The 141749-nt window shown below is 48.5% G+C and overlaps 7 protein-coding genes, 2 long non-coding RNA genes and 2 pseudogenes across 17 annotated transcripts; 7 read left to right on the top strand and 4 right to left on the bottom strand.

Annotated features, from left to right (window-relative positions):
• Positions 1 to 39991: 39991 nt before the first annotated feature.
• On the bottom strand, positions 39992 to 46250 carry LOC100383250 (Amino acid permease 6). Of its 2 annotated transcripts, NM_001175911.1 has the most exons (6): positions 45946 to 46118; positions 41849 to 42082; positions 41617 to 41710; positions 41136 to 41493; positions 40801 to 41022; positions 40019 to 40703 (listed from the first exon to the last, which is right to left on the bottom strand). In NM_001175911.1, the coding sequence occupies exons 1-6, from the start codon at positions 45998 to 46000 to the stop codon at positions 40281 to 40283; spliced, it is 1386 nt and encodes a 461-aa protein (NP_001169382.1). In that variant the 5' UTR covers positions 46001 to 46118; the 3' UTR covers positions 40019 to 40280. The 2 variants fall into 2 exon arrangements, with proteins under 2 accessions (XP_020397846.1, NP_001169382.1); XM_020542257.3 differs by lacking the exon at positions 41849 to 42082 and having other exon boundaries at positions 39992 to 40703; positions 45946 to 46250.
• A 4313-nt stretch (positions 46251 to 50563) lies between these two features.
• On the bottom strand, positions 50564 to 53883 carry pco060792 (uncharacterized LOC100280732). The gene is made up of 3 exons (NM_001153652.2): positions 53327 to 53883; positions 51120 to 51490; positions 50564 to 51049 (listed from the first exon to the last, which is right to left on the bottom strand). The coding sequence occupies exons 1-3, from the start codon at positions 53828 to 53830 to the stop codon at positions 50857 to 50859; spliced, it is 1068 nt and encodes a 355-aa protein (NP_001147124.2). The 5' UTR covers positions 53831 to 53883; the 3' UTR covers positions 50564 to 50856.
• A 1305-nt stretch (positions 53884 to 55188) lies between these two features.
• On the top strand, positions 55189 to 57626 carry LOC100277098 (uncharacterized). Its single transcript, XM_020542790.3, is given in 4 exon segments — positions 55189 to 55743; positions 56574 to 56604; positions 56607 to 56653; positions 56655 to 57626. Coding segments are annotated over 4 exon segments (588 nt in total). The 5' UTR covers positions 55189 to 55452; the 3' UTR covers positions 56874 to 57626.
• Positions 57579 to 60226, bottom strand: LOC100272935 (SET domain-containing protein). The gene is made up of 6 exons (NM_001147387.1): positions 60124 to 60226; positions 59657 to 60029; positions 59135 to 59331; positions 58787 to 58935; positions 58615 to 58679; positions 57579 to 58480 (listed from the first exon to the last, which is right to left on the bottom strand). The coding sequence occupies exons 1-6, from the start codon at positions 60150 to 60152 to the stop codon at positions 57806 to 57808; spliced, it is 1488 nt and encodes a 495-aa protein (NP_001140859.1). The 5' UTR covers positions 60153 to 60226; the 3' UTR covers positions 57579 to 57805.
• Positions 60227 to 76655: 16429 nt separating this feature from the next.
• Positions 76656 to 77212, top strand: LOC103636428 (uncharacterized). The gene is made up of 3 exons (XR_002264643.1): positions 76656 to 76739; positions 76811 to 76934; positions 77023 to 77212. It is a non-coding gene; the product is annotated as an uncharacterized lncRNA (long non-coding RNA).
• Positions 77213 to 77568: 356 nt separating this feature from the next.
• LOC103636427 (uncharacterized) lies at positions 77569 to 78054 on the top strand. The gene is made up of 3 exons (XR_002264081.1): positions 77569 to 77677; positions 77761 to 77832; positions 77911 to 78054. It is a non-coding gene; the product is annotated as an uncharacterized lncRNA (long non-coding RNA).
• Positions 78055 to 79790: 1736 nt separating this feature from the next.
• LOC109941952 (uncharacterized) lies at positions 79791 to 82603 on the top strand (annotated as a pseudogene).
• Positions 82604 to 87747: 5144 nt separating this feature from the next.
• Positions 87748 to 92879, top strand: LOC100272808 (uncharacterized). Its single transcript, NM_001352567.1, has 5 exons — positions 87748 to 87896; positions 88351 to 88482; positions 90389 to 90589; positions 90753 to 91387; positions 91685 to 92879. Exons 2-5 carry the CDS (start codon positions 88442 to 88444, stop codon positions 92731 to 92733), a joined length of 1926 nt encoding a protein of 641 aa, NP_001339496.1. The 5' UTR covers positions 87748 to 87896; positions 88351 to 88441; the 3' UTR covers positions 92734 to 92879.
• A 3123-nt stretch (positions 92880 to 96002) lies between these two features.
• LOC100275566 (putative DUF231 domain containing family protein) lies at positions 96003 to 124732 on the bottom strand. Of its 8 annotated transcripts, XR_002748989.2 has the most exons (6): positions 123375 to 124732; positions 116025 to 116183; positions 115551 to 115828; positions 99850 to 104817; positions 96723 to 96756; positions 96289 to 96600 (listed from the first exon to the last, which is right to left on the bottom strand). XR_002748989.2 is itself a non-coding variant. In NM_001352566.1 (5 exons), the coding sequence occupies exons 1-4, from the start codon at positions 124193 to 124195 to the stop codon at positions 96734 to 96736; spliced, it is 1281 nt and encodes a 426-aa protein (NP_001339495.1). In that variant the 5' UTR covers positions 124196 to 124608; the 3' UTR covers positions 96003 to 96283; positions 96723 to 96733. The 8 variants fall into 8 exon arrangements, 5 of the variants coding, with proteins under 5 accessions (NP_001339495.1, XP_023156520.1, XP_023156519.1 ...); NM_001352566.1 differs by lacking the exons at positions 96289 to 96600; positions 99850 to 104817 and adding an exon at positions 96003 to 96283 and having other exon boundaries at positions 123375 to 124608; XM_023300752.2 differs by lacking the exon at positions 99850 to 104817 and having other exon boundaries at positions 96025 to 96600.
• A 1824-nt stretch (positions 124733 to 126556) lies between these two features.
• On the top strand, positions 126557 to 127104 carry LOC103637507 (auxin-responsive protein SAUR50). The gene has a single exon (XM_023300898.1). It carries the CDS (start codon positions 126557 to 126559, stop codon positions 127007 to 127009), a length of 453 nt encoding a protein of 150 aa, XP_023156666.1. The 3' UTR covers positions 127010 to 127104.
• LOC111589973 (auxin-responsive protein SAUR50-like) lies at positions 127012 to 127273 on the top strand (annotated as a pseudogene).
• The last annotated feature ends 14476 nt before the right edge of the window (positions 127274 to 141749 follow it).

Below are 141749 nucleotides of genomic sequence, written 5' to 3'. Positions count from 1 at the left end.
TCTGATACCAATTGAGAGCACCTAGAGGGGGGGGGTGAATAGGTGATCCTGTAAAACTTCAAAACTTAAGCCACAAAAAAACTTGTTAAGTGTTAGCACAATTATGGCCAAGTGGCTAGAGAGGAGTCAAAACACAATAACCACAAGAAATCAATCACAGAGATGACACAGTGGTTATCCCGTGGTTCGGCCAAGTACAACACTTGCCTACTCCACGTTGTGGCGTCCCAATGGACGAGAGTTGCACTCAACTCCTCTCAAGTGATCCAATGATCAACTTGAATACCACGGTGTTCTTGCTTTTCTTTTCTCAATCCCGTTTGCGAGGAATCTCCACAACTTGGAGCCTCTCGCCCTTACAAAAGATGTTCACAGAGAATCACGGAGCAAGGGAGGGATTAGCAACTCACACAACACAAAGATCACAGCGAATACGCACACACAAGACCCAGACTTGAGCTCAAGAGACTAGCACACTAGAACGGAGCTCAAATCACTAGAATGAAGAACAAGTGCGCAAGATTGATGTGTGAGTGATCAAGAGTGCTCAAGGAATGCTTGGTATACTCCTCCATGCGCCTAGGGGTCCCTTTTATAGCCCCAAGGCAGCTAGGAGCCGTTGAGAACAAATCTGGAAGGCCATTCTTGCCTTCTGTCGTCGGGCGCACCGGACAGTCCGGTGCACACCGGACACTGTCCGGTGCCCGATTTCTTTCCTTAACAGGCGCAGCCGACCGTTGCTGACCGTTGCAGATCTGGCGCACCGGACAGTCCGGTGCACACCGGACAGTCCGGTGCTTCCTTCCGACCGTTGGCTCGGCCACGTGTCGCGCGCCGATCGCGCGGCCGACCGTTGGCCCGGCCGACCGTTGGCTCACCGGACAGTCCGGTGCGCACCGGACAGTCCGGTGAATTTTAGCCGAAGTCGCCGGAGAAAAACCCGAGAGCGGCCTCTTCGGCCGAGGCAGCCTGGCGCACCGGACACTGTCCGGTGCACCACCGGACACTGTCCGGTGCACCAGACCGAAACAGCCCCTTGGCTGTACACAGCCAAGTCTTCTCTTCTCTTCTTCTTTCTGTTTCTAACACTTAGACAAGATATTAGTACACAAAACCAATGTACTAAGGCTTAGAAACATACCTTTACTTGTGATTTGCACTTTGTTCAACCATGGGCACATTTTCACATTTAAGCACTTGTGTTTGCACTCAATCACCAAAATACTTAGAAATGGCCCAAGGGCACATTTCCCTTTCACGACGGCGGTGGCCGACGCCACTAGAATTGTCCGCACCTGCGAAGGGTGTCAGTTCTACGCAAGGCAGACCCACCTGCCTGCCCAGGCTCTGCAGACGATACCCATCACTTGGCCTTTTGCTGTGTGGGGTCTGGACCTCGTCGGCCCCTTGCAGAAAGCACCTGGAGGCTACACACACCTGTTGGTCGCCATCGACAAATTCTCCAAGTGGATCGAGGTCCGACCCCTAAACAGCATCAGGTCCGAGCAGGCGGTGGCGTTCTTCACCAACATCATCCATCGTTTCGGGGTCCCGAACTCCATCATCACCGACAACGGCACCCAGTTCACCGGCAGAAAGTTCCTGGACTTCTGCGAGGATCACCACATCCGGGTGGACTGGGCCGCCGTGGCTCACCCCATGACGAATGGGCAAGTAGAGCGTGCCAACGGCATGATTCTACAAGGACTCAAGCCTCAGATCTACAACGACCTCAACAAGTTCGGCAAGCAATGGATGAAGGAACTCCCCTCGGTGGTCTGGAGCCTGAGGACAACGCCGAGCCGAGCCACGGGCTTCACGCCGTTCTTTCTAGTCTATGGGGCCGAGGCCATCTTGCCCACAGACTTAGAATACGGTTCCCCGAGGACGAGGGCCTATGCTGACCAAAGCAACCAAGTTAATCGAGAAGACTCGCTGGACCAGCTGGAAGAGGCTTAGGACAAGGCCTTGCTGCACTCAGCGCGGTACCAGCAGTCCCTGCGACGCTACCACGCCCGAGGGGTCCGGCCCCGAGACCTCCAGGTGGGCGACCTGGTGCTTCGGCTGCGACAAGACGCCTGAGGGCGGCACAAGCTCACGCCCCCCTGGGAGGGGCCATTCGTCATCGCCAAAGTTCTGAAGCCCGGAACGTAGAAGCTGGCCAACAGTCAAGGCGAGGTCTACAGCAACGCTTGGAACATCCAACAGCTACGTCGCTTCTACCCTTAAGATGTTTTCAAGTTGTTCATATACCTCGCTCCCACACAACGTTTAGTCATTAAGGAAGGGTCGGCTTGCCTCGGCAAAGCCCGACCCTCCCTCGGGGGCTAAAAGGGGACAACCCCCTCTGCGTCGAATTTTTTCCTCGAAAAAAGATCCTTTCTGCCAGAATGTCTTTCGTGCTTTTCGACTACTTCGAAAGTGGATCCTGAAAACGACGGAGTGCACGTAAGCAGCCAAGGCTGACCGAGCCGAGGGACTCCTATGCCTCCGGGATACGGATACCTCACTCATCACCTTCTGCGATAAGTAACTCACGTTCGGATAAATGATTTCGCGGACCGAACAAGTCTTCACGTTCGAAAGCTCCTCTGCCGAAGCGATTCTTCGAGCCTTCTCGACTGCGTCGGTGATAGAACCCTATGGACGGGTAAGAGTGCACGTAAGCGGCAAGGCCGACCGAGCTGAGGGACTCCTACGCCTCCGGGATACGGATACCTCACTCATCACCTTCCGCGAGAAGCAACTCTCGCTCACACAGACAATTCTGTCACCGACGAAAAAGTCCAGATACTCGAAACAAGAGGAAAAGAAACGCAACTTTACAACACGGCGAGGGTGTGTTTGGGCCTCGGCGGCCGCAGAAAACACACACTACAAGATAATCCGATCCTGCAGGCTCGGATCTTGACGGTTGAAGGGAGCAGCAGCACCCTCGGCGTCAACTACACCTTCGGCGAGGTCTGACCTGGCCTCGGACGGCGACACAGTCCAAGGGTCTCCACTCTAAAGGACGACTTCGTCATCACGCCCAGGCCATCGCCGCCCGGGTCTTCTCCGAGAATTCGGCCCGAGCAGGCGGCTCGGCTGGTCACCCCAAGGCCTCGGCCAGCTGTCCCCCGAAGACATCAGCCCGACCCGAGGCCTCGGCAGATCAACTCCGGCGTCGGTCCCGCTAACGGACGACCCGGCCAGGCTCCGGCCGACCAAGTCTTCTTTTCGAGCCAACTCTGCCTCTGTCCGTGCTGACACCGCTACCCCTGGCCTCGGCTCACCGAAGAGCAGCCGAGGGGTTCCTTTAACTAAGCAAGAGAAGCCTTGGACAACAAGGTCGACCGAGCCGAGGGACTCCTACGCCTCCGGGATACGGATGCCTCACTCGTCACCTTTACACGGGGCAACTCACGCTTGGTGAAGCGGTTCAGACAACCAACATGCGAGTCTTAGTGCTCGAAAATGAGGAAAAACACGGCTCCGTGCCAAAAATACATACATGTTCAGGCCTCGACAGCCACAATGAACAAAAACACTAGCATTCAAAGTGCCATTACAAACGGAACTCCGGTTCCGTCCCCGCGGGTATGAACAACCTCCACACCGGGGAGCCTGCGGGGCGACGAGTTCCGGGTGACTCGCCAGCGACCTCTGCAGCAGCAGCCATGGTCCCAGGACGGACGCGGCCGCCGGAAGGCTCTCGTTCGCGTTCCCGCTCAAGGGACACGAACCAGCCATCAAAGCCAAAGAGCGGGCCGCTCCGAAGCGCACCGGCAGGTCCTCGTTCCCGTCCTCACCACGAAAGCGAGGAAGAGGGCGGAATGTTGCATCCTAGCTGGGCAGCAACAGTTCGCCTTCCCCGGCATGGCTGGAGGACGCCTCCTCCGTAGAGCTGGAGGATGGTTGCCACCACCAGAAGCTGGAAGAAGAGGTGGCCAGCCGGCCCGCGCGGGAGGTAGAGCCCCGGCTCGCCTCGCTCTCCGCCCCAGCAAGGATGACGAACATCCTTGAAGCTGAGGGCGGGACCAAGATCATAGCCCGGCTTGCCTCTCCCCATCCAGGGGCTGGAGGTCACCGTCTTGGGTGACCGCCGGCGGAGGGGTGCAGCCGGGCTGCATGATGAAAATCCTTGAAGCCGAACGATGGCTGAAAGGTACCAACTCCCACAGAGTTGCGTTCCCCCCAACGACAAGGCGGAAGGACTGCGGGCATCCCCCATCCGGGGGCTCGGAAGGTGGAAAGACACGATGCATAAGGGAGCACGAAGTCATGGTCGCCTTTCAAGGGGGTCACCCTCCTTTTAAAGGCGACTCTCCCTACTTGCGTCCCCAGCCGTCACGTGCTGAGTCTTCTCCAACACGCTCCAAGGTCCTCCCCCTGCGGCGCGGGGGCTGGGTCCCACGCGTCATGCAAGCTGGCCTAGAGTAGAAGAAGCCAAACCGCCACGCGCGGTGCATGCAACCGCCCAGCGGTTACAAGCGGCCCTCCACTTTTGCCCAGACCAACGGGTGAAAGGGCGGACAGCCATGCAGGCGGCATGCAAACCGCGCCAAGTGGGCGCACTTCTCCGACTTCCAACATGCCCAGCATGGAGGCCCAGGCCCACGCGTCATGCAACCGACGCGCCGGATGCTGCGTGCGAGCGACTGCACCGCCACCCGCGCCACTACCGCGCCTCCTCGACTGCGGAACCAATGCCGCAACTCGAGGCGACCCAGCAGCGCCAGCCTGGCGCGACGGTCAATGCGGCCAAAAATGGGCCGGCAATAATAGCGGTGGCAGGCAGGCAGGAGCAGCGGTCACGTCGTCAGCCAGGCTTACGTCCTATCCAGGGGCAGCGAGAGAACCCTCTCTCACGGCGTGAAGACGACGCGCCCGTGTTCCGTTCCTCGAACGGCCCGCGCACGCGCAACGGCCGCCCCGCGAACCACTCGCCCCGTCGCATTAACTCCGCGGCGGGACAAGCGACGCCTCTGGCAGGAGAAGCAAGCGACGCTTCGCCTTCGCCATAATGACCGCGTCAAAAAAGGTACGCCGCATCGTTCGATTTCGTATCCTTTTCCTTTTTTCCTCTTTCTCTCTCTTACAATAGGGACCGGGAAAGGGGGATACCCCGAAAAGGATCCTTCTCCGCGAAGGAACCAGGCTCCGAGCCTCCCTACTGATCAGAGGTTCGAAGGCTGGCCCCTCGGAAGGGTTCAACAGCCGCCTCAGAGCGCGTGGGCTCCACACCCACTACTGGTCAGAGGTTCGAAGGCCGGCCCCTCGGAAGGGTTCAACGACCGCCTCAGGCTACTCGGGCTTCGCGCCCACTACTGATCAGGGGTTCGAAGGCTGCCCCTCAGAGGGTTCACAGCCGCCTCAGACACAGAGCGAGGGATGACCATGGGTACGTTCGATACATAACCAAGGCTCGGGCTGCGCTCCCCAGGTACCCTAGGACATTTCCGAGACCAGCGGGAACGATCTTGTAACGGAATCCCATCAGAGGGAGGCATCGAGCCCTCGGACCCCGTCAACAGGGGACCGGGTCCGGCAGATCACCCATAGGTACTTTTGGGCGCGCCTCTGGGCCTCTAGCTGACCCCTAGCAAATGGGACACGGACGTCCGCTCGGATTACCCGCCAGCAGCTCACCGGAGACACCATGTTCGGTGCCCCCCGAGGGCAACATGGCGCTTTCCCCCCTCCTCCTTGCGGAAAGGCGACGCAGGGGCGTATGCAAAAAATTCGAGTCTGTCCGTGATCGTCCTCTCGCCCTGTGCAGAGGTTCGGGGGCTGCTCTCGCAAACCCGGCTCCGGCCCAACCGTTGGCAGCGTGAACATACCAGCCCGAGAACTTGGGACCCGACCGTGCACCCGGGCTACGGCCAGCTCGCATGAGGGAACAACCAGACCAGCCAAAGCATTACGCGAGGCATTAAGACCTCGGAGGAGTCAAACCACTCCTCCGAGGCCTCGGGGGCTACACCCGGCGGGTGCGCTCGCGTGCACCCACCGGAACAAAACGCAACCGAGAAAGGCTGGTCCCCTTGCAAAAAAGTGCGACAAAAGCCTCCAAGCGAGTGTTAACACTCCCTTCGAGGCTCGGGGGCTACTGTCGGGGACCATAATTAGGGGTACCCTCAAAGCTCCTAATTCTCAGCTGGTAACCCCCATCAGCACGAAGCTGCAAAGGCCTAATGGGTGCGATTAAGTCAGGGACCAGTCCATTCGAGGGACTTGATCACGCCTCGCCCGAGCCTAGCCTCGGGCAAGGGCAGCCGACCCCGGAGGATCTCCGCCTCGCCCGAGGCCCCCCTCCAGCGACGAACATACTTCCGGCTTGCCCGAGGCCCTGTCTTCGCCAAGAAGCAACCCTGACCAAATCGTCGCACCGACCGACCAAATCGTAGGAGCATTTAATGCAAAGGTGGCCTGACACCTTTATCCTGACGCGCGCCCTTCAGTCAACAGAGCCGAAGTGACCGCAGTCACTTCACCGCTCCACTGACCGACCTGACAGAAGGACAGCGCCGCCTGCGCCGCACCGACTGCAGTGCCACTTGACAGAGTGAGGCTGACAGGCAGTCAGGCCCGACCTCAGGCACCATAGGAAGCTCCGCTCTGCCCGACCCAGGGCTCGGACTTGGGCTAAGCCCCGGAAGACGGTGAACTCCGCTCCGCCCGACCTAGGGCTCGGACTTGGGCTAAGCCCCGGAAGACGGCGAACACCGCTCCGCCCGACCCAGGGCTCGGACTTGGGCTAAGCCCCGGAAGACGGTGAACTCCGCTCCGCCCGACCCAAGGCTCGGACTCGGGCTAAGCCCCTGAAGACGGCGAACTCCGCACCGCCCGACCCAGGGCTCGGACTTGGGCTCAGCCCCGGAAGACGACGAACACCGCTTCGCCCGACCCCAGGGCTCGGACTCAGGCCTAGCCTTAGCCGACGGTCTCCGCCTCGCTCGACCCAGGGGCTCGGACTCGACCACGGCCACGGAAGACAGACTCGACCTCGACCTCGGAGGAGCCTCCACATCGCCCAACCTAGGGCGCGGACCGACCACGTCGACAGGAAGCGCCATCATTACCCCACCCCAAGCTGACTCAGGCTACGGGGAACAAGACCGGCGTCCCATCTGGCTCGCTCCGCCAGATAGGCAATGATGGCGCCCCGCACGCTCTGTGACGACGGCGGCTCTCAGCCCCCTTACGGAAGCAAGAGGACGTCAGCAAGGACTCGACAGCCCTGACAGCTGTCCTTCCGCTAGGCTCCAGCGCTCCTCCGACGGCCACGACACCACACGAACCGGGTGCCAAAACCTCTCCGGCTGCCACGACGGCATGTACTTAGGGCGCTAGCTCTCCTTCGCTAGACACGTAGCACTCTGCTACGCCCCCCCATTGTACACCTAGATCCTCTCCTTACGCCTATAAAAGGAAGGACCAGGGCCCTCTTACAGAGGGTTGGCCGCGCGGGAACGAGGACGAGACAGACGCTCGCTTGAAGCCGCTCGCTCCCTCTCCCGCGTGGACGCTTGTAATCCCCTACTGCAAGCGCACCCGACCTGGGCGCGGGACGAACACGAAGACCGCGAGATTTCCACCTCTCTCACGCCTGTCTCCGGCCACCTTTCTCCCCCCCCCCTTCGCGCTCGGCCTCGCGCCGACCCATCTGGGCTGAGGCACGCGGCGACATTTCACTCGTCGGCCCAGGGACCCCCCGGTCTCGAAACGCCGACACCTAGAAACTTTGTAAATCACCTACTGTAATCACCAAGTGATTCTTTAAACACTTTGGAGGCTAGAGAAACTAGAGACGAGCTTCAAGTCACCAAAATATTGCCTTAGCTCAATACACCCAAATGGATGTCCATGGGGATATATAGTCCTAATTTAAATCTACCATTGGATCTATAAACACTTTCTTCTTAGGCTCCAGACACCTTTGGTGTGTCCACATTAGTTGTCCATTGGACTTCTAGACATTGTCGGCCCTTGAAGCGCTACAGCGTATGGTGCAACATTCAACACACACTGGATGTGTTCGGTGCCTTTACACAGTCTCCAGACCTGGCTACAACGCTCTTATAGAACTCCAGTCCGATAGTTCACCAGACACATCTAATGACCTTGGTCGTTGTTTTATGTACACCATGGCATCTCTAGTATGATCCAACTCCATGCACCGAATATGGGCTATGCGTCTGGTGCTAGTGTGCAACATTCATTAAATCTATTTTTCCGTGTGTCTTCTTTTGAGCTTCTTTCATCGTGTGCCTTGAGTTTCTTGCATGTCTTGTATTTCTTTAATTGTGTTGTGTAACATTTTAATTGAGGTGATGACATCTCGTTGTTGCCTTTCGCTTTACGCACCTTGTATACTAACAATAGTTGGTAGTCTAAATAATTACATTGACCATCAAATCAAATACTAAAATCCAAACTAAATGAACGATATGATCCATTTTCTTACGGTTGTATCAAAGGTTGCAGGACCTCATAAGTTATTTCAATGAAACGTCTAGATTTGTCACGACATATAATGCTATAATACAGTATGCAACTCCCCTCCCTCCTAAAAAAAAGTGAAGAATATGATTAATATATGTGTTATATATATATATATGTCTGGACTCACTACTATCCATTTGAATGTAGACATAAAAACTAAAAGCTAAAGTGAATACTAATTTAGAACAGAAGGAGTAACGTTATAGCACACCTGCTTTATTTCGCATACTGTACCGGACATGATCCTCTTGGTCACAGTATTGTTTGTCAAGAAAAAGTCAGTTACCCATAATATTCTCACAATAATGATGGTAAAGCGTAGAAGTATGCGTGGTGGATTTCTAGGCAGCAGGCACGTCCGTCCTTGCTTGTCGACCAAATATTGTTCCGAATTTGGCATTTCAGGATGAGAAATGCTCAGGATATATATATATATATATATATATATATATATATATATATATATATATATATATATATATATATATATATATATATATATATATATATATATCCTCGTCAATGCTTGACAATATCCTCGTCCAAAGCAGAATGCTTATTATTCGAAGGTGAAGACAACGCGTGGACAGAATCAACACAACGAATCGTAGGCTGTACTACCTTGCAGGACGCAGATGTGGCAGGGTACACGAGGGGTTCAATGCATCTAGACAGATTCATGCCACACGTTTCTAAAAGGGAATTCGTGCCACGCCATAGATTTGCATTCCACTTGCAAGTGCCTGTATCGTGTAAGCGCATTAGGCAGTGTAAAGTGATGGTACGTACTACTGGGTAACTCTGTGCTTTCGGACATCCATGGATATCCGGTCCCCCATCAAATCCCCTTTGAGATTGGATAGGATTGAGACCATTTCCTCTAGTTACAATGATCCGTTCGGTTGACACGGAATAGAATACTGGAACTGTTCATACCCAGATTTTTCTCTAATTTGTATAGGTTTTGATCAACAGAAACATTTTTTGGTGCATTCCTGCAGAAATGAACGAATCCTAAAGAAGATTTAAGTTTACAAACTAGCCTATTTATTTTCCCTTCCCCTGTCCCGTGGTTTTCCTGTTTTTGAAACAGCCGTAAGAACTCGCATTATCCCCTTCTTAAGTGATATATATAGCAGTGCTTCTGCCGAATTTTCAAGAAATGATGGCAAGAAAGGGAAATCGTTTTTCACGTTGCTGCTTTTGTTGTGTACACTGCGGTACACCGGTCTACCTAGTCCACGACACCCCACTGGTGTCAAGTCACCATGCTAGCTCCTTTAGCTCCCGTTTGTTTCGGTTTTTCGCAGCTTCTTGCCACCAAAAAGTGCTGCAAACTGCCAAACACTCAGCTTTTCAGTCAGCTTCTATAAAATTCGTTTGGTTAAAAACCATTCAAAATCAACATAAACATATAATCGGTTGAGTCGTGCCAATAGTAGTAATCCGTCACTTTATAGATCCTGAGCCCCATGGACAACTTTATCTTCGTCCGCATGTAATCCTAATGATACTCAGATTCTCTACACAGTCAGATTCTCCTCACAGCTAGATTCTCGAAATAGCTGGTCAGAAAAAAGATGAACCAAACAGGCCCTTAGTCTCTTCTTTCTAAAATCTTATTTTGACACCCCAAATTTTCCGACCAAATTCCACACTGAGTGCTGAAGAAATATAGAAGTGCGCCATTAGAAAATGCTCCGTCTGTCCTAAATATAGCTCTTTATATCTCTGTTTTCTTTTCCATACACATTTAAATGAATGGTAATGAATATAGATTTACATACAAAATACATTCATAGATTATAAATGTATATTTAGTCTAAAATAAATTATATTTTAGGACGAAGGGACGAACAATAAAAGGAAGTAGACTTTGTTAAGGCACACACATGATATTTCGGTAGTTTAATATATACTTATATAATGCAAAATTTGGTAATGTTGGAATTGGCACCATTGTTGATACCCAGCTTATAAAAAAAACTAGATGTTAGTCAAGATAATAAAAAACGAAGTGTAGGTGGACCTCCGAGACGAAAGTGGTAATCTAAATTATTAGAACAAATTCAATAATTAGAAATGGACATCTATAAAATTTGATGTTGATATTTTATTATGTTTTTTCTCGAAAAGCGCACCATCACTACGCAACCATTATATTTTATTATGCTATCAAGCACACTAGTACAAATAAGAATAATATTTCACATAAATTGTTTTATGCATTATTTGCTCCATACAACAAAAAAGTGAAAAAATAACCAAATTTGTATTTGAATCCATACCGATTTTAATATCTATCATTTGATAAAATATACGATAAATTTGATGTTTACATTCTATGAATCTTTACAAGCTCAATGTTAAAAACAAGAATATGAATTTGCATAACGGATTCTATATCCTATTTATTCGGAATCAAAGAAAAAAGATAAAAATGGTGTCTGAATAATTACCGTTTTTATCCCATCACAATAATCCTATTATCCCTAGTGTCGGCGTTCCGAGACCGGGGGGTCCCTGAGCCGACGAGTGAATGTCGCCGCGTGCCCCAGCCCAGATGGGTCGAGCGCGAGGGCGAGCGCGAAGGGGGGAGAGCGAGGCGGCCGGAGATCGGCGTGAGAGAGATGGGAATCCCGCGGCCTTCGTGTTCGCCCCGCGCCCAGGTCGGGTGCGCTTGCAGTAGGGGGTTACAAGCGTCCACGCGGGAGAGGGAGCGAGCGGCCCCAAGCGAGCGTGTGTCTCGTCCTCGTCCCCGCGCGGCCAACCTTCTCTAAGAGGGCCCTGGTCCTTCCTTTTATAGGCGTAAGGAGAGGATCCAGGTGTACAATGGGGGGTGTAGCGGAGTGCTACGTGTCTAGCGGAGGCGAGCTAGCGCCCTAGGTACATGCCGTTGTGGCAGCCGGAGAGATCTTGGCACCCAACTGGTGTGATGTCGTGGCCGTCGCAGGAGCGATGGAGCCTGGCGGAGGGACAACTGTCGGAGCGGTTGGATCCTTGCTGACGTCCTCTTGCTTCCGTAAGGGGGCTGAGAGCCGCCGTCGTCACAGAGTATGCGGGGCGCCATCATTGCCTATCTGGCGGGGCGAGCCAGATGGGACGCCGGTCTTGTTCCCTGCGGCCCGAGTCAGCTCGGGGTAGGGTGATGATGGCGCCTCCTGTTGACGTGGCTGGTCTACGCCCTAGGTTGGGCGATGTGGAAGCTCCTCCGAAGTCGAGGTCGAGTCCGTCTTCCGTGGCCGAGGTCGGGTCCGAGCCCCAGGTTCGGGCGAGGCGGAGATCGTCGGCTGGTGCCGGGGCGGAGTCCGAGCCCTAGGGTCGGGCGAAGCGGGGTTCGTCGTCTTCTGGGGCCGAGCCCGAGTCCGAGCCCTGGGTCGGGCGAGGCGGAGATCGTCGTCTTCTGGGGCCGAGCCCGAGTCTGAGCCCTGGGCCGGGCGGAGTTCGCCGTCTTCCGGGACTTAGCCCGAGTCCGAGCCCTGGGTCGGGCGGAGTTCGCCGTCTTCCGGGACTTAGCCCGAGTCCGAGCCCTGGGTCGGGCGGAGTTCGCTGTCTTCCGGGACTTAGCCCGAGTCCGAGCCCTGGGTCGGGCGGAGCGGAGCTTCCTATGGTGCCTTTGGCCGGGCCTGACTGCCTGTCAGTCTTACTCTGTCAAGCGGCACCGCAGTCGGAGTGGCGCAGGCGGCGCTGTCCTTCTGTCAGGCCGATCAGTGGAGCGGCGAAGTGACGGCGGTCACTTCGGCTCTGCCGGCTGGGGGCGTGCGTCAGGATAAAGGTGTCAGGCCACCTTTGCATTAAATGCTCCTGCGATTTGGTCGGTCGGTGCGGCGATTTGGTTAGGGTTGCTTCTTGGCGAAGGCAGGGCCTCGGGCGAGCCGGAAACATGTTCACCGCTGAAGGGGGGCCTCGGGCGAGACGGAAATCCTCCGGGGTCGGCTGCCCTTGTCCGAGGCTAGGCTCGGGCGAGGCGTGATCGAGTCCCTTGAATGGACTGATCCCTGACTTAATCGTACCCATCAGGCCTTTGCAGCTTTGTGCTGATGGGGGTTACCAGTTGAGAATTAGGAGCCTTGAGGGTACCCCTAATTATGGTCCCCGACAGTAGCCCCCGAGCCTCGAAGGGAGTGTTTGCACTCGCTTGGAGGCTTTCGTCGCACTTTTTTGCAAGGGGACCAGCCTTTCTCGGTTGCGCTTTTGTTCCGGTGGGTGCGCGCGAGCGCACCCGCCGGGTGTAGCCCCCGAGGCCTCGGAGGAGTGGTTTCACTCCTTCGAGGTCTTACTGCCTCACGTAGTGCTTCGGCTGCTCTGGTCGTTCCCTCATGCGAGCTGGCCGTAGCCCAGGTGTACGGTCGGGTCCCAAGTTCTCGGGCTGGTATGTTGACGCTGTCAACGGTTCGGCCGGAGCCAGGTTTGCGAGAGCAGCCCCCGAGCCTCTGCACAGAGCGAGAGGGCGGTCAGGGGTAGACTCGGCTTTTTTACATACGCCCCTGCGTCGCCTTTCCGCAAGGAGGAGGGGGGAAAGCGCCATGTTGCCCTCGATGGGCACCGAACATGGTGTCTCCGATGAGCTGCAAGCGGGTAATCCGAGTGGACGCCCGTGCCCTGTTCGTTAGGGGTCGGCTAGGGGCCCAGAGGCACGCCCAAAAGTACCTGCGGGTGATCTGCCAGACCCGGTCCCCTGGCGACGGGGTCCGAGGGCTTGATGCCTCCCTCTGATGGGATTCTGTTACAAGATCGTTCCCGCTGGTCTCGGAAATGTCCTAGGGTACCTCGGGAGCGCAGCCCGAGCCTTGGTTATGTATCGAACGTACCCATGGTCATCCCTCGCTCGGCGTCTGAGGCGGCTGTGAACCCTTCAGGGGCCAGCCTTCGAACCCCTGATCAGTAATGGGCACAGAGCCCGAGTAGCCTGAGGCGGCCGTGGAACCCTTTCGAGGGTCGACCTGCGAACCTCTGACCAGTAGTGGGTGCAGGGCCCACGCGATCTGAGGCGGCTGTTGAACCCTTCTGGGGGCCAGCCTTCGAACCTCTGATCAGTAGGGGGGCTCGGAGCCTGGTTCCTTCTCGGGGAAGGATCCTTTTTGGGGTATCCCCCTTTCCCGGTCCCTGTTGCAAGAGAGAGAAAGAGGAAAAACGGAAAAGGATACGAAATCGAACGATGCGGCGTGTAGGAAACGGGTGACACCTAAGAGGGGGGGGGGGGTGAATTAGGACTTCTAAAACTTTCGCTAAACTAGGCCACAATTAAATCCCTAGAGCAAAACCTATGCAAATAGTCAAACTAGAACGTGCAAACTAGGTTTTGTCTAAGTGTTGCTATCCTTACCGCAAAGGCTAAGTTTCAATCTACACTAGATATGTATGAATACAAGATTGAAACTTAAATGCTTAATATAAATGCGGAAACTTAAAGAGCAAAGTAGAGAAGCAAACTCTCGTGGATGACGCCGGTATTTTTACCGAGGTATCCGGAACTGTGCAAGGTCCCGACTAATCCTCGTTGGTGCCCCTACGCGAAGGGAAGCCCACGCGAGGGCCAAGCACCTCGGTCGAGTAACTCCGTAGAGAGCCGCGGGCCTTCTCCACATGCAAGTGGTGCTCCGCTTCCGGCTCCTCTCGGACGCTCCCCGCCGTCTCCACTATCGAGCTTCCGGCCGAAACGCCGCGGGCCTCGTTCCCTCCGGTACACGGTGGCGGTCGTGACACAAACGCGGTTGTCACGGTCTCGCAAGACTCTCGCCCCACTCGGTACAATTACAATGGCTCACGCAAGAGCCGAGGGGTTGTGAGGTTTATCTAAACTCACTCAACAATCTAGGGTTCACCTAGAGCAAGCGCTAAAGCGGTCTAACTAACCTAAGCACTTCGCAAAGCACCTACGCTAATCACCGAGTGATTCTATTAAGCACTTGGGTGTTTGAGCACTTGGAAATGTCTACAATATGCCTTGGTATGTTGCTTGGGCTCCCACTTCTCCAAATGGCCGGTTGGGTGAAGTATATATAGGCCCCAACTCAAATATAGCCGTTGGAAAGCAGTTCTGCAGCTTTCTGCGGCGCACCGGACAGGTGCACCGGACTGTCCGGTGGTGCACCGGACATCCCACGTGTACTAGCCGTTAAAAGTAGCCGTTTGAGCTTCCGAAGATGGCGCACCGGATATGGCGCACCGGACAGTCCGGTGTGCACCGGACAGCCCATGTCCGCTTGTCTATTTTGGCCGTAACTTTTAGCTCCGAACTCCGATTTCGATGATCTTATACTTTTTGGAAAGCTTATGAAATTCTCTACATCCCAGAGTTGAAGCCATACCAGTTTGAGCAAATTTGGCACACCGGACAGTCCGGTGTGCACCGGACATCCCATATGCTGCTCTTGTTTTTCAGCAATTCCGACTTCGTATTGTGGGCATAACTTTTAGCTCCGAACTCCGATTTTGATGATCTTGGACTTTTTGGAAAGCTTATAAAATTCTCTACATCCCAGAGTTGAAGCCATGTCAGTTTGAGTAGATTTGATTTTGTGAAACACTTCCAATTCAATCAGCCCTTCCTCTCAACTTTGTCAAGTTCACTTTTGTTTTGCATCTTTGTATCTCACTTCTACTTCTTGATGTGTTGGACTCTTAGCATATATAAATTGTCTTCAATATGACTTTGTAATGTCTTATATGGGTATTATAATGTCTTCTTTGAGGTGTTGCATCCTCAAAGCCTCAGTCCAATCCACTTTGCATCCTGTGGACTACAACACACAAACACTTGGAAAATACATTAGTTCACAGGTTGTGTTAATCATCAAACACCAAAATCTATTAAGTCAAATGGCCCAGGGTCCATTTTCCTTACACGGCGTACCTTTTTTTTGGCGCGGTCATTACGGCGAAGGCGAAGCGTCGCTCGCTTCTCCTGCCGGAGGCGCCGCGTGTTCCGCCGCGGAGTTAATGCGACGGGGCGAGTGGTTGGAGGAGCGACCGTCGCGCGTGCGCGAGCCGTTCGAGGAACGGATCACGGGCGTGTTGTCTTCACGCCGTGAGAGAGGGTTCTCTCGCTGCCCCCGGATGGGACGTAAGCTTGGCTGATGACGTGGCCGCTGTTCCTGCCCGCCTGCCACCGCCATTACTGCTGGCCCACTTTTGGCCGCGTTGACCGTCGCGCCAGGCTGGTGCTGCTGGGTCGCGCGCCGGGTCGCCTCGAGTCGCGGTATTGGTTCCGCAGTCGAGGAGGCGCGGTAGTGGCGCAAGTGGCGGTGCAGTTGCATGCACGAAGCGTTCGGCGCGCCGGTTGCATGACGCGTGGGCCTGGGCCTCCATGCCGGGCGTGTTGGGAGTCGGAGAAGCGCGCCCACTTGGCGCGGTTGCATGCCGCCTGCATGGCTGCCCACCCTTTCGCCCGCTGGTCTGGGCAAAAGTGGAGGGTCACTTGTAACCGCTGGGCGGTTGTACGCACCGCGCGCGGCGGTTTGGCTTCTTCTGCTCTGAGTCGGCTCGCATGACGTGTGGGACCCAGCCCCCGCGCCGTGGGGGAGGACCTTGGAGTGTGTTGGAGAAGACTCAGCCCGTGACGGCTGGGGACGCAAGTAGGGAGATCCGCCTTTAAAAGGAGGGTGACCCCCTTGGAAGGAGACCATGCCTTCGCGCTCCCTTATGCGTCGTGTCTTTCCACCTTCCAAGCCCTCGGATGGGGGAGATCCACCGTCTTTCCGCCTCGTCGTTGGGGGAACACAACTCCGTGGGAGTTGGCACCTTTCAGCCATCGTTCGGCTTCAAGGATTTTCATCATGCAGCCCGGCTGCACCCCTCCACTGGCGGTCACCCAAGATGGTGACCTCCAGTTTGATGGTGGGGGAAAGCGAGCCGGGCCGCGGCCTCTGCCCCTCCCTCAGCCTCAAGGATTTTCATCACCAGGGCTGGGGAGGGGTGTGTGCCGAGTCGGGAGGCCGCCTCCGCGTGGGTCGGTAACCCTTTTCTTCCCCCGGCGTCTGGGGGAGAAAGGCATCTACCAGCTCCACGGAGGCTTCCCCCAGGCATGCCGGGGTAGGCGGACCGTCGCTGCTCAGCCAGGGTGCAGCATTTCGTCCTCCGTCCAGCCGTGTCCAGGCCTCCCTCGCGCCGACAGCCACATCAGTGGGTCGCCCAGCACGTCGCGTGCCGCGAGGGCGGCACTCATGTTCTGGGCGGCTCCGGCGAGGGCGAGGACCTGCCGGCGCGCTTCGAGGCGTCTGGCGCCCGCTGGCGCGGTGCTGAGGTGGTGGCAGCCGGAGAAGGCTTCTCTGTCAATGAGATTGCCAACTCCGGCCGCACCCCTAGGCCTCCGTCCTCCGGCCTGAATGGCTGGTTCTCGTCCTCGGTGAAAGAGAGCCCCCGTGCCGTAGCGCCCGCCCGGAAGCCGCTGCTGAAGCTGCTTCGCCGCCCGGGGCGGAGGTCACCGTTGCTGCTGCCGGAACGGGCGACGGAGAGCCACCCGTCGGCCTTCTGTTGCTCCGCAGGCCCCCCAATCGCGTGGGGTTGCTCGCACCTGCGGAGGTGGAACCGGAGTTCCGTTTGTAATGGCACCTCGGATGTTAGTGTTTTTGTTCATTGTGGCCGTTGGGGCCTGAACATGTATGTACTTTCGGCACGGAGCCGTGTTTTTCCCTTATTTTCGAGCACTAAGACTCTCCTGTTGGTTGTCTGAACCGCTTCACCAAGCGTGAGTCGCCCCGTGTAAAGGTGACGAGTGAGGTATCCGTATCCCGGAGGCGTAGGAGTCCCTCGGCTCGGTCGGCCTTGTTGTCCGAGGCTTCTCTAGCTTAATTAAAGGAACCCCTCGGCCGCTCTTCGATGAGCTGAGGCCAGGGGTAGCAGCGTCAACATGAACAGAGGCAGAGTTGGCTCGAAAAGAAAACCTGGTTGGCCAGAGCCTGGCCGGGTCGTCCGTTAGCGGGACCGACGCCGGAATTGACTAGCCGAGGCCTCGGGTCGGGCTGACGTCCTTGGAGGACAGCTGGCCGAGGCCCTGGTGTGACCGGCCGAGCCGCCTGCTCGGGCCGGATTCCCGAGAAGACCCTGGTAGCGATGGCCCGGGCATGGCGATGACGTCGTCCTTCAGAGTGGAGATCTTCGGACCGCGTCGCCGCCCGAGGCTAGGTCGGACCTCGCCGAAGGTGTCGTCGATGCCGAGGGTGCTGCTGCTCCCTTCAGCCGTCAAGATCCGAGCCTGCAGGATCGGATTGTCTTGTTGCGTGTGTTTCCTTCGGCCGCCGAGGCCTAAACACACCCTCGCCGTGTTGTAAAGTTGCGTCTCTTTTCCTTTTGTTTCGAGTATCTAGACTTTTTTGTCGGTAACAGAAATGTTTGTGCGAGCGAGAGTTGCTTCTCGCGGAAGGCGATGAGTGAGGTATCCGTATCCCGGAGGCGTAGGAGTCCCTCGGCTCGGTCGGCCTTGCCGCTTACGCGCACTCTTACCCGTCCATGGGGCTCTGTCACCGACGCAGTCGAGAAGGCTCGAAGGATCGTTTCGGCAGAAGAGCTTTCGAACGTGAAGACTTGTTCGGTCCACAGAATCACTTATCCGAACGTGAGTTACTTATCGCAGAAGGTGATGAGTGAGGTATCCGTATCCCGGAGGCGTAGGAGTCCCTCGACTCGGTCAGCCTTGGCTGCTTACGTGTACTCCGTCGTTTTTAGGATCCACTTTCGAAGTAGCCAAAAAGCGCGAAAGACATTCTGGCAGAAAAGATCTTTTTTCGAGGAAAATTTCGACGCAGAGGGGGTTCCCCCCCTTTTAGCCCCCGAGGGAGGGTCGGACTTGCCGAGGCGAGGCCGACCCTTCCTTGATGACTAAACTTTGCGTGGGTGCGAGGTATATGAACAACTTGAAAACATCATAAGGGTAGAAGCGACGTAGCTGTTGGATGTTCCAAGCGTTACCGTAGACCTCGCCTTGACTGTTGGCCAGCTTGTACGTTCCGGACTTTAGAACTTTGGCGATGACGAACGGCCCCTCCCAGGGAGGCGTGAGCTTGTGCCGCCCTCGGGCGTCTTGTCGCAGTCGAAGCACCAGGTCGCCCACCTGGAGGTCTCGGGACCGGACCCCTCGGGCGTGGTAGCATCGCAGGGACTGCTGGTACCGTGCCGAGTGTAGCAAGGCCTGGTCCCGAGCCTCCTCCAGCTGGTCCAGCGAGTCTTCTCGGCTAGTTTGGTTGCTTTGGTCGGTGTAGGCCCTCGCCCTCGGGGAGTCGTATTCCAGGTCTGTGGGCAAGACGGCCTCGGCCCCGTAGACTAGGAAGAACGGCGTGAAGCCCGCGGCTCGGCTTGGCGTTGTCCTCAGACTCCAGACCACCGAGGGGAGTTCCTTCATCCATCGCTTGCCGAACTTGTTGAGGTCGTTGTAGATCCGAGGCTTGAGTCCTTGTAGAATCATGTCGTTGGCACACTCTACTTGCCCATTTGACATGGGGTGAGCCACGGCGGCCCAGTCCACCCGGATGTGATGATCCTCGCAGAAGTCCAGGAACTTTCTGCCGGTGAACTGGGTGTCGTTGTCGGTGATGATGGAGTTTGGGACCCCGAAGCGATGGATGATGTTGGTGAAGAACGCCACCGCTTGCTCGGACCTGATGCTGTTCAGGGGTCGGACCTCGATCCACTTGGAGAATTTGTCGATGGCGACCAGCAGGTGCGTGTAGCCCCCGGGTGCCTTCTGCAATGGGCCGACGAGGTCCAGACCCCACACAGCAAAAGGTCAGGTGATGGGTATCGTCTGCAGAGCCTGAGCGGGCAGGTGGGTCTGCCTTGCGTAGAACTGGCACCCTTCGCAGGTGCGAACAATTCTAGTGGCGTCGGCCACCGCCGTCGGCCAGTAGAAGCCTTGCCGGAAAGCATTCCCGACAAGGGCTCGAGGCGCTGCGTGATGGCCGCAAGCCCTCGAGTGTATCTCTCGCAGGAGTTCCTGACCTTCGGCGATGGAGATGCATCGCTGGAGGATGCCGGAGGGGCTGCGGTGGTAGAGCTCCTTCTCATCACCCAGCAAGACGAACGACTTGGCGCGCCGCGCCACCCGCCGAGCTTCGGCTCGGTCGGAGGGTAGTTCTCCTCGGTGGAGATATTGCAGGTACGGAGTCTGCCAGTTCTGATCAGGCGTGACCCCGCTTTGCTCCCCCTCGACGTGCAGCGCCTCGCCCTCGGGGGCCGAGGGCACCTCGGGTTGAGTCGAGGATGCCTCGGACCGAGCCGAGGGTGCCTCGGGATGATCCGAGGGTGCTTCGGGCTGATCCGAGGGTGCCTCGGGCTGGGCCGAGGGTGCCTCGGGCTCGGGCGTGTCGTCGATCTTGACGGAGGGTTGATGCAGATCCCGGGAGAAGACGTCCAGGGGAACCGTCGTTCGCCCCGAGGCTATTTTAGCCAGTTCGTCCGCAGTCTCGTTGTAGCACCGAGCGATGTGGTTGAGCTCGAGCCCGTAGAACTTGTCTTCCAGGCGCCGAACTTCATCGCAGTAGGCCTCCATCTTCGGGTCGCGGCAGTGGGAGTTCTTCATGACTTGGTCGATGACGAGCTGCGAGTCACCGCGAGCGTCGAGGCGTCGGACCCCTAGCTCGATGGCGATCCGCAACCCGTTGACTAGAGCTTCGTACTCAGCCACATTGTTGGATGCCGGGAAATGGAGGCGTAGCACGTAGCGTAGGTGCTTCCCGAGGGGCGAGACGAAGAGTAGGCCTGCGCCGGCTCCTGTCTTCATCAGCGACCCGTCGAAAAACATGGTCCAGAGCTCCGGTTGGATCGGAGCCGTCGGTAGCTGAGTGTCGACCCATTCAGCTACGAAGTCCGCCAAGACCTGGGACTTGATGGCCTTCCGAGGAGCGAACGAGATCGTTTCGCCCATGATTTCCACCGCCCACTTTGCAATCCTACCCGAGGCCTCTTGGCACTGGATGATCTCCCCCAGGGGGAAGGATGACACCACAGTTACCGGATGAGACTCGAAGTAGTGTCGCAGCTTCCGCCGCGTCAGGATCACCGCGTACAACAGCTTTTGAACTTGTGGGTAGCGGATCTTGGTTTCGGGCAGTACCTCGCTGACGAAGTAGACTGGCCTCTGAACGGGCAACGCGTGCCCCTCTTCTTGCCTCTCGACCACAATCGCGGCGCTAACCACCTGAGTGGTCGCGGCGACGTAGACCAGGAGGGCTTCTCCGGCAGCTGGGGGCACCAAGATAAGCGCCTTCGTGAGGAGCGCCTTCAGGTTCCCGAGGGCTTCCTCGGCCTTAGGGGTCTAAGTTAAGCACTCGGCCTTCCTTAAGAGGCGGTACAGAGGTAGACCTCTTTCGCCGAGGCGTGAGATGAAGCGGCTCAGAGCCGCGAGGCATCCCATGACCCTCTGTACACCTTTCAAGTCCTTGATGGGCCCCATGCTGGTGATAGCTGCGATCTTCTCTGGGTTGGCTTCGATGCCCCGCTCGTAGATGATGAACCCCAAGAGCATGCCTCGGGGTACTCCGAAAACACACTTTTCGGGATTGAGCTTGACGCCTTTCATCTTGAGACATCGGAATGTCGCTTCAAGGTCGGAAATGAGGTCGGAGGCTTTCCTCGTCTTGACTACGATGTCATCGACGTAGGCCTCGACCGTGCGGCCAATGTGTTCGCCGAACACATGGTTCATGCACCGCTGGTACGTCGCGCCCGCATTCCTCAAGCCGAACGGCATCGTGACATAGCAGTACATGTCGTAGGGTGTGATGAAAGAAGTCGCGAGCTGGCCGGACTCTTTCATCCTGATTTGATGACACCCTGAGTAGGCATCGAGGAAAGACAGGGTTTCGCACCCAGCAGTTGAATCCACGATTTGGTCGATGCGACGCAGAGGGTAGGGAACCTTCGGACATGCTTTGTTGAGACCAGTGTAGTCTACACACATCCGCCATTTCCCCCCTTTCTTTCTCACAAGCACAGGGTTGGCAAGCCATTCGGGATGGAATACCTCTTTGATGAACCCTGCCGCCATTAGCTTGTGGATCTCCTCGCCTATGGCTCTGCGCTTCTCCTCGTCGAATCGGCGCAGCGGCTGCTTGACGGGTCGGGCTCCGGCTCGGATGTCCAGCGAGTGCTCGGCGACATCCCTCGGTATGCCAGGCATGTCCGAGGGACTCCACGCGAAGACGTCGGCGTTCGCGCGGAGAAAGTCGACGAGCACTGCTTCCTATTTGGGATCGAACCCGGAGCTGATCCGGATCTGCTTGGAGGTGTCGCCGCTGGGGTCGAGGGGGACGGACTTAACCGTCTCCGCTGGCTCAAAGTTGTCGGCATGACGCTTCACGTCTAGCACCTCCTTAGAGAGGCTCTCCAGGTCGGCGATGAGGGCCTCGGACTCGGCGAGGGCCTCGGCGTACTCCACGCACTCCACGTCGCATTCGAACGCGTGTTTGTACGTAGGGCCGACGGTGATGACCCCGTTGGGGCCCGACATCTTGAGCTTCAGGTAGGTGTAGTTGGGGACGGCCATGAACTTCGTGTAGCATGGCCTCCTCAGTACCACGTGGTAGGTTCCTCGGAACCCGACCACCTCGAACGTCAGGGTCTCCCTTCGGAAGTTGGAGGGTGTTCCGAAGCAGACGGGAAGGTCGAGCTGTCTGAGGGGTTGGACGCGCTTCCCGGGAATGATCCCATGGAAGGACGCAGCGCCTGCCCGGACAGAGGACAGATCGATACGCAGAAGCCCGAGGGTCTCGGCGTAGATGATGTTGAGGCTGCTGCCTCCGTCCATGAGGACTTTGGTGAGCCTGACGTCGCCGATGACGGGGTCGACGACGAGCGGGTATTTCCCCGGGCTTGGCACATGGTCGGGGTGATCGTCTCGGTCGAAGGTGATGGGCTTGTCGGACCAGCCTAGATAGACTGGCGCCGCCACCTTGACCGAGCAGACCTCCCAGCGCTCTTGCTTGTGGTGCCGAGCCGAGGCGTTCGCCGCTTGCCCACCATAGATCATGAAGCAGTCGTGGACCTCGGGGAACTCTTCTGCCTGGTGATCTTCCTTCTTGTCGTCGTCGCGGGCCTTGCCACCCTCCGCGGGTGGCCCGGCCCTGTGGAAGTGGCACCGAAGCATGACGCACTCCTCAAGGGTGTGCTTGACGGGTCCCTGGTGATAGGGGCACGGCTCCTTGAGCATCTTGTCGAAGAGGTTGGCACCTCCGGGGGGCTTCCGAGGGTTCTTGTACTCGGCGGCGGCGATAAGGTCCGCGTCGGCGGCGTCGCGTTTCGCTTGCGACTTCTTCTTGCTCTTCTTCTTGGCACCGCGCTGAGTCGACGCCTCGGGAGTATCTTCCGATGGGCGGCCCTGGGGCTGCTTGTCCTTTCGGAAGATAGCCTCGACCGCCTCCTGGCCGGAGGCGAACTTGGTGGCGATGTCCATCAGCTCGCTCGCCCTGGTGGGGGTCTTGCGGCCTAGCTTGCTCACTAGGTCGCGACATGTGGTGCCAGTGAGGAACGTGCCGATGACATCCGAGTCGATGATGTTGGGCAGCTCGGTGCGCTGCTTCGAGAATCGCCGGATGTAGTCCCGGAGAGACTCTCCTGGCTGCTGTCGGTAGCTTTGGAGGTCCCAGGAATTCCCGGGGCGCACATACGTGCCCTAGAAATTGCCGGCGAAAGCTTGGACTAGGTCGTCCCAGTTGGAGATCTGCCCCGGAGGCAGGTGCTCCAACCAGGCGCGAGCGGAGTCAGAGAGGAACAGGGGGAGGTTGCGGATGATGAGGTCGTCATCGTCTGTTCCACCCAGTTGGCAGGCCAGACGATAGTCCGCGAGCCACAGTTCCGGTCTCGTCTCCCCCGAGTACTTTGTGATAGTAGTCGGGGGTCGGAACCGGGTCGGGAACGGCGCCCGTCGGATGGCTCGGCTGAAGGCTTGCGGACCGGGTGGTTCGGGCGAGGGACTCCGATCCTCCCCGCTGTCGTAGCGTCCCCCACGCCTGGGGCGGTAGCCTCGGCGCACCCTCTCGTCGAGGTGGGCCCGTCGGTCGTGGTGACGGTGCTCGTTGCCGAGGCGACCCGGGGCCGCAGGCGCTGTGTTGCGCGTGCGCCCGGTGTAGACCGAGGCTTCCCGCATGAATCGGGAAGTCGCAGCATGAGGTTCCGAGGGGTACCCCTGCCTTCGGGAGGCGGAGCTCTCGGCCCGTCGGACCGCGGCGCCTTCCAGGAGATTCTTGAGCTCTCCCTGGATTCGCCGCCCCTCGGTGGTTGATGGCTCCGACATCGCGCGAAGAAGTATTGCTGCTGCCGCCAGGTTCTGGCCGACCCCACTGGAAGCGGGTGGTGGCCTGACCCTGACGTCGTCGGTGATGCGGTGTTGGAAGCCCTGGGGTAGATGACGTATTTCTCCGCCCGGAGGTTGGCCCGCCCATGCCTGCCCGACGTCCCGACGGATCGGCTCAAGCGCTCCTGCTCCCTCGTCGAGCCTGGCCTGCACCCCGTGGATTTGCTCGAGCTGTGGGTCATGACCCCCCGCCTGAACGGGGACCACAGCTAGCTCCCGTGGGATGTCAACGCGAGGCACCGGCCTAGGGAGGTCACCGTCCTCCGGCATGCCGAGATGGTTGCCTTCGGGGGGACCCCCTAGATCGACGTGGAAGCATTCGCGACCTGGGCCGCAGTCCTCGTCGCCGAGGCTACGGCTACCGTCGGAACAATCGGAAAGGCAGTAGTCGCATGTGGTCATGAAGTCCCGCATAGCACTGGGGTCGCCAAGTCCAGAGAAATCCCAACAGATGCTGGGCTCGTCGTCTTCCTCGGACCCAGAGGGCCCGTAGGTCGAGACGTCCGTCAGCCGGTCCCAAGGTGACCGCATACGAAACCCCAGAGGGTTTTGACTTGCCTCTACGAGAGCGCCCGCCAAAGCGAAGTCGCTAGGCGGGTTGAGGCTGAATCCGAAAGACGTGGGATGGGAATCGGTCGGTACCTTTTGGTCGACGGGCGGCGATGAGGTCACGTCGGGGACTGACTGCGCCGTCGTCTCAGGTACGAGGGTGACGTCCAGCAAGCTTTTCGCGAGCGTGCTGGCATCGTCGGCTTGCTCGGGATTGGCGTGTCGCGGGGAGACGGCGCTCGCCTTCGTCTCAAACGCGAGGTCGACGCCCGGTGCGCCCCCTGTTGGGGCGCTGGGGCCGTCGACTCGCTCGACAGCTGACGAGGCGCTGTCTCCTGCTTGGCCTTGGTTCCCCCGCCTCCTCCTCCGCCGGCGGGGGAGAGGACGGGGTGAGCTCGAAGATTGTTCTTCCACCATGTGGGGAAGACGTCGCCGATTCCGCCGCCGGCGGGCGGGTTGTCGGCCGCCACTGTTGTTGTCGCACGGCGGTGGAAGGAGTATCATGTCGTAGCTACCGTCGAGGGACATGAACTCAAGACTCCCGAAACGGAGCACCGTCCCGGGTTGAAGAGGTTGCTGGAGACTGCCCATCTGGAGCTTGACGGGAAGCTGTTCGTCAACACGCAGCAGGCCCCTACCTGGCGCGCCAACTGTCGGCGTTCCGAGACCGGGGGGTCCCTGAGCCGACGAGTGAATGTCGCCGCGTGCCCCAGCCCAGATGGGTCGAGCGCGAGGGCGAGCGCGAAGGGGGGAGAGCGAGGCGGCCGGAGACCAGCGTGAGAGAGGTGGGAATCCCACGGCCTTCGAGTTCGTCCCGCGCCCAGGTCGGGTGCGCTTGCAGTAGGGGGTTACAAGTGTCCACGCGGGAGAGGGAGCGAGCGGCCCCAAGCGAGCGCGTGTCTCGTCCTCGTCCCCGCGCGGCCAACCTTCTCTAAGAGGGCCCTGGTCCTTCCTTTTATAGGCGTAAGGAGAGGATCCAGGTGTACAATGGGGGGGTGTAGCGGAGTGCTACGTGTCTAGCGAAGGTGAGCTAGCGGCCTAGGTACATGCCGTTGTGGCAGCCGGAGAGATCTTGGCACCCAGCTGGTGTGATGTCGTGGCCATCGGAGGAGCGATGGAGCCTGGCGGAGGGACAGCTGTCGGAGCGGTTGGATCCTTGCTGACGTCCTCTTGCTTCCGTAAGGGGGCTGAGAGCCACCGTCGTCACAGATTATGCGGGGCGCCATCATTGCCTATCTGGCGGGGCGAGCCAGATGGGACGCCGGTCTTGTTCCCTGCGGCCCGAGTCAGCTCGGGGTAGGGTGATGATGGCGCCTCCTGTTGACGTGGCTGGTCTACGCCCTAGGTTGGGCGATGTGGAAGCTCCTCCGAAGCCGAGGTCGAGTCCATCTTCCGTGGCCGAGGTCGGGGTCCGAGCCCCAGGTTCGGGCGAGGCGGAGATCGTCGGCTGGTGCCGGGGCGGAGTCCGAGCCCTAGGGTCGGGCGAAGCGGGGTTCGTCGTCTTCTGGGGCCGAGCCCGAGTCCGAGCCCTGGGTCGGGCGAGGCGGAGATCGTCGTCTTCTGGGGCCGAGCCCGAGTCCGAGCCCTGGGTCGGGCGGAGTTCGCCGTCTTCCGGGACTTAGCCCGAGTCCGAGCCCTGGGTCGGGCGGAGTTCGCCGTCTTCCGGGACTTAGCCCGAGTCCGAGCCCTGGGTCGGGCGGAGTTCGCCGTCTTCCGGGATTTAGCCCGAGTCCGAGCCCTGGGTCGGGCGGAGCGGAGCTTCCTATGGTGCCTTTGGCCGGGCCTGACTGCCTGTCAGTCTTACTCTGTCAAGCGGCACCGCAGTCGGAGTGGCGCAGGCGGCGCTGTCCTTCTGTCAGGCCGGTCAGTGGAGCGGCGAAGTGACGGCGGTCACTTCGGCTCTGCCGGCTGGGGGGCGTGCGTCAGGATAAAGGTGTCAGGCCACCTTTGCATTAAATGCTCCTGCGATTTGGTCGGTCGGTGCGGCGATTTGGTTAGGGTTGCTTCTTGGCGAAGGCAGGGCCTCGGGCGAGCCGGAAACATGTTCGCCGCTGAAGGGGGGCCTCGGGCGAGACGGAAATCCTCCGGGGTCGGCTGCCCTTGTCCGAGGCTAGGCTCGGGCGAGACGTGATCGAGTCCCTTGAATGGACTGATCCCTGACTTAATCGTACCCATCAGGCCTTTGCAGCTTTGTGCTGATGGGGGTTACCAGCTAAGAATTAGGAGCCTTGAGGGTACCCCTAATTATGGTCCCCGACACCTAGGCAACAATGGAACATGCTATTTTTCAAAAGGTATGCTAGAAAAAAATTCTAATAATAGTTAGAAACATCTAACATTTAATTTTGTGAACTTGAGATAATAACCACTAAAACTATTATTATTATTTTAAAATAGTATCAACCTTTATGATTATAAAAGGGAAAACTGCATAAACCCACTTGCAAGTTTGGGGTGTTTTCAAATACCCACTTACAACTTTTATTCTGTCAAACTCATCCCTCCAAATTAGGTGGTCTAATCTTATAGCAAACACATTTGGCTCCATCCTTAAAACACTAATCGGCTTGGCTCCTTGGCTTGGTTAGCTTAGCCAAAACCGAGCGCTCCATCCAGCTCATACAATATGCCATGAAGAAAATCTGAAGCCAGAAGGTACGGCCTTATCAAATTGTCATCAATCATCCAACAACAAGAGAACAAGCTTTTCCAGAAACTAAACTACTAGTAACACTTTGCCGAGATCACTTGTAACTTTGTAAGGCGAGTGAAGAAACTAGTAGCTAGCACTAGCAGTCAAATGCCAGGGCTGCTGAAAAGCCAAGACGGCGCAGCAACAGGTGGAAATGGAACAGGAGTGAAGGGCATGCTGCACGCGGCTAGTCTGCTTGTGCATACGCAACCAGCTATGCTGCAGAACTCATTGTAACTTGTAAGTAGGCGCTCCAACAACCCGCATGAGCTCACGGGAACTGAGCGCCCTATCCAGCTCATACAGCAGGGCTAATAAAAATCGTTTTAGAATGCAATTACCAAATAAAAAACCAAGCGCTCCATCCAACACATCCAGCACATAATGTAGTGACCCAATAAAAATCGTTTCAGAATCATATTTTGCAGTAACAAGGCACAATAGTCACAATTTACATTAACAAGGCACATATCACAGTTAATCATTCCTTTTCCTTATTGAGAACAACTTTTGTGGCCTAATTCCAGGTCCTCCTTCGATGTTCTGACAGACTCCATTGCCTTCATCATTGTTCATGTAGTTTGGCCTTCAAATGGAGCCAAATTGTGTTGGCTTGAACCTTCAAATGTTGACGGGTTTGGTTGAGATGAAGTAGGAACACCAATTGAGGCCTAAAATGTAGAAATATAGCTATGTGAGTTGATACCTTTTCCATGGAAAATGCAAAATAAATAGTGAGTCACATACCCTCGTGTACTTAGCTCCCTTCCTAGGCTCCCAATCAGCCCTAAGTGGCACCCCACATCCCTTAACATTGTGACCATAAGTGTGGCAATTGGAGCATTTCACTGCAGCCCTTTTTGAGGCTCTAGACTCAACACGAGGTTCTCCTTGCGCTCTCACTCGCTTCTTCTTTGGTCTTCCAAGCTGGGCATGATAAAATGGAGGATCCACATCAGGCAAGTCTGTGCTTAACCATTGTCTCTTATCTGGCATAGGCATAATCATACCCTCATATGTGGCTACATATTTCTCCCTAGTGAAGAATAATGACATATAGTTTTCTGGCTTGTGTTTGAACTCATGAATAGCAGCCACTGCATGTGAGCATGGCACTCCAGTAACATCCCACTTGTAGCATCCACATTTGTGATTGTTGAGATCAACAACATATTGACTGTCTCCACTTGTGACTTGCCATATCCCATGCCCAACACAGATGGCCCTGCAATATGAAGCATTTTTCTTCTCAAACTCAAGCTTTTTCTGATAATTTGGAGCTATGAACCATGTGTCCTTCTTTGCACCATCTCTTTTAATATTAATAGACTCCATCAACTTAGTCCTAATGTGCTCCACCATCGTGCACACAGGTTCTTCTCTTGCCTCCAAAATCTAAGAATTGTATGACTCGCTAATGTTATTAACGACCAAGTCAGTTTTAGCATGGGGGCTGAACCTATGCCTTGACCAATGCTTACTATCAATGTCAAACAACCATTTCCATGCTCTAGTGTTTTCTTTCTTAATATCATCCATAGCTTGTTTGAAATCAAACTCCTTGTACGCATAGGCAGCCCTATCCATTAGCTCTTTTAGTCGGGGACCCTTGAACCCAGCCTTTGAAAAGTTAGCATACAAGTGCCTCAAACAATATCTATGCTCTGCATGTGGGAAAATGGCCCTAACACCGTCTTTTAGACCCTGCATAAAGCAAAGCAAGAATCACACATAAAGCAAACCAAATGAAAAAGCAGAGTGAAGTACACAACAACAATACCTTTTGTCTATCACTCATAATAGTCCAGCCACCACAATGCTCTCCTTGCCCAATGGACTGCACCAGCAACTCCAAAAACCATGTCCACGAATTAGCATTTTCAGACCCTACCAAAGCGAATGCTATAGGAAAAAGATTGTTGTTTGCATCTCTTCCTTGTGCTGTTAGAATTTGTCCTCCATTTGGTAGTTTGACATGGGTGCCATCTAACCCAAAGAAAGGTCTACAACCAGCTAGGAATCCTTTTACTTGAGCATCAAAGGACACATACATCCTCTCGAATCTAGGATTTATTGCTCATGTTGGATCCACAAAACATTTTATCACTATGCAACTTCCAGGATCAGCAGATAACACTGTGTGAGCATAATCTTGTATCCTCCTGTATTGTTCATGGTACTCACCACCAATCTTCTGCACTGCGTATCTCTTCGCTCTATAGGCTTTGGTAAGTGATATCCCCACCTGCGTGTCCCTAAGGACGGTGTCCCTAAGGGACTTAACTCGCCAATCTTTCTCACTTCTGAAAAAATGCTCATACTCTGTGCCAATCCATTTAGCATCCATTTGCTTCACCGTGTGACTTTTCCCACAAGTGTGTTCCTTTACATACTTCTTGATCTTGAAGGAACGACCATCTGGAAGTCTAGAGGCATATATATACCAAGCACAGTATGCAATTTTGCACTTTGCTGAAACTTGCACAGGATCATTCTTAGGTCTCATAACTTCTCTACCCTCACAAATGATCAAATTCTTTAGTGCTGCTCTAAATTGCTTCACATCGGTAAAAACTGTTCCAACATCCATAATTGGGTGTCTCATGATTGAATTGTCAAACCTCACATAATCTACCCCGAGAGATCGATGCACATATATACCCTCACCATCAAAATTTACGGGACTGTGAACACCTTCATTAACCTCATCCGACAAATAAACCCTTTTATCAATTTCATTTATCAGTTGTCCTGTATGATCCTTTTGAATTTGTTTCAAATCACTGCTATTCTTGATAACATATAAATCTCCATCATCTTCTTCAGTTTCCCATGCGACATATTCTTCATCATATTCCCATACATCCCTTTCTTCACCTTCCCATACATCACCATCTCCTTCTTCAGTTCCCAAAATGAACAATTTACACACCTTAAGGCCATCATGGTCCTTCATCAACTGTTGTACATGTTCTGCACTATCCATCAAAACAAGACCTTGTGGTGCCGTATGGCTAGGTTTTAAATAGTACAAGGTGGCATTTCCTTCGTAGCCATGATACACAAGATTTTCCTGCATTGTAAACCAATCGACCCCTTGTGGCTCCATAAATCTCATGTAACCAACCCTTCCACCAGAATAACCATCTACACTACCATCAAATTTCACTCCAACATGCGCTTGAAACTCCATACAAAGGATCTGCGTAGTCCCAAAAATATGCAGGAACAATATTCAGTTTTCTGTTCTGAGATGGTACCGAAATTGAATGGGCAGTAGCACTGAAGCTCCATACGAAGGGAATACCTGTGGTCTAGGTGATGACAGATTGTCGTCGTCCTCGGATCTAGCAGCCGCCATTGTGAACGGTTAGGGGAGAACGAGTTGAAGAGGATAAAGTAGAAGAAAATGCATCGACACAGGGTCAAGGTGAGGAATATGACTCCAGGGAGCCAGTTCGAGCCGATGGGTCGTGGCTCCAGGGACCTCGTGCCCTCGCTGATGCATCGCGGCTCCATTGCAGGGAGCTCACGCCCTCGCCCTCGCAGCCATCCGCTAGCACAGGGACCAAACCTTCGCGCCGGGATCACGCCTCCGCGCGGGGGAGCTTCGCCTGCTCTAGGAATCATCCTCGCTGATGGGTCGCGGCGTTGGGGGCTCGCGCCCAGGCAGACCGCCTACGTGCTGGGATCGTCGTTAACCCGCCTCGAGGGCCATTAGCAAGAGCGCCAGTGATGTTGCACGGTGGCGGCGTCGAGGGGCGTGGGTGCCAGCGCCGCTAGGAGCCAAGCTTAATGAGTTTTAGATGAGCCAAAGATGGAGCCGCGTGTCTGCTATAGATTTAGACCACCTAATTTGGAGGGGGGAGTTTGGCATAATAAAAGTTGTAAGTGGGTATTTGAAAACACCCCAAACTTGCAAGTGGGTTTATACAGTTTTGCCTTATAAAAAATACACAAAATAACCTCCTTTTGAATCTAAATTATCCACCTCTATCATTACGCAAGATATCAAATATGATGTATTCTTTTCTTGTATTGTTGATATAGACGAGGGATATTGGTCTAGCAATTTTGCCAAGAGTGGTTATTTACCTTTCCCTAAAGCCACACAATGGATTCGTTACTTCTTACAATATATATTTGTCTTCTTGCATTTGCTTGAAAGCTTTAGAGAAGATTGTATTTGATGCACTTCCATTATCAACCAACACATTATGGATAATGAAGCCTTTTATGATGCAATTTATTACCATAAAATTATTGTGTGGGTAGTCTCTTAGCCAAAGGTCGTCTTGTGTTAATGTGATGGGCATATGGGACCGCCTGAATCTGATATGTGTTTCTTGAACACCTACATGTTGGACCCTTCTCTAGAGCTCTTTTTCTTCTTATTTTTGATTTTTTGAAGCTTGATCCTTCCATTGTCGAGAATATGCGCTTTTATGGTGACACCATATTGTTAACAGTACAGGTTTCAGACCCTTGTCTCTATCAGCTTGATACTGCTTCTGAGTTAGGTGTTGCTAGGACCGATTATGCTGCAATGGATCATACTAAGGTAGGCCTATGAGTTGAGGACTGATTATAAACCATTAAGTGCCTATTCCCTAAAGTTATTGATGTTATGCAATATGTTGAAAAATATGTCAAAACGATGCTGAAAGACATCAGGCTCATGGCCTGTTATACTATCTCGAGGATTTTGACTACGTGTTTCAGTTGCACTTGATGTTGCTTATTCTAGGACACAGAAATTCTTTATCATCATATTTGTAGAGGAAAAATAAAGACATTTGGAGGCTATGTTAGAGGTAAAGTTAACAAAGGAAAATTTTAGCAGATAAGGGAAGATGGTTGGGATTCTTTATTATAAGTCATATACTCCTTCAGTGAAGAAGATGACATTCCTTTATTGGATATAGAAGAGAGCTATGTTTACTACCATAAGCCAAGAAAAAACCAAACACATAAACTATCAATATTATATATAATTTATTGATCGTTTCGAAGAGATAAACTCTTAGATACTTAGATTGTTGTATTCAATCCCAATAATTATTTTGAGATTTTCAAATAGAGAGTTTAATAGAGTTGGCTAAGTCATACATAGATGCTTTTCATTCAACACGACTAAAGGATCTTGGTCGTGATCTTAACTTTTATATTGATAATGTGCAAGATGACGAAAGATTTGTTAATTTAAATACTATTTTTAAACTTGCTAGTTTGATGGTGGATACAAATAAGCATAAGGGTATTCCTTTGGTCCTTCAACTTTTCAAGCTAGTACTAGTTTTTTCGGTTACTATTGCACCAGTAGAGAGGTGCTTTTTCACAATGAAAATGGTGAAGGCAATATCGAGAAATCCAATCGAAGATAAATTTATTAATGATTGAATTATATGTTACGTGGAACAAGAATTTCTAGCCACAATTCCTATGAATGATGTGATAGTTCGATTCCCCATAGGATCGAAACCGTTTAGAAAAAAAACTATATAAGGTAATTAATATTGTGAAAGGCCATTTCTCATAATTGTTGGCTATTACTTTATCAATTGCTAATGTTATTTATGATATTATATACATTTCCAACCTAAGTAAGTTGACCCTAGTGGCAAATTATCCTGATTTGGCTTGGAGCAAAACCACCATTAAAAATGGCCAAGGTGCAAATAAAACGGTTTTAGTAGTTGAAGAAGTAAAAAATTCCTTTTTGAACTAGGGAGGTAAATCACACGGAAATTGAGAAGGTTTGAAAGAACGTTTTCTTTTTATTGGGTATGTGAGCACTCTTTCGAAGTTTGGGCCGAAGAAGAAGCCTCAATCGCTGAGAGGTTGGACGGAGACGGACCAAGCTGGCTTGCTGTTAGTTTACGGGCCAGCAGATGGTGAATTTAAGATCCACGGAAGACATTGCCATTAGACCTATTCGGTCGAGTTAAGATCAGGTTATAGGTCATTTAGCATGGCCTATATCCGACCCTTATATAGTGTCTGATCAGGTTGGGTTGGTCCGTGCGTTCCGATTGGACACGTCAGATTAGTTTTTTCAGGTTGAGTCATGTTTTGAGCCAAAAATCATGGCCCGTGACTTGTTGTGGGTTAAAAACTACTACATGTATATGTTCATCGCATTAATCAGATCAGATCGGATTGGGGTTTTTCGGGCGGGTCGAATTGGTTTGGCCGGATCGGGTGACCCATGATCAAGTCTAATTGTCATTTATGAAGGTCCAACCAAAAATAAAAAATAGGAATTTGGTATTTTGTTCAGGTATCTGAATTTTTTTTCATGATAACGGCTATTGTTTATGTTTTATACTAAAATTACATATTCGACTCATTGTAAGGCATGTAGGAATAATCTATGGCTACGTTTGGATGTCGATATTGGAAGGAAAGGAATTAAATTGGAGAGAATACCAAATCAGCTTTGATATTGAAATGGTCCACAATTAAAATCTGTTGTTTGGATGGCCATAAAATTGGCTTTTAAAATTCCCAGCAAAACGGAGGGGTGAGGCTATGAATCAGTGGCAAGGGGGCACAAGTGTAGCGAATTCCGAGCTGGTATTGGACTCGATTTCCAGTTCTAAATTCTTGTGCTTCCAAACAGTGGTATTTAAGCCATTGAATGCCGATTCTGAATTGTGAGGCCGAATGTCTACATCCAAACACAGTTGTATGGTTCAGGGTCGGTAAACGTTGTATAATTTTTTGTGTCGAGAATTAGATAAAATCATAAATCCAACTAAATCTGATATGTGTTGGCAAAAAACAATTAACAATTGCTTCTATAGTCAGATAAAGACGAAAAGATCATTGGCATCATACAAAGACAAACCACAAATCATAAAGGCAACAAATTACTTATAATAATTGGTTATACAAGAGTGTTCAATTTGTTGAGAAACCCTAATGAAGGATTATGTGGGCAAATACCGAATATGTCCTTGAGGATAATCACGTCTCTATATATAGAACATCACATGTACCCCTCATATGGAATAGAGATCAGAAAGAGGCCAGAGGCCCAACCCTATATCCAGTGTCTCGTGTGTTTTCTCTGTCGTGCTTATGGGAAGGGAGACGGATTCTCTACAGCTTCTTGCGCCTCTACTGCTAACGGGAGGGAAGGGAGCAGATCTGGTGATCTGCGGCAACGTAGTTCTCAACACGTTATCAGCACGCTCTACCTCGACGTTGCTGCGGATCCGATCGGCATCAACTCTCCATCAAGCCGGCAGGTCCCTCGGCCTAGCCGAACTGTCCTACGCGACAGGCTTCGATTCTCCCTCTACGCAATCAAACGGTATGTTTTACTGTTCTTGATCTGCTGCTGTGCACGGGCTGCGATTTGTGTGCGACGAATTTGCCATCGCTGTCGTTGTGCACTGCGTCTAAACCCCGGCAAGAAAACTAGTGGCGGTGTTGATCGTCCTGCTCACAGAGGCACGCCTCGCATTGGCAGCCTACTCCCGCGCATGGATATAGGATACTCCCACGCACGCATGGATATAGGAGGACCGGGTCCATCGCTGCACGGAAACCAAACTTGCATGCTAAGGAAAAGAAAAAAAAGTAGACGAACAGCACGATAGGTTGCATGCATTGTTGGTCTCCTGCATGGCCGCATGCCAAAAAAAAAGCCTCTTGACCCCACTTTCAGAATTCTGTGGCAATTTCCCAATACATTAAATAAATAGAGTAACACAAGTTTTATATAGTCTTCTCTATCTTAATTAATTATTTCCTGCAGTAAATAATTAGTAGAGAAATACATGTTTAAATATAGGAAAATGGCATCATGCACCTGATCTGATTATGCTTATGCATTAATTCTTGTATTATTTTTCTGCTTTATTTCCCGTAGTAGATAAATAGTAGAAAATTATTAAAGGTGCATGTGAAGACTATATGGTGTATACCTGAATCGCTCTAAATATTTATGATGTGTTGAGTTTTTGGACTCATGTCGAGCGATTAAATTGTATAGTGGGTACACAGACACGTCGATCAGGCTGCGTTGGTAATCGGCTGAGTTATGACATTAGCTGAATATTGACTGCGCCCTGGCAACACGACGCAATATTTGTGCCGTTCGAACTTGGCTGCGTCATGTGATTGCTATGTCGCGCTCTTCTATTAATCGAATCACTCCTGTTGAGTCAGACCGCCATCGCTGAGTCGCGTATTTTTCGCATGCCCTGTAGGCACTGTCTGTCAGCCGTGATCATCGGAGCCACAATTGCGCCTGTTGCGCACGTTGCGTGGATTTATCGTGTACCCCAATTACCGAGCCACAATTGCGTCTATTGTGCTTGTTACGAAGCCTTGTTGTGTTGTCGTAGCCCTGATGGCCGCACACGCATTGACGTCAGATACGCTAGAGCTTGTACTCGCGTGGATTATGGTGGGTTATTCGAGCCCCTTAAGTCACATTATTTTGCAACCTTCGTAAACAATTTTGTTTGGCTCTATATTTTATTTGATTGTGTTATGGCATCGTATATTTATATATATCGCCAAGTGGTCATAACAACTATATTAAATCTGGGAAATTAAATCGAAATACAATAAAACATAGATAAGTTAAATCTCCGCTCTCTCCTCGTGCATAAAGTTTTACCCGAAGTAACCTAAAGAAATTCAATATTAATGCATGAAAGCCTTTTTGGCACAGAAAACATCACAAATTGGGATTTTATTAATAAGCAATAAGACCTTATCAGATGAATAAATGCTAGAATCTCAGTCATACATTGCTCAACCAGATGTTGGCACATTACTATTTGTCGCTGAACGGCATGAAGCGAACTTTGAGATAAATAGCTAGTACCTTAGCAACATGAAGTTGCGAGTACATCAAAAGGTAATTCTGAGATTTTTTCACAATGTTTGTGTGAAAAACCATTGTGTGTTCCCGTCGAACCACTTTACTCGTCCTGTTTAGGACCTCTACGCTTGTGTTGCATACATCTCTCAGAATTGTAAATACTTATAGTCACTGAATTGACTTGGTATAGTTCTTTGATTGATATGGTATAGCTTTAAGCTAAATGGTAAAGGTCAGTCCTAAATGGACATATACTGGAGTTTATGTAGCAAAACTACATTGAATTCCACTCTTTGAAATGCTTACCGTAATATATCTCTGATCTACCAGGAGTAAGAAGAGTAGAAAATAGCCATGAAATCCCATATTACCACAGAGCTTGAAGTGAAATTGGGCATTTATATGTCATTGGTCCTTGGCGCCGGAAGATCCATAATTCTTGACCTATAAGCTATTGGTGATGGTAATTTGTGATAGAAATATGCAGATCTTATAGAGACCTGTTGTATACTCTCTACTCCTGATGATTTCTTCGTATGAGAGCAGTACTATCTGTTGTTGAAGATGAATCCTAGGCGGATATCATTATTGTTTCGTTCTTGCCAAGCAGTTATCATCATTTGCTTCATCAAAAGCTAGTTATATGGTGATTTTTCCCAGATAAAATGAATTATTGGCCTTGTCTGTTCTATTCCAAAGCTTCTCTTTTTGCTGAACAATGAAGAGATCGAAATAATGCTATATAGAACGATTTGGTATATAATATGAGGAGAAATGTTTGCCCTGCTGGCAACACCACAAATAATTAACTATTGTTATAAGTTCTCTCTCAAAATTATAATACCTAAAAATGTTGCATAAATCGATACCCAATTTCAGAGCGGTATGAGTTATTGGGTAAACCATGGGCAGTGATAAAAACGAGTTGGACTATACATCTCTGCATATAAAAATCTTTGCTTGGCAGCATTGGCCTGATGTCGTGCACTTTACTACCAATATAAACACACATTTTCCTATGTGCCTCAAAGCACAATGCAACCGGTGAATGTCTTTGTGAGCGTTAGACCCTGATGGTCATTTTACTTGTTGATCTGAAGTCAACTAATGGCTCCAAATGACGAATGATATTCATGAGCCCCTGAAGAAGCCTTATGGATAAAATAGTGTTGTGCATGTTAGTCTAAATCTTAATGATTGACTGTGCATTTGGTAATAATAACAATAAGTTTGCAGAATTGTAACCATGAAGCAACTTGCTATTGCGTGTCTCGCTGGATGTTGAGACTAACCATTCATGTTGAAGGACAAATATGTAGTATTCATGCCACTACATTAATCTAAGTCCAAAGCTCACTGCATAAAACCCCTATCTGTAGTGTGCGTAAGATTTCCCAAATAAATCACCACAATAGCATACATTGCCCACAACTAGATGATTGTGGTTGGGGATTTTATCTGTATGCTTTTAGAACATCTCGGCATTAGGGGAAGGAATGCCCATATGGTGTAATGCCTTAATATTCTATTAAACGCACAAAAGCCAAACTGAATCTGTCGTTCAGTGTGTACTCCTGTGTATATGGAGTTTGCCAGAAATCGTTGAGGAGTAACCATATTGGTTTGAATGCTTCTATCTGATGTAGATGTGGATATACCCGGGATTAATATCGTATCCACATTTGACTTATTGGCATTTGATCTATTCTTGGGGACGCCTGCGAATATGATCCATCAGCCTTAGTCAAAGCATATGTTCTGATGGCAGATTCACGTGGTCTGTGATAACTCTCCTTCGATTAATTCACCCTGATGGTGATTTGCCTCACGAAGAGGTTCATCTTGATGATGAAGTTCCTAGCAATGCGCGCAATATCATTGTGCTGGGAATACGGAACAATGAATCTTTCGTTTTGGGAAATGACAAAGATCATTATTAAATGTGGGAGACAAATATGTCGACACCTATCTTGCCCCTCTAGATTGCAAATGGATCCAAAACAAAGTCCTAGGCATGAGTGCTTTAAGCTCTCTTATCGGGTCATTGATAAATGCAATTGAGGCTGAACCAATAATCGCAAAATGAAAGTCACGAGCTTGAAGTTCGGACATTTATGGGCACTATTGAAATAATGTGTGGTGAATGCGATGGTTCAAGTGGTCTTGTGAGAGACCCATCCCACGTATGTGTTGAATAAACACTGTTCCGCTATGTAATATATCTGGCAAATGGCATGAATTAAATTATGCAGTTAATAGGATTCTGAAGATCCGTCATGAGATCATAGGAGGATCCATATCTTTGAATTATAAATATGCAACATATAAATCTCATACCGAATAATACATTCCTGACGAATTAACACTCTTCTATGTAGAGAGAATATCTCCTAGATAAGATTATAGTTCCTTGATGGAACTTTTCCAGAAGAAATAAAGCATGTGTTGAACACCAAAGTTTGATAATCCCTGTAAAGGGATAAAGACCCATCCAGACTCGAAAAGGAATAAGATGAGGTACCAAAGGACTTGAAGTTCACCGAATAAGCACATGTGCATTCCACAAGTTTTACTCATGGTATTTTCCACTTGATGTGGAATTACGGTATCCTCTAAAGCCCCGATGGCAGAAACCTGTAAGGTTTAGGTGTTACTGGCAAAAATATCCCCATCATACCAGAATGACAGACTATAACGATGTATCTGATCGATGAAAAATCCCTGATGGATTACGATCTTTGATGGACTTTTGTTACACCATCATAGATGTTGCAATGGATGAACGCCTAGAGCGATGTGTCATATTTAGAATATGTACTATTGCAACTATATTATCCCCTAAGTCCTATATAAGGACATGTTACTTGCTTTGCACAACTATGTATAAATTGTGTTGTAAGATAGAAAATTATAGCACCCCAACCTCATCCATTCTCGTTATTCCAGATGAACAATGAGACATATATCTTAAAGAATATGCTTGAATTATGAGGGATAACGACTTTGACATATGTCATCGTTAGGGGGAGCGAATGCTTATATTGATCACAATCGTGTGATAATAAATGTCATATTCTATGCCCTGAAGGCGTCAACTTGATGGTCAATATATGAACCTTTATGGAACTTTCTATCAAATATATAGATCCAGTCGATCAAACACCATCAATCAAAGTGGCTTATTTATATTGATATGTGCACTTACCTCGTATATCCTATAAGTGAGTAGAGGTAAAGTTCCTGAAATAGTCCTTGCAAGGATATGCAATCCGTTTGCTAAATCTTTATATGCATATACTTCCAGAAGAAGATGTTTTGCCTTATTGATACGGTTTGCAAGGATCAGGGGAGCACATTTCTAAAGTTAGCCTTTATAGAAGATTCAATTGAATCTAGATATAGAAGATCGAAATATGTCCTGATGACAGTTGTTGTACTCTTTTTCCTTGGTGAGTTTTCCTGAAGTTTCTCACATGAGGTTTTTAATGAGGCAATAAAGTGCAAATGCAATATGCGTCACCATGCGCTCTTTCTCCATATTTTCCCACTGGGTTTTTTTGGGAGTTTTAATGAGGCATGTGTTGGTCGCGGTATTCGCCCAAGGGGGAGTGTTGAGAAACCCTAATGAAGGGTTATGTGGGCAAATACCGAATATGTCCTTGAGGGCAATCACGTCTCTATATATAGAACATGTACCCCTCATATGGAATAGAGATCAGAAAGAGGCCAGAGGCCCAACCCTATATCCAGTGTCTCGTGTGTTTTCTCTGTCGTGCTTATGGGAAGGGAGACGGATTCTCTACAGCTTGTTACGCCTCTACTGCTGACGGGAGGGAAGGGAGCAGATCTGGTGATCTGCGGCAACGTAGTTCTCAACACAATTTACCTATACTAATTGATTGTACAACAGTGCTATCCGAAATCATGCGTTTCTCAGGATCCAAACGAAAGATGTAGTTTACGGACTAGCAGACGTCATTTTTTTTTGAGTGCTCGGTAACTCGGTGTCTCGGTTGACCACGGAAGCCATTATATTGCCATTTATCAAGGCCCAACGAAAGGTTAAAATTCAAATGTCGTTTGTCAAGGGCCAACGAATGATTAAAATTTATGTCATTTCTCAAGGGCCAACGAAAGAGTAAAAATGTGAAGTGCTATTTTTCCCTTGAAGAAACATAATCATTAATTCAGCCCAACGCTTAGCTGGGCTTCAAATGTGTCATGGAGTGTGCACTGTCTGCTATTTCACCCCAAAAAGCACTCTTGCAATGCACGAAATCTAGGTGGAATGACTTACATGCTCCATTTTTAGTTGTTCTTCCAAAACCAATGTACTAAGATCACAGGTGAATATACGGCACAAGCATGTGTATGATGTATGCCTCTGCAAGCGCGTTCCCATGCATAAGATCTGAATACTTGTTTCAGAGCTGCGTCTGAAAGATGGTGACATGGCCCAGGCGCTGCACCATGTCGGCCACGGAGCCCACGGCGGCGAGCAGCGAAACCAGGAGCGCGCCCACATTGAGCGCCTGCAGCGCCACCCACTTGCGGCTGCCGGGCGCCACCTTGGCCTGCGCGATGTACATGGTCACCGGGAAGTACACCGTCAGCGGCCAGAAGGCGATGGCGCCCAGCAGCCCGAGCACGGCGTTGAAGAAGGGCAGCATCAGCGACACCACCGTCGTGGCGGCCACGAACGCCGTGCGCAGCACCAGCTTGCACATCGTGAACCGCACCGCGCAGCCGGGCAGGCGCACCGCGTACTCGTGGTGGAAGAAGGCCGAGTCCGGCCACCGGGACCCCAGCCACTTCTCGTAGCACGCGAAGATCGGCTGCGCGTACACCTGCCACACACAATGACACAATTAAGCGCATTCATCATGCAAACGAACTGCGAGCGTCCAGAGCATGCGATCTGCAAGAACCAAGAAGGGGTCTCACCTGATATGCCCCAACCAAGTGGACGACCACGGCGATGTTGGCGACGTCGACGAGCCAGAACGGCTCGTCGAAGCCGGTAAGCACGTTCCCCGGCGCGGCGTTGCCGAAGGCCGCGTAGCCGATGCACCCGAGCGAGACGTAGAAGATGGTCGTCACGCTGATGCCGTAGAAGCTGGCCCTCTTCATCGTCACGTTCTCTGATGGCGGTGCCTTCACAGTGTCCTAAGTTCATGGGCAAAGCCACATTGCCAATGACATTACAGTCGTCGCAACCATGATGCATGCCACATACTGTACGCTAGCTGACAGCTGAAAAGCCTGCAACGTGCACGTACCTGGATTTCTATGAGAAGCATGGAGTAGGTGTACGCGAAGGCAACGTTGCCGAGTGCCTGCAGTGAGTGCCACGTCTTGGTCGACGCGGAGACGCCCGCGGCGATCTTGACGCCGAGGAGGCTGCCGCGCGCCCCGTGGTTCGACGCGAGCTTGGCGGCGCTCAGGAACAGCCCGACGAAGGAGTAGGTGCACGACATGACGGCAGCGACCACGGAGATGATCGTGAGCTTCTCCAGGCTCGGGAACTGGGACAGGACCACCTCGACGACGCCGAACGCCACCATGTACACCGTCCCGGACGAGGCGCAGGCCGCGTCGTGGCCCCTGTGGTGGCGGCAGTCCGTGCGCGCGACGGCCCTGCATGCCATTCATTCACGCACGCGGCGGCGGCGCGCCCAACGACGAACTTCTTTTTAGCCCAGACCTAAAAAAAATGTGCGGTGTCTTGTGCGCCACTGAACAGGAATTTTTAGAGCTTACATGATGCTCGTGGCAGTGGTGATGGTGTAGCCCACCATTGTCCCCCAGAGGATCGCGTACTGTGCGAGTCCACACACCACCACATCTCTAGGCCCTACACACGTACACACATGCTCAGAGAGAACATCCTTGTCATTGCCATGCCCATCACGATCAGAACACGCTACTACTGTCGTTGACTCGTTGCCCATGGAAATTCAGAAAAAAAAAGCCACACGCATGGTGCGGATACCGAGGCATGAGCGGACGACGTCCATGTAGGTGCGGTTCCGTTTGCCGTGGACGGGGTCCGGCGTGCGGTAGCAGTCGGACAGGAGGACGGCGGTGAAGTAGGTGATGTAGGCGCAGCCGACGAGGGCGACGGGGCCGAGGACCCAGCCCATCTGCGCCACGCTCCAGGGCAGCGCCAGCACGCCGGAGCCTATCACGGCGGTGATGGCGTGCGTCGTCGCCGTCCACACCGTCCCTGTCGAAGAACAGGAGTGTTCAGGTCGTCATCTATTAACGACCTGCTCGCCACCTGGCCGGCGTTGTACAGAACACCATCGATCATGTTGCATGCGTGTTGCAATCTCTGAGCATTTTCAGTAGAAGTAGACTATTGGATTACACCACTGAATGAGGTCATCATTATACTTTCACATGGTCGTCTTCAGCTAGTCGTCAACGACTCATGGCTCCTTTTTTTTCCACTAGGTAATTCGTTACCATTTTGGGTCAATTTTCGTAAGCAAGTTGAGTAAAGCTAGCCCATTGATCTACTGCTGATGCGCTGGATACCATTACATAAAGCAAAACCAACAGCTGCGACTCGAACTGCCAGTGTTACACACGCATGCGTAGCCCATTATTTGGATCGTCATGGAACCCCAATGACATACGCATAGCCCATTGTTTGGATCGCGTCATGGAACCCCAACTCCATTGGCTTATTCTAAGCACTACCAAAGCAGTGGCAATTATACAACTAAAGCATGCTTAACAAATTAAAGTTGCCTAGGCTATAGTAAAGCAAGATTTGGTGTGTTACTCGTGCTGTGTCAGTCCAATTGGAGCTGCATATATAACCCTTTTCACCAACGTGTGTAAGCATGAAAGGCCTTTTTGGAAGCTGCAACACAGGTTGCTTATATCTGTGTGGAGTGTGATGTGGCATCCAACAAACTTGCAACAGTTGAGAATTCAGGAACTACTTGCTTTCAGTCATTATTAACTAGTCAAACTCATCATAACGCATTAAGTCAATATAAGAATATGTTCAGTAGCTCACCCATATGGTCACCCAAAATACTGTTTTACACCGTAAACTGCATTGTTCGCAGAGTAGAGTTTGAATATGGGTATGATGATGGTAAGCTGCTAAAAATAGTCTAAAGCATGCTTAACAAATTAAAGTTGCCTAGGCTATAGTAAAGCAAGATTTGGTGTGTTACTCGTGCTATGTCAGTCCAGTTGGAGCTGCATATATAACCCTTTTCACCAACGTGTGTAAGCATGAAAGGCCTTTTTGGAAGCTGCGACACAGGTTGCTTATATCTGTGGAGCGTGATGTGGCATCCAACAAACTTTGCAACAGTTGAGAATTCAGGAACTACTTGCTTTGAGTCATTAACTAGTCAAACTCATCATAACCCATTAAGGCAATATAAGACTCTGTTCTGCACCTCACCCATATGGTCACCCAAAATACTGTTTTGCAGTGTTTTAATTACACCGTAAACTGCACTGTTCGCAGAGTGGAGTTTGAATATGGGTATGGCGATGGATAAGTTGCTGGAGATAGTCTAATGTTGTGTCCAACAGATCAAGGTCGTGCAAAACACTATGTACTATAGATAACACTGTTTGTATAATGAAGTTTGAAATAGAAGGTGAGAAAGAAAATGAGATAAGAGGGTTACTGGAGACAGCTTAACACACCCTGTTGGCAAGGTTGTGATAAATCATCTCAAGTCTCAACAACAGTCCCATCCATACATATCCTTGCACTTCACCAGTCAGCCAGTGTTCAGGACTGCTCAACTGTCCACTCACACTCACAGATGCCTTCTTCAGGGCCACAAGTCCACAACTGTGCACCCCATATGCAGTTAGTTATGTACTATTTTGGTGCCATGAAAAAGACCTCTAGTAGTCTAGAATTATGGGGAAGTGGAGAGAGCATAGCTTGCAGCCATCCATTCATATACAAACCACTATTGGCCCACACTGAACACTTTCTGATAGACTATTACCGATTCGAGGTGAATAATACTCTCCACCCTTTTCGGGATTCCTATAAATCTATAGGAGAATAATTGCAACAGACATCTAATGGCGCATGATCTCACACGCAACGCAACTACGCCTGAATATAATTCTGGAGGACTAGTATTGGACAGCTGGAGCTGTTCAGGAGTAGAAAGTTGTCACTATATACACTCTTGTTTCTTTGTATGTTAAAGGTAGTGGCTGCCAAGTCACCACTGGCATTATGTGTCTTTCGAGTAGCCCAGTTGTTGCTGCAAGCAACTGGGGAGGAGGACCTAGTTCCTGCATCGATACTATGCCGCTTAGGCTCTTCCTAGCTTGATGAAGGTGTGGCAAAAGAAGCTTTTTCACTCTATCTATGTCACATATTCAGGTGCTGATCACTAGCTATAGCTTCATTCAGTTATGCTAGCTTTATTCAGTTGTGCTATATGCAAAGGTGTCTGTTTTTAGATAATGGATTAATGGTGCAAACTGCAAAGGTACATGTACATTGTATTTCTCTTCAATTTCACGGATGCTGTTTCGAAGGAAATCGATACGCTCAAGAGACGTTAAATCTCGACGAGTGACGCGTGCAAAAGCATATGCGGGTGAAGGAAATCCTCGCCTAAGACGTTTGCTGATCATCATAAGCAAAGTTGGCTTTGTTTCATCCGGGTGTTTATCCACGTTGGAATAGATCCATTCACCCTATACTAATATTCGATTTTACCTCCCTAAATTAGATAAACTGTGAATGATTAAATAATTAATGTTTGGATGGAGTGTGAACGATTAAATACTTAATATTCAATTTAGGCAGCCTCAAACTTATACATTTATGGCTAGTTTGATAACTCCATTTTTCTAAGTAATTTCTATTTTCCGAAAAGAAAAAAAAAGTTCGCCTCAGGTTTGGCGTGCCGTATAAGAATGCCTAGCTTTGGGTGAGCTGTGGCTTCTGGGAATCTTGATATAAATTGTGTGTGTGGTATGAAAAAATTGGTATATCTTATGGTCTATGAAAAAGGTATAAGCTATTTATGTTCAGATAAGTATTAAAGATACATCATATCTGTTTTTTTTTGAAACAACCGTAAAAGAGTTCTTTATTTTCACCATTTCGAAAACAGAAGGCCAAAAATACAAAAGCAGAGTGTGAGGTGCTTTTAAGATTGAACTGCCCAAAATTAACTGCTCCTGAAAAACAATAGCTTCTGGTTTACATCCTTTGGGTTGGCTTTTAGTTTATGAGAAGCAAAAACAGGTCCTAAAAACCTTACCAATGGCACACTAAATATTGCCTTCCTAATTAAATCGGTGACATAGGAACCACTCTGAATTGAATAGCATTTCTTACTTGCAAGCCTTGCAGCATTGCAGAAAACATCAAGAGAGTATGTTAAAATTTATTTATGTATTTATTTTCAAAAATTATATGATGGATGTGCGTGTGTCAGGCTTAGCGCACGAGCTATTATTAAATGGGAACTCGATTCATTAAATTTTGAACTATGCATGTAAGTGTTTGTGGCTCCATCAACCGTCATCTTCACCTTGCTAGTAGTTAGCACCAAAAGCTAGAAGGTGCGGTGTAAAGATGGCGGAAATGCAAGAGAGAAACGGGAAGGGCCTGATGTCTAAAAAGACGAGAAGCGCATGCTTCCTATATGCTGGCAACTGAAATCCCCCACGTCTCCCCAGCTGTGGAAACGGAGAAAGACGATCAGCACCAGCACCAGCTCACGTCGACCCTATCCAGAGTAGAGCAACTCCATCTTCATGTCGCCATGGACGTGTAGAGCAACTGCGGCGAATTACTCAACGAGCTGACGGCCTTGCTACCCCCCACCACACCATAGGAACATTCTGAGGCATGGAGAAATCTACGCCTCGTCGGGACAAGGACACGGCGGACTGCGAGTAGGAAAGCATGGTGGTGGTACGGTGTTGATGACAACGGCAGATAAATGGTGAATCAACGGAGACCACAGACCAGAAATCAGAGGCTACAAATTAACTCAACGAGATGTGTGTGCAGGACTAGAAGACTAGAAGCTAGAGGAAGCAAGTACGGAGTCCACAGACGACTGTTACCTGTTCTGACGCGGCCGTCGTCGTCCGCCTCCACCACCTTCCTCTCCACGTCCATCTCTCTCTCTCGCTCGGCCTCTCTGTCACTGCTCCCTGCGGTGCTGCCTCTCCCTATCCGCCTCTCTCGAGTCTAGAGCTCAAACGAGGCTGTATGTGGCAGGGTCGACGGGATCGGGATAGTTGGGATGGATGGGCTGGTGCGTTGCAGCTATATATAGAGGTGGCGAGCGGTGCACCTGACCTGCCTTTCACTGTCACTGTACAACCATTCTTTTAATGCAGGGGTATTGCCAAATCTGACTCACGAAATCCCATATGTATTCTAGGGCTCAATAGACCTAGGGGTCTCCGTAATGGCTGTCTCAAATAGCTAGTTGATGTGGAACTGAAAGAAGAATAAAAATAATATTTTATCTCACTACTATTATTTGACCTCACACACAATACAGTTAGTTTTTTGGAATACATAAAATCTTCTATCTATTTGTTTGTCACTATATATTCTCGTTTTCTCTATATTTTCTATCCACGCGGGAAAGAGAGTGAATCTAGTTAGTGAAATAGCTAGCCATTGGTGACGCCACCAAATATGTGTTCACCGTTTCCCTTCTTAAAATCTGAAAACAAACATTCTTAGAGACCGACTTTGTGAATGGTCATGGCCCAAGCAAAAGCAAGGTTCAACTATCAAACCACCCAATTATCATGTTGTACGTATTTATTGGCCGCCTTTTTGGTGGTGAAGGCATAAATACGTCGAGCTTCCGAGAAGGGAAATATACGTTCTTCGGTTGAAGTTGCAGATGTCACGGCACGGGAGCCGTTTGGAGTTTGGTGCATCAACGTGAGATCACCCATCTCTTGACGCCACTCAAAGTGTTTCAGGTCTAGTTAGCACTAAGCACATTAATTGCCTACACAAATGATCTCCTTTACTGGTCTGGTGGTCTTGCTCAATTAATGCTTCTTGTCGATGGTGGATCCTTTATTGGTAAAAAAACCTAAGGAAAGGCAAAGACGATCTCCTTAAAATGGTGTCGAGTCCTAATAAATTCCTAACGAGTGTAATTAGAGATGACAACGGACACATTTTACTCGCGTGTAATAACTTATAGGGTGCATGTTTGTGAGTGAGTTTGTACTTACGAGTACGGGTGTGGGTTTAATTCTCAACCTGATATAAAAACAGCTTCGACAATACTTTATTTTATAATGTAAAATATATATATATGGCAATCCATAGAGTGATCTAAATATACTGCACCATCATTATTGCCCTATTCTTATTTTCTACATCATCACAAACCTTTTATTTTATAATAATGTAATTTTTCCTTAAAGTATATGATTTAATGCTTAACTATTGGAGCTCTGTTTATTTTTAGCGGCCCAAACATTTTAAGTAATGTAGTATTTTAGTTTTCAGGGACCATTTTAAGGCAACTCGTTGGAGATGTTCTTTATAACTAATATCAATGAGATTTGAAAGCATTAAATGTTAACATGGTATGGAATAGATAAAGAGATGTGACAAAAGTTGTTGTGGTATAAAATGAGTTCGTAGGGTAAAAACTAGCGCCAGGTATCAAAAGAAGATATTTCATGTCAATTAAACAATACACATCAAATTTAATTTACACAAGCCGAATTTCATGATGTGCTTGTACAAATTTACACAAGCCGAATTTCACGATGTGCCACCTGCCATCCGAATTTCACGATGTGCTTGTACAAATTCAATTTACAAACAAATGGCGGACAAAATGATGTCACGCGCATATACACAAGCCGAATGGTCTAGCGTCACGACCTGGCTCGGCCTCACGCGCAAGCGCTGATGCTGCGTCGCATGTTGATTCCCTTATTTCGGGCCAAGCTGTGTTTAGAAGCAAAATTATCTTGGAGTTTTAAGGTAAAATCAAGGTATTAATACCATAGGATTTTTTGTTCAAGAGGTGTTTGACTATATTGTAGAAAAGTTTGTTTTAAATACGACGGTTTTATAGATACCATAATATATTTAAGGTATTTTTAGAGTATTTGAAACTTTGATCCAACCTAAAAATTTTTGTCAGTGACTAGCCTTGCGACCCTGCGTGCATGAAGGTGCTCATTTGCTTTCATGAGCAGATGTGAGTGCGGCAGCGGACACCTCGCTGGTATTCCGAAACCGTCGGCTTGGCCGTGCACGACGTATCCGAAGGAGGGAGAAGGAGAACACGACAGCCCGGCCGTGTTGTTTGGTGGGATGAAAGTGGTAATCCGAACTATTAGATCAAATTTAATATTTTAAAATAGATATATATATAATTTGATGTTGATCTTTTCTTATGTTATCAAACACATTAGTAGAAATATAAATAAAATATTATATAAGTTGTTTTATGTATTATTTGCTCCCTACAACACAAAAAATTGAAAAAATTACCGAATTTGTTTCCGAATCCATACCGAAGTTTATATCTATTATTTGAGAAAATGTAGGATGAATTTGAGGTTTATCTTTTATGAATCTTAACAAGCTGGATGTTAAAAACAAGAATACAAATTTGTATTGTATATTTTATTTCCTATTTATTCGCAATCAAAGGAAAAACTGATTACCGAATAAATACCGTTTCCGACCGTTTTCATCCCATAAACCCGTAGACCCACCCGCGCTCAGCTTCCACAGCTTGTACGATGCATCGAACGAAACACAGCTACTACGCTCTAGCCCACATCATGGCACGCGTCGTCAAATAACAACGTGAGCAAGGTGCTCACGCAACTGAATCGTTCGGCGAGGCAGCATCTGGAACGGCGCAACCGCACATGTATGGGTGAAGTGCAATGCAACGCAGCAACGGGTGGCACGGACGATGGCATGGCGTCGATGCAGGAGCACGATGGGGGCACAGACGACATGCTTTTCGCGGACCGCTGAAACGAGCGAAGGATCCGCTCCGCCGCCCTCGGTTTGGACTTTGGAGAAGGGCGAGGTCGCGAGGAGCGGCGAGCGACGACTTCTGACTGCAGGTCGCATGTTCCATGGGCCATGGCCATCCGGATGGCCCAGCAGCCCAAGTGCGCAATAGCTTGCCCGTGGTGGAAGCTGCTCTGCTCAGTGCAGCAGCAAGCCAGCAACCGATGAGCGTATCTGCAGATGTCAACTTGTCAAGGCAAACCAATGGGTTCCTCTCTCTCGTGTCACGTGTTGCCAAGCTGGACGCCGCCACGGCATCGGGCAATGCGCAATTGGGCTAGCTAGATTGGCCTTTCAGGAGTGATGGTCTTCAAAAGATAATGGGCATAGCAAAAGATAAGAGCAAGACTAATAGAAAACCAACCGAAGGCTCTGTACTCCTGTCCCATACTCCCACTGTCGAGAGCTTACAATAAAACCAATATATATAGTAAGCTTATTCTTAGATGACTCTAAGTTGATTAAATTAAACCTGAAAGTATTTAATGTTTGGAGAGAGTAGTCATTTCGATTGGATGGGAAAAAAGAGACATCCTTAACTTCCACATCAGGCTCTTTCTACTCATAGAATATGGTGAGGCTGGGCATTTCATAAAGCACTCACTTTCTTTACTCATCTGTGTTCGCACCCTATCGCCAAGAAAACGTTGAGAATGATATATATATATATATATATATATATATATATATATATATATATATATATATATATATATATATATATATATATATATATATATATATATATATATATATATATATAACAAAGATATGACACTAGTCTAGGGTGTAGTATATACTCCCTCCGTTTCTTTTTATTTGTCGCTGGATAGTGTATTTTACACTATCCAGCGACAAATAAAAAGAAACGGAGGGAGTATGTGTCACTTTATAAAGTGATTTTTTTTGACAAAAAATGTAAAATAGAGCACGAATGAAGTTATTTTTTATGAGTTGAGCCCTATATTTCAAAAAAGAACACTGATTTAAGGCACTGCTACTCCTGCTAAAATTGTGTACTTTATTCAAATGAAGTTACACAAGAACGGATCTATGCCCAATCTGAAAGGCAAAAGCAGAACCGAGGTGTAGATTCTTTGTGTGGACCTTGCTGCATCAGAAAAATAAACAAAAGATGATGGATAAATGACCCTTTGTGCAAACTATGCTTGGTCCAATAGGAAACACCCAAGCATCTATGCACAAACTGCTCTTACACCAGAGAAGTCTGGTAAATGATCCTACCATGGTTTGACTTAAGACAATTGCAAAATCTAGACATATCAAGATCGATCTACAGATTTTGGACGAAAGAGAGACGCACGATCCGAAAAGAAGAGTGAAAGGAATTCGATTGCAAAATCTTGGTCTATTACTCTATTTTAGGCAGAATGTCTGGAAGGAGAGTAGTCCAGAGCATATATCTTTGCAACATCTTCAATTAGCCCTTGTCATCAAGGACGACATCAATCTGTTCAACCTGGCGACTAGAAAAAAATGGTTCAGAAAATGGGAGAAATTGTGCCCTTTCTCTTACCTACCATGGTTTTCTTTGCTTGCTCTCTGATGAATTTACTCGGCAATTCTCTTGCTGACTTTTGGAAGAAAAAAAATGACATCGAGGATGAGAAGTTCACAAAGCAAGCAGCAGAACGGTGAGAAGGGCAAAAAGACACGTACTCCGTAATATGCACCACTTGAAGACAATGATGATGGAATGAGATTTAACAACAGAATGCTTCTCGAAACAAGCTGCTGCGTTGAACAATGCAAGACATATCTACCGCGATCGGCACTCGGGAGTTTATTGAGAAAAACACATTTCTACATGCGGTGCGTGTATATGAATGCTGTCGCGCACGTCGACGGATGTGCTTCCCACGAATTCAGCAGCTGGCCCCGGGGGGGAGGGGGGTGGCGGTCCTCCACCCGACAGCTGCACGGGCGCGTCAGCTCTTGGTGGTGAACCTGTAGGACGCGTAGGAGAGCGTGGCGTTGGTCCAGCACTGGTGGATCTGCTCCGCCTTTGCGCCGTCCCCGGCGGCGCCGAGCGCCACGTGCAGCGGGTAGAAGTGGTCCGGCCACGGGTGCGCCACCCTCCCATGCGGCGCTTTCTCCTCGAACCGGTTCACGTCCTCGTACCTGACAAGGCCACCGGACGCGGATAAGCACTAAGCAGCAGCAGCAGCAGCAGGGCGTCTCAGCAGTTTACCTTCCGTCGAGGAGCGAGTCCTTGAGCCAGGCGTCGAACTCGGCGGCCCACTGCGGCACGGGCGCGTCGAACGGCCCCATCTTGCGCAGGTTGTGCGTGGCGCTGCCGGAGCCGAGGACGAGGACGCCCTCCTCCCGCAGCGGCGCCAGCGCCCTGCCGAGGCTGTAGTGGTACGCGCCGTCCCGGTCGCTCTGCACCGACAGCTGGCACACGGGGATGTCGGCGTCCGGGTACATGAGCATCAGCGGCACCCAGGCGCCGTGGTCCAGCCCGCGGCTGTGGTCCTCCTTCACGGGGCCGAACCCGGCTTGCTCCAGGAGCCCTTTGGTCCGCAGGGCCAGGTCCGGGGCGCCCGGAGCGGGGTACTTGAGCTGCATGATCAGAGCTTATTCAGGATCATCCGGGAGGGAAACCTCAGACAGACTACAGTCAGAGCAATCCAAGCATCATGTCCAGAAGACTGAACCAGCTACTACAAACATCATCAGCCACAACCAGTGCTCTGCATCAGACCTTTTCTGCACCAGCGGTAAACATTTCTGTTTGTAAATTTACACACTGTGTTTAGTTTAGACGAGCATAAATAAAAAGAATAGCGGGTTCATTCTGAAAGTTTCAGATATGTGATGTGACAGCAAATCACGCTAATCAGCATTAGTGCTGCAGAAATTAGAACTGACCCAGGAGATTTGCAATGACATGTGACATTATTCCAAACATAGAATTATTCCAAGCACAGAATTAAAGCCTATGTTTAATACTTATAAATTGATATTCAAACATTTGACCTGACACAAACCAAACACCCTCTTATATTAGCTGCTACGGTGCTACCTGCTTACTGAGCCCACGTTTTCTGGAAGCGTAGACTACCAACCAATAGCAAAAACCTAAAGACAAGTTGGCGCATGTCTCTAGCTAATAAGTGGAATGGAAACTTGGAGGCCAAACAAGGACCTAAGAATCATGATAAAAAAAAGATTTTGACTAAACTAAGATAAGCTTTCACAATATAAAACACCAAACTACAAATTTCAACTGACATCAGACCGAACAAATCTGGGGACCTAGAGGGCACCTAGACTCTTAATCCTTATGCATGTATGAGATAGTTCAAGTCTCAACCATTATACATTACATAGTATTAGGCAATTCAGATGCTAAAGTATAGTAGTAACAGTACCTAAACTGTGAATACTAGTAAAACAATTGCTTGTGAGATAATACAGTAGGCATACATCACAGGAAAAAAAACGCCACTTTTTTTTTACTTTGACCGAGATCATCATAAAATAGAAATACAGAATCCCGGCCGATTGTTATATAAATACACTAGAGCTAATGGTTAGATATTAAAATTAGCTAGAGATATTCTAACATAATAGTTCAGAGATTAGCTGCTTTTGATTGGAGACATCTAAACACCTCTAACTAGTAGTCTAGCTAACTATTAGCTGCACCCTTAACTACCCATTAGTTAATTAGCTCGTTCAACTAAGCTAAAATCAACTAATTTTACTTAAATTTTTGCCAACTAGCTATTAGATCTGGCACATTAAAACACGTCAGTCAGTTCGGTAAATGCTAGTGGCAGGCGCACCTTACCTACTTCTATGTGAGCGAGCCATCAAGCGTCACTGTGGCTGCTGACAAGCGAGTCTATCAGGAGAAGGGACACCGGGGTTGGTGGCGTTCAGGTCAGCTAGATGTCTACATCTGCAAGAGGCTGGCTACTTTCCCCCAATGAATGGCCTATGGATCTATGATACTGCATTTTTCACATCTAAATTCCATGTTGAGTTAACCAGAACATCGGTCACTGGCACCAGTGATCTCATGATTCGAGACAAGAACCCCCATTTCTGGACCTGCATAGATCATGATCTGCTGGGGGGTAACTCAAAAGCACTGCGTGGGCCATCTTGTCTACCCGAGAAGGATTTCAACAACGAACGACTGTAACGATCAACTGCATCGGCCATCACATGTTCTATAAGAATGGGAGAATTTCCGATTTTTGACCTTTTCCCTTGCGCAGAGGAAGACAAGAACTCTATCCAAATGGCTCGCAAAGTTGCCTATGCGGGCCCCTAGTTTGACGCGCTGGATCATCTAAATCGGTGAGGCTTCACAACGGATTCTTCGCGCGCGCGAGAGAGAGAGAGAGAGAGAGAGAGAGCATGGTGGTTGGTAGGCATCGAGCGGACCTTGTACATGGGCTTGGGAAAGCCATAGAAGTCGTAAATGGTGTCGTTGCTGCCGCGGATGACGTTGACCTCCGGCGTGGCCGTGTCCCAGTGTCCCGACACGACGAGGATGGCGCGCGGGGGCTGGTCGCCCGCGACCTTCGCCGGCACCCACGACTTGAAGAAGTGCCGCGCCGGGATGTTGTCGTCGATGGAGAGCGTGGGCGAGCCGTGCGACAGGAAGAAAGTGTCCATGGTAGCAGGGACTCTAGGCGGCGCTCGCCTCTGCCCCTCCTCCGCCGCTGCGTCTCGCTCTGTCCTCGCGGTGTCGCCGCGCCCGCGCTGCCGCTGCTCCTCGCCCTCACGCGTCGCGTGCCGCGTCTCTGGCTTGCCTCCGCCCTGGCTCCGCCGGATGATTTTGCGCGCGTGCGTCGCGTCTGGTTTGTGGTGGTGCCCCGTGGTCCGTGGGGAGCAGAGCAGCGAGAGAGAATGGATGGGATGCTTGGACGGGCGCCTCAAAAACATTGGGTTTGGTTGGTCGCACCGCAAAGTTTTAATAACGCGCAGCAATACGAATCATCCGGACTCCGCCGGAATCGGTTCGGCTTGCCGGCCCGCGTCGAAGTCGCGTAGTCAGCGTCGTGTAAGCAATGACGCATGACGGCGTATTTCCTTGGACACGCCAACAAGGAAAGAAAACGGACTTCCGGGATGGGCCTCTTAGTCTTGGATCGGGCCGGTCTTAAATTATGGGCTTACTAGGCCATATACACAGACAGACGAAAATTGCTGTTGGTCTCGAGAAAATCCACAGCTTGGATCTAGATCTCTAGGACAAAGAACGCCTTGTCATATACGTCACGGCAGTCCCGTGGTAACCGCACCAGTGCATGTGGTGCAAAAACGATCTTACAATCTAAGATTAGCACATCTAAGATTGACACATAATATTACAATCTAAGATTAGAAAAAAAAACTGATTAAATTAGTGTTGATCATATTATTCGATTGATAGACTATCAAACATCTTTCACAAAGACAACGTCGATGAGAGGCACGTCAAGGTTGTACTAGGACAGGCACCTAAAACACTGTCAACTCTCATCAAAAGACATAACGAGCAACAAAGCAGATCGTGCATATCGCCGATCGCCACACAAAACACTGTTTTGCACAGTAAACTATACTATTTATGTAGTAGTATTTAAAAATATGAGGTGAGATAGAGAGTTTGGTGGAGATAGTCGTAGGGCATATTTAGCACAGCTTTGGCTTCTTTGAAAATAACTCCGGCTCTTGTTTCTCTTCAAGAGCAGTTTCTCTATAGGAGCTAGTATTTTTTTAACAAATTGTTTAGCAGCATGACTTCTCTTAACGTAAGAGAAGGGCAAGATGGAGAGTGGAAGGAGGAGACGTTAGGAGCTTTTTTTTTTTTTTGGCTCCGGCTTCTCTTTCTAGAAATGGCTATGGCTCCTAAGTGTTTTTTGTTAGGAACTCTTTTTGAAGACTGTTTATGAGGGCTTCTGGCTTCTCTAGGAGCCGAAACCAGAGCCGGTTTAAGAGCCCTCCCAACCTTAGTCATTTGTCCTGGTTACACTAAACTTGTCTATGTTTTTTTGCTTTTATTTCTATTCCTGAATGTAAGAATTGAGTCGCATGGATCCTCCGACTTGTTTGCATTCTCAGTTGTGTACCATTATCAGATGATACAAACTGAGATTTTGTTATGTTATCTAAAATTAATCCCAACGCCCCACAGAACACGGTGAATCTTCCTCTGATCTTTTAGTATAATAAAGTTAAATAAAAAATAATCAGTTTTTCTTATAGAACCAAACATTATACATAGTTTCATTATTGATGATTATTTGGTGCTACAGTCGCTCAAATCAGTTGTCAATTATAATGTACTAAGGTGTTTGACTCGGGTAGACGGGTAGCAAGATTATTATTTTTATTTTTAGACAAAGGGATTAGCAAGATCAAGTTGACAGTAGCACACCAAGAAACAAGCTACCGATGCCACCAAACACCCTACGTCAGGTAAAAGTCAGGTTGCAATCTGGTGGCATTGAACGAACCGAAACGGCCGGGACATTCACCTTCGAACTCTGAAAAAAAAACAGGTGGCAATCCAAACAATCACCATGGGTACAAGCACTAAAACCTTGCTGGTATGCCTGATCCCATGGCTCGTTTACCAGCTCCAGCCTCATCGATTCTCTCCTGTGTCGGCCGCGACAACAATGGCCGGCAAGATCGATATCTTCACCGTGTACCAGCACGACAGGCTGAACGAGACCGGGTACGTCGTCGTCACCGGCGACGAAGGCGCCCCCTCGAGCGACACCACCAGGCCCTTCGGCAGCATCTACGTCTTCCGCGACGACCTGACCCTGCACAACGACAGCGACTCCCCCGTGGCCGGCGCAGGGCCGGTCCTGAGGGCGGGCAACCGGAGCGGCTGCACTGGGCCCCAAAATTCCAGGGGCCCCACCCCAGGTATACATATAGTGTATATACGTATTATGGCCAGGTCCACGTAAAACTAATCTAATTAGGCCCATGTTGATTCAACTACCTGGACACCACGGTAATTGGAATAAAAAAATCCCTAATCACCGCCGGCCGCCACAAACGCACGCGAAAGCCTTGCCCTTGCGCGATTGTGCCCTGCGCTTGCCGCCCTTGCCATCTGATCACCTCACATTGCAGTCCTGCCATCTTCTTGCCGGTCCCCAGGCCTGCTGTGCTGCCTATTCACGGAATCACAGCACAGGTCACGGCTTCAACTGCTTGAAGCTAAGTTTACCTGAAAGTCCAATATCTTCTATGGAGATCTTTGAATATGTTCGGCAAATGGATTCATATCCAAATATTTCAATCACTTACCAGATATTATTTACTGTGCTTGTAACTGTTGCATCAGCTGAGAGAAGCTTTTCAAAGTTGAAATTGTTGAAGAACTATTTAAGGTCAACAATGTCTCAAGAACGGCTCAACGGATTGGCCACTTTATGTATTGAGAAGAAATTATTGGACAAGATTGGTAACAACACTATTATCAACGACTTCGCATCAAGAAATGTTAGAAATTTTTTTTGAAGTAATATGTAAACATATTTGAATTTATTTTAATATATTTGAGTTTTTTATCATATAAAAAAATTATCGATGTATTTAGAAGAAAGTAAAAAAAAATTATAGATAAAGCTTTAAAGGCCCCAATTTTTGGTTTCGCCCCGGGTCCCTGAAATCTCAGGACCAGCCCTGGGCCGGCGTGATGGAGGGGGCCTCCATCACGACGAGCTTCGACGGGCTCCACAACCTGCTGGCGGCCAAGATCTCGCTCCGCCACCGCGGCTACAGGGGCTCCGTGTCCGTCCTTGGGGGCTCCCACAACACCAAGCCCTCGGTGTACCCGGTGGTGGGCGGCACCGGCGATTTTCTGTACACGGAGGGGTACGTCCGGTCGTCGCCGGTGGACTCGGACCGGCCAAAGGTGATATACAAGTTGGAAATTCACTTGTACTGGCCACCGTACACTAAATTTGCTCCATTTCCATAGTACTAGTCTACTAGGAGTGTAGGATTTCTGCGTCGAGCCAGATCATCTTTTGCAGCTTCCAATTTCAGGTCTTATTGTATTTTTGGATTACAGGAAAGTTACAGGAGTACAATTTGACAGCGGATGTGTGACACTACACAGCGGCACATTTTTTAAGTGAAATACATTTGCGATTTTCGAATTTGGAATGCTCAGTCACCTTGTGTCCCCGAATTTTTAAACCAGAAAAAAATGGTACCTGATACTTGACCGTACCATCTAAAACCGGGTTTGGCCCATCCAAATACCACCGTCCTAGATGCATAAACTCCTAGTTTCTAGTTTCTTTAAATATGAATAAACTATAGACAACGACTAATCATATAGACAAGGACTAATATGCCAGCAGATACCAGATGTAAGCGTGGAAGCAGACATTTTAGTCCGTTACCATCGCCCTAGATGCATAAACTCCTAATTTCTTTAAATATGAATAAACTGTGGGCAACAACTAATATACAAGCAGGTACTAAATGTAAACAGACTTTTTAGTCCGTTGGATCTGTATCCATCGATAGATAAAATTATGGTTTGTTAAAGAGTTTTTTATAAAACTATAGGTATTCCCTCTTGTTTCTTTATTACTGTGTACTTTTTAGCACATTGGTACGTCCGCACATTTATTTTCTATAGAGACTGAGAGAGAACCTCTTGTGGATTTTTCTTGTCCAAATGTTTGTTACCACGCAAACCAACACATAATGTCCCCCACGTCGTAAATCTCAAGTATCTAATCTACTTAAAGAAAACAAAGCATGCCTGTATGTAGTTATTGTTCCTAAAAATGTTAGTATTCCATTACAAGAGCAGCAGAATTGCAGAACGTCACCATACCTTTATTGAGCATGGTGTTCAGGAATACCAAGCCTGACCCGCAGAATATTGCTTAAACACTAGGGGTGCTTCCTCTTCCGGCCCTTTGACCCACTAGAGGCAAACTCCCTCAATCTACGAAGTATCCTTCTCTCACTCACCCGCAAAACCAGAGAATGGTAGAGCTTCCTTTCGTTGACAACGCAGCATGCGTGAAGCTCTTCCTCGTCATCTTCCAAAGTGTTCGAACCATAGAGGCTTTCCCTCATGTCAGCGAGTGATAGAAGCGCCGAACAAACGCTCTCACTATGCAATAACTTCTTCACATCAGGCAGTTTCTCGAGGCCATTGACTTCAGAATTTTGGTTGGAGCTTGTTGCTTTGACAAACTTGAACACGTTACAGATAGTCTCATGCTCTTCGTCACTAACGAAACCATGGGCCACGCAGATCAGCTTGTCATAAACATCAGGTTTCATGTTGATGATGTAAAGGAGGATTGAGAGTTCAAGCTGGGGCTCTCCATCATATGCAATCTCAAAGTACTCGGTATCTTGGCTAGTGCACCCAGAATAACCCAGATTACGCCATAGTGATACCCTTGCTCTTGTATGTCGACCGGAGAATATGGATGTGCACCACTTAGTAACCAATGCTAAATCAATGTTGACAATGTCGTATTGATTGTCAAGTTCTGTGAAACCATATCTGTGAAGCAAAGCAGCATTCCCCATCGTTCCATATGTATTATACACCTGGAATAGAAGATGAGAAGAAGCAAAGACACATTACCAGTCGGAAGAACAACAGAGATTTAGTGTATAAGTACAGCTAGTGAACCTTTGCACCACAGCCTCTAGCCAACGGAATGATGGCAACAGAGAAATACCTCCTCCCCTTCATTGACATCTCTAACAATGATTATTTCCAAATCTTCGTCGTTAGCTCTCGAACCTTTACAATAGATGCGAAAGTATAAAAATAATGAGTGAAGCCGACCATTAGTCAATCACAGATCTCGATAAGAGATATAAAGATGCATATGTTTGTGAATATATAACCTGGAGGACTACTTGTGGGATTTTTTGTAGTCGGTTTGTCATCAGCAGAAGCATCACTTCGATCATCTTCTTCTTCTTCACCATCTGAGTCTGAGGCATCTGATGCAGACGTGAAATGCACGTGTTCACAATCAGTCTTGTGATTGAAACTGGGAAGAGGATGGAAATAATTTTTTCATAAATAACAGAGCAATATACTATAGGATAAAGGATATTTTACTCACACTTCAGCCACCTAGATTAATACTACACAGAAATAGTTGCCGAAAAACATGCTGAAGTGATGTATCATTTCCGATATAACCAGGTAAATAAAGTATCTAATTACCGAATCAGCAAGAAACTTACAGGTCAGCCAATGGAACCATTCCAGATCCATGATAGCTATCTATCTGGAAGGACCTTGAAGAAACAAGAGTTTTTGCAGATAAATATTTCTCCAAGCTAAAATCATCTGGGTCAACATCCAGCTCTCCAGATAACATGAGGGGCTCGATGCATTCTTTCCAATCCTCACAAAGGAATTCCTTGTCTTGCTTCACAATCTGTCTAGAAATATGCCTTTCTTAGAGTAGTTTCTATGCTTAGTCAAGGAAAGCATCATAAACAACATGATATCAAATATGCTACGCATGATGCATTGTATCAGAAAAACATTGCAGCTCTAAGGCTGTTCTCACCGGTAGGCCTAAATAGATGTGCGAAACAGTGTTTCAGCAGAGTGGGATTCAAAAATATAGACACGTAGGACAGGCGCCCTCAGTCTAGGGGAAGACTGGGCAGGATAGAGTCGCTTTCTTTGATCATAAAAGCACTAAAATTTACTACACCTTAATACCTTATAGTAAAATATAAAGGAAAATGTGTCACCTTGTCTAGCTCAGTGCCGGCGAGTAGGCACTCTGCCTCGCCAGCGGGCCACACGAGCGGCACGGACTCGCAGTCGGGAAGCAGTTGGAGGTAGGCGTCCCACGGCGAGTCGGCGCCTTGTGCGCGCTCGTACATGACGGCGACCGTGAGCGCGAGGCATCCGCCGAGCTCGGCTGCCTCGATGGCTGCCGCGGCACCGGTGGTGCGCGGGGTGAGGCACGCTCCGCGCGGGATGGTGGCGACAAGGTCTCCGTCGCGTAGCGGCGTGGCCGCGCGCACGTGGACGCCGAGGGGATCGGAGACGTCGAGGCTGAGCGCGTCGCTGCAGACGACGCCGTGCGCGCGCATCCACCGCTTGAAGGCGCGGAGGCGCCTGCGAGGGAAGCGCGGGTGTGGAACGCCGTTAGAAGGGATGGAGCGAATGGATCGATGGAGTAGGAAACTGGGACTGGGAGAATGGACCTCACCGTGCTGCTGCTGCGGCGGCGTCGGCCATGGCGGCGGCGGCGCGGGTGTCCGTCCACCGTCCTGGGTGTGTGGTTTGCCTGTTTTCTGTTTCGCGACAAGCGTCGAGTGGACTGAGAAGTGGCCCCAACACAACGCTGGGCTGAAAAAACTTGCTTGGGCCTCACCTATGCTGATGTGGTCTGGAAATAGATCGCGACCTAATTTCAGCCCAACACGTACGGCAAGAGTAAACAATCAAGTTCAGCCCAATATGTACAGTGCAACGCTGGTTGCTGGCCCGCCACCGCCAGTCAGCCATCGAGTTATAACGCGCGCTACACGTAGACGGAGTAAATTGAGCCCGCCGACTGGCCTTTCCACCCTATCAATCTATGTCCTTAGAATTTTTTTCGGGTCATATATCAATTACGAGTATAAAACAAATTACATAGGTAAAAACTAAATAGCGAGATAAATTTATTAAGTCAAATTAGTCATAATAAACAAATGTTCATGTTAGCATCACATGAGCAAACATGAACTGATTAGTTTTAAGTCTCATTTTACCGTCTAGTCCATTCTAATTAGCTAGGTGTTTGGTTTAAAACATCAATCCATTATATATGATGTGGTCTATTCCACAAGTTTTGTGAAATGTATTTAGTCTTCGTTTTATTATTAATTATTAGTCTATAAAAAATAAAATAATAATGGATCAACGTATTTTATTTTACAAATCAAATAAAAAAGTAAGGTAGTACTAACATTACTCGTATAGTCGTATCTAGCGGCTCTCGAAACGGTATTTCCAAGTTCCAATCATGGTTGGAATCTCGCGAACCTGTTCCCATCACTGGTACGTACACAGTTACCAGCTGGCCGCCGCTGTCTCCAGGCTCACGCGTTTTTGCCCTTCATGCTTTGTGCGGCACTGAAGAAAAAGGAGACGGGGCGACGATGAGCTGGGGTGGGGTGGGGGAGCCGATCGTCGGTGTCGTCGCGCGCGCTCGAGAAACGTGTGTCGGCCCGGGCCCCGGGCCAACTTTTGCTGTTCTGCAGCCTAGGAGTATTACGTACTACTGTGCGTGTTCTGCAGCCTAGTAGTACTAGCCTAGCTCGCGGCTCGGCCGTGTCCGCCCCTTCGCCGGCAGGGCGGCCCCCGCGATGGAACGAAAGTGACCGCAGATGGCTTGTCAAGTGTCGTTCCGTACCACGACGGCCCACGCCGAGAGGACAGAACACAGAAGGTGGGCATAGCCGGAGATTGGTGGAATGGTCAGGTCCAGCCTGTGAAAAGAACGTAACTCCGTCTTGGTCAAACTGTTCAGAGTTTTATTAACTTGTTATAGAAAAAATATTCATATTCGTGAGTAATACCTAATTAATTGAAGATATTCGAAATTGATACTGTACCGTTACTTCGTCGAATTATCCAGTCTAGGTATTTATATATTTCTAATATGGTCGACAGCTCTTCTATCTTATTTACTTTCTAAAATTTGTTGCTACATTAGAATTATAACTTTTCTATACAGGAAAAAAATAATTGAAACAATGTTGCGCTCACACCCCGCCAACAAAAAGCCGTTCTAGTAATTTAGTGCCTCCAGCTCTATCTCTATGAGAAAATTGCGGTATTGTTAACTGACACGAGCGAATGCGGCGTAGGAGCAGTAGTGCCTCGTCAACGGATTGTCTGGTCCGATAGATAGAAGAAGGCCCAGAACAGGACGCACATTAGTAAACGGGGCCCGCTTGGCCCATATTATGTTCGTCCGTCCTGTACTGTTGGCCTGTTGCAAATTGAAGATGCTTTATTATCGCCACACAGAGAAGACCGAAGAGTACACCGTATTGACTGACATCTATGTGCCTGTCCATCGAGTGGTCGTCCCCTACTCTCCCAACATTTTAGGCATCAATCGTTACCACCTTGCGGTTCCATATTTAAAGATGTACAAACACTACTACTACGGTATTTTTTTCTTTTATATAAACATAGCTAGATTCAAAAAAAAAGTGTGATCGGTACAGTATTTATTTTGGGACAGACAAGAGTTTATGCATCCATGCGTGGACGCCTTATATGTGATGGGTGGGGGTGGGTGAGCGCTGTGCTAGCTGAGCCGGAGTTACTTCTTTGGCAGAACATATGCTGCCATGTGGCAGTAAACATTTCCTGAGACGGCGTGGGGTCCGTTTCTAAATCCAGAAGCCCGAGCAAGGGGGGCTGTGTGCCCGGTAACAGCAAAGGCGTCCTTTCTGCGCGATCAGCTGGGAGTAGGGGCGTGTTCGGCTGGCTACAAGCCGACACTGTTGCAGCTGTTTGGATTGCTGCAGCTGCAATCCATAGAGAGAAAAATACTGTAGAAGCCGCAGCCGCAGCCGGATTGCAGCCGCAGCAAGCCGCAGCGAACAAGCTGTAGGTTACCTCACCCAGTCACCTATAGAAAGACGAGGCCTTTCGCGCACACTGTACTTCCCATAAGAAAGCCCGATCTGAGTGGTAGACACGTTAGATAAGCTGAGGGGAGAACCTCCCGCTGCGCGTGCATTAGTAGCGGCCTTTCATTAGGCGAAGAACAGACGCATGTCAAAGTCTGGGATGGTCTTTTGTTTTGTTTTTTTTTCCCTCTGCCGAAATCCTGATGGTTTGGGCAGCTCTATGACTGATAAGAGTGCGTTGCCCGCGAGGCGGGGCAGGGCACCTGAGTACCTGACCTCCCTTGTCCCAGCGCGCAGCACTGCTGGATGCATGTCAGAGTAGTACTGACGCGCGGGGCAAATCACGTCCCACAGGGAAAAAAAAACAATTTTTCAGTCGTCTTGGTTGATCGGAATGCGAAACACATGAGTCGACACAGGCACCCATGCATCATGGATTCCTCGCGTGAAGATGCATCACCAACGGGGGAGAAGAGCGGAGGGAGGACAGCAGCAGGCAGGAGGAGGAGCATCGCAACACGTACGCCTCCGCTGGCATCGCATCCACCGAGTTGTTGTGTGGTCGGTCGCATTCTTCATTTCTTCTCATGGCTCCGCAGCACGTGCGGAGTGCGATGGGGAGCACGCGGAAAGCGATCTCTCACCGCCCTGGCTCGCAGTCGCAGAACAGCAGCATTAAGATCTCTAAGAACGAGCGTAACTGCGATGTGAGGCACCAAACTGTGCCTTTGTCGCGGTACGATTGACATAAATTTCCCCTGTCCCGCAAGCTTTGACTGCTGCTGTCGCGGACTCCTGATGATCAGCGCCACCCGGTGCCCGATTTTTTTTTTGTTTTTTAGCCCCTTTCGTGACAAAAATTTACGTTTGGACCCCCTGAAATTTTATTTGCACGTTTGGACCCGATGCTCGGCGCCATAGGCTGTGGCGCCGAGGTAACACAGCTCGGCGCCACAGCCTATGGCGTCGAGCTGTGACGTGGCAGCAATGGCTACTTGCGCCTAGGGCTGACCTGGCTTTGACGTGGTGGCGGCGCGGCCTCGTAGCTCGGCGCCACATATCTTGGTGTCGAGCTACGAATTCCTATAAAAACGCCCGCGCGGCTGGCCGAGAGCAGCACATTTCATCTCATTTCATCATTTCCAAACTTCGTCAAAATTTGCTGGATTCAAAGATTTGAGTTGGTTACTTCGTAGACCAAGGTATGATGTCCAACTGATTCGTTTTGTATATTGGTTTGTTAGTTTAATAATTTGTATACACCTATTATATTATCATTTCGATTATTAGTTTGTGTAAACTTATTATAAAGCATAATAGGTACAAGTGATTATTATAATCGTTTATTAGATGAAAGACATATACCAAGAGGTGTTGTGACGGAAGAGAGGTCGTCCTCGGGAGTTATATCCGGACGTATCTAGTAAGGATGCTCTTGTTCCTCCTGAACTCCCCGTGCCTAACTGTGACTGTGGCAGACTGGCTTGGGTACATCAATCACAACATCCAGACACGGCTGCTCGTTGCTACTACCTTTGTGACAGTTTGGACGTACGTAGCTTATGACTTGTCACTTAATTTTGTTCGCATTCATTATTTTGTAGATATGTAAGAGCAACTCCAATAGTTATGCAAATTTTAGCTCTCTAAATCACATATTTAAGAAGTTCCTAAATGACTTTTGGAGTAAAAAAATGTGAGTTCTCCAATAGTTCTCTAAATATAGGTTGTAATTTTGTTTTGTATTTATCCACATAAAAAATAAGTCACAAAAACTATATAATGCAGTCAGCATTTTTGTTTAGGGAGTTGTTAAATGATTGCCAAATGTAGAGAGAAAATGAGGTTAGATGACAAGTTGTTAAATTTAGAAAGTTCATTTAGAGAACTGTTGGAGAATAGTTTTTATGTTAACTACCTAAATTATTGATTTAGGAAGTCTTTTAGAGAACTACTGAAGTTGCTCTAGTAGTGCTTCTTTCCATTATTTTAGGGACATCAGAGGTGTTTCTTTTTCCAGTGGATCGATGGTCCTGATAAATTTGACCCTCGATATCTTCTTTTCGTTAATTGGTTGAGTGGAAAGATCAATAATGAGCGTTTTAAGCGTTGGTTACCTCCTCCCCCGAATCCTCCACCAATGACGAATGCGGAGAAGGAGGTAGCAACAGAAAGACGGATGGAAAGACCACGTCATCGCTGACAGCCTTGGCCACGTCATAGCTCGGCGCCATAGGCTATGGCGCCGTGATGTGTTAGCTCGGCGCCATAGGCTATGGCGCCGAGCTAAGGGTCCAAAATTGAGTTTAAAATTTTTTTAGGTTCTAAACGTGATTTTAAACCTGATAAAGGGCTAAAATACAAAAAAAATCGGACCCAGTGCGTGACTGCAACACCGTGTACATGTGACGGCACGCCACGGCGGCACCTGCTATGGTGTTTACCAACTTGCTTGCATGGTAAGACTATCCGCAACCGTTACCCCTAAATTTTTCTCCCTATATCACTTTTTCCCCCTATTTTCCCCCTATTTTTTCATCTCCCGCAGCGGTTCCCCCTAAATACTCCCCTTGTATCCCACTACCACTATAAAATATCATTTTCTATACCAATTATCAATTTTTTATCTACTAACAATTACTCGTGGACCCACAGCACAATGTTTAGAGTGATGAACAGTGACACGCTAGATCTGGGGGGAGAGAGAAGGGGACCGACACGTAGGGGGCACTGTAGGGGGCACCGCTGCGGCCATAGGGTGCCCCCTACAGCTGACATGCAAGGGGAGGGGGAGGGATAGGGTCGACCGCTGCGGTCAGTCTAAGACTCCAGCTCCAGGAGTCCAGAGCCGGGGACTCCATGGGTGATGGTGGCTGCTGGGTCAATGTGAATCGCGTTTCGCGGCGCCCGCGCGCCCGACCCCGTGCGGCTCACTCGACCGCTTCCTGGATGGAGGGATGGCACGCGGACGCATGGCCGGCGTTAGGGCTGGACGAAATGCTCGTGGCTCGCTGGCTCGCTCGGGTCATGGTCAGCTCGGCTCGGCTCGGATCGGCTCGTTTGAATTTTTTCACGAGCTGAGCTGACATCCTAGCTCGGTTCGTTAACGAGCCAACTCGGTTCATTAACGAGCCAGCTCGCGAGCTAAACGAGCTAACATATTCCAGCAAAACGAAACTATATGCATATCATTTACAGAATAATTGATGAACATGTTATATATATGTGAGGTGTCTATGACATATGAATTAAACTAATGATTAATGATTTATGTCAATGTGTTAATTTGGTCTATGCAAATATAATTATGGGTTAAACTGATGAACATGTATGTGAATTGTGAATTAATGAGTGATGAATTGTGCTAATTTGGTGTTATATTGATGTGGTTTGTGAAACTATGAGTATAATTACTATTTTCTATTGTTAAATTAGTTTGAAATTAACTAAAAATAATTATTATGTACATTTTATTTTTTTTTCTGCTCTGGCTCGCGAGCTAAACGAGCCAGCTCGAGCTCGTTAACGAGCCGAGCCGAGCTGACTTTGTGGCTCGTTACCTTAACGAGCCGAGCCGACTCGTTAGCTTAACGAGCCAGCTCGAACTCGGACGAGCCGAGCCGAGCTGGCTCGTTATCCACCCCTAGCCGGCGTGCCGCTTTCGTCCTTCGCAGTCGCAGATCTCCGTGTCCGTCCACGCGGGGGGCGCCTGGCACGCCCGGACGGCGGAAGCAAGCGGACGGGAGCCGGAGAATATTTCGTATGATTGGTTGCATGCGCGAGCCCATGCAGGCTCGATCAATCCTGTTCCGCGGGATACGGCCGATTCCCTGCGCCCTGGGCATGCAGGTGAATGAGCACTTTTAGATTTGGCCTGCATCCATGCATACTGGCTCGGGCGGTGCCATGCAGGTAAACAATCAAACACACAGCTACGGTCAACGCATCCCACGGGCCTGAACACAGCCGGCCAGGAAACCAATCATACGGATTTTGAACCGCGTTGTCGTCGTCTCGGTTCCGCACCGTACCGTACCGTACTGTCTGATTCCACCTAGGTCCGATGCGCGCGGGGACTGGGACTGCAACAGCTGCGTGCGTCGGTGGCCAGGGGCCCAGGGCAAGGCCTAGCCGGTGCTAGATGCCGTCCATCTTCGCTTCCAGATGATGCATGGCGCCCCTGATTGCCCAAGGGGGGCCAGGGCATGTATGGCCACACCACATTTTTTTCTTCTATTACAGTTATAGTACATGTTAGTTTAGAACTTGAGATATCATGTATTCTATACTTCTCCCCATCGTGTGCCTCCTATCTAGTTTTACCGTGATCTTGATGCATCTGTTAGTTTTACCGTGAGTAAACAGTGTAGAGTGTGTTTAGTAGTTTATATAGTACTATGTATTATAAACGGCCATATGTATTCATGACTTGCTTTGTCTTCCAAAGCGTTGTACTATAAATAACCTGTTTACTCAGCACAATACGGTTCTCCTTTGGAACCCAGGAATTATGCAGTAAATTTTATAGTAATTCGATTATTTTCTGATTACAATTGTCTGATTACACCGCTGTACTATTCCCCCTCTATAGCCGTGTGGGTCACCTCACCTCCGCTGCTACTGGTAGCCGGGTCCCGGGTGCGAGTGGGCGATACGTCGGTGCACGCCACGTGGGAAACGAGCTAGTGTTGACCCAACGCCAACGGACCACGCTATAGGTAGCCAGAACCAGGAGTCCAGAACGGATAGGCGTACGTCTAGTATAGAGAAGCGCGTGGCAATGGCTACACGCCTAGCTACAGTGGCTAAGAGCATCTCCAAGAGACTAGCTAAATAGCTAGTCAAGCTAAATTTTAGCTACTTAATAGTATAATAGCTCTCCAACAGACCAGCCATTTAACTCGCTAAGCTATCTGGCTCTCTAAATTAACTCTCTCACTAGCAAAATTTGGCTAGCAACTCTCGCTAGCCAAGGTAACTTATACGTTGGAGAGTCTGTTGGAATGAGATGTTATATATAGAGTTTAATATTTATAGAGAGACAAATAAAGAGTCAAATAGAGAGTTAAAAATAAAGAGTTTTTTGGAGATGCTCTAAGATTTGGATGGATCCGTGCTCCGTGGGGGCTTGGCTCGCACTGCCGTCTCCGGATGAGCAAAAATTAGTGACGACTAGAGTAGACTAGAGCAGACACAATCTAGAATTGAAATCTTCAACGTCTTGGTTCTTGGCCTAACTGGAGCAGACACAATCTAGAATTGAAATCGTCAACGTCTCCGCTCCTAAACCAAATCTATTCCATGCCTGCCCGCTGCAGGTCCAGCGTCGTACTCGTACCTTCAAGCAGGACGGCCAAACTTTAGGCTAGCCTCCGGCGGCGATGAGCGAGCAGCCAATAGGCAGAGCAGAGTGCCAAATATATGTGACGTTACTGCTACCCGCTAATAATATTGTGAGGCAAATAAACTACGTACTGTACTACGCAGTTGAGTGTTCACCAGCAGGGGTTGGGTTGGTGGGCGACGTGCTAGATGCCGCCGGCCGTCCATCTCGGTCAGACAGATCGTCTATACATACATGTCCATGCTGAAATCAGCACGGACGCATGCTTATGGCGCCGACTCTAGATAAAAGAGTGGAGGAATCGAGTTTGTTGCGGCTTTGCTTTCATGCACGCCCGGCCGTCTACCATATATGTCATGCGCGCGCATAGTGCATGGCATGGCTCCGTACGTATCCAGTTCCGTACTGTAGCTTGGTGGCCACGCACGCATTAATAACGACACGACGACAGCGAGCTATGCTAGCTAGCATGGATAGAGTTTAATTAGACGTGGAAATTGAAGATGCATCCAAACACCGCGCGCGCATGATACCAAGCTTGGATCGTGTGTTCCACGGCGGCCCGGCCTAGCCTACGCTGTTGTTTGCCGGCCGGACAATGCGGCTGTTTGGTTCAGCTTCTGGGCGGCTTCTGGCCGCCAGAAGCAGAAGCTGGAGCCAAACGCGCCGCTTCTCGCGCCGCTTCTCCACGACGCGCTTCCGCAGGAAGCCGTGCGGCCACTTAACGCCCGAAGCGGGCGTGAGTTGGCTTCGGTTCGAAGCAGCGCCCACTTCCCTAGGGTTGTAGCCCACGCGACGCTCCCCCGCAGCCGCCAAGCCATCGCGCCGCCGCCGCGAACCCATCGCGCCGCCGGCGTTCCGTCTCCTCCCCGCATCGAGGTACGTACGGCGAACCTCCGCCGCGCCGGTTATCCTACGACGCGTCTCATTTCCATCTTCCGTAGGTTCCGCGCTCCGAGGACCCAGCCTCATCCCCGTCGCGAAAGAAGCTCTCCCCCCGTCGTCGTCGTCGCAGGTACGATCTCTCTCCTCGGTCCGTGTACCATCTCATTCACCACCGCCGCAACCGTCGTTCATTGACAGTAAACAGTTGGTAGGGTTGCCGCACCTAAACCGGCGCCGTGTGTCCGTCGTCAAGCTTCCTCTGCTCCACCCTTTGCGTCGTCATCTGCACAGGTACGGTGGTGCTCGAATCGATCGAAACCCTCGCCTCCCCCTTCCGGTAGTGTAGCAAGGGTTCGTCGTACCCTTTAATTGAGTACAAGGCCGCCTAATCTGCAGTTAATTCATTCGACGAAATAGGGTAGCGATGGTTGCACTATCTAATTGTATGTTCAATGTTGCCTGCAGTTTGCCCTTATCAACTCGCTGTCTTCGTCTTAGGTTCCAATTTGCAGTGCAAGCAAGGTACTCTCATACACATTAGTACTTGTTCGAGGACTAGTTCTTTGTTTGTTTCGCACAATACAGTTTACGAAAATCATGTATATGTGATGTTCAGATCTCGGGGTGTTACCTGATTGTCTCTCTGTTGCATCACAGAATCTCCACTCCAACGAAGGTGATGTTCACATTTATTTTCCCCTTCGTATCATTACCATTGTGTATGTTAAGCAGTAATTGTTCATATGTTGACGTTTTTTGTTTACTCCATTCAAACTGTGTTAGTAGTGTGAAAAGTACAGAAGTTAGTAGTTAATGTTTGCTATAGCCTAGGCCCTGGAAAAGTAAGCCAAATTTGTGTACATAGTCCCCATATCTGCTATACTAACGACCTAATAAATCCACATCAGATGGATTCAGCTGACTCCATAGCCGACAAGGCAATTGGAAGGATGCAAGAGATTTCGGACAAGATATTTTCCGTAGCGAGGGAAACAATCCGTCCTGGGCGCGGATTGACCTCGTTTGATGCTACCAAACTACGTGTAGCTTTGGAGGAGATAGCTTGCATGCTGGAGCAAGACTCTCTGGTGTTGCAAGAGCATTTGGACATCGTGAACAACTTTAACATCCCGGTTGACAGCAGCTATGAACCTTCTACCTTGTCGTCACCACCCCCCGCTGACGACGACCTGACTCCACATTGGGACTTTGCTGAGCATTTCCAAAACTTCTGGGGGGTTGAATATGACTCCGATCAGATGCCTTCGTTTAGTGACAACGATGTTTAAGGTAGAAGGGAGTGAACCTTCGAGTTAGGTGTTTCAAAAACTTGATGGTTGAATCCGTTAGCTTTTGTGCACTAAGTGCGTAGGGAAACAGGGAATCAGTTAGTTCTTTTGGTTCATGGCCTCGTGAACATGTGTTCCCTGTCATTTTGTCTCCAGTACCAGTTTATTTATGGTTCTCGTTGTGTAATTATGCAAATTGGAATCTTAGTACTTATGGTATTATGTGAACATAATATGGCCAGTATATTCTTCATCTTTGTTGTTGTTTTTAATCCGAAAACAGTACGGATTTTGAACACTATACACTTCTTATGCACTAGATGGACAAGTCCGGCAAAGTTATTGCAAAGTGGGATAGTAGAGCAACAAAAATTTACACAGAAATTTGTGTAGAAGAGGTAAATGCTCGGAACAGGCCACAACAATTCCTAAATGCCGAAGGGTATGCTAACCTCATAAGGAAGTTTAAGGAACGCACTGGGCGCACTTACAGCAGGGATCAAATGAAGAATAGGTGGGATTCGTTGAAGAGAATGTTCACCCAGTGGAAAACTCTGAATGATAGGGCTACAGGTCTTGGTCGAGACCCTCATACTGGTTCAATCAGTGCCCCAGATGAGTGGTGGGCCAAGCAAAATGAAGTAAGTTCATCTTTGTTTTCCTAGAGTAACATTAGAATTGGCCATCTAAAAGTAGGAGTACGAATTGGTGCAGGCAATGCCAGGCTGTATTATGTTCAAAACTGCCCCCCTAGAGAATGAGGACGAGCTAAAGGTTATGTTTGGACCAATTGTGTGCACAAATGAAAGAACCCTGGTGCCCGGCGTCGAGGATGCTAATTCTTCGTCTGATGATCATTTGGAATACACTTTAGGTGGGGGTGAAAACAGCACACCTGACCCCTGCACTAATGCTACTGGCAAGCGTAAGTTGCGACATGATTCCCCTAAACCAAAGAAGAAAAAAGATTCGAGGGAAGAGTACATGAAAAGACTTGTGGCGGCTTTTGAGTCCCGCTCAGTGACCACAAACAAGTCTATTACCTCTTCTGACAATGACCCGGTTCGCTTAGAGATTAAAAAGCAGCTGATGCAAGTGAAGGAAGATGGATCACCTGAAGGGAGCGAAATACATTTGTTTGCCACGCATCTTCTGATTCATAAGAAGTATAGAGATGTTTTTGCAAACTTGGAGACAAAGGAAGGAAGAATCGCTTGGCTTCGCAATGCTTACGAGTTAGAAACTAAAAAGAGCAACTAGCAGGTGGACGTCGGACAACTGAGTCGTACATGTTTACTATTATCGTTGGTTGTGTTTGTCCTCGGACACCTTCAGCCGTATTTGTTGAGTATGTCAGTTGTATCTGCGTAATGAGTCCTGTCGTGTCAGTTTTCGTTACTATCATTTTCGTTTTGAAACAGTTTTCCACATATTCGAGTTGAACATGTATGACAATAATCAGAGTTGTAACTTTGTTACCTATGTGAATCTGTGAACAATTTCGTATGACTGTAAACTGTTCTGCTTGTTTAATATGTGTTTATAAACTGTGCTTACATATGTAATTGTAGCTCTTGGTTGTCTGCATGCAGATGTGTGACCGTTTTGAACACACATCTGATGATGACAAAGATGCACAGACATCTGATGATGAAATGGATGCAGACACATGTAATGAAGAAACAGATGCAGAATTCCTTGTTGCTCTTTATGCTGTTGATATTTGGGGGGGTCATTTCAGTCGGGCTCCTAGAAGAACATTGGTCGAATCTGGTATTCAGTGGGTACAAAGAACGTTGGAGATTAGTAACGACTGTTATGACATGTTTCGGATGCGAAGAACTGTTTTTCGACGATTGCATGACACTTTGGTACAAAATTATGGACTGCTGCCAAGTAGGGGTGTCAGTACTATGGAAGCTCTTGGCATATTCTTGTGGGCATGTGGGGGACCACAATCGTTTAGGCAGATCAGAAATAAATTTGGTCACTCTTTGGAAACAATTAGCCGCAAGTATAGTGATGTCCTTAATGCACTTTATAAGATGTCATCTGACACAATGAAGCCAAAAGACCCAAATTTTGTGGAGATTCATGAACGTTTGCGAGAGGCGAGGTTTTGGCCACACTTCAAGGATTGCATTGGCGCAATAGATGGTAGTCACTTCCCAGCGGCAGTGCCGGCTTCGGAACAAGCGAAATATATTGGCCGACACGGTTACACGTCGCAGAATGTAATGGCGGTATGTGACTTCGATATGAGGTTCACATTTGTGGTGACAGGATGGCCAGGTTCCGTACATGACACAAGAGTACTACATGATACTTTAATTACTTATGCGGACAGGTTCCCCCATCCACCGGAAGGTATAAAAATATTTTTTTCATTAGTATAGTACAGTAATATTTTATGGCATATGTCCGTAACATTTGTATTTTGATTGTATGCAGGTAAATACTATCTTGTCGATTCGGGTTATCCAAATAGAAAGGGGTACCTTGCACCTTATAAGGGTCAGAAGTACCACGTAACGGAATGGCAAAATGCGAGGCAACCTATTGGGAGTAAAGAAGTTTTCAACTATGCGCACTCATCGCTGCGAAATGTTATTGAGCGATCATTTGGGGTGCTAAAAATGAAGTGGAGAATTCTATTAAGTCTCCCTTCATTTTCGCTTGACAAACAATCGAAGATAATTATTGCATGTATGACACTGCATAACTTCATTAGAGATAGTGCTCTACACGATAGAGATTTTGATGACTTAGGACCTAATAGCCTTAGTCATGTTGTACCTGCAGGTGAGAGTAGTACTAGCACATCTGATGAGTTAGACATGAGTGATTTTCGAGATGCAATTGCAAATGCATTAGTGTCGTAGTTAACTTAGTGCAGTTGTAACGGTACTTATGATGTAATCAACTCCACTAATTACTTTGTTATTACCTTTATCTGCGTTATGGGTTTCATTTTTTCGTTTTTTTCTAAGAGAATCTGCAATTTCAGAATCTGTATCCAAACACGTAGATTCTGACGAACAGCTTTTCTGCACAGCTGCCGAACCAAACACCTAAATTCTAACCACCAGCTTTTCCCAACAGCCAGCTTTTCCCCACAGCCAGCTTTTCAGAAAAGCTGGCCAGAAAAAAGCCGAACCAAACACGCCCAATTAAGGCTTGGGCATCGCTAGTGCCTGCTGCATGTCCATGGAACGGCGAAGCCTGAGCCAAAACGGAGTGGATTTTTTTTTTGCCAATTCGTACACAACGACTCAGCACCACACGACGTCCGTCCGTCCGTCTATATACATATCAGTGGGGGGGAAAAGCCACCGTGCGTCACACAGAGGTTTATTAGCTATGAACGTACCGTCTGGTGAAGTGTTCCAGAGGTGGCTGCTGCTTGCTTCAGTTTGGCATGACGATCTCGCTCGTCAGAGGGGAAAAATAATGTCGTATTTGAGAGCCATTTTTTGGTCCGGCGGTCGATCTCTTGCTTTCACAAGGCAAGGCTGACAGTAATCCCTACGCCATGCCGCCGAACCGAAGAAAGACGACCGACGTACGGACCATTAAACTGTGGTTGAACTTATTAGTTCAGTTTTGGTGGCAGTTGGGGCACCGATAATCCTAAAAAAAACTAAAGCAACATTTAATTTTCTTCGATCAATTTTATTAGGGACCTATGATATGATATACATCATCCAGCATCAGCATGGCACGAAAAAGCTTGAAATTATAATATGTTTACAATAATCTGAATAGTCTACCACTTTCTTCCATTCGTGTGTATATGCTTAATTAATAAAAAATATATAACCGGTCCATGTATTTTGTATGTGTGGATGGAGCCCGGCCGGAAAGAACATCTCTTGTACGCCGATTGATTGATTTTGTAGCAAATCTCTACTCCTATTAAGAACGTAACGAGGGCGTCCACAGCCTCTCGTGCCCCCGCCCGTGACGTCAGCAGCCTACCAAACCCCACGCGACAACGCCCGTGATGCCCGCCGCCGCCTACCCCGCGCGACACCACCGATGGTGCCCTTCCTTCCCCGGCGGGATACCCGCCTCCCCCGCGCGATGAAGGCCGCGCGGGGGAGACGCTGGGAAAGCCGCACCTCCACGCCCCCATCAATCCCGCCCACCACCAAGCTCGCCGCCTACCAAACCCGCCAGCTCCGCGCGAGATCCGCCACAGTTATGCCGCGCGAGGGAGACGGCGGGATAGCCGCCGGCCAGATCCGCTTGCTCGCGAGGGAGAGGAAGGAAGGCCGCTCGGGGGGAAACGCCGGGAGAGCCGCTACCTCCGCGCCCCCGCCAATCCCGCCGCCCACCAACCCCGTCCTCGAGCCCGCCCCCCTCCAAGCTCGCCCCATTCCATACTCGGCGACAGGATTCACCGCGCTCCCTTCCGCGCCTGCTATTAAAAGGATGGACACAGGTGATCCCTCCAACCCATCCCCACTCTCCTCAGATCCACCGATTCACAGCCGTTCTTGCATTTCTCAGAGGTAGGCCGTTCTTGCATTTCTCAGAGGTAGGCCGTTCTTGCATTAATGTTTATGCCCGATGATGAAGGGACGGTAGATCAGGCATGCATGGTTGGTTGTGGTGCTTTCTGAATTCAGAACCGCACGCTTAACTGGATGTCACATCTAAAAAGAAGCTTACTAGCTTGTTGATTGCAGTGTTTCACTGTTGTTCATATAAAGGTAACTCATTCAGTCGTTCTAGCACGTACTACCTGTCAGGACGGATACGGTATACTCGCGGATTTAGTTTGCTTTCTCCTCGCCTTTTTTTGAATTGAAATAAACTGGTCACAACCTGGATTTACGGTTTTGTCCATGGCAACAGAGAATTCCGCATATTCGCGCTCAGATTCTCGCCCTCTGCTGATGCTTCTGAATTGTGTTATGAGCAGCTGGAGCTGGAGGGCATCCAGAGAATCTCGGCAAGAAGGAAGGAACAGGAGCAGGTGCGTCGTGAGGCGACGGAGGACCTGGCCGAGGATCTGTCAGAAGGCGAGAAGGGAGACACCATCGGCGAGCTTGCGCCGGTTGAGACGACCAAGAAGAAGTTCCAGAGGAACTTCTCTGACCTTACCGTCTGGTCTGACGACAATAAGGAGAAGAAGCTTTACATTGTGCTCATCAGGTCTACCCACTTGCACATTGTTTTGTTCTATGTTGTACTAAATTGCTAAACCATATATATATATATATATATATATATATTATATATATATATCGTAATGAAATATCTTCGGTATTGAATTGAGTTCTTGAAATTAGTAGTGCCAAGAGGTTTTGTTCATAATAATGTTGACACTGACATGTTTTTTGTGGGTTTTGTTCATAATAATGTTGACACTGGCATGTTTTTTTGTTTGTTCATACTTTTTTCGTTGCTTGATCTATGATTTTGGCCAATACTGACTGCATCTTGGGTGTCATGATATTGGCAGCGATTCTTGGCAGCTGCAGGGAAAATGGTTGTTCTTTTGCGTATAATTTAGGGGAATCGAGCTCTAGATTTTTGGGATTTCATGGTTCCCATTCTGCATTTAGATTATCGTTCTCTCTTTACGGCCATATCTTCAGTTCATGTTTTGTTCTGGTATTTGGTTTAGGCACTGCAACGCTGGACAGTTTTACCATATGCCAGTGACCATGCTCCTGCAGTTTCTGTTCTACAGTTTTCAGATGTTAATTTAGACTGTATGCCAAAATCCATAGCAAACCTCTTTATCTTCAGTTCATGTTTTGTTCTGCTCGATGGATGAATCCATGTCTTGCCATGCTATTGTTACAGAAATCGAGAAAATGATTCCTTTTTGCGGGTTTGGATTTAGAATTGTACTGTTTTTCATCTTATTTCAAGCCTGATTAGAACTCTTTATCTGGTTGGTTGGAGATATGGGGTGATTGGGGTAGTGTATTGTAGCATGTCTCCATATTCACAATTCTTCATCAATTCTCGGTGATGGACTCTTACCTATCTGCTCCAGCTCCTTACTTGCGCTAAAACTGAACTTGTGAGGTTGTTGGGGGACCTCATGAAATGGCATAAGATGTTTTGTTTTATGACTACAAGATGTTTAGTCTTGTATGATGTGGAAGCTCTTTTTTACTGCTCTCCTGCTGCTTAAGTTCAATGTTTTTGTGAAGTTTGAATGTTCGAAATCTGCTTAAATTCAGCTGGTATATGCCCGAGGAGATTCCGAAGGTCTTGGAAATCAGCGGCGAGCGCAGCCTCATCTACAACTTCTTCTCCTACCCCGTGTATTAATCACGGTACACAAGTTTTCCTCAAATTTTTATTCTATGCTTTGTTTTTCGGTATATTTTTATTTTTGTTTCATACTTCCTGCAAAAGAAAGCTATATATACTTGGTAGATGAAACATTCACTATACATGTTTTTGATTTATTTCATGATTAAGAAAGCTTATTTCATGTTATAAACCTCAAATCTATGTTTTTTTGGTTTATTTTCCTACTTTGTTTCATACTTCCTTCAAATGTGGAGATTTACATGGCTTTTTTTATGTTTTGATTTATTTCAAACATATTTTTAACTATGATCAATACTATAAGATCAATGGCACCATCTACACTTAACCAACATAGGTCGGTTGCAGCCCTACATCACGTCCCTACAAAGTTTCCGTAAGTACACATTTCACTTGTCGCATATATATATGCGTGGACAAAAGAATCTAAACTCACTTTTAATGTAGTTTCGTGTTATTTGATGACGTTGAGAGCGATGACTTACCAAAATTTAAGAGTATCGTAGCCAGAATCGTTGTTAAGTTCCCTAGACGTCATGACAGCCAACATTTTATTCTACAAGACATCACTGTAAGTCACTGGGTCAAACATTAAAACAAAAATAAATGACGTCAACGTATTCCTCTTACTCATACGACGTGCATTCTGAAATGACTAGGGGTCAAAAATAGAAGCAATTTCATACCGCGATAATGTCCAAAGATTTGACACCTTACTCCAACAAGGATCTACATATACATTATATGGAGTGGCGTTCTATGTAAGCTGGGGGCCGTATCTATTTCGGAATTTTGGACATAGGCTAGAATTGACCTTGGCAACTCGGACTGTTGTGGAACCATTCCACTTGCCAATTCAGTTCCTGCCGTATCCAAAACATCTTATGCCATTTCATGAGGTCCTCCAACAACCTCATAAGAGGTTTATAGGTATGTGCCAGCCTTTCTATATGGAGTATACTTATACCGCACTAAACCATAAAAAATATACTCGAAATTTAATCCCTCATATATGAATGTCTCAGATGTAATAGAAATTGTCATTCATTTGGCGCCGTTAGAGCACATCGGTGGAAGGCCGTACAGAGAGGCCATACTAATGGATTCCAGGTCATTAATTTTAACTACAATCTTTTTTAAACTGCAGACGTGTTATATTTTATTCAAACAATACAAGCTTTATTTATAGGTGGGATATAATCGTCGTGGGTATTTGGCCTGAACTGTTGCAAAGAAATGCTCTACGGTGGGTGTTAGCTAGAGAAAACAAGAGCATAATTATCGGAACTATGCTGCGCCGTAACAAGCTACACAGTAAATTCTATTATACTTAAACTTCTTTGTTGGAGTAATGTCAATGAACTTCTTTAGTAACTAAGTCTACTACATAACAATAGGATGCTTGCAAACCTCGGACCATAGCACTGTTGAATTCGATCCAGATCATCACACCACACAACGGTTGCAGAGTTAGTGTTTCTTGCAATAATTTAGAAATTATAATTAAGTAATCATGTTATTACATATCATTTACCCGTGCGTTGCAGCAATTCGGCGCTCCATGATCCAAAATCCGAGGAGTGCTTTAATCAACAATTATCTAGAGAGGAGACGGGCTTATCTGGCAACAGTGGTACCGGATGTGTAGTGTGATAGCTTGTTACATTATAGGATTTGAAGTTATGTGTCAACTAAAGATGGTCACAATTATTTGTATTTCACAATTTATGTTATCAAAAACAGCAATAAAGAATGAGCATGTCCTTGCTTAAGTTTTATGAGAAGTTCTAATTGTATGCATGAGTTGGCTTCGAAATTGTGAGTTATTATTTATACAATCTATCTGTGTTGTATTTGCAGTCTTCTAGGTAGCCACAGCTTCATGCTGAGCCATGACAGTAGCTGCTGGTCTGTCGTGTAAAAGTTCAGATTATCAATAGTATAGTAAAAATACAACAGAAATATCATATTCAGCCAGCCAAAATAATACTAAATGAACTTAAAAATAAATACATTTTTCACTCGTACAAACCTTTTACCTATGCAGCGATATCTTATATTCCAGTTGAACACTACAGACCAGATTGTATCCCATAAATCAAAACCAATATCTGAACTTTTTGTTTGAATGTTTGACCCAGTGACTTACTCTAAACATATAAAAATCTGAACTTTCACTATACAGACAAAGAGGATTGATGACAGTTCTCTGCATTTCCCCTTTTGATTTGTGATAGCAAGTTGCGAAAGTGTTTAAGGGGAAAATATTTGGCCTATTTTGCAATGCACTGTTCACAGAGTTGGAGCTTGAAATGGAAGATGAGTAAGGCTGCTAGAGATAGAAAATATGAGGTCTACTTAAAGAAACGGGAGTGGGCAACCTGTGAAATGCCAAGAACGAGCCCCCCCGGCCCACCCCCAGGCCCCAGGAGGACCAGCCATCTGCCAGTGGCGGGAAGAAGAACAGGGTTCTTCGCTGCCATAGTCGCATCGCATGTGGGGCAGGGAAGAAGAAAAACGAAGGGAAATGCTAGCCCTACCGGCTACCCCTCCCGGGGTGTCGTAGGAGGCACGGTGGTTGGTGTGCAGCACGAGCACAAATCTAGAAGAATTCAATAGCCCATGGGGATGCGTGTGATCCTAAAAACTAGTGCACCGATCGAGCATCGCCAGCCAGGCAAACAAAGAACGGAGAACCTGTGGGAGTACACCACAGCGTCAGCCATCGCGCGTAGTACGACGATACGAAATGTTTCTGTCAGACTGCTGTAATTATAGAATGTGTAATTATAGTAGTCAATCCTTGATTAGTGACATGTAGGCCTGTATGGTGTCTATTTATGTACCACTGTACATTGAGATGGAATACAATCAACATTCTCATACTCTTACATGGTATCAAAGGATTACGATCCGCTTCCGCATCCCTCGTGCGCCGCCGGTCCACGCTCGCCGCTCCGCCGATTCACTCGCCTGAAGCGCCGCCGAGCCGATCGCCGCGCCTGATCCGCGCTCGCCGCTCCGCCGATTCACTCGCCCTGCCGGAAAGAACATCTCTTATACGCTGATTTCTCCCTCGACGCCTGCGACCTTCGTCAGCGCGCTCCCCGCCGTCGCGACGCGTCCGAGGAGCACGACGCTCGCGCGGTCTCCCCGCCCGTGGACCTCGCGGCCCGCGCGGTCTTCCCGGCCTTCCCCGCCCTGCGACACCGCCGCGCGGCGCTCACGTACGGCCGCTCCCCTCCGTCGCGGCGCGTCCGAGGAGCACGACGCACGCGCGGTCTCCCCGCCCGTGGACCTCGCGGCCCGCGCGGTCTTCCCGGATCCACGCGCGCCCGGATCCACGCGCGCCGCCGGGCCTCCTCTGCTGCTCGCCCCAACTTCCTCGCGCGCCGCCGGGTCTCTCGTCCCCCTGCTCGCCCCCGCCATGGACGAGGCCGCTGCCGCAGCAGCCAAGGCTGCCGAGGACCGTCGCCTCGCCAAGTACGAGGCCGCCCACGAAGCCGTCTGGGCGCAGGCCACCGCCGTCGTCAATGTGAAGGCGCTCATCCCCATCATCCTCGACAAGGCCACGAACACCTACACCAAGTGGCGCGGGATATTCCTCACTGTCCTCGGCAAGTACGCGCTGACTCGCCACGTGCTCGACGATGAGCTGTTCCACGAGCGCCCCGCGTGGCTCCAGGCGGACTGCGTCGTCTTGACGTGGATCTACGGCACCGTCTCCGTCGACCTGCAGCAGTCGCTCCTGATCCGTCAACGCCCCGCACGTGAGGCATGGTGCTATCTCGAGGACGAGTTCCTCGGACAAAAGGAGTCTCGCGCCCTGTTGCTCGAGACGCAGTTCCGCAACCTCCGCCAAGACTCCCTGACGATTACCGAGTTCTGCCGTCGTCTGGAAACCATGGCCGCGTCTCTCGCCGAGTTCGGCGACCCCATCGGTGATCGCCAGATGGTGCTCACCCTCCTTCGTGGGTTGAGCGGAAAGTTCCGCCACATGGTGTCAATTCTCAAGATGCACCGTCCGTTCCCGACGTTCACTGAGGCCCGAACGCATCTCTTACTGGAGGAGATGGAGATTGACGCTCGCCCGCCCTCACCGCCCACGGCCCTCGTCGTGCATCAGCAGCAGGCCCCGTCTGGTCCCTCCTCCACACCGCGCCAGGGGAACCCGTCAGCTACGCAGCAGCACTCCCACGGTGTGCCCACTGGTGGCCAGCGCACCAATGGCCGTCGCCGTGGCCGCGGCGGGCGTGGTGGTGGCCAACAGCCCCCTGGAAGGGGTACGCCCTCTGCCGGACAGGGCAGTGCACCGCCGGGCATGCACCCGTCCTTCGCACAGCCTTGGGCGGGCTCGCTGCAGATGTGGCCATATGGTCGCCCTCCGCCTCAGCCGGCCTTCACCGTCTTTCCACAGTACGGCGGGTCTTTCGGCAACGTTCCCGACGGCGGCGTCTACGGCACCGGCTACACTGCGCCCCCACCGTATGTCTACGGGGGAGCTGTGCACTCACTGTCGACATTCCAGGGGCCGCCGGCGCCCTATCAGGCAGCTGCACAGGCGCCCTGGAACCCCACTCATGGAGGCGCATGGAACCAGGACTCCCTCGTGCAGTCATTCAACACCATGACGCTCACCCCGCCCGCACCATCCGAATGGTATGCTGACTCCGGTGCTGGCTCTCATATGACTGCAGACGCTGGTAAACTCTCCAACATTTTATCACCATCATCTCTTACACCTTCATCTATCATTGTGGGTAATGGTGCACTTCTTCCTGTCACGGCCACTGGATCACACATTTTTTCCTTTCCGCATCGTAATCTTGTTCTTAATGATGTTTTGGTCTCCCCAAATATAATCAAAAATCTGATTTCCATTCGTCGATTTACCACCGACAATAACTGTTCCATTGAATTTGATCCCTTTGGCCTTTCTGTGAAGGATCTACACACCAGGAACGTGATCGCCAGGTGCAATAGCTCTGGCGACCTCTACCCGTTCTATCCACCAGCCACCAGCACCTCCGCACTCCTCGCTGCCCCCACTTCGATTTGGCATCGTCGTCTCGGTCATCTTGGGCGTGAAGCTTTGTCCAAACTTATTAGCTCCAGTGTCATCTCCTGCAATAAAGATGATCTTCATCCTTTGTGTCATGCTTGCTAGCTCGGACATCACACTCGACTTCCTTTCGGTTTATCCAGTTCTAGAGCTACAAATAATTTTGATTTGATACACTGTGATCTCTGGACATCTCCTATTGTTAGTGTGTCAGGCTACAAATATTATCTTGTTATTTTAGATGATTGCTCACACTACATTTGGACTTTTCCGCTTCGCCTAAAATCCGACACGTTTTCCACACTTGCCAATTTTTTTGCTTATGCTCGCACACAATTTGGCACCACCATCAAGAGCGTCCATTGCGACAACGGCCGAGAGTTTGACAATTCCCTGGCCCGCACGTTCTTTCTCTCCCACGGCGTTACCCTTCGTATGTCGTGCCACTACACATCCCAGCAAAATGGCAAAGCCGAACGTTCCATTCGCACTCTTAACAATATTTTGCGCTCTCTCTTATTTCAGGCGAGTCTCCCTCCGGTTTACTGGGTTGAGGCACTTCACACCGCCACATACCTCGTCAACCGGCTCCCTACCAAAACCCTCGCCTCCTCCACTCCTCACTATCATTTATATTCGACCCAGCCATCCTATGAGCACCTCAAGGTCTTTGGCTGTGCCTGTTACCCCAACATGTCTTCCACAGCACCCCACAAACTTGCACCCCGTTCATCCCTATGTGTCTTTCTCGGCTACTCCTCAGAACACAAAGGCTATCGGTGCCTCGAGCTAGAGTCGAATCGCATCATCACCTCCAGACATGTCGTTTTTGATGAATCTTTTTTTCCTTTCGCCGACATGTCAACCTCACCAATGGCATCCTCAGCTTTGGACTTCCTTCTTGACGACAGTGACCTCACCGCTCCTATTCCTGGAGCAAGATTTGTGCATGCAGGTGCTCCTCTCGATGGTCGTGGGGCAACTGGGCCACCCACGCCACCTCCTGCGCCATTTAGCGTCGGGCTACGGTCTCCAGCATCGCGTGCTGGGCCAGGGGCGCCCAGCTCCCCTTCTGCCACGACGACCACCGGCGCTGCAGCCAGCAGCACCTCCTCGCCGACCACGTCCCCGGTCGGCGCTGCTGCCCCTGTGTCTCGTTCACAGACAGTTGCCAGTAGCGCCGCGGCCACCGGACGCACGATCGTCACCAGGCCGATCTCCATCACCCCCGTCGACAATGCGCACTCCATGCGCACCCGCGGCAAGGCCGGCATAGCACAACCCGTGGATCGCCTCAACCTCCACGCTGTGCCCATGTCGCCTTTGCCCCGCTCCGTTCGTGATGCCCTGTCAGATCCCAATTGGCGCTCTGCTATGCAAGCTGAGTTTGATGCACTGATCGCCAATGACACTTGGAGCCTGGTGCCACGCCCTCCCGGAGTCAATCTTGTTACTGGAAAATGGATTTTTCGGCACAAACTGAATGCAGATGGGTCTCTTGATCGCTACAAGGCACGCTGGGTCCTTGAGGCTTTACCCAACGCCCTGGTCTAGATTATGATGAGACTTTCAGTCCAGTCGTCAAGCCAGCGATAGTTCGGGTTATTCTCTCTCTGGCTCTCTCTCAGAATTGGCCCATCCATCAGTTAGATGTGAAGAATGCATTCTTACATGGCACTCTCACAGAGACAGTGTATTGCGTGCAGCCCTTTGGTTTTGCATATTCCTCCCGTCCGGACCTGGTTTGTCGGCTCAACAAGTCTCTGTATGGACTGAAGCAGGCTCCTCGTGTTTGGCATCACCGGTTCGCTTCATATCTCTCTTCCATTGGATTTGTTGAAACCAAGTCGGACAGTTCATTATTTATTTATTGCCGAGGGTCAGACACCGCCTATTTGTTGCTCTATGTGGATGACATCGTTCTCACTGCCTCCTCTGCCGGGTTCCTTCACACAGTTATTGGGGCTCTTCAGCGTGAGTTTGCTATGACGGACTTGGGTCAGCTTCACCATTTTTTGGGTATCTCTGTGACACGCTCTGCCGATGGTCTGTTTCTCTCCCAACGGCAGTACACTCAGGATATTTTGGAGCGCGCCGGGATGAGTGCGTGCAAGCCATGCAGCACGCCTGTGGATCTTCACTCCAAATTATCTGCAGAAGGACCTCCTGTTGGTGACGCTACACAGTACCGCAGCCTGGCAGGCGCTCTATAGTATTTGACTTTCACCCGTCCAGACATTGCCTTCGTTGTTCAGCAGATCTGTCTCTATATGCATGATCCTCGGGAGCCACACCTCGCAGCTCTCAAGCGCATCTTGCGATACCTACAGGGTACTATGTCACTTGGACTGACTATGCATCGGTCTTCCCCTACGGAGCTCGTTGTCTACACGGATGCCGACTGGGCTGGATGTCCCGATACTCGTCGATCGACCTCTGGCTATGCAGTGTTCCTTGGAGACAACCTGGTGTCATGGTCTTCCAAGCGACAGCACACGGTCTCCCGATCCAGCGCCGAGGCAGAATACCGTGCTGTGGCGAACGGTGTCGCTGAAGCTACCTGGTTACGTCAGTTACTCCTTGAGCTTCACCACCTACCTCGTCGTGCCACCCTGGTATATTGTGACAATGTTAGTGCCGTATATCTCTCTAGCAATCCAGTGCAGCATCAGCGGACGAAGCATGTTGAGATCGATCTCCATTTTGTTCGAGAGAAGGTCGCCCTCGGTCATGTTCGAGTACTTCATGTTCCTACGACATCACAGTATGCCGACATCTTCACCAAGGGTCTCCCCACCTCATTGTACCAGGAGTTCCGGTCCAGCCTGACTGTTAGCGATGCTCCCGATTAGACTGCGGGGGAGTGTCAGACTGCTGTAATTATAGAATGTGTAATTATAGTAGCCAATCCTTGATTAGTGACATGTAGGCCTGTATGGTGTCTATTTATGTACCACTGTACATTGAGATGGAATACAATCAACATTCTCATACTCTTACAGTTTCTCGCGGTAACTATGCTCCATGATGCAGTGTCACTCTCCTAGTCTCCTTGGTTGCTCTATATATATACTGCATTTGCTGCAATGATGTCTGTCAATGATGCACAGGCCAACATATACGTACTCGCGTCGCTGTCGAGCACTAGTACTGCTACTAAACCATTGTAGCTAGCACTGTGACTGACCTAACTCGTGCTCTCTGGCCGTACGTCTGGGCGTAAATATATACACTTTGCCCAGGGTTGGCGTAGACGTGCGGAAACACTTGGATGCTGTTTGGTTCACGAAATATAACGTAAAAAGTAATGATAATGGTTTACAATCAATTACCGGCGGTAACAAGTTTGAATAGTCCGATATCAATTTTTTTGTATGGTATCTAATTACGGTTGGACTAAAACAAACACGATTTAATGTTATTACTTACTCATTACGTTACAAATATGTGAATCAAACGGTATCTTGGTGAAAGCAATGTGTCCACTCCGAGGGCACTACTCGGTGCTTAACGCTAGCAATAATAGTGGAATGGCCGAATTAACAGGGTTCCACACGCCGCGCGCGTCGCCATCGGATTAAGCCCGTGGGACGAAACTATCGTCGGCTGAATGGACCAGTGGACCGCCCGGCGTCGCCGCCGTACTGCCAAATGCCCTGGATGCGCCGCGCCGCCGATCAATGTGTTGGCATGGCATGCGTGGCGCCGGGGAAAGCCTTCTTGCCTTCCATCGTCATCATGTGAAAAGCGCAGCGGCGCCGTTTCTTTCCCGGGGGTGCGTTTTGAATCGGCTTGGCGTTGGCGAACGTCACCCCTGGAACACTGTCTCGTGAGCGCGAGCCGCGACGAGGGGAGGCCATCACGTCACTAGGGATAGAACCGACCAGAACGGGAAACCGATTCCCTTTCCGTAACAAACTTGCGCCCTTTTGGTATTAACAGTCGCCGCTATCACGAGGTCATTCCAGATCCGGCGGAAAACTGACGACACGTCCGTTTTCACCCAGGCGCCGGCCGTGTGCCGCAGGAAGCAAAACCGCGGCCGTACGCCGCCTCACCGTGGAGCGGCCGCAGCGGATCGGCGGGAGGACGAATCAAAAACCAAAGCCAGAAACAGGCTGGAGTACTGGACTGTCTCCGCTCCTCTCTGCCGGTGCCGGACAGGAAGCGCTGTTAATTTTGCAGTGCAGCCGCGATATATGCCATCTCTCCGTTTCGACCCCACGTCGCTGTCGGTGGTGTAGCCGCGAGTACAGCCACCGTCAGACAGTGGGGGCGCGAATTGTATGCTTCGCCCCCAGCGGAGCCCCCACGCAGCCAGTACTGGCGGGCATTGGGTTCTTCTGGCGAGACCACGACGAGGACCAACGCCGAGGGCCGCGGGCCACGGGCGGATTGGAGACGACAGCGCCATCGCCGCATTCATGGCGCTTCTCCACAGCTAGTGCAGGGGAGAGCAGCCTTCCCTTTCTCTCCGTTCTGGCATTTTTTGGTCTTGCGACCACGACCACGATGGGAAATCCTTTCCTGCCAGGGACGTGGTTACGGAACGTCGGTGGTGCTGCGTACCACCACCACCAGCGGACTGCACCAGAGATGGCTGACGGCTTATTAGGATTCAAATTCTGGCTTAGATTTTCTAATACATTTTTATATTGTACATCTATATATATATATATATATTAATAAACGTTTTTTTTTTGGTCTTCCGTGTTGGTCCCCGTCAGATAGTCTGAAACGCTGTCCCATTGTAAAAGTTCAGAAATATAGATTCTACAAGTAGATAGATAGATACTATGCAACCCGTGTGGGTAAATATGACAGGAAAACAGAGAGGCAAATATATTGCCGAGCGGCAACTAACATGCCTAAATCATGTTGACGTTACTGTAACAACAAAAGCTCGTGGATCCAACCCAGCACATTGAGGAAGATTCCTAGCAAGTGAGCACTGGTAGGCCAAAGCGCTCATAAAATGATCAAATAATCTGAAAGGCAGCGGCACCGGCATTCACACTGAATTCCCTGCGCACGTCAAGCTGATCTAGCAGTCTAGCACAGGTCAAATTGGTCAAAGTCGGTCAAGACAGACCACTTGCAGTAGTTTTCAGACGACCACCCGAGGTAATTTCTTGGCTAGCCGTCCCAATACAATACCCCCTTAACCATTCTCGCGTTTTATTGGGTGTTCTCATAGACACCGTGAGAAGGAGAAAAGAAGGCTGACTGGTTAGCATATACATGCAACGACGACAGTTTGAAGACATAACGAGCAAGTTTACTCGATGTTAGTAGAACAATGCGTGTTTAAAGAGATAGTAGCTCTTTTTGACCTGAAGGTCTATAGAGAAACTCCTATTGTTCTCTAAATGACTCATTAAATCTTTTAAGAAGTGAACATAAAACCGTTTCTTCCATAGTCCGCTAATTAGACTCGCTAAATTTAGTTGCTTGCTATCCAATCTTATTTACTCTGGCAACCAGGTAGTAACTCGCTAAATATAGTTGGCGCCGATTTATTCACACACGCGTGTTTATTTTTTTCTTTTTCCCACGCAACGAGGTAGCCACATCCGACATATATTTTTTTTCCTTTTCCGCGCAGCGTTAGATAGGCCACGCTGCGAGGCCACTGCTCCCCACTATATGAGTTGCTTGTAACACTAAACAGTGACTACAAAAATACAAGCCACATCCTTAGCTAGCTAGTGCGTTAATCCATGTACCTTTCGTGTCTACTACTACAAATAAGCCCGCTTTCGTCAGTCGTCACAGGTATAACAAACTAAGGATGCAGTATGACTCTTTCGTCAGGCTTCCACTGCTTTGGCCAACCATCCACACCGAGTCACCGACTCCGCTAAGCGCCGTGCCTCCCGGGCCCCACCGTAACCAAAGATTTGGCAGCGACCGTACGTGACGTGGGCCCAGCAGAGGAAACGGGGGGAAGGAGGGAGTAGATTACTCTCGCTAACCAGCCGCGCGCATCCCCTCCCATTTTTATCTGCTTCGCTTCGCTTCGCTTAAACCAGCTCGACCTTCGCTTTTGCGGCGGAGAACATAACTTTGCTATTAGCTTGTTCGCTGCGGCTTGCTGCGGCTGCAATCCGGCTGCGGCTGCGGCTTCTACAGTATTTTTCTATTTATGGATTGCAGCTGCAGCAATCCAAACAGCTGCAACAGTGTCGGCTTGCAGCCAGCCGAACACGCCCATATATATACAATCTCCTCTTGCTGCTCTCCACTCGGACCACTCCCACTCTTCAAGCCCACACAGAGCTCTGCACAAGAAAAGGGGAGGAAGGACGAGCCGGAGCCACTCAGCCGCCACCTCACCCCCCCCATCGGCCGCCTGCGTCCCACCACCCGCTCCTGCTGCCGGGCCTGCCGCCCGTTGCTCTCGCCACTGAAGCCCTCGCCGCCGCCTCCGCCTCCGCCCGCTTGCTTGCCCTCCTGCCGGCTGCCTCCCGGGTACGCCTGTCAGCTTGTGACGCCGTCGGTTCTTGCCCCGTTCTTGGCATGCTTTTCATCTGGTTCGGCCGATGCGTTCTTGCTGGGAGGCCCTTGATTTGTTCTGGGTGTCTCGGGTTCTTCTCCTCCGTACTAGTGGCAGTGTGTGTGGGTTAGCGCCACCATTTGCTCGATTTGGCGTTCCTTCGCTCTCTGCCGGCAGCAGATTTACATTCACATCCTCTCTCCTTCGGTCCCTTGTTTCTTGCTTGGTTTGTTGCCTTCGGTTCGCGGCTTTACCTCGCGTTGGTGCTCCTTTTTAACCGACTCATGCTTCGGCTCACGAAGATTTCCGCGCCTATTGTGTCTGCCCACCCCCCTGCGTGGCATTCACGCACCTTCTTGTTTGTTTGCTTTAATGAGCTGCATGATAAGCGAGCGGATCCTGATGTATCCCCCCTTGTCTCCGTCGCAGATGAGAAGCGGCGCAACCTGGGCAGCGGAAGCGTGGTCGGCCTGAGCCTTCGCCGGGGTTTCTGCCGAGAAGGATCCTGGAGATTAAGCGCATGGGTTCCTTGGAGGCCCGGTACAGGCCGGCCGGGGCAGCGTAAGGCCTCCCTCCCTCCCTCCCCTTCACTTCTCGATCTACCACACCCCGCCTGCTGCTCACGCTTTTGAGCTGGTTCTGCTTGCTGCGCACTGTGGGTAGCGTGCTAATCCAGCTCCAGTCTCAGATGCGCCACCGCCATTTGCTTTACCATGTGCGGTCATGTGGTGCGCGCTGTATCGACATGCATCTAAGCGGGTATTGATGCCTGTGTGTGCGGCGAGGGATGGTGGTGGTGACTGGTGACCATCCTCCGCTCTCATTATCATGTAATCTTTGCAGCAGGGAGTGTTTCGGTATTACTGCCATGTACCCTGTACAAGATGCCGCCCCTTCCCTTCTGGTCGCTGTTCCGTTCACCATGCCCCCTGCCCCTCCTGGCCTCCTCCATAACTTCCCCTGATTTTCTAGGTGGTGCTGGTAGTGGTGGTTATGCCTTCACGACATCTTCCACCGGCCCGTCCGTTCTTCCTCCCATTTTGCCATCCCAGCCAGACAAACCGGCAAGAACCTTGCCCCCCCCCCTGATGATATGCATGGTTGGTGGTGGTTCGCTGGCGATGCGTTTCGAGCATGTAAATCTGCCCGTCCTCACACTCGTCGGGATTTTCACGGTCCTCCTGGCCGAAAGTTACTCTGTCGATTTTCGACCCCATATTTGGATTTCAACAAGTTTTGCTTCGAGCTGGCCAGTTTCTTCTGCTGTAAAGCACGCAGCCTGCGTCAGTGGCCATCCATCATCCATGTGCTCGCGCTGCTGTTTTGACCCCCAAAGACTGCACCTTGTGGCAGCAGCTCTATTAAAAATACCTGCACTGCAAGCATTACCTATTTACCTTCATGTGCAGTGTCTGCAAAGTGACACGGCTCGGCAGCGACGAGCAGGTCAGCTACTGCTGCCGTATGGTGCCTCCTCTGGCCCCGGACGGCCGGACCGTTGAATTGACGGGCTTGGCGTGTATAAATCTTGGTCGGGTCTATATTTTGGACCAGATTTTCTTGATGATGTTTACCCTAGGACCGGGAAGAAAATGTTTTCTCCTTCTCTGTAGCTGGGATTATTCATCCGTGCTGTCTTTTTCGTTGCTTGTTTCACGGTATTCAAAGAACATGGAGGGTTTGGTACCAGGCGTCTTCGTGTATGATCTGCTTTCCCAAAAGATGTGACTAACAAAGTAGAGCTCTCGACAATGACAGATGCCACTAATTTCTTTTGGCTCCTTTTTAATTCTCAGTGCTGGATGAGGATTTTTTCCTTTAGCCTTTTTTTCTTCTATAGGCGAGCATGCGTGACACTGCAAGTTTTGCTATAAAAAAGATGTGCTTTGAATGCTTTTAGTTTTAGTATTACAAGGAAGTACTGTTCGCAGATGCCTCCACATGACCACATGTCAGTGGATTCGTCTCCTCCCGAGCTAGAGTATTAAATAAATAAGATCAATGCAATCTTCTAGGAAAGTTAAACACCAGCACCAGTACTTTTTAGTTGTACCTTTATAGAACTAAGACTTAATGAATATAATTTTGTTGTTACCTCTGTCTACTGTTATAATTTCAACAATATAGTTGTAAATATTTTCGCACGGACCTGCTGAAAAAATCTGTATTGCTATTTGCTAACATGTAGTTTAGGTAAACACTGTGATCGCATGTGCTCGAAATTGCACTTATTTCTTCAGCAATTTACCACCTGTAATTTCCCCCTGGTGTAATTCTCTGTTCTATCACCATAAATGGTTTGAACGTACATCCACTTACTTTTTTTTTTGTGATGACAACATTATATCCACAAACAGTTGTAATACAAATCAAATATGTTGTTTTTCAATATCATTTTTGTGATGACTAGGATTACTAATTGCTGTTAAAATACACACATTGGTTGTTTTCTTTGTACTTTTTTCAGTGAGGACACAGCTAAGAGAAGGACCCAAAAAAGCAAAAGTTTCAAAGAGGTTGAAAAATTTGATGTTTTTGTGCTGGAGAAAAGTTCTGGTTGCAAGTTCCGATCGATGCAACTTTTGCTCTTCGCTATCATGTCTGCTGCATTTCTAACAATCCTATACACACCATCTGTGTATGAACATCAGTTGCAGTCAAGCTCTCGGTGAGTATACCTGCGCACAATATCCAGTAATGCAGTATAGGATCTTGATACCTCCCCATTAGTTCATGGTGTCATGTTTTCATGATTGATCTGTGAAGCTTTTTTATATAGCAATACACTGTCTATTTGTGTGGTGCTTATGCTATCCGTGATGCTTTTGCAGGCTTGTCAATGGGTGGATATGGGATAAGAGGAGTTCTGATCCCCGATATGTATCTTCTGCTAGCATTCAATGGGAGGATGTATATAAAAGTATCCAAAATCTGAATGTTGGTGAACAGAAGCTCAGTGTTGGACTCCTGAATTTTAACAGGACTGAGTTCGACGCTTGGACACACATGCTCCCAGAAAGTGATTTTTCAATCATAAGGCTGGAGCATGCCAATGAAAGCATTACCTGGCAAACTCTCTATCCTGAATGGATAGATGAGGAGGAAGAAACTGAGATACCATCTTGTCCTTCGCTTCCAGATCCAAGTGTCCCAAGAGCAACGCATTTTGATGTTATTGCTGTTAAGCTCCCCTGTTCTCGTGTGGCTGGTTGGTCAAGAGATGTTGCAAGGTTACATTTGCAGTTATCAGCAGCAAAATTAGCAGCGACCACAGCAAGAGGCAATAGTGGAATCCATGTGCTGTTTGTGACTGATTGCTTCCCGATTCCGAACCTCTTCTCTTGCAAGGACCTAGTGAAGCGTGAAGGCAATGCTTGGATGTACAAACCTGACGTGAAGGCGTTGAAGGAGAAGCTCAGGCTGCCTGTTGGTTCCTGTGAGCTTGCTGTTCCACTCAACGCAAAAGGTAATTTGACAATGTATCAAGCTTTTAATAGCTTCCTATCAGAAGATGCTCATTATTTTCCTAGTCTATCCTAATGCACATGTCTCAAAATTTGTAAAACTCTATATGAGTAGACTATAATTGCATGCACGAACATTTCAACACAACATATGGATACAAATAATGCCACATTGCAGAGGAATTTTACAGTTGAATATTAGAACACCTATCTTTTCTGGAAAAATAAACCCAAAATATACCTATTCACTGGCTATTCTTTTTTCACAAGAATCATGAACAACGTCCATTCTTCTGCAGCACGACTCTACACAGTAGACAGACGCAGAGAAGCATATGCTACAATACTGCATTCAGCAAGTGAATATGTTTGCGGCGCGATCACGGCAGCTCAAAGCATTCGTCAGGCAGGATCAACAAGAGACCTAGTTATTCTCGTCGACGACACCATAAGTGACCACCACCGCAAGGGGCTGGAATCTGCGGGGTGGAAGGTCAGGATAATACAGAGGATCCGGAACCCCAAAGCCGAGCGCGACGCCTACAACGAGTGGAACTACAGCAAATTCCGGCTGTGGCAGCTCACGGATTACGACAAGGTCATCTTCATCGACGCGGATCTCCTCATCCTGAGGAACATCGATTTCCTGTTCGCGCTGCCGGAGATCACGGCGACGGGGAACAACGCGACGCTCTTCAACTCGGGAGTGATGGTCATCGAGCCTTCGAACTGCACGTTCCGGCTACTGATGGAGCACATCGACGAGATAACGTCGTACAACGGCGGGGACCAGGGGTACCTGAACGAGATATTCACGTGGTGGCACCGGATCCCGAAGCACATGAACTTCCTGAAGCATTTCTGGGAGGGCGACGAGGAGGAGGTGAAGGCGAAGAAGACCCGGCTGTTCGGCGCGAACCCGCCGGTCCTCTACGTGCTCCACTACCTGGGGAGGAAGCCGTGGCTGTGCTTCCGGGACTACGACTGCAACTGGAACGTGGAGATCCTGCGGGAGTTCGCGAGCGACGTCGCGCACGCCCGCTGGTGGAAGGTGCACAACCGGATGCCCAGGAAGCTCCAGAGCTACTGCCTTCTGAGGTCGAGCCTGAAGGCCGGGCTGGAGTGGGAGCGGCGGCAGGCCGAGAAGGCGAACTTCACGGACGGGCATTGGAAGCGGAACGTAACGGACCCGAGGCTGAAGACCTGCTTCGAGAAGTTCTGCTTCTGGGAGAGCATGCTGTGGCACTGGGGCGAGAAGAGCAAGAGCAACTCGACGACGACGCGGAACAGCGCCGTGCCGGCAACGACAACGACAACGCCTGCTGCTGCGAGCCTGTCGAGCTCGTGAGACTTGTAGATAGCTCTGTCTGCCGAGAGTAGTATACCAGTACCAGATACAGAACTTCTGAAGCTCCATACATACATAGCGACAGCTCTGTAAAGGTAGCTATGTAGGCCTTTTCCTTCCCCGAATGACTATATACCTTCGTCTTCGTTCGCCGTCACAGCTGCAGGCAGCTCCCTCCCTCCCGCTGGTTTCCGATGGTTAACAATTCTTTTGTTTTTGCCAATAATTCATCAGTATAGGATGTCAGGCTATGTTGCCTCAATTCCCAGTGGCTATTGCTGTGCTGCAGTACGTCTGGTTTGATATGTGGTGGTTGAACGGATTTTTCAGTGATAAAATCTGGAGTGGTGCAATATGGGGTTGCTGACCATCGAACACTGCGTCATCTTGGGACGAGTATGACGGCATCACCTTTTATGCCGTAGTGAAGTTGGAATTTAGCTCGCTCGCTCGCTGGGTACCGAAGGATGAACGAAACCACCCTTGACTTGTGAGCCGTTTGGATGCACAGCATCTTACTGATACAGAGCAAAGCATCATTGCGCCCGTCGGGAGGTCTGGTCCGGTTGAGCTGCTGTTGTGGCAAAGAACGAAACGCATCCATGTTCTCGTCATGTTCAGCTCCTTGGAGATGCAGCCCTTTGCAGCTCATCAGCCTGATGAGTCTGCTGTCCTTCTTTCCAACAGCAGCACAGCTAAAAAAGCACACAGGGACAGGGATAGGATAGGCTGTACGAGCTTGCTCCGGCGGGCGGCGGCGGCGGCATGTACAGGACAGGCTCCCGATTGATGAGTCCTTCTTCCCCTTGTCGCTCATGCCTAGAGTAGTTGGACGTTTGCGTTGCAAGTGACTGGGATTAGGTTTTCTCCTTGTTTGCCACTAGAAAAAAAAATCCTAGACAGAAGTCCAGATCTGACGCGTACTATATTACAATACGGAGTAAGTACACGGAAAAGGCACATCTCTACCCACTATTCTTGCCATTCCCACGCGCGTCGGCGTCGGCGTCGCGTTGCGAGCTCGCTCCTTTGTTTTTTTTTTTGGGTGCCGCCCTGCCTGTGTCTGTGAGCCATCGTCCGAGACACTCCGTCGTGGTCCGTACCGGGGTGCACTACAATATTGTCTGGGAGAGGACGGGTTCGTACACGCGGCGGCGGCGGCGGTGGCCGGTGGGAGCCCCAGTCCCCCGGTGTCACTGCCTCGGCCAGCACGAGCGGGAGTGCGGGACGCGGCAATCTAACGCCATCTCTCCCTGGCGTCAGGTCAGATACGCATGCAAGACGGCATGCCGGCATGGGCCGACCACCTCACTCTGTGCCCTAGGTTTAGGCCAGAGACCACCGCGCAACGGCCGGCGCCGCGACATGCGTTTGTCGCGCTAGCTGCCAGCTTTTGAGCTTTTGACCGGGCAAAGCAACAGCCAGGGGACAAATTCGAGAAAGAACTGGACGCGGCGACGATGCAGTGGTGGCACTCATACGAGTTCACGCTAGCCTCACCTGTTCCAGCACTGCCTGCCGTTGGCAACGAGGAAGCCGTGGGCTTTCGGCCATTCACATGGTGACATGAAGACGTGACGTCGTGCTCCAGCAGGGGGCCGGGGCGGCAACTATTCCGGGTCCGGTCACGGTCACGGTCACGGCGGCATGCTCCGAAGTCTCGGAGCGCGGGCGGGGTAGGGTTGAGAGTGGAGAGTGGAGACTCATGGCCGGCGCAGATTACGGTTGCTGTTGCTGACGCGCACGTGACCCAGGGTTTGCGGTCGCGGCTGTGCTCGCAAGTCTCGGAACGCGGCGTATTGGTCGGCGCAGATTGCACTTGCTGACGCGCGCGTGAGTGGGCCGCTACGGACATGGTGAAGTAACAGGGTGTTGATTGGGCCCAACCGCCACGCGAAGCCCAAACCAGCAAACCTTGGATTCCAGAGTCCGTGTGTGGCACCCATTTGTCCTGAGCAGCGGACCCCTTCCCTACTCCACAAACGGCATTTTTTGTATTGCTAGTATACTAGCGGGACGAGTCACGAGTTGAAGCAAAGCCACGAAGGCCATGAGCAAAGTCCCACTTTTGTTCAGGCCGTGTCTAGCCGTTCACCTATTGCATTATTTTACACTATAGAGTGTGTTGTTCATAAAATACAGTTTAAATATAGATATGAGGATGTGTAAGCTAGTGGAGATAGCCTCATAGAGTGAAAGCTCACAAATAGCCACCAATAGGATGTCCATAAGTGACAGCCAATACCAGAGGTGGGCGCAAGGGTTGGACAAGGTGGGTCATGGTCCGCCTCAATTTTTATAACCTCTTATACATAAATTTAAACATACATCAAAATAAAAAAAAATATTATATATTAGGTGTGGCTAAATCTAATGATTATCTTTTTCTTAACGCTCCACTATTTGGCCCACTTCCACACCCGATTTGTTCGATTCCCTCCTCTAGTGGCTAGCTCACCCGTGGCTCGCTTGCTTCTTTGATAATTGACTAATCGATTAGTGGGTGACTTAACCCATTAGATGTCATCCCACTTGTCTCCACATCACTCGTCAGCTCGTCACGTCGTCGGGGTCTGCATGCAGTGACACTAATTTGCCTCCTAGTCCACATTAATGGGCAGGCAGACTATCGATGGAATCCTGCCTTGGTTCTATAGAACAGCCTACCCTCGCTATCTCACTAAAGTCCCACCACACTGTCGCAATGTAGCAATGGCTAATGGTTGTCCCTTGTCGTCACCTGCCCTCGCTACCTCCCGCAAGTTGTTGCCACATCATCGCCATCTCGCGGCAGACTCACCAGTCCGCCATTGGCCAATCCGAGGGAGAGGCTTCACTAGTTGCCAACCAACCCGTCCTTATGTCCCTCAGCGATTGGATGTCCATAAGGGGATCGAACTTGAAAGAAATGACATCATGGCTACCTGATTGCCCTAATATCGTCATCCTTCAATACCAAAGGTATAATCTATTAGCGTCTGATTGGTTACCTACGTATGGTCTGATCAGATTTACAGGAAACAACCTCCACGTGTGCAAAGATTTCCTCTAGGCTAGGCTCTGTTGCTGCTATTATTAGTTTTTCCTAATAATGGATTAGCATGTAATTAGTGCCTACTTTAAATAATTTTAATTTATTTAAAAGTGATTTTGTCTTAAGTCAGACATTTGTATCTTTGGGAGCTAATTCGGAGCTCTATAAATCTCGGCTAGAAGGTATTCACAATGGTTCCTTTTTTCAGCCTACCCAATAAGGTAAAACAATCCATAAACTCAGAGGAACATGGCTTATTACTTCTTAACTTAAGTTTAATTTGGTATAATTTTAAGTGGTTTTGGCCCCTGCTATCATACACGGAGGAGCTAAAGTCGATAAAGCTAAAAACAATGAGCTAATCGACTTATAATTTACTTTTAAAAGTATATTTATATAACTAAAACACGGAGCAGCTGTAACCGGAAACGGAGGAGCCTCAACAGGCGGCGGCCACAGCTCAAGCCAACCTCGACGGCACCGCAGGACACTGCGAAATTGCACAACCGTGCACACCTGAATGCAGAAATGCGTCCTGTGAATTTCCAAAGTTTTTGCAAATGAACTCTTGTTACATACAGGTTCCCAGTTGTGATGTGTTTCTATGCCGAAACAGACAAAAGAGAAAAAGATTCTCCTCCGATCCAAAACCATAGTCATTTTTAGCTCTATCTCTAGATTTTTATGTCTATATTCATATAGATGATAATGAATCTATACATATATATAGAACACATACATTTATTATTGTATGAATCTACTAAAATAGTAAAACGAATTTTAATTTGGGACGGAGGGAGTACAAAACTTTATGTCCAAGGAGATGTGCAGTCCTGTGTGATCGAGGGAAAAAAAGTGAAAACATAACACAACCTGATGGAAGATGCTGCTGCCCACGAGGATTCTTGCAGCAAAAGAAAGAAGAAACTACAAAGCAGGGGGGAAAAAGATATACCATGTCAATAGTCAGCTAGCCGGCACTCGCCAACCTGCAGAATCAGACAGCGAAAACATCAGATCACAACCATTGAACCCCATCATGGTTCATCTAGCAAAAACAGAAGACGATATGCAGTATGAAGCTCTATCGCAATTCTGTGGATCCCTGATATCGGTACGATCGTTCTATTTACCTAAATATACATTTTCTAGAAGAAATACTCCGGACAACTTTTATTTTGCTATGTAGCTCTTATTGCGTAGTATATAAGAAAGAGTTGTTAGATTATGTGGTGCCTATGATCAATTCCTAAACCCTTATAATACCAATCTGTACTAGAAAAACCTCGATGATAAGTAGAACCAACGATGGTGCCGACGTCTTGTATCGTAGACCCATCTCCTGCTCCACCACCTCCATGTGTGTTCTGGCGAGGTTGTTGTTCGCCGTCGCCGATGGATCTCCTCCAGTAGCACGTGCGGGCGGCTAAGATCCCATGCACGTTGGGGTGATCATGGAGCCCAACGCCATAGATCGGAGCTCTTCTAGACACTACACAAAACCTAGGTGATAGGGACCTGTATGGATGTCGATTAGGGCTTGTTGTCAAGCGATTGGCATTGACTAACTTGTCGGGCCCCTTAATCTATTTATATGGAGACGTGTGACCGGGGCTGCAACCAACGGTTAGGATAGCCCCCCCCCAATCAAGGACGAGAATGGACGGTTAAGATTAACTCTACCCCGGTTCCTGTTAACAAGCTCGTGTAGGGGACACACCCAAACAATCTCCCCTTTGTTCTCTATATTCCTTACACTTCTTTTTTTCTGGATTCCATCCTTCGACAAGGTTACACATAATGACCAATTAAGTATCACCGCACTTATTGACTACAATATGCTCCCCTGCTTCAGAACGAAAATTATTTACTAGGTTGCAATCTGTAGCCCATGTGATTCAAGATGACAAGCTCTCCCTTAATTTCGACGAGGTCTCTCTATCACTTCTCTTTGTTTTCTTGCCATTGTTGTCTGGAACGTTTTCTGTTGTCTAAGACGTTAACAACATTACTGTGTGAAAGTAAATAAAACAAATCTCATCGGACGACGAGACCAACATCTTTATTACTAAATCGAATGATACATTATCTGTCACTGAAGTGACAATGAACATCCTGATCATCTAGTCTTGAAACTGAAAAAAATTCCTTCGCAAGGAAGAGCATAGAGTATGTCTCATAGAGTATGTCTCGCAAAACTAAATGAAAATCATCAGTTAATGCTATTACTAGATCTCCGAGGACCTCCACTTCTGCTTCCTTTTTATTTGCCACCTAAAGGCTCCTAAAGGCCAAAGAAAAAGGAAGCAGAAGTAGAGATCGTCGGAGATCTAGTCATAGCAATAGATTATGGTTTCCATTTAGTTTTGAAAGACGTACTCTATGTCTCTTCATTGCGAAAGAATCGTATTTCAGTTTCTAGACTAGATGATCAGAATGTTCATTATCACTTCGGTGACAGATAGTGTATCATTCGATTTAGTAAATTTTGTCTCAAACACATAGGAGAGCCGCGTATCATTAAATTAAGAAAGAAAGAAGGATCCAAAAATAGAACAAGTACATACACAAAGGAAAGGCACATGATGGTGGCCGCAACTTAGAATACATGAAAGCATCCATGATAGAACACCTAAAAAGCCCATCACCTACGCAGCCCCGACGCACCAGCTCAACACCAAATAACATATTCATCTTTAATGTTACCACAAACTCCCTCTACCAGACCCCTACAAGACACCTAGAATGGGAGCTGTAAGAAGAGCAAGATGTTTGGCCCAACGAACTTCCATAAAACAATATCTTCTTCAGCTCTTCTGATAGCTACCTCCAAGTTGGATTTAATTATGTCAAAGACAACCATTTCTATGGTTCCAGAGAGTCCACAACACGAGGGTGGTCAAAGAATTAAACCCTTTTTTGCAATCCCCTACAGTTGTTCACTATTTCTACTCCACCACTGCATAGTGCTCTCTTCCCCGGTTGAGGAGCAAAACCTTGCATATTAACTTGTCCAAGCAGTTGGAACCAAAAGTTCCTAGCAAAGACACCCCACCAATATATGGTATATATTTTCTTGTTCTTAGTCACACAAAGGACATTTGTCAGGATGACTTAATCCTCTTTTCTCTAGATGGTCTGCTGTCCAACACCTTAAATCAGCTAGCCATAGGAAGAATTTACATTTAGGTGGTGACCAAGTTTTCTAAATTGATTCCCAATGTTCAGATTGGGTCGACCCAATGAAGAATCCCTTACAGGCAGCTTTTGCTGAGTAGTTTCCATCAGTAGCAAACCTGAATATATGTTTGTCCTCCATATTGTTGTAGCTGAATTGTTTGAAGCATACCCCAGAGATCTAGGAGATCAGCAAACACACCTACTATCAAGGCCCCTGTCAACCAGTTTCTATTTGTTAACGCCTCAAGATCAGTTCTGTTGTTCTTAATCTTCTTTGGAACGGCTGCAACCTATCTAGGAGCTAGGTCATCAATTTTCTTTCCATGAACCCAATAATCTTGCCAAAATAAGGCTGAAGATCAATTCCCAATTTTAGTGAGCATGGCAGTGGCAAAGGCCTTCATCTTTTTAGAGAACCGCATAGGCAGCGAGGACCAAGGTTTATCCGGTTCCGTTTTGCCTAGCCATAGCCATCTCATTCTCAAGGCCCATCCCAATTCTGAGACTAGAAATACCAAGATCGCCAATTTCAAGAGGTCGAGAACGCCTACGAAAAGGTTGTTTGGATTTACGAAAAGGTTGCTTAGATTTACGAAAAGGTTGTTTGAATTTACGAAAAGGTTGCTTAGATTTATGAAAAGTTTGTTTGGATTTACGAAAGGGTTGCTTAGATTTACGAAAAGGTTGTTTAGATATATACATGATTTATTCCTTATTTTAAAATTTGAAAAAAAAAATGGATTTCTTTCTTTTATTAATTTTTGATCCAGAACCAGAAGAAGTAGTCTTTCTTTGGTCCATATATTATTTGATTAAATCAAAATATACTATATAAATTGATTAAATCAAAATATACTATATAAAAATATAAAAAATCCAAATATATAAAAATAAAAACATACTCTGCCCCAAGCCACTAAACAATGTCCTCCTGTAACATCTTTCCTTCCACGGTAGAGAAAGCCTTTTCTGATCTTGTCAATAGCCTTGAGTGATCCTGGGGGTATGTCAACTGCTAAGGCTAAATAAATGAGCATGCCTATCATCACATATTGGACCTAGCGACCTGCACTCCTTTCGTAGCCCTTGTCATTAGATCCGCTTTCCAACCAAACATTGGATCAGCCACTCTGTCAATAATGGGTTGCACCTGAATTCTGGACAGTTTTTTTAAGATAGAGGCAGGGCAAGGTATTTACTGAGAAAATATGAGCTCACATGGAAGCTGATCCTGTAGGGTTATCAAATCCTCATCACCACATTGTATGGGATAAAAACTACTCTTCTGAATATTAGTTTTCAAACCTGAAGCTTCTCTGAATAGCTTCAAAATATTGAGCACAATATGTATTTCATTCTCCCTTGGATGAAAAAATAAAAACGTGTCATCAGCATGTGTTGTATGGGTTTGGAGGAGAGAGGTTGCAGCAGTCCCTCCTCTTCCGCTTTAGTAACAAGGCACCCAAGGATGTCCATTACCAATATAAAAAGCATAGATGAAAGAGGATCCCCTTGCCTCAACCCCCTCTTATGATTAATAACATCCCTGGAACTCCGTTGAGGAGAACTTGTGTGGATGAAGTGGCCAATAACCCACTTAAGATATCTCTCCAAATCTGTCCAAATCCAAGTTTCCGAAGAACATCAAGAAATAAAGGCCAAGAGACGAAATCAAAGGCTTTGGTGATGTCTAGCTTCAGAAGTGCCCTTGGCTTTCTTTGTTGATGAAGCAATCTGGCAATTTGTTGTATCATCATGAAGTTGTCCTGGATGAAACAATCTTTAATAAAAGTGTTGTGCCTTAGGGAAACTAAATCATGCAGCTTATGGGACAGTCTGTTAGCCATCAATTTGGTGACAACCTTGGAGATACTGTGCGCTAAACTGATAGGTCGAAAATCCTTTCCCCTCCTTAGGGATAAGAGTTACAAAAGTTGTATTTAACCTACCAAATTTCCCAAAGTTCCTGCTCCAAATTGCAGAAATAACAGCCATCGCATCCCCTTTGATAATTGGCCAACACACTTTATAAAACCTTCCTATGAAGTATGAACCCATCTGGACCTGGCGCCTTGTATGATGGTTGCTTCTTTATAGATTCAAGAACCTCCTTTTCATAGATCGATGCATCCAAATCAGTCAAGTCATGAGAGGGTAAACCCAAGAAGTCCAGGTCAACAGTCATGGATTTGTCCACCCTGCAGCCCAAAAGCTTACAATAAAACCCATCCATCGCTTTGGCCTTCTCATCATGATCAGTGTATGTGTCACTACCCGAGACAAGTTTGGCGACAAAATTCTTCCTTTTTCTGTATCTAGCATGCATATGAAAAAATTCGGAATTGGCATCACCCTCCTTAATCCAGCTGATTCTTGATCTCAAACGGGCAATGGTACCCTTGAGGGAAGCAAGGGCTAGTGAATGCTTTTTAAGACCCCTCATAAGCCAATCTACCATTGGAGACAAGAGCCGAAAATCTTGAGCAACTTCAAATTGATGCAGGATTTCTCTAGCAAGGGCCAGCTGGGAAGCCACATGACCTACCTTTTTATCACTCCAACCTTGATAAACTTACTATTAAGCCACATGAATCTACGCTTGCCAGAACACTTACTGTTAAGCCCAAGAATCAGTGGGCAATGATCTGAGTCCTCATACACAGCACTCTAAAGAAGATGATTAGGTAACATAGCCTCTAAATCAGAAGTGCAAAGAGCTCTATCTAGTCTGACCAACGTTGGCGAAATTTGGTGGTTAGACCACGTCTATTTGCTACCAATGAGGGGAACATCAATAAGACCGACATCATTTGTAAACTTCCTAAATTGGCCCATCATTGCTCTGTTCACATTGTCATTATTCTTGTCCTCCACTTTGTATATTAGATTGAAATCTCCTCCTACAACCCATGGATCAAGACATGTACTTCTGATTTGCCTTAACTCTTGTAGAAAAAGGATCTTTTCATCATTACTTCGAGGCTCATAGACACAAGTTAACCAACAGGGTTGACCATTAGGTTTCTGAAATTGCACTGAGACATTATAAGCATCCACTCAATTTAGCTCTGTCAACTTTATATGTCTTCTCCATGATACCAGAATACCTCCACTAGCCCCAGCAGATGGTAAAGAAATGAATTGATCAAAATCTGCTCCCAAAATAGCCAACACCTTTCCTTTATTGATTCTTTGCATTTTGGTTTCCTGAGGACAATACTAAATCTGCAGCACAGGATTCAATAAAGGTTCTAACTGAACTCTGCCTAGATGCAGAATTAAGGCCCCTTACATTCCAACTAAAAATTTTCTGAGGACAATACTAAATCTGCAGCACAGGATTCAATAAAGGTTCTAACTGAACTCTGCCTAGATGCAGAATTAAGGCCCCTTACATCAAGAAATAAAGGCCAAGAGACGAAATCAAAGGCTTTGGTGATGTCTAGCTTCAGAAGTGCCCTTGGCTTTCTTTGTTGATGAAGCAATCTGGCAATTTGTTGTATCATCATGAAGTTGTCCTGGATGAAACAATCTTTAATAAAAGTGTTGTGCCTTAGGGAAACTAAATCATGCAGCTTATGGGACAGTCTGTTAGCCATCAATTTGGTGACAACCTTGGAGATACTGTGCGCTAAACTGATAGGTCGAAAATCCTTTCCCCTCCTTCTTAGGGATAAGAGTTACAAAAGTTGTATTTAACCTACCAAATTTCCCAAAGTTCCTGCTCCAAATTGCAGAAATAACAGCCATCGCATCCCCTTTGATAATTGGCCAACACACTTTATAAAACCTTCCTATGAAGTATGAACCCATCTGGACCTGGCGCCTTGTATGATGGTTGCTTCTTTATAGATTCAAGAACCTCCTTTTCATAGATCGATGCATCCAAATCAGTCAAGTCATGAGAGGGTAAACCCAAGAAGTCCAGGTCAACAGTCATGGATTTGTCCACCCTGCAGCCCAAAAGCTTACAATAAAACCCATCCATCGCTTTGGCCTTCTCATCATGATCAGTGTATGTGTCACTACCCGAGACAAGTTTGGCGACAAAATTCTTCCTTTTTCTGTATCTAGCATGCATATGAAAAAATTCGGAATTGGCATCACCCTCCTTAATCCAGCTGATTCTTGATCTCAAACGGGCAATGGTACCCTTGAGGGAAGCAAGGGCTAGTGAATGCTTTTTAAGACCCCTCATAAGCCAATCTACCATTGGAGACAAGAGCCGAAAATCTTGAGCAACTTCAAATTGATGCAGGATTTCTCTAGCAAGGGCCAGCTGGGAAGCCACATGACCTACCTTTTTATCACTCCAACCTTGATAAACTTACTATTAAGCCACATGAATCTACGCTTGCCAGAACACTTACTGTTAAGCCCAAGAATCAGTGGGCAATGATCTGAGTCCTCATACACAGCACTCTAAAGAAGATGATTAGGTAACATAGCCTCTAAATCAGAAGTGCAAAGAGCTCTATCTAGTCTGACCAACGTTGGCGAAATTTGGTGGTTAGACCACGTCTATTTGCTACCAATGAGGGGAACATCAATAAGACCGACATCATTTGTAAACTTCCTAAATTGGCCCATCATTGCTCTGTTCACATTGTCATTATTCTTGTCCTCCACTTTGTATATTAGATTGAAATCTCCTCCTACAACCCATGGATCAAGACATGTACTTCTGATTTGCCTTAACTCTTGTAGAAAAAGGATCTTTTCATCATTACTTCGAGGCTCATAGACACAAGTTAACCAACAGGGTTGACCATTAGGTTTCTGAAATTGCACTGAGACATTATAAGCATCCACTCAATTTAGCTCTGTCAACTTTATATGTCTTCTCCATGATACCAGAATACCTCCACTAGCCCCAGCAGATGGTAAAGAAATGAATTGATCAAAATCTGCTCCCAAAATAGCCAACACCTTTCCTTTATTGATTCTTTGCATTTTGGTTTCCTGAGGACAATACTAAATCTGCAGCACAGGATTCAATAAAGGTTCTAACTGAACTCTGCCTAGATGCAGAATTAAGGCCCCTTACATTCCAACTAAAAATTTTCTTTGGGTCCATTTAACAGATTTTACATCAACTACATCAGGGCAGGAGAATTAACAAGCAGCAATGACATTGATGCTACTGGCTACTGCCTATCTTTAATTCATCCGGCACCGCCCAACCAAAGAATGCTGCCAATGCTTCAACATGAGAAAGAGGCAATTCTTTAGAGAAAACTTTCAGATAGTCTTCTATGGCTTGTTGGCTGATTCCCTCCGAGTCCCCAATCACTTTCAGGGCCTTCATGACTCTTTTAGTGAACCTTGAGCATAAATCCTGCTTGTCATATTGAACCCCCACCCCCGCAAGTCGACAACTGCGCTGTGGGATAACAGCAGAAGATTGGGCACTCTTCAACGTCAAAGAAGGATCATCAGGTGTTGCAAGAAGGCTGGAGACCTCTTTGGCAAGTTTGTCAAAGAATTGTTTATGCACATATGAAAGAATGTTCGTTTCAGCCGCCTGTGGAGCTAACTGAATAGCATCAACGCTAGCGGCTGAACTGAACTCAGTCTCCTGAACCGTTGTCACTGCATTTTCTTCAGTAGCGTTCAGACCCACATTCAAACCTGTACCCCCCAACACTGATGCACTTGGAGATCGAGGCCCCTTCATTTCTTCATCCTTGTTTTATGAGATATTCTTTTTGATGAACCTCTTTCTTGAATAAACTATGAGCTTCTTGGACAATTGAGGACTCCCAATTGGAGGAGTCTCCAAATGATCGATTTCAGGTAGATTCACCCCTTCATTTGTGTAATTCATCCGTCTTAGACTTCCACACCGATCAACTTCTCAGCAGACCTGGCTGGAGATGGCAACAAGGTCACTTCAAAGGACAACAAGGGAGGTGAATTAGCCAAAGGATTAACTACAACATCCATAGAGAGAAGGCATTGACTACCATAAACCTTCTCACCCGTCTCAACGAAAGACTCATTCCGGATCATTATGGCATTAGTGGCCTATTTTGATCTAGAACTCCATCAGATGGATGTAAATACAACATTCTTCAATGGAGAGTTAGTAGAAAACGTGTTCATGGCACAACCAAAAAGTTTTATCGTGTGCGGTAAAAACATACGAGATGTCACTTAAGGAGATCCATTTATGGATTAAAGTGTTGGGACCTGCTGACACGTGGCCAGGTGGGCCCAGACACTCGGGAAACGAAAGGGCTCAGGTGCACGACAAAACGGTTGGTAGGGAACTGTAGCGTCTTGTTATGTGTGTCCTATCCGTGTACAGAACGAGAGTATTTACAAGTAACTGGGAGGGTATGTACTCGCTTCCACGACCGCGACAATGGCTTCGCAAGGCAACCAAGTTGTGGCACCTTCGGCTACGAAGCTGGTGCTCCCAATCACAGGCGGTTCAAGTTCTGAACCAGCCAATAAGAAGCAGAAGAAGCACAGAGAAGGGTACAACATGTTGGGGTGCAGGGACTCTTCATCAAGTCCAAGTGGTCTCATGTACCAATCACCTTCTCCCAGGAAGACCTTCAGCTCAAGGATTATCATCACAATGATGCAATGATTATATCTTATGTCATCAAGGGGTTTCTGGTTCACAACGTCCTTGTAGACACAGGCAGTGCAGCAGACATCATCTTTGCAAAAGCTTTCAGGCAGATGCAGGAGCAGGATGATAAGATACATGATGCAACACACCCCCTGTGTGGCTTCGGAGGAAGACAAATAGTGACTCCCTTTGTTGAGATCCGTAAAATCAATGCACATTCTCCACTTCCCATTAGCCTTTTTTACCATCACAGTGTTGGCTAACCACTCTGGATATATTACCTCTCTAATTACTCCGGCACTCAGGAGTCTTTTTACTTCGTTTCTTGCACCTTCGGCTTTGTCATTGGACATCTTTCAAAGCTTCTGCTTTCTTGGCCTGATAGTCGGATCTACATTGAGTGAATGCTCAATGACATCTCTGTTAACCCCACAAAGATCATTGGTTGACCAAGCAAAGACATATTTGTTGTTGAACAGGAATCTCAACAAAGTTTTCTCTTGTTCACCAGACAATTGGGACCCCAGCAACACCTTATGATCGACTATGTCTTCGCACTGAAGCATAGGCTTTGGTTGATCTGCTGAGGCAGCCTTATCCCTTTTATGTTTATATTGCTGATGAGCTTCGACTTCATCTATGTTATCGATGGCCTTTGAATTTGTCCAGTTCCCATCGGCCCTTCTGGCAGCCTCTTGACTTCCATGCACAACAATGAGACCCTGGTGAGATGGTATCTGCATGCATAGATATGCTGGATGGAGTATTGCCTCAAAGACATTTAATGTCCCCCGACCAATGATTGTGTTGTATGGATATTCCATATCAACAATATCAAAAACAGCTAACTTGAGACAATGCGTGATGGCCGCCTCGGCTCCTGCCCGGGCCGCCTCGTCCCCCTCCCCTCACGCCTCGTCTTCCACCCCCTCCTTCGCCGGCGCCGCCCCTTGCCCTCCCCACAGCCTCTCGTCGACGCCCACCCCGGGCTCGGCGACCACCTTCCCGGCCGTTGTTTCCTTCCCGGCGGCCTTCTCATCTTCTCCCTGCGCGCCTGATCCTATTTCTTCGTCGTCCGCTGCTGTTGTGCCGTCTCTCCCAGCCGGCCGCTCCAAGGCACAACGCTGGGCGGACTCCGGCCCACTCTCGCCGGCTTGTAGGCCACGTATCGGCGACTCCTTTGGTGCTGGTGGGACGTCCGCTGCAAAGACCTTCTGTGCGGCTGTGCTCTCCCAGCCGGCGGTTCGTGCTCGGCCGGCATCTCGTGCTAGGCCGGCGACCTCCTCCAACGTCTCTTCGGGGTGGTCCATCCCGATCGTGAGGTTGAAGAACTACCATGGTAGCCGTCGCCTGCACGGGGCCTCGCCGCCATCAGACGCAGAGGGCTGGATTACAGTGGAGACTAGGTGGTCCCTGTCGTCGTCGTCGTTTGGCTGAGCGCCCCCGCCCTCCCCTTCCCCGTCGACCGGTCCCGCAGGATCTCCGGGGGAGGTGTTTCAACTGCTTGGCGACGTCCCATCGTGCGGCTGCGTGCCGACATCCGTCCTGCTGCTTGCGCTGCCGCCGGCCGGGCCACCGTGCTGCTGAATGCCCTGGCGCCGATAGAGGGCACGACGTGACCAAGGTTTTGTCCGGCGGTCCTGACCTGCATCCACTCGTCGCTCGTAGGCTGAACGTGGCCAGTGCCTCGTCCGGCGGCCGTCCTGTGTGGGAGCGCTTAGGCAGTCAACCAGTGGAGGTTTCAGTTCCGTTCTCTAAGCGGAGGCTGGTTTGGCGGAGGGTCTCCCCTCCCATGGATCATGGTCGACATGCTGCTGCTGAGGACGGGCCTGGACAGTCGATGAATCACACCAAGAAGGGTCGACATCGTACCAGGGGGAGAAGGCCCCGATCTAGGAGCGCTGCTAGCTTGCCACCAGTGGATGATGACAGCTCCGCTCGGCTACCCTCACATCAGTCGGCCGTGGTGAAGAATGCAGGTTCGGCGGCACGGCCGGTTTGCGTCCTTGAGCGTGCAAGGGATTTAACTCTGGTGGAGAACAATCTTCGGCATTGTGCTCTGTTCGTCGTGGTCATTGGTTCGCGGCCGCCGGTGACAGCTGAGCTTTTGGCGGCAGAAATTGCAGCGGAGTATGAGCTTGATCCTGCAAGTTTTTCAGTCCACCGTTCGGTGCCTGAAGATTTCGTTATTATCATGCAAAATGAGCAAGCGGTGTTACGTGTCTTCAACAACGGAGCTGTTCTCAACTCACCTTCTGGGTCTTTCAAGTTCATCAAGTGGTCAAGGCTTGCACACGCTGAAGCGGTTTCCCTGCCTTCCTTTGTGTCTGTGAGCTTCGAGGGAGTCCCGTTGCACGCATGGAGTGTGGAAACTGCTAGAAGTTTGCTGCGAGCGCACTGCACGGCATTGGAGCTTCATCCCGACACTGTTGCTCGTCTGAACTTCTCCTCCTTCAGGGTTCTTGGTTGGAGCCGGCATCCAGAGCTCATTCCGGTTGCTGTTGATCTTTTGATTCTGAAGCCGGTTCAGAGTTTTGAAGTGGAGACCACTGTGAAGCATCTTCTAGCTTATCAGGTGATGGCCTCGGTGTCTCTGATCTCTCCGTCGGCGGGCGATGTTTCCCCTCCCCCGTCGCCGCCGGCGTCTAATGATGATCGGGACACTAGGTCTCGTCGACGTCGCCTGCAACAAGCTTCTCCGGCAAGGCAGGGAGGCCCTGTCGAAGCGTTGGCCGTTCGGCGCCCCGTGCATGAGAGACTAGGACCGCTGCCAATCTGTCCCCGCCACGTGGCTATTTCACAGGAAGTGTTGGAACAGGAGGTTTCCAAGGAGGCATCTTTAAATGGTTCTTCTAATTTAGAGGAGCATATCCCTGCTGTCAAGGAATTAAATATTGGGGCTATGATTGAGGCGTCAGAAGATAATGTGGAGAGTAACGGCAGGAGACATGAGCAGGCCTGCATGGTGGAGGCTGGGGCGTCGGGGCTGTCCGGTGGTTGCCCATCTCACTCCCCCCTGCCAGTACCATCTTCCCCCTCTTCACCCTTGAGAGCTCCGGCAGTTTGTTGCTCTATGGGTGGATGCGAGAAGGAGCAGGCAATTCAGGTGCTACCCCCGGGATCTCCATCTCGGGCCACATTCGACATGGGAGGGCAGAAGTCAGCCTTGGTGGATGCGCGAACGTCGAGTCGCCTATCACGGAGAAGCCCCATCATTACTTACTTTCGGCAGAGGAGGAAGAAGGATAGTCAACCCAGTCTGCTGCTTGGCGCGTCCCCGTCCCCCCCTTCGGGTGCAAAAGAGTTCATCGATAAGCTGACCAGACCAGCAGGTGGGATTCTGAGGGCGCCAGTCAGAAGGCCGCGACAGGGCAAGGCTACAGCCACTGAGGTGGTACCCCGACACAATAGAAGGGTCGCTGGTGCAGGAGTGGAGAGACTGGCTACTCCTCCACCGGCCACGCAGGGCAAGAAACATATTTTGAAGGAACTTGGTATTGTGAATGCTGAAGAGACTGTAACTATTAGGCCAAAAGACCTTGATGAGTATGCCAGAGTTTTCAGCAAAGGGCTTTCCGAGGTGCAGGTCACGGCCATGGCAGCGTTATTCGACTGGTCTAGGCCTATGGAGCTGTTGCAGGGCGGACCAATCTGCTGATTTGTTGGGTCCCTCCCTGGTAGTCGTTCTTTTTTTCAATTCTTATGGATCCTTCAAAAATTCTTATTTGGAACGTGCGAGGCCTTAATGGGTCTGCTAGACAGGATGTTGTACGTACTTTGGTGGATTCTGCTCGAGTTGATGTGGTTTGTCTTCAAGAGACTAAAATGGTGGATGTTTCTCGGTTCCTTGTATTGCGGATGCTAGGTCCAGCTTTTGACAATTTTGTATTCCTACCTTCTGTTGGTGCTAGTGGTGGCATCTTGGTGGCTTGGAAAAATAGCATTGGTATTTGTGCTGGCAGTAGGGTGAATGATCATAGCGTCTCTGTGAACTTTCATTCAAGCACCAGCCCCCCTTGGTGGCTTACATGTGTGTATGGTCCGCAAGGGAACCAAGAGAAGATTCAGTTTTTGCAATCTCTTAGAGAAATTAGAGCTCTTTGTAATGGGCCATGGCTTGTGCTGGGGGATTTTAATCCGATTTTAAGGGAGGAAGAGAAGAATAATAATAACTTAGACCGTGCCATGATGGGCAGGTTCAGGAGATGGGCAAATGATTTGGCCCTTAATGAAATTCCGTTGATTGGCCGGAAATATACATGGTCGAATGGTCACTCTAATCCTACCCTGGTCAAATTGGATAGGGTTTTCTGCACATCAGATTAGGAGGAACAATTCCCAGATTCTCTTCTCCAGAGTTCAGCCACGGATGACTCCGACCATTGCCCTTTGTTGCTTGGGTTTCATGATTTCAACAGAGGAAAAGGGAGATTTCACTTCCAAGCATTCTGGCCTAAGATGGAGGGATTTAATGATGTGGTAGCTCATTCTTGGGCGTCTGTTCCTGCAGGGCCGTGCCCACCGATCACTTTGGCCAAGAAGTTAAAGGCAACGGCTAGGAGTCTGCAGAGCTGGAATGACAAAAAAGCTGGGAAGATTAAGCAGAAGCTTGAGATGGCTAGGGAGCTCCTTCATCAATTAGAGGTTGCGCAGGACAATCGCTCATTATCTCATGCTGAATTGTGGCTCCGGAACATGCTCAAGAAGCACTCCCTTGCCCTGTCTTCTATCTCTCGTACTGTGGCAAGGTTGAAATCGCGGATTGGGTGGCTCAATGAAGGGGATGCCAATACCTCTCTCTTTCATGCACAAACAAGGTTCAGGAAGAAAAAGAATTTCATTGCAGCAATACACTCAGAGGATGGGCAAATCTGGACTGCCCATGAAGGAAATGCAGCAGCCTTCTTTAATTTTTATCAAGGGTTACTTGGAACTGCAGAAGTAAGGGATGTTACAGTTGATCTGGATGCTCTAGGGATGCCATCTTTTGACCTCGTTGCCCTGGATGCGCCTGTCTCGGAGGAGGAGGTCTGGGATACAATTAAGGCTCTCCCTTCGGACAAATCCCCGGGTCCTGACGGGTTCACTGGTAGATTTTACAAGAGTTGTTGGTCGGTAATCATGGCTGATTTTATGGCGGCCATTCACTGCATTTGGGCCAGAAATTTCAGAAACTTGGGTTCGCTGAATTCAGCATTCATCACTCTTCTGCCCAAGGTGGAGGGGGCCACTAGTGTGAGAGACTTTCGCCCAATAAGTCTGGTTCATAGTTTCGCGAAAGTGGTAACTAAATTGTTGGCTAACAGGTTAGCAGACCGGCTGCAAAATATGGTTTCCCCCAATCAAACCGCTTTTATTAAAAAACGGTTTATTCTTGACAACTTCATGCTAGTCCAGCAGACGACCAGATTCTTACATTGTCAGAAGCAGGCTCGTATCCTTCTCAAGCTTGACATTTCAAAGGCTTTTGACTCGGTATCGTGGGCCTTTCTTCTCGAGGTCTTGAAAAAGCTGGGTTTTGGACAGATCTGGGTGATATAATAAGCGGGTTGTTAGCTTCATCTTCTACCAAGATTTTACTAAATGGTCTGCCAGGGGAATGTATTGGGCATCAACGCGGACTGAGGCAGGGTGATCCTCTATCGCCTATGTTGTTTATTCTTATAATGGATGTCTTGAATCTGCTTGTGCAGCGAGCCTCTGAGGAAGGGTTTCTTCAGCCTCTTTCTTCTAGGAATATGCAGCACCGTATCTCGCTGTACGCGGATGATGCAGTGTTATTTCTATGTCCTACTGCCCCGGATATCAGTATGGTTATGGATATTCTTCATTTATTTGGTTCAGCTTCAGGTCTAAAGACTAATGTCCAAAAGAGCAGTGTGTTTCCAATCTGCTGTGGGGAAGAAGAGGTGAATTGTTTACAGGACTTGCTGCCATGTAATATTTCAGTTTTTCCCTGTATGTACCTCGGTTTGCCTTTGTCTCCCAAGAAACTCACAAGGGACCAGGTTCAGGCCATTGTTGATAGAGTGGCCAGCCTTTTGCCAGGATGGAAAGCTGAACTTATGACCAGGGCTGGTAGAGCTATTCATGTGCAGTTTGTCATGACGGCTAAGATGATTTATGCAGCTCTGGCACTTGACCTTCCTGTTTGGGCCATCAAAGCAATCGATAAGCTGAGGAAGGGCTTCCTCTGGAGGGGTAGGAAAGAGTTTTGTGGTGGTCACTGCCTCTTGGCTTGGCCTAAGGTTACCAGTCCCAAGGAGTTGGGTGGTCTTGGGATTAGTGAGTTAAAGAACCTCTGTTGGGCTTTGAGAGCTCGCTGGCCATGGCTGCAGAAAACAGACCCCAGTAGGCCTTGGGCGGACTTCCCCATTCATGTTTGTAAGGTGGTTAAAAATCTGATTGCTGCAGCCATTATTACTAAGCTCGGTGATGGAGCCAATACCCTTTTCTGGAAGGACAGATGGTTGGAGGGGAGATGTATTAAGGACATAGCTCCTGCAATGTTTGATTTGGTGCCCTTACGTCTTGCCAACAAACGGTTGGTCAAAGATGCTCTCCCTAATTTCCATTGGATCTCCGATGCGAAAGGGGCAATCTCAGTCAGAGTCATTGCTGAATTCCTGGAACTTTGTGAAGTGCTTGATGCAGTTGTGCTCCAGCCTGGAATAAGGGATCGACATTTATGGAAATTCAGCGCTTCAGGTGATTATACATCTAGTTATGCTTATAATGCTCTCTTCCTTGGTTCAGTTCAGTTCGAACCAGCAGAGCGTGTGTGGAAATCTTGGGCTCCTGGGAAGTGCAAGTTCTTTATATGGCTTGTGGAACATAATAGGTGCTGGACTGCTGACAGGCTCAGAAAAAGAGGGCTAGACCGACCAGAGCAGTGCCCCTTGTGCGACCAAGAGGCTGAAACCATAAATCATTTGATGGTCAAGTGTGTTTTTGCTAGGCAGTTCTGGTTTGATTTCCTTAATTCAGTGGCGCTGCGGGGTCTGTATCCAGCTCATGAGGAATCCTTTGAGTCGTGGTGGAAGTCTAGCAGCTCCCGGGCATCGGATCTTGTGAGAAAAGGTTTCAATTCTTTAGTGATCCTAGGTGCTTGGACCATTTGGAAGCATAGGAATAGGTGTGTTTTTGATGGTTGTAATCCCAGCTTGGTTACGGCCCTTAGGATGGCTAGGGAAGAGGCGGTGCTCTGGTCCACGACTGGTGCCAAGGCCCTGTCCTTCCTCCAAGTCGATGAGTTGCTGGCTTAAAACAGCGGTGTGGGTCGTGTTTCCTCCATGTTTTAGTCGGTGATCCGTAGTTAGTCTCTAGTGGTGTGTGTGCTGTATTGGGGTTCTCTCCCCCCCTTTCTTTTCTTCTATTAATACAAAGATGCGCAGCTCTCCTGCGTATTCCAGAAAACAATATCAAAAACAACTTGGTTTGTCCTTGTGTTATAAACATAACCAAAAGTGATTGGCATTGTTATCTTCCCGAATGCCACTATTTGTCTTCCTCTGAAGCCACATAGGTGGTGTGTTGCATCATGTATCTTATCATCCTGCACTTGCATCTGCCTGAAAGCTTTTGCAAAGATAATGTCTGTTGCACTGCCTGTGTCTACAAGGACGTTGTGAACCAAAAACCCCTTGATAACACAAGATATAATCATTGCAACATTGTGATGATAATACTTGAGCTGAAGGTCTTCCTGTGAGAAGGTGATTGGTATATGAGACCACTTGGACTTGATGAAGGGTCCCTGCATCCCAACATGTTGTACCATTCTTTGTACTTCCTTCTGCTTCTTATCGGTTGGTTCAGAACTTGAACCGCCTGTGATTGGGAGCACCAGCTTCGTAGCTGAACGTGCCACAGTTTGGTTGCCTTGCGAAGCCATTGTCGCGGTCGTGAAATTGAGTTCACCGGAGGTGGGCGCCAATGTTGATCACTTGTTCTTGAATGTTGTGGATCAAGAACAAGACAACACAATTGTTAAGAATTAAGGACCTTCGTCCTCCGAAACATTATTTGCTTTCGGATATAATGATCTTCAGACGAATGTCATGAAGGATATGTCTTCATCATTTAATACGTGAATGAGAATACATAAAAATAATGAATGTTATTCATTAGTTCATTCACATTTGTATTTCATAATGTACATATGAACATCAACAGGATTTATATTTCATTGGTACCTTCGACTTGTTTGAAGGTGTTGACGCGAGAGTGATTACAATCCAGCGTGAACAGTACGGAGATACTGTTCACCTATTTATAGGCACGGGACGCAGTCCGGGTAAAAGTACATTTATAACCTTTAACATTTGTTCATAATCGTAACACAAATCACTAGGGACTAGCTAGTATTTTCCTCCTCTATTTGGTCTAAACCGAAGATGGTGGAAGCTTCGACACTTGCCATCGTTGCTTCCAGACAAGATCTTCGTCTTGAAGACCTTCGGCAGAGAAAAAGAAAGTCTTCAAAATCACTTTGTCGATGGTGTCTTTGTCTTGAGGGCCTTCGACGGAGAAGAAGACCCCCAACAGTAGACCTAAGTACCATTATGCCTCTGTTACCTGCTACATTCCTGGAATATTCCCCACAACGGGTTTTTACAGCATGGCAAAGTACACCGACTCAAACACACCTATAAATCTACCCCCCCCCGGGGCTTACAAGTGAGGTCATGCCACAAACGGCCGAAGTTGGGCCCCACGAAAGATTTCTGAAGCCTTCGCCGCCCGTTGGACCCCTCGTCTCGTGACGGCCGCCGAGGGTGTCTTCGTCGGGGACTAGACTCCACATGGTGTGGGGGTGAAGAGTCTTCGCCTGCCGTCGACTGGCAACGGCGAGCCCCCTCTTCTCGTAGAGCGGAGGCGACCGGAGTCTTCGCTGTCGGTACCAAACGAAGTCTTCGGGTGTTCTGGGCCCTGCGCTAAAGCATGGTTGGTTACAGTCGGGTGAGTGATCGAGGACGGCTATGGCCTTTGCTCCAACAAAAGCTAGGAGACTCATGTGTTAGGGAGTGTTCTCTACACGAATCGGTTAACAGGAACCGGGGTAGAGTTAATCCTAGTCGTCTATCCACGCTCTTGATCGAGGGTTGGCTATCCTAACCATTGGTTGCAGGCCCCGGTGACATGACACCATATAAATAAGATTAAGGGGGCCAATGGGTTTAGCCAATGCTAATCACTCGACCACAAACCCTAATCTACATCCACACAGGTCCCAACATCTAGGCGTGTGTAGTGACTAGAAGAGCTGCGATCTATGGCATCGGGATCCATGCTCACCCCAACGGGCACGGGATCCGACCCTCCGCCTGCAGGTGCCGCTGGAGGAGGAGATCCACCGCCGACCAGCGACGACGAACCCCAACCTCACCAGAACACGCAGGAGGTGGCGAAGTAGGAGGAGGCGGGTCTACTGTTCCAGACATCGCCACCATCGCTGCCGCCATGAACAACAATAATGAAGGTATGTTTACCTACACCTCAGCAGATTAGATCTAATCATCGAGGTTTTTCCCAGTACGGATTGGTATTCTAGGGGCTTAAGAATCGATCCAGGCACCACAGAAACTAACTTCATGAACCCAGGCCAGCCGAGTACCACATGTGCCCAGCTAAATTCCATTAGTGAGTAGTCGAGCACCCATGCTGCTCTCAACTCTTGAGGATATAAGCCTGGGTGGAGTAGGAATTCATATTGGACCCAACCAGAATAACACCGCAAATGAGTTTCTAAAGGCGCTATTACTTATGCGTAAAAATGTAATTTCTCTAATATTCAAACTATTAGGTTTTGACCATTCACAATTGCCAAGCTCAGATCTGCTAATCAGTTGAGCAAGAATGGAAGATATTGTGGAGGAATCATGATGGCAGTAGGCATCACCAAAAGAGAATTCTATGGCTACTGAGACAAGACAATTTGCAGTCACAAAATATTTTACTTGGGTGAGTTAGGAACATTTATAAAAAAACATCATATAAGAATGTAAATAAGGAACTCACCATTAGTCAAAAGGTGCGAAAATACAAGCTCATTCCAAGCATCAGGAACTCCTGGAAGGCACCAGTGGCTGCAATCTAGTATGGTATTAGGATGACTCCAAAGTCCAATATGAGCATCACTTCTAAAGGCCCCCATCAAAGTCACATTTAGTACTGTCACAGGGACACTCATATTTGCCACAACACCAGCAAGTATATCCCCAAATTCTCTCCTGTCATTTCCATTGGCCTCAGCGGTAGGTTGTTGTGTTACTTCACACACCTTTTGATTTAAGCCACTGTAAATGTGAAAAAAAAAATCATTGAGCGTATACTTTCCTAAATGACCTTTGCTGTGCACAGTGCATATTTTCTTTTCAAAGAGCCAAATAATCATAATGTAGATGTAGCAATTATCTTGATTTTCAATTGTACTTCTAAACTGCAACAGAGAAGAAAAGTGAACGCCTTTTGTATGCTGCCAGGAAAACACACCTCCAATGAGACGGTTCATATGTACGGAAGAATACATGTGTTCGCCTTAAATCAATTCTCTCTTTCACCCATGAAGCCCAAGTTTCCAATGCCATTTTGAAAGCAGCATTAATGGATGTTCCCAGTTTAAGCACACCTCCAGCCTCAAAATAGCAACCCCTGTTGCAAAGATCAAGCTTGAAAATCAAACATGTATGAAGTTGGCATCAATGCAAATAAAGAAACTACGATGAGTAACACCTTATAATAACAATTCCATTTGAGATTTGAGTAGTCAGTAGCTACCCTACCAAAGCTAAGCATTCAAAAGACTTAACTTGAAAAAAATAAAGTTTCAAATATTGCCCAAAAAAGACATATTGGTTACTATGTTGTGTTCTTACTTCTTAGAAAGATGGACACACCAATAAGCTAACGCCAACTGAGAGAAGCACTAAGCTTTACTTGGCATGACAGGACCAAACGCTCTTTCATGTTGCTATGACTTCAAGAAACAACTGAACTCATACAACACAAGCTCTCAATGCAATGAAATCGATTTGGCAACCGGACTTCTAAACATCTATCCTCAGTGCTTCACTACATCGGCTAAGAATGCATCTCACTGTTGATTCATGATAGGATAAGTATAATGTTTGAATTCTTGTGAAAAACAGGACCGGGTGCTAGCCCGGGTGGTGGAGGTGGCATTGCCCTTTCACCAGGTCGGGGATTCGAACCCCCGATTTCTCACCAAAAAATCCCCACGCTGTCCCTCGTCCACTCTCGGGGAGCGGCTCAGCTGTTGCAGTGTTGCCACCTCGGGCCTGCGGTGAGCCTTTGCAGTGTGGACAGCCTGAGACGGCCTGTTAGTGACGGGAGGGCAGGGTTCGGGGGTTTTCTGGGCCGGGACCATGGTTCGGGTTCCTTCTTATTAGAAAACTAGAAGGGCGGTCTTTCCCTCCCCAGCCCATTTTTTTGTGAAAAACAAGTCTCTCCTAATCCTACAGAAGGATGGCGCTTCCCCTCCCGCCTCTTGGCCTCCCTCCTCCACCCCTTCGCCTCCCTCCTCTGGCCGGCGCTTCAGCCCCTTCATCCCACAGCCTCACGCCGGTTCTTATTCCAAGGCCGGCGGCCACTACCCTTCCCTCCCCGGCGTCGGCCGCTTCCCCTATCCCCTCCCGCTCCCCAGGTTCCTTGCCCGGTGGACGTTCGAAAGCTCAGCGGTGGAGAGAGGAAGGCGGTTCGTCTTCTGCTGTTGCGCAGGATCACAGTGAGGTCCAGCGCTCCTTCAAGGATGTGCTGTTGGCCGTGAAGCCTCCTGCCCCTGGTGGTGCTGGCGGTGTTGATGCTGATGATGCCTGGGTGAGAGTTGAAGGTCGCCAGGCTCGACGTCGTGCTTCTAACCGTTCGAAGCCCCTCCCCAGGCCTGTCCCTGTCGATTTGCGCGGGAAGTGCTTCAATTGTTTCTCGCCTTCCCATCGTGCAGCTGTGTGTCGGAGCCTGGTTCGTTGCTTCTTCTGCAGTTCTGCCGGCGGCCTGGGCACCGAGCGATCGTGTGCCCCTGCCGGCGGACGGCCTTGCCCCCTCCGCGGCGTGCTCTGGTGTGGCGCCCGGTCTCCAGGAAGCCCCCTTCGACAGATTCTCCTGCCGGTGACATGGAGGGATGCTCGTTGGCCGGCATGGCTGGCCCTTCTGGAGGCTTGAAGAAACGCACTCGTCGTGGTCAGAGGAGGAAGACTGGTCCCGAGGGTGGGCATCCTGTTCTGGTGGCGCCTCCACCCACGCCTGTGAGCCCCGCTCGACATGTAAGGATCATCGAGCGCTCCAGGGAGGTTGATCGGGCCGAGGCTGACCTTCGTCGGGCGCTGATCGTCACAGTTCTTGGCCACATGAGTTCTGATAGCGCCGCTATTGTTCTGGATGCGCTCGCCTCAAGGTTTTCTTTTGAAGCTGATGCGCTCCATCTTCGGCGTGCTGCGTCGAACTCTTTTCTGGTCTTCTTCCCCTCAGAGGATCATGCTACTCGTGTCTTCAATGGTGGGCAGTCGCTTTTCATTCCTCCTGTCAGGTTGCACCTCAAGCGTTGGTCTCGTCAGGCCTTGGCCTCTGGTGGAAGCGCCCTGCCTCTGCTGCTGGATATCGAGCTGAGGGGGATTCCTGCCCACCTCTGGGAGCTTGGTACTACTGAAGTTCTTTTGAATGGGTTTTGTCTGATTCAGGAACTACACCCAGAATCAGTGGAGGGCATTGATATGTCCGTTCTCAAGCTAAGGGCGTGGAGTTTTAATCCGGATTGTTTGCCTGCTGTTTTGGATCTTCATGTTCAAGAGCCTCTTGTTGAGGGGGAGGATGGTGCCATTTTCCCTCGCTCTTTGGTATATCATATTACAGTGAAGGTTACCCGCTCCGGTGTTTGGCCGGAGGGGAGCTTGCCTCCGCCTCCGCCATCACCTCCAGGTGATGTCGACGAAGACCATGATCAAGATCATCAGAGGCGGCGGCTGCTTCAGCATGGCCCCTCGGCTTCCTCGTTTCGGACCTCGGTACACTCGCGGCTGGGCCCGCGTGCCCCTTCGTCTTCGGTGGCTGGTGGACCAGTTGATGCCGCAATTCTCCCGTCTGCTTCGGGTGAAGAGTTGACGGCGCCTGTGTCTTCCAGTCCGCTTGTTTCCTCGGTTCAGATGTTGGGGGCACCAGTTGAGGCCGCTACTCTCCCGATCACCTCGGTCGTAGAGTTGGCGGCGCCTGGGCCACCCCCACCTTGCTTGGACGCTTCTCCCGCTGCAGGCTCTCGGTTATCTTCTGCGGGCTCAAGAGCTGTTGATGTTGAGTTGGGTTTTCAGGGTGATTGCAGTTTAGAGGCATTGAGTTCTATCATCGATCTGCCTATGGGGCCAGCTATGCCTTTGGCATGCAGGTTGAATGCCAAGCCACCTTGTTTCAAAGTATATTCTAGAAGGAAGAAGGCTATTGTGGTTGAGGAGCTGATGCTGTCTACCCCATTGCAAGAATTCAAAGATGGTCTTACAAAGCCGACTGATGAGTTGTTGCCCCCTCCTGCTCTGATTGTCAAGTGAAGAAAGATGATGCCTAGCAATTTCAAGCCTAGGCGTAGCAGGAGGGTGGCAAAGTTTCCCCCTGAGTTGGGATCTGACGCTGCTGCTAAAGTATGCAGGCATTTGGGTTTCTGTGACGAGCATGAAAATATTTCTTTCCGAGATGCTAGTAATTATGCTAGGCTGTTTCATTCAACACTGTCCAGGGATCATGTTGCTGCCCTAGCGGCTCTGTTTGGCTGGGAGGTGCCCCATGTGGAGCAGATCTGAGCTGGTTGTTGTGGTCGGTTTGGTAGCCTCCTTTTTGTTTTCCATGGAATCTGGCTGTTTTTTGATTTGGAATGTGAGGGGTCTCAATAATCGTGCTAAGAGAGACTTTGTTAAGTCGCTGGTTGTAAGCCTCAAACCTGCTGTTATTTGTCTTCAGGAAACCAAAATGTGCTCCGTTTCAGATTTTGACATTCTTTCTATTCTTGGGTCAGGGTATAGTAATTTTGTTTATGGCCCTGCTCATGGGTCTAGAGGGGGTTTATTAGTCGCTTGGCATGATGGATCTTTTGCATCAGTGGCCTCAGTGGTCAAGGATAATTCTGTCTCGGTTCAGTTGAAGAGCGTTTCTGGTCCTCTTTGGTGGTTCACTGGGGTTTATGGGCCCTACCAAGATAGCTTAAAGCCTGCCTTTCTTCAAGAGTTGAGAGACATCAGGAATGCCTGTGTAGGCCCGTGGATCATTGCTGGTGACTTCAATCAGATTTACAAGTCAGAGGACAAGAATAACTCAAATGTCAATAGGGCTTTATTGGGCAATTTCAGAGATTTGATCAACTCTTTGGATCTGAAGGAGATTCCTTTGAATGGTAGGAGATTTACTTGGTCAAACCAGAGGGAAAATCCCACTCTTGTTAAGTTGGATCATGTTTTCTGTTCTACCTGTTGGGAGGAGGCTTTCCCCGATTGCTTTCTTTACAGCAGTGCATCTGAAACTTCTGATCATTGTCCTCTAATCCTTAAACTCAGTTTGGATCTTAAAGGGAAGCGTAGATTTCATTTCGAGAGCTTTTGGCCTAAACTCCCGGGTTTTATGGAAGAGGTTGCTGCTTCTTGGGACCAGCCGGTTCAGGCTTCTTGCCCTTTCGAGAGGGTGTCGATAAAGTTTAAAAGATTAGCGAGAAGATTGCAATCTTGGGGGCATAACGCGGTCGGCAATGTCAGTTCTCAGCTGGGGGTGGCTCGTGAGGTGCTGCATAGGATGGAGATGGCTCAGGACAGCAGGGTGTTGTCGTCTGAGGAAGTGTGGCTGCTGCGCAAATTGAAGCAGCATTGCCTTGTCCTTGCTTCTTTGGAAAGGACAGTTGCACGGTTAAGATCCCGGGTCCATTATTTGAGGGAAGGAGATGCCAACACAAAATTTTTCCACTTGCAGGCTCGCCACCGCAAGAAGAGGAATTTTATCTCTCATTTGGAGGATGAGGGAAGGTTAGTCACCAGCCATGATCAGATGCAGGAAGTTCTGGATGACTTCTTTTCCAATCTTTTGGGTTCTATTGTCCAGAGGCCTTTTACTCTTGATCTGGCTAGTTGCCATAGAGATGCTATTGATTTGAGTCTCCTGGAGGCTCCTTTCTCGGAAAAGGAGGTTCAAGACACGATTGGAGCTCTCCCCTCTGATAAGGCTCCTGGTCCTGATGGGTTTACAGGGAGGTTTTATAAGCGTTGTTGGCATATTATTAAGTCAGATTTGTTGGCAGCTATAAATTCGCTTCATCAAGGAAATGCTTACAAGTTGGGGCTGCTGAATTCTGCTTTTATAGCTCTTCTTCCTAAGAAAATTGATGCCTTGACAGCAAGGGACTTTAGACCAATTAGCTTAATTCATAGTTTTGCTAAGTTGGTCACCAAAATGCTTGCTAATAGGTTGGGTCCTCACCTACAGGAGTTGGTGGCTGCTAACCAAAGTGCTTTTGTGAGAGGAAGATCGATTCATGACAACTTCATGTTGGTGCAGCATTCAATTAAATCTCTCCACAAGAAGAAAGTCTCTAGTTTGTTCTTGAAGTTGGATATCTCCAAAGCCTTTGATTCAGTTTCTTGGGCTTTTTTGACTGAAGTGCTTTCACATCTTGGTTTTGGTCCTGTGTGGCGAAGTATGATTTCAAATTTGCTGACCTCGTCCTCCACTCAGGTGCTTTTGAATGGGTCTCCTGGTATTCCTATTAAGCACCGGAGAGGGCTTCGCCAGGGGGATCCTCTTTCTCCTATGTTGTTCGTCTTGGTTATGGATGTGCTCAACAGTTTATTCAAGCTGGCTGAAAACAGGGGGCTGCTGCATAGATTGGAGGGCGCTAATATTCGAAACAGGCTGTCCATTTATGCTGATGATGTAGTCCTTTTTGTTCAGCCTTTTGAGGAAGATCTTCACTGCGTCAGAACAATTTTGGATTGCTTTGGTTCAGCCTCTGGGTTGGTGTCTAACTTGCAAAAAAGCTATGTTATTCCAATTAGGTGTAATCAGCAAGCGGTGCAGGTGGGCTGCAATATTCTTCAGTGCTCTTCTTCATCTTTCCCTTGCACTTATTTGGGCTTGCCGATATCAGACAAGAAGCTCAGAAGGAATGATCTCATGGTTTGGGTCGACAAAATTGCTGATCGACTTCCTAATTGGAAGGCCCGGCTGCTTAATCTGGCTGGCAGGACAGCTATAGTGCGCTTCGTGCTTTCGGCCATCCCGGTATACCTTCTCATTGCCATGAATATTCCCAAGTGGGTGATTAATTCTATAGATAAGATTCGAAGAGGATTTCTTTGGAAAGGAAGAAAGGAGGTAACTGGAGGTTGTTGTCTTGTCTCTTGGGATATAATTACAAGGCCTTTATATCTTGGTGGCCTTGGGATTTCTAACTTACTTTACCAAAGCTGGGCGCTGCAGACTAAATGGTTATGGTTGAAAAAAACAGATCCAAATAGGCCTTGGGTTGGGCTGAAATTCCCTATTCAGCAGCATGTCAGGAGATTCTTTGCTTCTTCAATTATTACCTTGGTTGGAGACGGGTCTACTACTTTATTCTGGACAGATAGGTGGTTGGATGGGTCTTGTATCCATGATCTTGCCCCTGATGTAGTTGCTAGTGTTGGGAAAAGGGCTAGTTCTTCCAGAACGGTGGCCCATGCTCTTGAGAACTGGCAGTGGGTCAGCGACTTAGAGACCCCTCTTAATTTGATTGGGCTGCAGCAGTACCTACAGCTTTGGGACGCTTTAAGAGGAGTGGTGCTCACACAAGAGGCTGATAGACATGTGTGGATTCATTCTTCCTCTGGGCAGTTCTCTTCTAGATCATGCTATAAGGCTTTTTTCATGGGTTCGATTACCTTTGAACCTTGGAAGAGGTTATGGGAATCTTGGGCTCCACCCAAATGCAAATTCTTCCTATGGTTGGCAATAAGGAATAAATGTTGGACAGCTGATAGACTTCAGAAGAGAGGGCTGGATCATCCTGAGGTCTGTCCTCTATGTGATCAGGAGCCGGAGAATATCCAACATCTCCTTTGCAGTTGCATCTTTGCTAGACAGTTTTGGCATTGCATTCTTGCACCGTTGGGGCTTGCTAATCTTTCTCCTGCTTCTATTGAGATATCTTTTGCTGAGTGGTGGAGGAAGGTGTGTAAGCAAGTGCACAAATCCAAAAGAAGAGGCATTAACAGCGTCATCATCATGGGGGCTTGGTGTTTATGGATTCATCGTAATAAGGCAGTTTTCGAGGGTGTCAGTCCTTCCATAAGCAGAATTCAAAAAGTTTTCTTGGAAGAGTTAGAATGTTGGGGTCTAGCCGGTGCCAAGCATCTTGAGGGCTTAGGCCTAGGTGCTGCCATTATTAGGTCCAGGGAGTTTCTGGGTGAGTAGTGCAGGTGTGTGTGGGGGGCCTGTTGGCACGTTTGCTGTTTGCCACCTTTTGTTGGAGGTTGGGGCACTGTGCACAGCAGGAGGTTGGTGGGTCTGTTTGTTCTGCCTTTTGGGCTTTGTACTTTGGTCCACTTTGGACCCTTTTCTTCTCTTAATATAATGATGCGCAACTCTCCTGGGCGTTCAAGAAAAAAAATCCTACAGAGTTGCTTAGAAGTTTAAATACTGCATGGCGGGACTGGGAACCATGTGCTAGGTATTTGAGTTGCCTTGAACAAAGCATCAATTTTCATGGAATGTGATAAGTGAAGGAATAGATGTTGGTAACAAATCCGATGAATGGAAGTCAGCTAGTTATAACATAGGAATTTGAAATGAACAAACTACTCTATGAATTAAAGTAAGAGAACTCACATGTCAAATAATTTGCTGGCAGTCCACCAATGCCCTGAGTTGAAAATAAGAACATCTGAGTTCACCCATTCCTGACTTAAACCATCCAACTTATCAAGCTTCAGGATGGCACGGACCCTTCTGCGCCCATGGCGAAGCGCAGGGATCTGCTGCACAAGGAAAACGGACCGGAAGAACTCCACACTGAGGTTGAAGGACTCAAATCTCACTCCTAAAAACTGGATTGTCTTTGAGATCTGGTTGCCATTAACCTCATAAACCGTCTCTGGATCATCCACCCCTGTCATGAGCATGCAAATGAAGGACTCCCACTGCGTTCGACTCATGGAGTCCCCCACAAACACGACCCTCTTCCCTCTCAGCCACTGCAACAGAGCCCGGGCACTGAACCGCGGCAAATCGCATCCCCGAGGCTTCCACCGCCACTTGAGGTACTCGGTGTCCTTCCGCCCATTGGCCAGGCAATTGAACCCCCTCTCTGCAAATGGGCACTGCGAACTGTTGTACAAGGGGTGCCTCTGATCCGGCACCCAGACGCCGTCGAACACGTCGCAGGACTCGAGATTCTCGCCGGCGAACTCCGCGACCACACGGCTCCGGCCCAAGTACCGGAATACGTAGAGGTAGAGAGCGCAGGAGAGCACGAGCGCGACGGAGGCCAGGAAAAAGGCCAAGACGACGCGATCGAACGACGGCCCCGACGGCGCCGGCGGCCACCAGTTCCGGTGCACGGCTCCAGGAGTCGAGACACGCGGGCTCCCGACTCCACCCCTCGACGTGAGCCGCGCGGATGTGCTCCGGCTAAAGCTTCCGCTCACCATCTCCCCTCCGCCGCCACTGCCGCCGCTGGATCTCCCATTCGAGAGCTTCCCTGTTGCCAAATCGGCTCCTAACCAATTCACGGCGAAACTGTGTCCCAACAAAATCTCATCGAATCTCGTATGCGCTGCGTCCTCCCAATTCAGAAGCGCCGATGAATATCCTTCCTCCTGACTCAAATTTGCCCGGCGGATGGAGTTGGATCGATACGCACGGCTCCAACCCAAAGTCCGCGCGCAGCTCTCGAGATCTTGAGATCAGGGAGCTCTGAGTCGGTCGTGGGAAGACAAATACAACGACAGCCGATGCAGGGTGCCAGGGCACCAGGGCAGACCAGGCACTCACCAAACTCCGGCGACAGATGCTCCCTTCTCCCGCGATCACCGGGGCGGGCCGCTAACCCTAAAAGCAGAACGGCAAAAAAAAAAACTCTCGATGCGGCAGCGCCGCGCGGTGCGTTGCGATTGCGAGTTGCGACCCGCGTTTGGTGCGGTCAGGTTTCGCGCGTGCCATTATCATTTGTGGGCTTCGCTAGTATGCTATCGGACCCACAAATTATAGACACAGACGGTCCCACCAGTCATAGACACGGGATGGCATAATAACAGACAGCCAAATTTGAGAGTGGCAAAACAACAAATTTTTTAGAATGAAACTTCGATTAGGGCGGAAGAGCTGCTGCCTGCTGGTGTTTTGTCACTGGCACGCGGGGGACGGGTGTGTACGTGGGGCCCACATGGCGGTGGCGGAGTGCGCGCATGGGCTACCCTTTGACTTTTTTGTGGTCGACTCGGCGAGACGGCGAGAGACGGAAAGTAGGTGTATAGGTCTGGATATCTCTACTAACTATTAAGAGCGCAATGTAGACTGCCCCCGCTGCATCCCCTCTCACCCGCGGATAACGCGCCCGCGATTCCCTCGCCCCCCGCCGCCGCGAGCCCGCGATTCCCCAACCGCCCGCGGCTAATCCCCGCTACGCCCGCTCACCCGCCTCCCCCACGCTTCCTCCGCCCCTACCGCGCAGTCCACTGCCGCTCCGTCCATGGATCCGCTCCCCTGATAAGCTCGGTGACGAAAACCGCCATCCCGCGCCGCATCCCCTCCCGCCCTGCCGGCGAGAGCGTGGTCCGATTCCACCCGACCTGTTTTACGCGGCCCATCCTGCCTGGGCTCGCCATCGCCGAACACACGTCGGTCCAAACACGCGCCGTCCGCTCGCGGCTTCTCCAACCAAAGCCGCGCAGCCAAATCCGAAGGGTAGCGTAGCACGGGGACGACGCCATGAGCCGCGCGCTCCTCTCCCACGTCCTCCACCGTCCGCCGCACTTCGCGTACACCTGGTACGGCACGCTCTGCTCAAACCTTAGCCGCTTATATATCTTTTTACTCGCCGTTGACGCTGCATCTTCTGTTTTCCCCCCGCCGTTTGGCGTCGTAGCTTAAGGAGTGGCGTTGGTGCCCGAGGAGGAGTGCTCGCTTCTGGCATCCACCCACTCCGTCGTCTCAATTGCAGCGCGGTTGAAGCCGTTCCCGGCCCCACCGAGGAGGTGCCTGCTCCTCATGCAAGGAAGTAAGTTCAGCGCCTCCCTGTCAGTGTGGTGTTCGACGTAATGCTTTCTTGCGTATTTTGGGGTTTGTGTGGCAGTTTGGCTTTTAGCACGTCACATTTGGGAAAATCGCTCGTGGACCTGCATTTTAGTGTGGCAAATTCACTATAGAGGACATTTTAATGCAATGGCGTAAGGCTCTGAGTTTGCCCAGATGTTGATGCTTTCGGGTATACCTTCGTTGGATATATAGGGTTTGTGATGTTTTGGAATTCTGCAATTGATCAATGCTAGATTTTTTTTTGATAGCGATCAATGCTAGAATTGAATTGCTGTAGAATGCATTCTACTTGCTGCTTGCAGTCGTGGTTGGTTAGAGGAAACTGTTTGGATGGGGAGGATTTCTCTAGGAACTTTTAGTTATCCATAATGATGGTGTCTATTTCTATGATGCCTCATAGTTACTAAAATTTGCTTATGTGTCACAGAAAGTTTCCATATGGCCTGTTTGGATGGGGAGGATTTCTTTATGAACTTTTAGTTATCCATAATGATGTTGTCTATAAGTTAGTACTGTAGACCGCCCCCGCTCCCTGTCTCCGCCCGCTCGCCCGCCCGCAAACCCCGCCGTGCTTCATGCCGCCATAATGCCCCCTCCCCATCACTAACCCCGCGCCCCGAACTCCAAATCCTAAAAACCTAGCCGCCTCTCTACCCATACTCACCCTCGGCGTCGACGCCTCTGGCGGTGGCCGACCGCCATCCAAGTTCGAGTCGCGTCCGTCGACCTCCCCTTGTTGCGGTAGCAGATCGAGGATGAGACGGCTCCACCAGATCCAGAAGACGGAAGTAAAGAAGAGAAGCGAACCAAAGCAAGCAAGCTTCAAGAACAAGGTATTGGATCAACAACTCCTAGCTGATTCGATTCTTGAGTTTGTTCTGATCCGATCTTCCCTTCCTATTCAGCGCTGCCCTATTCGATTCCATTTCGTGTTCCTCTGTGCTGCTGCAGGGGAGGGGGAGGAGGAGGAGGCCACGGGGCTGCCGTCCGACGTGCCGCGCGGCCACTTCGCGGTGTACGTGGGCGAGCGGCGGCGCCGGTTCGTGGTGCCCATCGCGCTGCTGGACCGCCCCGAGTTCCGGTCCCTGCTGCGGCGTGCCGAGGAGGAGTTCGGGTTCGCGGGCGCCGGCGGCGGCGGCGGCCTCGTCCTCCCCTGCGAGGAGGTCGCCTTCCGCTCCCTCACCTCCGTGCTCGCCTGCACCCGGTGAACGCGCACCCGTTTCCAGGGGAGGGGGAGGAGGAGGAGGCCACGGGGCTGCCGTCCGACGTGCCGCGCGGCCGCGGTGTACGTGGGCGAGCGGCGGCGCCGGTTCGTGGTGCCCATCGCGCTGCTGGACCGCCCCGAGTTCCAGTCCCTATTGCGGCGCGCCGAGGAGGAGTTCGGGTTCGCGGGCGGCGGCGGCGCCCTCGTCCTCCCCTGCGAGGAGGTCGCCTTCCGCTCCCTCACCTCCGTGCTCGCCTGCACCCGGTGAACGCGCACCCGTTTCCTGCCGCCGCGTGCTTGGGATTTGCATGCCCGGCCCCCGGCCGCCGCGGCGCTGCCTATTCGTTTGGTTCATTGGTTCGGCGAGAGCACCGTACCTATGGTGTCAATGGCCTGTGTAAAAATCGATTATTAGAGAAGAGGAACAGGTGGTGGTGCATAGCATGCACCCGCCCGGACCGGCACTGGTGATCGACGGCCGGGCGACGGAGGAGGAGGAGATCGATGGAGTGATATGGATGCATGGACGGAGCGAGAGCTCCGGAGCTTCACTGCTGCTGGCTATTTGACTAGCTGTTGGCCGCTGCTCTGTGCTCTGCATGTACGATGTTTGTGCTGCGTTCTGCTTACTGTTCCTGGCCGGCCTCCTGCTGCAAGTAGATACGGTTAGGCCAGCCAGTGCGACAAGTGAACCATCATCAATGTTTTCTTATTTTTTTTCTCTACATGCAAAGATGCTGATGGCAGTCACGCATACATGCATGGCCGGCCATGAAGGCCAGAGCTACCTGATATGGGCGACCATACGAACCGACATCATCAAGCATTATTCAAATATGCGTACTACTACTTTCCTTCATCCGTCTCATGTTTCATCGATAGATTTTTTTTGCGTGAAGCAAAAATAATATGCGTACTACTTTCCTTCTCTTTATTCAAGGTAGCTTGATATCTACTCATTATGCTATATCTTTTGATTCTCACTATAACGAAATGCTCATGAATACAAGTATAGAGTAAATAGAAAAAAATCATTAATCAACTCCGGAACGCTGGAAAAGAAAGTGCAAACAGGCCTACATGTGTCGTCCGATCCGGCTGCACTACGCGACACAGGTCACGGGCGTTGCCGTTGGCTGGCTCCGATCCGCATGTCGCGCCGCGCACAGCACATACGTCCCGGCCGAGGCTCCCCGCGACGTCGAACTGGAGGACCTGCCTGCAGCAGGCTGGAGCTGCAGGAGGTGAATTGAATTCTGGCCAGGCCAGAGAACATGGCATGGCGCCAAGGGGGGACGCTGGGGCAGCCCATGTGCGGCGCGAGCGCTCGTGTGGTCGCGGCGGACGCCCAACCGCCGCGGCCCGAACACCGCCCAGAGGAACAGAGCCGAGCCATCAGCGGGGGAGGGGGCGCCGGCAGCAGGCGGGTGGCCCGGGCCCGGGCATCTCAGCTCAAGGAGCGGGATCCTTTGCTGCTGCTAGCCTGGACAACTGCTAGGTGCAACGCAAATGCAAAATCCACCTCTTTGGATTGGATGCTTCAAAAGGCGCCCAGAACGATCCGGCGCATTTTCACCATCGCAATAAGAACCTCCTCCTGCTCGTACCCATATCGTGTCAGAAGCACGTCACATGCTAGATCAGCGAGCGCGAGCAGCAGTAGCCCCCGCTTTTGGTGTAAGCTAACAGCATCTCCAAAAGCTCCCTAAAAAATGACTTCTCAAAATAAGTTTTAAGTGACATCTAAAAAATTAGTAGATGTATATTTTAATCCTTTCTCTATAGATCACTTAAAAGCGACAAATTGTTTCTAGAGAGCCCAAAAATATCTAATTTCTTCAATGGTGAGACTATAAAAATCGTGACATATATCGAAGTCTGCATGATACTGATGGTTGCAATATAGTAGTGAAACAACTAAATTAAAATAACAAAATTTATGTATGGTCAGGATCATAAATGGATTATGTAACATTTTCTAATAACAATATAAAACACATTTTGTATATAAGTTATCATGGTATTATATATTTCCGTTGCAACGCACGGGCACTCATCTAGTTCGTTGTATTAGGCCCGGTTTATTTCCTTTCATTTTAAGAAATTGAAATATTACTATTAAAATAGGCTATTTTTTAGAATGTAACATTTCATTACTTTCCAAAGTTATTATATAAGACTATCTTAAATTCATGGGTGAGAGATGGAAATTAATTATATAGATTTATATGTTATTTTTCCGATGTACAACGTATAGCATACTCTTATACTTGTTTCGTTATAATATGTATGTAGTATATAACTATCTCTCTCATATAATTTAAGATAATATACAAATATATTATATATATATAAATATATGAACTTAATTAGTTTTGTCTAAATTATAATTATTAAAATGAAATTCAATTCCAATGAAATAAACGGGGCCTTAGGATAATTCGGTTCAGACTATTCGGTTTTATGAAATTTCGAGTTCTGAAAAAATAGAACCGAAATTTTCAAAAAATATTTTATGAACCAAACCTCAATAGACTCACAATTTTGGTTCGGTGGACCGAATAGACCCGAATTGTAGAAAGACTATTATATTTTGTTAAAATATATACAATAAATAATTAATTAAAAGTATTATTATTACAACAAGTGACTATAAAAATTAGCATATAAAGATATATATATACTATCATTAAGATGGTATCATTATTTCTAGCTAATAAGTTCATAAATCATATAATAATACCATCACATATTAAGAGCTTTTTCATATTTCGGGTTATTCGGTCTATTAGGGTTTTAAAGGTTGGGAACCGAACTCAAACTCATACCCCGAAATATAGCATATATAGGAACCGAACTCGTACCTGAAAACTCGAATAGACCAATAATTCATTGTATTTAGAGCATCTCCAACAGCGTGACCTATAAAAATGCCTTATAATTTAAAAATAAGTAAATTTTATAGAATTTAGGGCACCAACAAAATACCCTGCTCCAACAGTAAAGCCTCAAATCTAGATTATAGGGCAGCCCACTACGGTGTAGTATATTTGAGGCACTTGAGAGGGTGCCCTATAGTTTTTTGACAAAATTTGTTGAATTGAGACACTGTTGAAGTGATTTTTCCTGTATAGAGCCTTATATTTCGATTTGAGGCATTAATTTGAGGCATTGTTGGAGATGCTTTTAGGTTCGATTTTTTGTTTTAAAATGCTCACCTCTAAAGGTGCACCGGTGCGTGCCTGCGCGCGCGGGCGGGCGCGGCGAAATAGTCGAACGAAGAGGAGGAAAGTTGTTGGAACCTAGGAACGCGGCAGGCTTTGGCTTTTTAAAAAGGTAGTTTTTTATAAGAGCTAAAGCTTTTAACATATATATTTGGTAAATTAGTTTCTAGATCCTTTCCCCCAAAAAATATGACTAGTTATATTTTTCAAATATCTATTATTAATTGTGTCAATCTTAACTATGAATATGAATGCAGATGAAATACACAAATAGTAAAAAAAATAGACGACAATCATTCTAGGCTGATGTTCATGCATATAAAAGTCACGACGATCTAGAAAAACATACTGATCTAGCAATCAGGCCCGTTGACAAGGGTGTATGAGATAAGCACCTGCACAGGGTCCTAAATTGATGAGCCTTCAATTTTTTTCTTTGGTCTATTAGAGAAGTGTCTAAAATGGCCACTTCGATTGCCCATTAGCCTATTTAGAGGGTTGTGCATCATCCATTTTTTTTAGGTTGTTGTTTGTTGAGGTTAGTTGTGTTTAATTGGTCCATCTCTCTATCAGCGAAGAATCAACATGTAGTTAATTAGTCATCTAGACATTCTCAATAGTCAGTTAGTCATGTGAATGTTTAGAGTCTTATAAGATTATCTTCGGTAGATGGCACTGATTGCAGAGTGAAGTTTAAAATAGAGATGAGATAGGAAAGATATTGGAGACGGCCTAATATAGCGCTCCTAGGCCCCATTTTAGAGAGATTATTGAATTACATGTCTTAATAAGCTATGATGAAGATTTGTCTCAAACTAATATACTAATATGCTATGGTGTAGAAAACACACTTTTATTTTTAGTTGGCCTTTATTATAGTAAAATTGCAGAGCTAAAGCTACCTCGTGGCATTGTAAAAAGTAAAAGAGATGAAAATACATGTTTGCATTTTACTTTTTTCATAACTGTTAGGTGGAACAAGTAGAGGTGCAGTTCTAATTTTGACCACTGTCGTGGTATACTGGTATGTGCCGATTACTGCTAATTTGGTAATTTGAATTTTCCAATGTAGAAATGCTGAGCCAATATCACTATTTGGTACCGTCTGATCCTACTCTCTTATCTGTTTGGGCCATAAGACTATATGTTTGCATAAAATAAATTCACTATTGTGTTAAAAAAACATAAATTCATTATTTATTTTTAATTTTTTGTATTATCAATCCATGTCCCCTGAATCTATAAGTTTTACCCAAGAGATAATCTAAATTCATGTATCGAATGCTAAGGGGCAGTATGGGTTGTTGTACTGCCTTATGTAGTCTGTTCATTTTATTATGCACTTGTTTATAGTTTAGACAGTGTATATGTGTCAGTACTCACTATATTATGCTATTCCCGACTAGTTAGGTTGAGATATTGCTTATGTCACTAGATTATACTAAGTTCATGCTATAACCTGCTCAGTAATTGCACATATCATACATGCACAAGATTGCAACAGCATGCATCAACATATACAGTGGGCACTATCCTGTCCTAAAACAGAAAACATTGGTAGCTTTTGTCCATCTTGAACCAGTTTTATGTGAATTTGCAATAGTAAAGCAATTCTTGTGTCACAAATATTATTATTTTTGTTTAGTTTACTAGTGTCCAAGCTACATTGATCGCATGCTTAATTAGTCACCAAATCAAGACTTCTCTTGCATAAGAGATTTTCCCCCAGATTGCAGCTAAGCCATAAGAAAAGGCGGAAGAAGGGTCAGAATTCCCATTAAAAGTCATCTCAAATGCTGGAGGTGTACCCATATTGATGGATGAAACTACTGGGTTTAATTTTGATAGTGACACAAAATCTTTCATTCCAGGACGTTATGCAACTCTGTCATCTGTCACCATTCTCTACAATGTTAATAGCAATCTTGTAGGCACCGTCATGGCCTAACCACCTCCAACCCCCATCCTCGCTTACTCTCTTCTTGTCTTCTACAACGACTATGAGGACTGGAACGACGCCTTCAGTGTGTTTGGCGAAATGTTGCGCTTAGACACCATGTCCTATATTGAAATGATATACGCCATCCTCCGCGTCAGGGACTGCCATGGGGCATCTGTGCTCTATCCGTGCATGCTCCCCCTTTGCACCACCTCCACACACTTGCATCACCACTTCACCTAGCTCCATGCTCATCTCCTCCGCTGGGTCGACGATGACCCCTCCGCCAGGGGCTCGCATCCCCGCTCCAGCGTGACGACGTTTTTTTAAGTCAAAGAGGGTTTGGAACTAGGGACGAAGAACAGTGAGAGAGAAGATCCTTCTATTAGGTAAATATTAGGCTCGCATCCCCGCTTATAGAAATCAAAACATTAGGCAAATATCATCAGGGATATATTAGATCTTTTCAGTCCCAGAAAATCCTTCTATTCCTAGAGCTGGAGTCGGACTATGTGACAAATATCTGTTCCAGTAACTGTAAATAAAGTGCTCTGTGGTAGTGTTAATGTAATCGAGTAAAGAAGATTGGAGCAGAGCAATCTGTCTCAGTCTGTGTTGACGCCTTTTCGGAGCGCCAAATACTCAAGAAGAACCGGCGGTGGTGCTCTCTGGTCAGGCGCGGATGGTCCACGGCACGGAGCCGGACGGTCCGCGACCTGGCGCGAGGCGGCGGTGCTCTCTGGTCAGGCGCGGACGGTCCGCGGCCTGGGGCCGGACGGTCCGCGACCTGGTGCAGGAGCTTGGATCCTCTGCCTGACGGCCGGACGGTCCGCGCCCTAAGGCCGGACGGTCCGCGCGTGCGCAGGGGCGGCGGAAATCGTCGGCGGCGGCCTGGATCTCGCTCCCGGGAGGGACCCCGTCGGGGAGGAGAGATCCTAGGGGTTGTCTAGGCTCGGGCCGGCCGACCTAGACTCCTCCAATCGGCGTAGAGTCGAAGAGAGGCGAAGAATTTGGGGATCGAGAGGCTAAACCTAAACTAGACTAGAACTACTCCTAGGATAAAATGCGAAATAGAAGTTGTATTGATTCGATTGATTCTCACAAATCGGCCGTAGACCTCTCTTTATATAGAGGAGGGGGGCTGGACCCTTTACACGACTAGATTCCGAGTTAATTCCGTGAATCTAGCCAACAATCATAGCACAAAACTCGGAACCCTAAACTGCTCTACGCAAGCGCGGACCGTCCGGCCCACAGGCGCGGACTGTCCGGACCGCGGACCGTCCGGCCTCAGGGCCAGACCGTCCGCCCGCTCAATTTGGTGCTCAACATATGCCCCCCTGCCTTTTGGTGGAGCTGAGCAAACCAAAAGCAACTAACTCGATGTGATTACATCGGTTCTCTTAGGCATCTTGCCACATACTAGGATGGTACTGTTTGAGGAAACGCCCATTCAAAGCCTTAGGCAAGCCCTTGCCTTGCAATGTTTGTAGCAAATAGGCGTTGCTAGACATCACCTGTTTTACCCTATAAGGACCTTCCCAGCTTGGTGACCATTTCCCGAACTTCCGGTCTCTATTCCTTAGAGGCAGAATGGTCTTCCACACCAGGTCCCCTACTTGAAATGATTTTGCTTTGACCTTCTTGTTGTAGGCCCTGGCTACCATGATTCTGTCCTTTTCTATTGCTCCCAAAGCTATCATCCTTTTGTCGGTCACCTCATCAATATTATCCATCATTGAATCATAATAATCAGTAGCAGTTAGATCATTTTGTCTAGCGAACCTGACAGCATTCAAACTTATTTCCACATGCAACACTACTTCCTGCCCATAGACAAGCTCAAAAGGAGATACTTTAGTAGCCCTATGTTTAGATATTCTATGAGCCCATAAAGCCTCAGACAAAATCTTATGCCAATGTTTAGGATTATCAGAAATTTTCTTTTTTATCAAATTAATCAATGTCCTATTGCTAGACTCGGCCTGACCATTGGCCTGAGCATAATATGGAGATGAATTAAGCAGCTTAATTTTGTATAATTCAGCAAATTCATGTACCTCATTTGACATAAAAGAAGTACCTTGATCTGTAGTTAAGGTCTAGAGAATGCCGAATCTATGAATAATATGCTCAGTTATAAACTCGATTACCTCCTTGTGTGTCATGTTCTTTAGAGCAACGACTTCAGTCCATTTGGTGAAGTAGTCAGTGGCAACTAACACAAACCGATGCCCCTTTGATGATGAAGGATGAATTTCTCCAATAAAGTCTAATCCCCATCCTCTGAACGGCCAAGGCTTGATGATAGGATGTAATTCGGCTGCAGGGACCAACTGTAGGTCGCCGAATTTTTTACACACTTGGCAACCCTTGTAGTACTTGAAACAATCAGCTATCATACTAGGCCAATAAAAACCGGACCTTTGCAACAACCACTTCATCTTTGGAGCTGATTGATGAGTACCACAAATCCCTTCATGTACTTCGGCCATGGCTAATATAGCATCATCTGGGCCCAAGCACTTAAGCAGGATGTCATTGACTGTTCGGCGGTAAAGTTCGTCACTCATCAAAACATACTTGAAAGTTGTTCGCCGAATGTTCTTATCTGTTTTGATATTGGGATTTCGTAAATAATTAAGTATAGGTGTCCTCCAATCTCTTGCATCGGCTTCATTGTCAGCCGAATCGATTAAGAGAACATTTCTGGTAACCCCGGACGGTCCGGCGCCATCACGCGGACGGTCCGCGACCTGGGAATTTGGCTCTGCACTGGTTATCAGATTTTCAGTTTTATGAAACTTCCCTCTCTTTATCCGATAACCTGATGCATCTTGTGCCAAATCGTTAGCTCTATGATTCTCAACTCTAGAGATATGCCGAATACTGAATTTGTCAAAAGAATGAATAATGCTCCAACATTTCTCAAGGTAACTATTCAGAGTACCATCAAAACATTGATATTCTTCTAACACTTGTTGGACAACCAGCTGAGAATCACCAAATACCTTCACATGTTTTACTCCCATACCATTTAAAAGTTCTAAGCCGAATAGGAGGGCCTCATATTCAGCTTGAGTATTAGTGCAATAAGTTTTCAATCGGCTAGAGAAGTCAAAGGAGACATTACTTGGTGAAACAAGCACAATGCCAATTCCTTGCCCTTCATTGCAAACCGATCCATTAAAATATAAAGTCCAAGGAGTAATAATGAGGTATGACATGTCTAGTTCATGAATATTATTAACCCGATGTTCTACAATGAAATCCGCTATGACTTGGCATTTCATAGATTTCAATGGTTCATAGGCCAAGTCATATTCTATGAGTGCATAAGCCCACTTACCAATTCTACCACTCATAATTGGGTTATGCAACATGTATTTGATCACATCGGCTTGACCAGAAACAGTGCAATGACTAGACAGTAAATAACATCTACATTTGGTGCATGCAAAAAACAAGCATAAGCATAACTTTTTAATAAAAGTGTGCCTTGTTTCAGCATCCACCAACCTTCGGCTTAGATATGTCACCACATGCTCCTTCCCCTCGGTTTCTTGTGTCAGAACAGCCCCAATGACCTTATCCTCAGCTGCAATGTATAATCGGAATGGTACTCCTGCTCGTGGTGCTTTTAATACGGGAGCCGAAGATAAGTATTTTTTGATGAGATCAAATGCTTCTTGTTGTTCTGCCCCCAAGCGAATTCGACATCATTCTTAAGCCGAAGAATAGGGGTGAACGCATCAATCTTCTCGGCTAGGTTAGAAATAAACCTTCGTAAATAATTCACCTTGCCGAGAAACCTCTGTACCTCGACCTTACAGGTCGGAGGTCCCACATTCTGAATAGACTTGATTCGGTCAGGGTCTATCTCTATACCATGTTCATGTATGACAAATCCTAAAAACTTACCAGCCGACACTCCAAAAGCACATTTACGTGGGTTCATTTTCAAACCATACTGACGCATTTTATCAAAGGCTTTGCGCAAATCAGCTATATAAGAACTAAACTCAGCCGATTTGACTACAATATCATCAATGTAAACTTCCACAGTGTTTCCTAACAATTCATGGAAGATCAAATTCATAGCCCTCTGATAAGTAGCACCAGCATTTTTCAGACCAAATGTCATGACAACCCACTCAAATAAACTAATGAAGCCTGGACATATAAAGGCCGTTTTAGACGCATCTTCTTCGGCCATGAAAATCTGATTATATCCGGCATTACCATCAAGGAAGCTAATAATTCTATTTCCTGATGCATTATTGATTAATGTGTCGGCTATGGGCATGGGATATTCGTCTTTAGGAGTTGCTCTATTTAAATTGTGAAAATCAATGCATACTCTAAGTTTACCTGACTCCTTCTTCTCCACCGGCACAATATTGGAGACCCACTCTGCGTATCTGCAAGGTCTGATAAAATCAGCTTCTAGCAGCCGGTGGATTTCGTCCTTGATGCGTGGGAGAAGATTTGGACGAAATGTTCTAGCTCTTTGCTTGAAAGGTCTGAAACCAGATTTAATAGGCAGCCGATGCTCTACGATCTCTCGGCTTAATCCAGGCATCTCAGTATATTTCCATGCAAAGCAATCTGAATATTCCTTCAATAGACCGATCATCTCATTTCTAGGATCGGTCTCCAGGGTCTTATTTACAAAAGTCAGCCTTGGAGTTTTACCATCTCCTATGTCAATCTCCTCCAAAGGATCGGCCGATGTGAACCCCTGTCCTAATTTATCAAGATCTCTGAATTCCTCTATCATGTTCCCCACAGAGGAATTAGAAGATCTTTGTGTGACGGCGGACTCTCCGGTCTCGGGGACCGGATCATCCGTAATACTGTCCTTTTGCTGTGATATATGTTCGGTCTTAAAGTCTGAACCCTTTTGTGAAAGACCAGACCATCCGGCCTTGGAGGCCGAACTGTCCGTGACTAGAGACTTATGAACTTTGTGTGTATTCATCATTTAAACTTTATTTAGGATTTAGCTGATTCTCCATCGGCTCTAGCATTACAGGAATGAAACCTTTCTTATCTATACTGATGAATTGATAATCAGAAAAATCTACTCCTGTGAGACATGTAGCAGTCTCATAAGTCCAGAGTACAGGGGCATCGGCCACAGCGATGCAGGCCGATACATCAGCATGTACTTGTTCTATATCATCGCCTACCCATTGTATCAACATTTGATGTAATGTAGAAGGTATACATTGATTGGCGTGAATCCAATCTCTGTCTAGGATTAAACTGTAATTTCCTTCTACATCAGCGACGAAGAATGCATCAGCAAGGGTCTTAGTCCCGATGGTTAATTCAACGGACGTGACTCCCCTGGCTTTGATCGAACTATCAGTTCCAACACCGTTGAGGGTTATGTTGGTCTTGATAAGTTCGTCATCTTGTTTACCTAATTTTCTGTACAATGAATAAGGCGTTAGATTTACAGCCGCCCCTCCATCTACCAACATCCTAGCAATCGGTATCCCATCAATGTGGCCGCGCACGAAGAGCGGCTTTAAATGGTTTACCGATTCCTTTGGTTTAGTAAAGGTGGCTTCTTTAGGACCAAAATCAAACTGGGCAACAACAGGTTCATCGTCGCCGATAATAGTACAATCGACAGAAAATGTAATAATATTTACATCCATACCTGGGCGTTCTGGAGAAGCCTCGTAGTCGACCAGGTCTTCTCCCAGCAGGTCCTCCTCCTCCATTGATGTTGTCGTGTCGTTGGAGGCCTCCTGGTGAACGGCATACGGTCCGCACGCGGAGGCCGGACGGTCCGCGCCTGGTGCAGGTTGTCCAGACGCTTCCTGGTGAAAGCCGGACGGTCCGTGCGCAGGGACCGGACAGTCCGCGCCTGGTGCAGATTGTCCAGACGCTTCCTGGTGAGGGACGGACGGTCCGCGCGCAGAGGCCGGACGGTCCGCGCCTGGTGCAGGTTGACCTTCTATTTCTGTGGCCGTTTGTTTTTTCTCGACGACCTTTGGTCTCCATTTCTTTTGCGGTGGCGGGTATAGTGGATGTGTGTCATTGAATATCTTCTCCGCCTCTTTCTCCTGACTCTCCCTCACTCTTAGGCGCTGTAATTTTCTCTTTTGGGATCGTGTCAATCCCGCCGGGCACCATCGAGGCATGGAGTATTTTGGATCGGCTGTTTTGACGATAGCCGTATCCTTTTTGGTTGTGTTATCCTTTTTGGTTGTGTTGGTCGATTCACCAAAAATCATCGGCCCTTTATTGTCCCCCTGTATGACAACATCTGCGGTGCCTATTTTGATGATGTCTTTTTTCGTTGTTCTTTGAGTTGCTACAGGCATATGCCCCCCTGCCGGATTGGTCGGCCTAGGAGGCCGAGTAGTCCGGCAATCTTGTTGGGCCTGTGCCTGGTGACCAGATTCAGCAGCGCTCAATCGGTCTTGCACTGGCGGCGCCAACCTATCAAAAATGGATGTTTGGGGTGCCCCCCAGGCGGGGTACTGTGGCATCCCAAATGGATATGGTGGCATGCCCCACATTTGATTTGGGACATATGGTGGAGGTAAGTATGTGTATGGATATGGCATAGATGGATAAGGGGGTGGAGGGGTCCATGTCGGTATGTTAGGTTTCAATTGTACAATAGGACCTTTCATTTCTTCTGATTGGTGAGGTGGTCCAATCGGCCTGACCTGACGTTGCTCATGAATGGGTGAGCGGGGTCGCTTTGGTGGCCGGTCACTGGGGCCGGCCTTCTTTTTCACGTATTTAGACAACAATTGATCGAAAGTCGGGCTAGGCTTGATCAGCCGACCAGCTGCTTTAAATGTATTTGTTTTCCACGTACCTATCTCGGGTCGTCGTGGTTTAAAGGTTCGTGGTTGCTGCGGGTCCTGAGCACGGCCGGACCGTCCGCTGGAGTTCGCCGGACCGTCCGGAGAAGCGTCGGACAGTCCGCGTCTGGATGGCGGACCGTCCGTGATGCGCAGAATGGGTTCTTGCGCGGGATGAAAACAGTCGGTAAACACCAAAACCATTACCGTTTTCATATTTTTTATCAGAAACAAAATCGAAAATGGTAACTCCGGAACCGGAAACGATATCGGTATTTCGGAAACATCGGAAACGAAAGTTCGGTGCGGAAAATACACCGGTAACGGTCGAAATCTAAATACGATCGGTAAACATATCAAACTTCACAATAAAGCAAAATTGACAAAACATCACAAATACCACAAGTTCACAGTTCATGATATAACAAGTTCACAATATAACAAGTTCACAAGGATCACAAATTTATAATATAAAAAGTTTACAAAGATCACAAGTTCATAATATAACAAGTTCACATTATAACAAGTTCATAAAAATCACAAGTTCACATACTCAAAGTTCACAATTCACAATATCCACTCGATTTAGTTGACATGGCATGCTTACTCATGAAATATTTTTTTCTCACATAAAGGGTTTTTTGACAGCCTAACAGGAAAACCCTAAAATCTAGTGTGTGGAAAAGACAGACGGTCGGCTCTCTATCATTATATATTACTAATACATAACATGTGCATAGAAAATGGTGGATTCGTTCGAGAGACAAAATCGTTAATCTCAACTGCCTTCCAACACCATCTAGCCCCCAAAAAATCTTAAAGCGTCCAAAAAAATACAAAAATAAGTAATCCTTTTCCAGAGATGTACAGGCGATGCGAAAAATCACATGCTGGAAAATTCCGAAAAAAATCCGAGACACAATTCCGGAAATTTCCGAGACATAAATCCGGTAATTTCTGACAAAAACCGGTAACCGATGTAAACGGTCGGTAAAACACCACGCCGATTCCGATACCGATTCCGATAGGAAATTCCGAAAACCGATTCCGTTTTCGAAAAATACCGTTACCGATGAATCCGATCGAAAAATTCCGAAATCGGTTTCCGGAATTCCGAAAAATTCCGAAACCGTTTTCATCCCTTACGCCTGTCTCCCTGTCTGTGTTTGCCCCCCAGTGCCAGGGGCTGTGATGGTCACCTTCAAGGTCTCCCCTCCATCAGGAGTCTTCTCGGCCACCACTTTTCTGCAAGAAGTTTTATGATTCCCACCGGCCTCTCTTACATCGCCGATGACTATTTCTTTGCCTTTGCCTTTATCGGCTGTGTTTGGCCGAGTCAGGACTTTCTTGCCCTCAAAGTCGATCATGTTCATTGGAAAGGGCTCCGTGTCCACCTGCATTTCCTGAAATTTCAATCGTCCTTCATTAATGGCCGATTGAATCTGTCGACGGAATACATTACAATCATTAGTGGCATGAGAAAATGAGTTATGCCACTTGCAATATACACGACGTTTTAGCTCGTCGGCGGATGGAACAGTGTGATTTATTTTAATGTTGCCATTTTTGAGTAATTCATCAAATATTCTATCACACTTACCAACATTAGATGTAAACTTAACCTCCTCTTGTCGTTTCTTTTGAACCGGCTGTAAGGAGGCACAAGCCGAAGATTTGGCCTGCTTTGGCCAAACCATTTCAGCAGCATACACCTCTGCTGATTCATCTTCTGAGCTACTTTGGTCGCATTCTACTACATGTACGTTGTGACGAATTGTTTTAGCAGTTTCTTTGCTTCGGCTTTCACAAGCCAAAGCTCTCTGGTGTAATTGTGCTAGTGTAAAGAATTGGATGCCTTCTAATCTTTCTTTTAAATAATATCGTAGACCATTAAAGGCTAATCATACTAGCTGTTTTTCTGCTAAATGAATTTGAAAGCATCAGTTTCTTGTATCTCGGAATCTCCGGATGTAATCATTATCCGATTCATCTTTTGTCTGTCGCAATGACACTAAATCTACCAAATCCAACTCATAGTCACCGGAGAAAAAATGATCATGAAATTTTTGTTCTAGATCCCCCCATGATGAAATGGAATTAGGAGGTAAAGTGGCATAGCATGCAAACGCGGTTCCTGTTAAAGATAATGAAAATAAGCGCATGCGAAATGCCTCTGTGTCGGCCAATTCTCCCAATTGTGCTAAGAACTGGCCTATATGTTCACGCGTGTTTTTCCCTTGGTCACCCGAAAATTTTGCGAATTCAGGTATTCTAGTTCCCTGTGGGTATGGGTGGTGGTCAAATCGGCTGTCATAAGGTTTCCGATATGATTGCCCCCAGGGACCATGCTTACTCCGAGCTTATCTCGGAACGCCCCGGCTATTTCTTCCCTCACTATATCAATGGCAGCCGGTACAAGACCACCGGCTCTCTGGTCAAACATAGGTGGGGTTGGTTGCATGTTGGTATGTTGTCGTTCCCCCCATTGGTTTGAGCTACATGGTGCATTGCCACTTGCCCTATATGGTTCGTATGTTTGATCGTTCTTTTCCGGCCTTCTAGGTGGGGCCGGAAAGTTTTCCTGGGTTCTAGATCTCGAATTGATAGGTTGATGCATTGTATAGTGCGATGGGAAGTGTTGCTGGGACGGGTGAGGATTCAGGTAGCAATCCTCCTCAACAAGGTCATGCGCGGACTGTCCGGTCATTGGCCCGGACCGTCCGTGATTATGTGCGGACCGTCCGTCGT

Source organism: Zea mays, chromosome 8 (genome assembly GCF_902167145.1).
Source record: "Zea mays cultivar B73 chromosome 8, Zm-B73-REFERENCE-NAM-5.0, whole genome shotgun sequence".
Lineage (NCBI taxonomy): Eukaryota > Viridiplantae > Streptophyta > Magnoliopsida > Poales > Poaceae > Zea > Zea mays.
Note: the sequence above shows the minus strand (reverse complement) of the source record. Positions and strands in the feature narration are given on the sequence as shown.

Excerpts from the sequence above, each read along its gene's own strand:
- LOC100383250 (NM_001175911.1), bottom strand. The coding sequence starts at position 46,000 with ATGGACGTGGAGAGGAAGGTGGTGGAGGCGGACGACGACGGCCGCGTC. Across the intron at positions 41,711-41,848 it reads CGTCGTCCGCTCATGCCTCG|GGCCTAGAGATGTGGTGGTG; the intron begins GTATCCGCACCA and ends GTACGTGTGTAG. Across the intron at positions 41,023-41,135 it reads TGCTTCTCATAGAAATCCAG|GACACTGTGAAGGCACCGCC; the intron begins GTACGTGCACGT and ends CCATGAACTTAG.
- pco060792 (NM_001153652.2), bottom strand. The coding sequence starts at position 53,830 with ATGTTTTTGAGGCGCCCGTCCAAGCATCCCATCCATTCTCTCTCGCTG. Across the intron at positions 51,491-53,326 it reads TTCCCAAGCCCATGTACAAG|CTCAAGTACCCCGCTCCGGG; the intron begins GTCCGCTCGATG and ends CTGATCATGCAG. Across the intron at positions 51,050-51,119 it reads GACTCGCTCCTCGACGGAAG|GTACGAGGACGTGAACCGGT; the intron begins GTAAACTGCTGA and ends TGGCCTTGTCAG.
- LOC100272935 (NM_001147387.1), bottom strand. The coding sequence starts at position 60,152 with ATGGCCGACGCCGCCGCAGCAGCAGCACG. Across the intron at positions 60,030-60,123 it reads GCCGCCGCAGCAGCAGCACG|GCGCCTCCGCGCCTTCAAGC; the intron begins GTGAGGTCCATT and ends CTTCCCTCGCAG. Across the intron at positions 58,481-58,614 it reads ATGTCAATGAAGGGGAGGAG|GTGTATAATACATATGGAAC; the intron begins GTATTTCTCTGT and ends CTTCTATTCCAG.
- LOC100272808 (NM_001352567.1), top strand. The coding sequence starts at position 88,442 with ATGGGTTCCTTGGAGGCCCGGTACAGGCCGGCCGGGGCAGC. Across the intron at positions 90,590-90,752 it reads CAGTTGCAGTCAAGCTCTCG|GCTTGTCAATGGGTGGATAT; the intron begins GTGAGTATACCT and ends ATGCTTTTGCAG. Across the intron at positions 91,388-91,684 it reads TGTTCCACTCAACGCAAAAG|CACGACTCTACACAGTAGAC; the intron begins GTAATTTGACAA and ends ATTCTTCTGCAG.
- LOC100275566 (XM_023300747.2), bottom strand. The coding sequence starts at position 124,195 with ATGGTGAGCGGAAGCTTTAGCCGGAGCACATCCGCGCGGCTCACGTCG. Across the intron at positions 116,184-123,374 it reads GCCAGCAAATTATTTGACAT|GGGTTGCTATTTTGAGGCTG; the intron begins GTGAGTTCTCTT and ends TCTTTGCAACAG. Across the intron at positions 115,829-116,024 it reads TATGAACCGTCTCATTGGAG|TGGCTTAAATCAAAAGGTGT; the intron begins GTGTGTTTTCCT and ends TCACATTTACAG.
- LOC103637507 (XM_023300898.1), top strand. The coding sequence starts at position 126,557 with ATGAGACGGCTCCACCAGATCCAGAAGACGGAAGTAAAGAAGAGAAGC.